Below are 144,179 nucleotides of genomic sequence, written 5' to 3' on the forward strand. Positions count from 1 at the left end.
TCAGTCCAGGTCATCAGCCTGCCTGCCCCCTCCGATCCTTAGGCATCTGCATGTGGAAGAGGAAGGGTTGCACTGCAAGGTGACATAAAACATGTTAGTTTATACTGTGTGTAAATACGTTGCACCATACAGCCTCCCAAACCTGAGCAATAATCCTATAATGCCACCTTCCCTGCATTTTCCTTTTTCCGTTTGCTACCCTGCCTCTATCCGTATACAAGCGACTGAATAGCTACCCCCATGGAAATTTGTATCATCCCATTAAGCCCCGTTGGCATTAGACATTTCACTAAGCTTGTTCAGTGAATAGTGCATTATCTTTGTTCTAAATGGCCGTGAAAGAGAACTTGTACTAAGCTTCAAAAGAAGGGGCTGTTATCCCTTGTATTAGCATAAAGGTTATAAGATGTCGCCACCACATTGCTGGCAGGTGCACTGCACATAGGTCTCCTTGCACCCTTCTGATTCCTATACATAATTTGATCTACACCCTGCTCATGCTATTGTTTTTTTTTCTTTTTTTTTCTTGTTAATTAGGGGGAGGGGGTGGGACTTGTTTGTAACTTGCCTGATTGGGCCTAATTCTCTGCTGTTTTGCTAAAGGCTGCAGCGAGTATAATAATAAATCCCTAAGTACTCATTTTTTTGGCCTTGTCCCTGGTATAAACTACTAGAAGTGTGCATTGAAAAATCTTCTGCACTGAATCCCAACTGTACTGGTAGGTAATTGGTGTAAAACCCTATTAAGGGCTTTTATTCCTTAGGGCAGTGGTTCCCAAACTGTGTGCCGTGGCTCCCTGGGGTGCCTCGGGACACTTACAGGGTCGCCGTGGGTTGGTGGCCTAGGACCAATTCAAATAATTGATGATCAATTATTTATGGACAAATCCAGTGCTGGTGGCTGCCAATCATAAAATAGGTGTACAATCAGAATCAAATCCTGCCCTTTATCACATAACTGACCCTAATAAGCACATATAAACACAATCTACTTAATTGTATATATTTTTTGGGAGGCCTAGGGGTGCCGTGGAAAGATTCTGATACTCTAGGGTGCCATGAGTCAAAAAAGATTGGGAACCCCTGCCTTAGGGGAAAGTTACCCAGTATAATATAAAACATGTGATAAAATTCTAGCTGCATTAAAGATTGAATTCATAAAATTACAGAGACATTGGGAGTTTGTGACAGCAGATTGTAGTAGGATAGCAGGGTGCCGAATATGGAATTAAGTAAAAGAATAAGAAGGAATACTTGCAAATAGATATCCCCAGATACTTATCATAATTAGAGATGAGCGGTGGGCACTTTTTTGGGTTTTGGTTTTGGATCTGGATCTCCCTTCATGTTTTGGATCTGGATTGGTTTTGGCAAAACCACCCTTGCGGGTTTTGGATTTGGTTTTGGATCTGGATTTTTTGGGGAAAAATGCAAAAAATTGCTAAAATAACAGATTGTGGGCCTGTTTTTGTCCCTAAAGTATTATTAAGCTCAACAACATTAATTTCCACTCATTTCTAGTCAATTTTGATCATCACTTCACAGCTCACAAAATTGTCTTCATTTACTGTAGTTGGGCCAAAAGGTTATACCGAGGTAGCTGGATGACTAAGCTAGGCAACAGCAGTGGGCATCACATATATGTGGACCTTACACTTCCAAACTGGCACATCTTGGAAGCAGAGTGGCACTGCAGGGGCAGACAGGGTGGCAGTTTAATAAACTACCCCCCCCCCCCAAAAGAGCAAAGAATACAAAGATGTGCAAGTTGAAATTGTCCTTGGGCCCACCCACCATTATGATTGATTGATTATTAATTTAATTAATGTGATTGTTGAACCAGTCAGAGATCATGGATGTCACCAATGATATTTTTAATCTATAATAGAGGATGTGGAGAGAGAAGCATCGATCTTCCCACCATTTATCCATCATATCCAAAAAAGAAGAAAATGCGGTACTTATGTATTATCTGGGCTCCCATGTTAAATGCACCCCATTTTTTCATACCCCTACTAACCAACTACGCATGGAGTTGATTTTATATAGTGTGGCGAGCGCAGCGAGCCACCGTGCCCGAAGCGTGGTGAGCGCAGCGAGCCCCGCGAGGGGACGCGGTCTCATAAGAAAAACGGGAGTCCAGATATTACATAAGTACCGAAAATGCTCCAAAGAGGTAAAAATACGAAGAGGTGCAAGCTTGTCCTTGGTCCCTCCCACCCACCCTTATGTTGTATACAGGACATCCACAGTTTAACAAACCAATCATTTCAGCGACAGGGACTTCAGCGGCAGGGACTGTCACATGTGGCTGAAATGATTGGTTTGTTTGGGCCCCCACAAAACAAGCTGGCAATGGGCAGTGCACAAACTGGCTTTACAAGATGTCATTCTTTGGTACTTATGTAGTATCTGGGCTGCCGATTTTTTGATTGTATGCCTTAAGTTAAGGCATACAATCAGATGCGATGCGATGCGATATCGCATCGCATCGCATCGCATCCGATATCGGATGCGATGACCCGATTTTTCCATAGGAATCAATGTTAAAATGATTCCTATGGAAAAATGGGTCCTTTTCATACCCCTACTATCCAAGTGGGCATGGAGTTGGATATAAACCTGTGGCGAGCGTAGCGAGCCACCGAGCCCGAAGCGTGGCGAGCGAAGCGAGCCCCGCGAGGGGACGGTATTCGTCCCCTCGCGGGGCTCGCTTCGCTCGCCACGCTTCGGGCTCGGTGGCTCGCTACGCTCGCCACAGGTTTATATCCAACTCCATGCCCACTTGGATAGTAGGGGTATGAAAAGGACCCATTTTTCCCATTGAATTCCATGTTAAAATGGACTCAGTCCATTTTAACATTGATTCCTATGGAAAAATCGTGTCATCGAATCGCATCGCATCGCATCGAATCGCATGGTCGCATGCGATGCGATGCGATCTCCCGATCCGACCCGATTTAGAAATCGGCAGCCCAGATACTACATAAGTACCCATTCTTTTTTTTTTTATATAATTTTTATTGAAGAACTGTGCAATACAAATCCAAGACATAACTGTAGTATAATTTTTTTTTGTGCAAATGTCGACTTTGTAATCATTATACAGAAAATGAAAACAGAAAAGGTTAATACATTTTTTTCAATAATTAGCAACTTGTTGATTAATTCTTATTACAAAATGGATAATACTCTTTATAATAGGTCATGTCATACTGTACATTTCCCTAAACAAAATTATATTGAATGAGCGCTTACATACACATTCCAGTAAGTAACTGAGAGTTTCCATCAAAAGGGTGGTGCATTATTTTGCAAAAGCATTAGGTTATACCAGGACGTTAGTTGGACGGCCTTTCTAAGGTTAGTTTTAGTGGATTCTGGCAGGTACTTCACATATGGCAGCCAAATGGCAAAAAACTTTTTTGCCTTTGCATCTTTATTGAGTGACATTTCCATCCAGTCCATCTGAAAAAGGTGCAAAACTCGGGGTAGTAACAAAGTTATAGATAACGTGCTAGACTGTATCTATTGTGATAAAATGGTTTTACATGTCGCAGCTGCTATTTTTGATAAAAATATTCTTTGCCCTGCTGATTGGCGAATCGTGTTAGGGGTCAGGTATATGTCCCGTAATGCCCACTCAGGGGTGGCAGTGAATGCGATGTTATATTGCGAATTAACATAGTTACATACTGTGTCCCAGAAGGCCTTTACTTCTGGACAACTCCACATACAGTGCAGTATATCTATACCTTACATTTAAAACAGCAAGAATCTTCAGCAGAACCCATTAGTAGCATTCTTTTCGGAGTATAGTATGCTCTATGTAGCAGTTTGTATTGCATTTCCATATAAGAGGCTGATATCATTGTTTTGTTCAATCTTACAAATGCAGATAAAAGAGAAGGTAATGATATACTGGGCATGTCCACAGTCCATTTCGCCATACCAGAGTCTAAGGCAGGGCTGGGCAACACCGGCCCTCCAGATGTTAATGAACTACACATCCCAGGATGCTGTGCATTAGTTTTGCTATGTGGCCATGCTGAAACCAATGCAAGGCATGCTGGGATGTGTAGTTCATCAACATCTGGAGGGCCGGTGTTGCCCAGCCCTGGTCTAAGGTGTCTATGTCAATATGTCTCTTTATGTGTAGGTATAGTAGGGAGGTGTTACATGATCTATTCTGAGCATGTTTGATCATGATATCCATGCCTGCAGACATGTCAGCTACCGGAATCCGTTTAATCTCACTGGTCACATAGCTTTTCAGTTGATAATACACATACACAGGCATATTCACATCTGGGTATTTATCACAGAGCTGTTGATAAGACAATATTGAATCACCTCCATCACCCATGACATGGTACAGTAGTCGAAGACCCTTTGCTTCACAGTGCCTGATCAATCTGCTATTTTGTATTATCTGCCCATTAGTGTTGATATTGTAATGAATTGAGTTGAATAACATATCATGTGTGGATAATTTAAGTCTAGAGCATGCCATCCGCCATGCTTTGCATGTCATAGTTATCAATAAATTTCCTGCAACTTCAGGGGGATAAGTCGTTGGCCTCATATGAAGGACACTCTGCAACGGTACATTTGGGCATGTGGCTTGCTCAAGCACTGTGTTAGCATAATAGTTTGGAATGTATCCAATCAATCGCATATCGGAAATTATCCGTTAACATATAGCTCTTGATGCATGGCAGATTGATACCTCCCAGCGTTGCGTGTTGTGACAATTTAAATATGGAAATCCTGGGTTTCTTCCCATCCCATATAAATTTGCTAAGTGCTGCATTCATAATGCGTAAGTCAATTTCAGATATTAAAAGTGGGAGCATCTGGATGGCATACAGTATTCGTGGGAAGGAGATCATTTTGATCATGTGACATCTTCCCAGATAGGACAGAGGCAGGGATCTCCATGATCGAAGATCTGCCAACAGTTTTGCTATTAGTGGTGGATAGTTGACTGCATATAGTTGGGTCAGATCTACCGGTATTGTAAGGCCTAAGTATGTTAGAGAGCCATTCGCCCATATAAATGGAAACCCGGTACGCCATCCAGTCGCAGCCCTCCTGTGTAATGCCAAGGCTTTGGTTTTTAATTTATTTATCATAAAACCTGATATGTCTTCAAATTCCTTAAAACATATTTAGGAAGCCAGGAAACGCTTCCTGTGGGTTAGTGAAGTATAGCAACAAGTCATCGGCATACGCCGAGACCTTTAACTCCGTCTCTCCATAATGTATTCCATGCCAATCTCTCTGCAGGTGGAATAATCTAATCAATGGATCAATGGCCAAGTCAAACAGTAATGGGGAAAGTGGGCATCCTTGTCTGGTGCCACGAGTCAGTGCAAAGCTGGAGGTGTTTAGGCCATTTATAGTGAGGATTGCTGTAGGACTATCATAGAGTCTGCGAAAAAGAGTAATGAATCCTACCCCAAATTGTTGGGTGTGTAGCACCCGTAAAAGGTGAGACCAAGATACCCTATCAAAAGCCTTATCGGCGCGCAACTCACCAACAGGGATTTTCCATTTTTCACTGACAGGGACTTGGTTATGGCGGCTACCACTTGTCTAATATTATGCACCGAGGACCTGCCTTTTACAAAGCCTGTCTGAGATGGATGGAGTAATTTCGGCAAAACTACTTGTAGTCTATGGGCTATTATGGTGGTTAGAATTTTTAGGTCTTGGTTTAACAAGGAAATTGGATGGTAGGAGTTAACCAAATTAGGATCCTTGCCTGGTTTTGGTAGTATTATGATCCTGGCATGGTTGAAATCAGGAGGGGAAGCATTACCAGCAAGAATGGAGTTATACAGAGACAGTAAATGCAATTTAAGGTGCGGTAATAATATTTTGTAATAGTCTGCCCCTAGTCCATCTTGTCCCGGTGATTTCCCTTTAGGGAGGCCTTTTATAGCTAGTTCTAATTCAGACTCCGTTATGGGCGTATTTAAAGCTTCTCTTTCTGATTGGCTTAACGTGGGAAGTGCAGCTCTCCTAAGGAACTTCATTCCCAATGCTGGGTTGTCAGGAGGGGAGGAATAAAGGTCGGTGTAATAACTTAGAAAGGAGTCGGCAATGTCTGCCGTAGTAGTGCGTTGTTCGTGGTCTATGATTATCCTATTTACAAGAGGCTGCGGGCGTTGCCCACAGGCAATAGAGGCTAACAATTTGCCGGATTTATTTCCCCACCTAAAGTTAGAAAAGTGGACCCAGCCAGCCCTATTGGAGTGCCGACATAGCCCGACACAGCCCGAATCAATCTGACACTCTGTGGACGCCATTCACCTACAGCGTGTCACACACGGACTGCACTACCTGTGCCCATACAGCCGCAGCCCAGGCAACACAGCTCAGGAGAACGCCGGGAGGAGGAGGTACGGCAAAATGTGAGAGGTTATCAGCATCTGTCCACAAGCCAGCAGCAGCGGGAGTGAGAGACCCGCAAGCTGCCTCCAACGCTCAGACCGGTACGCTGACCCCCCTCCCAGCGGGACACTCCGTCACTGCCACCACTGGACTAAGGGTGAGATCCACGTGCTAAATGCACGCAATTACAGTTAAATGCCAGCTACTAACTGTCCTATGGTGAGAGATTACGTTCCCCCAATAAATCTTTGCATGTGGCTAACTTGACTTTTTCATAATTAACGGACCAAAGCCGGCGCCTCCAATCATATTCAGTGTGGAACATTTGTTTGAAAGTCTTGTGGCTTTCTCCACTTTGCAAAGTTAACATTAATGTTTATATAAAATAAATTGCAAATTATTGCTTTTATATTGCAAACAGTCTCCATTGTTCTTGATCATTTGAACTCATCCATGGTAGAAAAAGGGAAACCCAGCATATAAGCGCATTCTCCTGTTCCTATAGGAATTTAACAATAAATTAATAATAATCACAAAATTAAACCATCAGATTAAATTAATTAATAATAATCATAATCACACAATCAAGCCAGATAGGGGTCTTGTTGAATATTAAACTGATCGAAACAATTACACTTGCAGAGAAACTCTGTGCTGCACAAAACGCCCACCGCTCCTTGGCTGCACATGGTAAACAGTGCACAATAAAGCCAGATAGGGGTCTTGGTACTTGTTTTGAGGTTGTAGCAGGGGAGTGCAGCTTCTCGTAAAATCTTGAGCGAAGATCAGTACTTCTCTACCGGCAAAGGACATCCAAATCGGCCAAGCGCGCAGCTTCTGGAGAGACATGTGAAGCAGCGAGGAAAGGGAACACCCGCCTAGCGAGCCAGATAGCTGAATCCACCCTAGCGATTAATTGAGTGACAGAAGTTGCAGCCAGATAGCCCTCACATCCCAGATAGGGGTCTTGTTGGCTGCTTACCTGTACATGTACGGTTAGGTAGTAGGACACCGGTTGCTGAAAAGCGATACATCTGCAACTCAGGAGTCCTAGAGAGGAGGAGGAACTCTTCCATCTGCCACCTAGTAATTGATTAGCCCCCTCCCCTCCACCCATTAGGCAATGATTTAAGAGACGACTGCTAATAAATTAATAATAATCACAAAATTAAACAGATTACATTAAATAATAATAATCATAATCACACAATCAAGCCAAAAAGGGGTCTTGTTGGATGTTAAACTGATCAAAACAGTTACACACAGACAAACTCTTTGCTGCAGGAAACGCCCACCGCTCCTTTGCTGCACATTTACCATGTGCAGCAAAGGAGCGGTGGGCATTTCCTGCAGTGCACGATTTAGCCAGATAGGGGTCTTTTTGGGGCCTAGTTTTTTAAACTGCCATCCTTTCTGCCAATGCAGTGCCACTCTTACATGAGCCACGTGTTTGTGCCGCACACTTGTGTGGCTTAGCATAGTTATCCAGCTACCTCGGTGCAACCTTTTGCCCTAAAAACAATATTGTGATGTGTGAGGTGTTCAGAATAGATGGAATGAGTGGAAATGAATGTTATTGAGGTTAATAATAGCGTAGGAGCAAAAAAAAAAGAAAAATTCAGCGATTTTAGCAGTTTGGCAAAACCCATTAGAGTCCAAAACCCAAAACACGAAAAGTGGCCGGTGCACATCCCTAAATTCAATCAGGTCTCACTTTCTACGGATTGAAAAATTGAATAACACCCATCACTTCACAATCGATGGCTTATTTTATCGTTAGGTTCATATTAACAGTGCAGATTGGTAAAAACCATAACGGCACACCAATCACAGATTACTTAGAACACAGGTTAGGAAGACTGCCTCACCATGAATTAGGGATTATAGAGTAAATTTAATAAAGCCTCTAAAAATGAAACGAGATGATGTAGCAACCAATACATTTTTGTCTATCGATTCTGTCTATCGATTCAGTGTGCATTCTAGAAAATGACAGAATCTGATTTGTTGCTTAGAGCACCATCACCTCTTTTCATTTTTAGAAGATTTTGTATATGTGTCCAGGGCCGGCGCCACCACTAGGCAGCTCTAGGCATTTGCCTAGGGCGCCGGCACCTGGAGGGTGGCAGTTCGCCCCTCACCCCCAGCATGGAGGGTTAGCGAACTGTGTAAAAAACTTTGTCCCCGCAGTGCTGGAGCGGGCAGGGGTGTCCTGGCCGCGGGGGAACCTGCAGCGCTGTCATTGTGTATAAAGTTGGCGGCGGCCGGCGGGGTCCCTGCAGTGAATAGAAAATAACTAGCGCTATGCGCGCGGCGGCGTGGGAAGCGCTAGCTTTATACAAAATGACAGCGCTGCAGGTTTCCCCCGCGACACGGACACCCCTGCCCGCTCCAGCACTGCAGGGACGCCGGCGCCACAAGTTTTTTACACAGGTACCACCACCACTGCCCCACCCCGGCACCGGGGCACCCCCACACGACTCGCCTGGGGCGCTCCGGTGCCTTGCACCGGCCCTGTATGTGTCCCCCTAAACGATTTGTGTGGTGGGAATGTGCAAATAGTCATCGTTTTCCTATTAGGGATGGCCATTGACCATCGATGATTCAAAATCATTGATGGTTTATGGCTGATGTCGAATACTTTTGCCATCGATGAGGGAGAACCAGATGGCTTCCCTACATCGATGGAACAGCAAAACCGATGTTATGCTTTTTTTTTTTCAAAGTGCTGAGACACGGAGCATAGCTCTGCCCCCTGATATACATGAAGCCCCGCCCACGTGTTTTGATTGGCCCACAGGCCGATCACTCACACATAATAGATGACGATCGATTTGTAAAACTATGGATGGTCACCCATTGCATAGTTTTACACTATCGATGGCCATGTGCACTTTTGCCATCGATGGCAACCATCGATGGCAAAGGCACCGATGGCCATCCCTATTTCCTATTTGCCACAGTACTATTGATCATATCCACCTCTTGTGATCTGAAATACAGTTTCTGTAGTCTGTACTCTGTTATAAATTAGAGTAAGTTGCCCAATGATACAGCAGATTGAAATATACAGTATAGCATAAAATAGATCTCACAGCAGAGATGTAGAACGTGGTTTTCCACGTGTGCTTTTACAATGGGGATTCATGTATCTGCCTTCTGCAAGTGAAAGTGCCAACCTAATTTGATTCTCAGCCCAAAATCAATGCCCACCCCCTTCCTCCCACTGCAGTGAGGGGGAAGTCCTGGGAAGGGCCTGCAGCTGTTTATACTGTCATTCCTATGCCTGTATTAAAAAGGACACAGACGGCAGAAGGGAGGGATTGGTGTATTTTAGGATCCTGTGAGAGGACGTTGCTGTGTGACAAGGTGAGGACTGGACACTCGCAATAACATTACATGTAACTAGCGACCCCACGATCCTGCAGGACAGCAGCCCAGCACAATGCAGGCTTAGTTACCCTGCGCCTGGCAAGTGTGATGCAGAACTGATCTGCTGTCAGATGGAAGCTGAATGCATGGGTCTACTTATTCCAAATGTGTTCCCCACTTCTTCATCATCCCCAGTGTACAGTGTATAGGGAACCCTGGGGTGTCTCCAGGACAGACCACTGTATCTAACTTCACATACTTGTGATCAGGGAGTGGTTGGAAGCACCGTGGGATATGCTGCTGCTGCTTCTGCTGCTATTGTCAGTGATGCACTGCAGGTCTCTGCCAGAAGACATTTGCTCCCACAATTGGCCATAATACTAAATTAACTTTCTTCGCTTTATTCTTTTTGGGTTTTTTATTTTTTGTAATCAATTTCAGGCAACCTGTAAGCGTTAAGATTGGATACATTTTGCATAAATGTTTTAGCTGTTAAATATATTTTTTTAGTTTCTGTAGTTTATTAGTAGTTTATATTATGACATTTTTACCTTACCTTATTTTTATTTTTTAAATCACACTAGTGTGCTTGATGCTCTGCACTTTATACTGGTCATTTTAAACCTGTCACTGATTGCTTCAAAAACTCTAAAATCCTGTCCAGACTGCGGGCCTCAATTAGATGCGGACGCAAACCAGCTATAGCACGCAATTTGGTCAATGTTGAATGGCTACCGCTTGCATACTGCAGGCCATACAAATGCGCAGGATTTCAATAATCGGCAGGGCTACAAAAATGCAGCCCTGCGATGAAAACTGAATCGGGCCCTATGTGCAGCATTGGCCTGTTCATTCATTAGTAGAGGACATAGAGAGGGATCCGAGGGGTCCCTCCTCAAAAATATCCCTGTTTCAGTTGCCCATAAGCTTCACGGGTGCCGGACGGGGTGCCGGACGGGGTCCCGACAGTCGGGATCCCGACAGGCATTTATCCGACATCGGGATCCCGACTGTCAAAACACAACGATAGCCGGGTTCCCGACGGCCGTCGGCTATTTTCCACGACCCCCATAGAGGGAGAATAGAATAGGTGGCTCGCGTAGCCTCGATTTGGACTCGGAAAGATGGCGGGAACCGGCGAACTCCTCGGATCCGGTAAGTTCTAGGATCCGAACCCGCTCATCTCTAATTGAAAGTAATTAAATTGACAATCAATAGGTCGACATGCAATATGTGGACACATGGGGAAAGTTGACATGGTTTAGGTCGACATTGACAAAAGGTCAACACAAGCAAAATGTCGACATTGACCTGGTCAACAAGTATTTGTCACTTTTTTTCTGGTGCCTATGTTGACATCTGCCGACATGCACGAGGCATAGATGGGTCAGCATTAGGAGGGATTTCTGACTCCAGAGCGCCATTGGAGAAGCCAGGGGTATCTCCAGGTAAGCTGGCTCTCAGATGTTGTAAGCCATTATCATGTGGCCTTACACTGGGCTTTTAGACCCAGACATTTTTGTTACTGTTTATGGGATGGGTTTGGGGGTGTGGTGCCCCCTGTGTTGGTATAGCTGGGCTGCTTCAGGTTAGCACACCCTAACACTTTATTAACACTTATGTTTTCCCTATCACATTGTATATAATTGTATTATTTTAATCACACCTAAACTTTCTTACATAGCACATATGTGCTTCTGTTAACCCATAATAATTTTCATTTGTGTGCTGCCCTGGAGTGGTCGGCCTGTGCCGGCATGATGGGGGCCCACACCCCATACCCAGTATTAGGGACCCCCTAGTGACACAGAGACGCCTTGACATACGTATTATCTGATTATTAAATAGCTATTTCCAGTGCTATTTTTCAGCAGGAACTCAGTTCCCGAACCTCTAATTAAATATGACATCATAAGGAACTGAAAAATGTACTTTCCATAAGATAAGTTTTATTTTAAAGTCACCTGTGAGTGCCTTTGTTTCTAAGTACAATATATACATCTATCTCTCCCTCCCTCTCTCTATTATATATATTTTTTTTATTTAATTGATCCGCCCCCAGACCTGGAGTTCCTGGACCTATTTTTCCAGAAATATAGTACTGGCTATTTCTCACTCAGTGGGCAATTGGGATACAAAATGTTTTTTTCCTGACATGCACAAAGTATAAGTGTACTGTGTACCCTTTAATAGCTTGCTTCGGGCACGGTGCCTCGCACTCTGCACACTATTATATTTCCTCTCTATGCTCACTTAGATCAAGAAAAAATTGGTTTAAAAAAATTCAAGAAAAACTCATGTTGACATTTTCCTGTGTTGACCATTAACATGTCAACTTTTGTCAATGTCGACTTAAACCATGTAGACCCATGTCGACCTATTGACTGTCGACCAATAGTAGTCATACTGGCACTTCCTTCAAGCACTGATTTTTTTTCCCCAGCAGTACACTGGTGGAGCTATCTTCACTCCGGCATTTGAGAGGGTAGTGGGTAGGCATGCTCTGGGGCTGTGGTGGTCTGTGGTGATTTGTGGTGGTCTGTGGGGATGACGACCTGCTATAAAAGTTCAGTCCTGTGCTACCTAGTGCTAGTGCTGCTGATGGTGTCCTGTGCTGCCTAGTGCTGCTGGTGTCCTGTGTTGATCCACTGGTGCTGAATGATACTGCTGCAGAAGTCCAGTCCAGTGATACTGCTGCAGAGGTCCATCCCAGTGGTACTGCTGCAGAGGTCCATCCCAGTGGTACTGCTGCAGAGGTCCAGTCCAGTTATACTGCCGATAAAGTCCAATCTAATACTGCTGCATAAGATCAGTTCAGTGGTACTGCCATTAAAGTTCAGTGGTACTGCCATTAAAGTTCAGTGGTACTGCCATTAAAGTCCAGTGATATTGCCATTAAAGTCCAGTGGTACTGCTGTTAATGTCCAGTGGTACTGCTGTTAAAGTCCAGTGGTACTGCTGTTAATGTCCAGTGGTGCTGCCGTTAAAGTTCAGCCCAGTGATGCTGCTGCATAAATTCAGTCCAGTGGTACTGCAGTTAAAGGGTCTTATTCAGATCGCTTCGCTCAGACACGAATTACCATCGAATGATGGGGGAGGTTCCCACAGGCATGTGAATGGATGTCCACATAAAACATCCGTTTGCATGGTGAGCGGCCGAATTCGGCGTGTGAATGGGTGGCACGGGCAATATATTCACTAGGCGGGGTTTGGTACATTTGTTTTGGCTCGTGCACACGTCTGAGCGAAGCGATCAGAATAAGGCCAAAGTCCAGTTCAGTGATACTGCTGCATAAGTTCAGTCCAGTCGTGATACAGTTGTTGTCCATGTGATGCCAAAGGCCATCGCCATGCCTGGGCAGAAGACAAAATAATCCACCTCTTTAGTCTGGAATTTTTATCTACAACTGGGCAACAATTGTCTTGCCATATGTAGTTTATGTAAAGCTGCAATAAGCAGGGGTAAGGACATTGGCCACCTAGGGATATCCTCCCTTATTCGTCACCTGATACTCGTTCATAAGTCACTGTTTAGTTCCGGAACTCTGGATATGACTGTAAGCAGTCCAGGGACACCTAAATCCATTGGTCCTGTTGTATCTAAACACCTGAAAACCACACCAGCAAGTCACCATCAATTTCCTCTTCGATTCGGATCGGAGGTAGTCCTGCAGGCCATGTCACCTGCACAATTGACTCCTCTTCTATCCGGGATTCCTTTGAAGGATCCTACAGTGCTACGCCTACTGCTGCTGCTATTGCTGCAGGGAGTCGTTCATCATCCCAGAGGGGAAGTTGGAACACAACTACTTCTTTCACAAAGCAAGTGACCGGCCAACAGTAATTTGTGATGAGGATGAAGTACGACAGCAGTCATCCTTTGGTAAAGCGAAAAACTCAGGCCTTGACAGCTATGTTGGTGTTAGACGTAGACTTTTTTTAAAAAGTGGTTGGATAGGACCCATCTAATTTTTTTAAATAATCTTATTATATTCATTGTTTTTTCTTTTTACCATGCAGAAATAAGGACATAGGGGTTAATTTACTAAAGCTTCTAAAAATGAAAAAAGGTGCTCAGCAATATATTGCTCCGTGTGTACGGAGCTGTAGCATACTTGCCTACTTTTGAAAACTAGTTTCAGGGAGATTATAGTTGGTAATAGAATTTAGCAAAGTGCCCCATTGAGGGGGTCGTGTCATGCTCCACCCAAAGGGCATGTCTAGTTCCATGTATGGGGAGATTGTGAAAATAAATTGTGAACGTGGCACCTAGAAGCGTGGGTGTGTACTGCTACAGCTGAGGGGAATCTTTTAAAATGACTTATACTGTATACCAATGTAGATCCAAAGCAGTTAGTAAGAGATACTATACTTGCTAAAGTGCTGGGAAATGGTGCTGATGAATCAATGTAAATGTATCTATTTATCATTCCTTTTTTCCCCACAAAAAAATGTAACAGTGTAATGTGGGCTAGGTGAAATGATGGAGATTGTTAGACTAATGAGGGAGGGAGATTGCTGTTATTTCATGGAGTCTCCTGCAGGAGGGTGGGCAACAATGAGCTGTAGTGGTGGGACTAATGGCGCCTGAACAGGAGGCCTTAAGCTGGAGAAGGAAGGCCAACTTTCTTAATAGTGCTCAAGTTTGTGATGCATAACCACGTCAGAGCCACCTGCTCATTTGTCTAACAGAGGATTTGCAGAACATACTGCGTTTTCTGCCAGTTTGTTGGACTGAACATACTGTAGCAAGAACAACTGGTGTTGTTCACTGGTGAAAGTCTGGAGCTCGCCACTCATGAACTGCATGTCATGGTCAGTAAGTAGCTTGTATGAAATGTTATGTGCAGAATAATCTAATTTTGTTGATGACTGTGGCACTTGCCAATTTGGGAAGATGATCTATTTTGAACCAACCGGAATATTAATCCAATAAACAAGGTGCTTTTACCCACTCCATTGAAAGAGATTTGTATCAGGATCAATCAAGGGAGGTAATGACAGTCATTATTTATTATTTATTTATTAACAGTTTCTTATATAGTGCATACATAATCGGCAGCGCTTTACAGAGAATATCTGACCACTCACATCAGTCCCTGCCCCAGTGGAGCTTACAATCTATATTCCCTAACACATGTACAAGCACACACAGACATTCTAGGGTTAATTTTGTATGGAGCCAATTAGCCTACCAGGCTACCATTAGAATTGTGGGAGGAAACCAGAGTACACGGAGTAAACCCACGCAAGCACAGGGAGAATATACAAACTCTGCAGAGTTAGGGCCATATTGGGGATCGAACCCATGACCTCAGTGCTGTGAGGCAGTAAAGGTCCATACATACTCGGTGACTATGCCCAGCGTGTATGGACAACGATGATCACGTTCATCGCTGGGGGGGGAAGCAGCTCAGTGCATACAAACTGAGCGGCTTTCCCCCTGCCTGACGCCGATGGAGGGGGGAGGATGGCTTTGCATAGCACAGTGCTATGCAAAGCTGTCATCAAAGCCGCTCATCTGCTGGTGTGTATGCCCCGGCGGTGAGCGCTGCTGCGCGCACCCGCATCATCCCCGGGGCATACACACTGGGCGGCTTTGAGCTGAAAGGCGTTCAAGCCTGCTGTTTTGAGCGACTTTCAGCTCAAAGTCGCCCAGTGTGTATGGGCCTTTATGCTAACCATTACACCGTCTGTGCTGCCCAAATTCTTTGGGAATGAGCCCAGAGAACTATTATATTGTTTGAATTCCTTACTCCTAGTTCATTTCCTTATTATCGCTATTATGAAATGAGTAATTGTGTGATTCCTAACAATTATTGTTCACTGCTTTAGTGGCCTCTTCCCACATATCCTTCTGTTCCAAAACAAAAAGAGTGTTGTACAAATGCAGAACAAAAAAATGGCTGGTAAAAAGAAGTAGAGATGAGCGGGTCTGGATCTCCGGGATCCGACAGATTCGAATATCGCGATCTGAGTCTGGATCCGAGCCGGCTCAGGAGTTCCCGCCTAAATTCCAGACTGAAAACGAGGCAAAACGTCATCATCGCGCTGTCGGATTCTCGCGGGATCTGAATTCTATATAAGACGCACGCGCGCCCCGCCATCTTTACTCCAGCATAGGAGAGGGAAGAGGGTGGTTGTGCTGTGTGCTGTGCTATAATAATAATATATTATTTTGCTGCTGCTCACTCGATTAGGGTCTGCAGGGGCTGCTGTACACAAGTCCAGTGTACAGGGGCTGCAGTGGCCAGTGTACAAGGGGCTGTACAGGGGCTGTGTTCAGTGTGACAGGGCTTGTGTCCAGTGTGACAGGGCCTGTGTACAGTGTGACAGGGTCTGTGTCCAGTGTACAGGGGCTGTGTCCAGTGTACAGGGGCTGTGTCCAGTGTACAGGGTTTGTGTCCAGTGTACAGGAGCTGTGTACAGGAGCTGTGTCCAGGGGCAATGTCCAGTGTACAGGGGCTGTGTACAGGGGTTGTGTCCAGTGTGACAGGGGTTGTGTCCAGTGTGACAGGAACTTTTGGCCCAACTACAGTAAATGAAAACAATTTTGTAAGCTGTGAAGTTATCAAAATTTACTAGAAATGAGTGGAAAGTAATGTTATTGAGGTCAATAATACTTTAGGGGCAAAAACAGGCCCAAATTCTGTTATTTTAGCCATTTTTAGCATTTTTTCATAAAAATCCAGATCCAAAACCAAAACCCACAAGGGTGGTTTTGCCAAAACCAATCCAGATCCAAAACACAAAGGGAGATCCAGATCCAAAACCAAAACCCGAAAAAGTGGCCGCCGCACATTTCTAAAAAGAAGTAATAAATTACAGTATAAGTGATAATACTTAATCCAAATAAGTGGCTGTATTATTTCATTGGCGCTTATTCAGATCTGATCGCAGTACAAATTTGTTCTCAAAATGGGCCAAACCATGTGCGCTGCAGGTGGGGCAGATGTAACATGTGCAGAGATAGTTAAATTTGGGTGGGGTGTGTTGAAACTAAAATCTAAATTGCAATGTAAAAATAATGCATCCAGTATTTACCCTGCACAGAAACAAATTAACTCACACAAATGTAATGCTCTCTATACATGTTACATCTGCCCCACCTGCAGTGCACATGGTTTTGTCCAATTTGAGAACAAATTGTACAGATCAGATCTGAATTAGGGCCATTGTGCAGCCATAGCAGAAATCAGGTAAATGAGGGAAAAAATTGTCATACTGAACTGAGCTGTACAACTCTGATCAAACATGTTGTTTTAAATATAGTTAGTATTAAAAGTTTGAAGAGCTAGCTCCTGGGGGTAGAGGTTGTTAGGTCGACAGTGTCTATGTCATTAGTCAAAAAGTCAACAACTATTGGTCAAAAGTCAAAAGATCGACACATCAAAAGGGTCAACATGGTCAAAAGGCAAAACGGTCAACATGGAAAAGGATTTTACATGTACTCTCCCAACAACTTTGGAGTTTATGTCTTATCACAATGTTTCTATCTTTGCTTTATAACATATCCTTACATTTTAAATTGCCTTATAGTTTATGTGAACTAGTGAGTGACATTATACATATGTATGATCTATATGCAAGGCTTTCCTGCTAATATTGGGGCAGATGTAAGATAGAGATAAATGCAAGGGTAATAAAGAGAGATAAACGTCCAGCCAATCACCTGCTAACTGCCATGTTATAGGCTGTGTTTGAAAAAAGTCAGTAAGGAGCTGATTGGCTGGATGTTTATCTCTCTTTATCACCCTTGCATTTATCTCTTGTTAAGGCTTTATACATCTGCCCCATTGTCACTTGCTTTTATCTGTTATTTTGGACTTTATAGTTTATACCAGTGGTTCCCAACCTGTGTGCCTTGGGTTGGTGGACCAGAATCAATTCATATTATGCATGGTCAATGTCACAGGCAAATCCAGTCCTGGTGGCTGCCAATCATAATATATGTGGACAAACAGAAGCAAATCCTGTCCCTCACCAGATAACTCTGACATATTTTTCTATATATTTTTTATATAGGATTACTCAGCGGCAGCTGCAGCACAAACAAAATGTACGGGGGGCGGGGAAGGGGAGGGGACTTAGCAGATATAAACATAAATTATGCTGTATCTGTTTGTAATATATGGGTGGTTTCCCTGGGAATTGGCAGCGCTGTGTGCAGTGGCGTAACTAGATACATGTGGGCCCTATAACAAAAGCTTGTAAGGGCCCCTATTCATCAACTAATGCTGTGTTCTTACTGCGAGTGAGAAAGACACGCAGGACCCCCGTTCTCACTGCAAGGCAAATTTGCCTTTAAACACAGGTTTTTCGGCAGTGTGAACGGGTCAACCCGTGTCTGCATACCCAGATCTCAGACACGGGTAAAAAGAAGGGTTTTACCCGTGTATGAGATCTGGATATGCGACCCGTTCACACTGCCAAAAATCCCGTGTTAAAAGGCAAATTCCCGGGTCCACATGCTAGACCCGGGAATTTGGCTGCAGTGGGAACGGGGTATAATGCTGAAAAATGTATATAGCACATGATACTTTGACAGGCAAAGTGGGCCCTCTCAGCACTGGGCCCCATAGCAGCTGCATCCCCTGTACCTATGGTAGTTACGCCCTTGGCTGTGTGTATGAGACAAGGTGCAACGCCCAAGGCCCAGCATTCAGCTTCTCTACTTCAAGCCGGCGGTGGAACTTGTGACTGGTTGGTTGGGCCAGGTGCAGAATTATGAATCAAACAGGTCCTCCACTTTATCCACCACAACCCAAGCTCACAATATGCAACACAGCAGTGGATGACAGGGAGAGGCAGAGTGTGACAGGGAAAAAGAGTGGGTGACGGGGAGCAGTGGGCCCCTTAGTCCTCTACTGAACCAACGATAGTTCTGCCTCTGTTCTAAGCCCACCCCCTGACTCCCATTCAGTAGTTTCACAGGTGTTACTCATACCCCTTTCACACTGCATAAATAACCCGGGTTGTTGCTTGGATGACCCGGGTCACTGTGTGGTGTGAAAGGCCCTTTTGAAAAATACCAGGTCAAGCAACCCGGAGAATCGACCTGGGTTAAAAGAAGGGTTTTAACTGAGTCAGACCCGGGTTGCTGGGCAGTGTGAATGGGTAACCCTGGTTGAGCGACCCGGGTCCCATTCACACTATAGGGAGGAGGCAACATTAGCTCTAAGTGTTGCCTCCATTCCCACCTTCTTATGATATGCCACCCCCTATGATGTCAGCAATCCGGCTTTTTGCTGGATCACCGAGGGGAGCTTCCCTTTACAAATTCTGTGTCGCTCCCAGGACGGACGCGTGTGCAAATCGTGGGTACTACCAGGCATTTGCGATGTGAAAGGGGTATTAGTATCTCAAAGAATATTACAAGTTTAATGGCAATTCTCTGAGTGTAGGTAGTTGGTATACTGTAAATGTGCATTTTGGAATTCCTGATTTGTACTATTTTGTGTTAGATGAAGATCCATTTTAACCTTCTTTTATCTTTTAGGATTAACAATTGACAACAATGGGTGAAATGGGTGAAATATCCACCAGATCAGGTGAGCGCAATGTGTGCTTAGCCCTGCCTTGTTTGCAGGCACTGTTCCCATTCTTAGTACAAAGGCTCTGCAAGAAGCCATAGCTCCAGCACGTTAACGCTAAAGCGATACCTTATGCCAGGGGTGGCCAAACCTGTCCTCAAGATCTACCAACGGTGCATGTTTTCCAGTCAACCTGTGGATCTATAGTAGGAATGAATGCAGCAGGTTTTAAAATGTGACAGTTAGTAATGACTACAGCTGTGCACCAGCTAGGTGATGTGGAAAACGTGGACCGTTGGTAGATCTCGAGGACCGGTTTGGCCACCCCTGCCTTTTGCGGTTGCCCAATGCAGAATAAATACAATGTATGTGGTTACTAACACCAATGAATGTGATTGTATGCAGGGTTCATTACTGAGCAAACGTACTTTGTTTGCTCAGTGCATTATTGTATTGCTTATTGTACAAACTGGTTAGAAGACGATCGTTACAAAATGAAAATACACTATTCTACTCACTGTAAAAGTCAGGAAGAAGAATACATTTTTATTCTAGTTGATATGGTGTGTGTGTGTGTGTTGGGGGGGGGGGGGCAGGCAGAGCCGGCCCTAGTCTAAATGACCCCTAGGCAAGATTTTGGCTGGTGCCCCTAGCACCGCCACTAGTTCTGCTTCTCACCCTTCTCCCCTTTCCCAGCACCATCAACCCTCATCACAGCAGTCATCATTTTGGTGCTCCTACCCACAATATTTTTAATAGAAACAGTGAACACATTCGGTGCGCAGCCCAAACAGGGTTGTGTTCTTGCTGGGAAGGGGCATGGCCGCACAATAGTACCCCAATTCAAATTATGCCACACAGTAGTGCAACTTTATTCACATTATATCATGCGACGGTGTCCCTTATTCACGTTACATCACACAGTAGTACCCAGTGATGTAGCTTGGTTTGGGGCGCCCCCCCCCCCCTCCGCCGTTAATGGGCCGCCCCCATACCGCAGCCAGTTTCAGAGAACTGAGCGTGGTCCGTCTCCATAGAATTGATTGAAGCCAGGATGGGAGCTGGGACGCGCAGACAGGTAAGCCTCCGGGGGATGGGGGCATTACTATAGCACCGCAGCCCCCGGCGCCCCCACATGCACAGCGCCCCCCCGCGACCGCAGGGGCTGCGGTGCTATAGTTACGCCCCTGGTAGTACCACTTTACCTTATATACATTACTCCTCACATTATCCACATTATACCCTTAGAAAAAAATCCTGAGAAAATATTGGCCACACTGCAACCCAGCACAAAGCAGTGTGTGCTGGGCAGAGAAGCCCTGGTGTATATACATATTAGGGATGTGCACTGGCCACTTTTCACGTTTTGGGTTTTGATTTCTGATTACCTTCAGGTTTTGGGTTCTAATGGGTTTTGCCAAAACACCCCCTAAACGTTTGGGTTTTGGGTTCTGATTTTTTTTTTAAAAAAAGCATAACAACTGCTAAAATCGCAATAAAATTATTGTGTTTTTTTTTTTGCTCCTACGCTATTCTTAACCTCAATAACATTAATTTCCACTCATTTCCAGTCTATTCTGAACACCTCACATTATTGTTTTTAGGGCAAAAGGTTGCACCGAGTTAGCTGTATAACTATGCTAAGCCACACAAGTGTGCAGCAAAGGCACGTGGCTCATCTAAGAGTGGCACTGCAGCGGCAGACAGGGTGGCAGTTTGAAAAACTAGGCCCCAAAAAGACCCCTATCTGGCTTGATCGTGTTGTTTACCACCAGCCGAGGAGCAGTGGGCGATTCGGCAGCCTTCTGCAGGCAGTGGCAGAAACGCTCCTGTCACTTAGGCCGTCTTCCGACGGCGTCTAATTGTGTGATGCAGGGTGAGAGTGGCAGCGGCGGACTCCCGGACTAATATAGAGAATATCCTCATCTGCATTACAGTGTCTATGAATGTGACACAGTCATGTACGTGTTATCTGTGCTTAAGGTACAGTGCCAACATTAATGACACTGCAGAATGGCTTCCCGGAGACACATGTAACACCCTACAGTAACACCCTGCAGTAGATGCAGCAGCAGAGAGGTATTATATGTACGGCAGTTGAATAGAATGGAACCTACTGACCAGACATAACCAGGTGACGACCAGCCGAGGATCAGTGGGCAATTGGTGCAGCAATGCAATAGCTGCAAAGGAGTGAAACCTACTGACCACAGGCGGTGACCAGCGAAGGAGCAGTGGGCGGTTAGTGCAGCACTCAGTTGGTCTGCGAGTGTGCTGTGCTGTGTATCTGTTTTTATCAGTTTAATATCTAATAAGACCACTATCTGGCTTGATCGTGTTGTTTACCACCAGCCGAAGAGCAGTGGGCGATTCGGCAGCATTCTGCAGGCAGTGGCAGAAACGTCACTTCGGCCATCTTCTGACGGCATCTGGTTGTGTGACGCAGGGTGAGAGCGACATCGACGGACTCCCAGAATAATAGAGGGTGAGAGCGGCAGTGGCTCCCGGAATAATGCAGGGTGAGAGCAGCAGTGGCAGACTCCCGAAAAAATTCAGGGTGAGAGCTGCAGTGGCAGACTCCCAGAATAATTCAGGGTGAGAGCGGCAGTGGCAGACTCCCAGAATAATGCAGGGTGAGAGTTGCAGTGGCAGACTCCCAGAATAATGCAGGGTTAAGAGCGGCAGTGGCAGACTCACGAAATAATGCACGGTGAGAGCTGCAGTGGCAGACTCCCAGAATAATGCACGGTGAGAGCTGCAGTGGCAGACTCCCAGAATAATGCAGGCGATACGCCTGCCTAGTGAAGTGGAATCTAGATGGGATTTGGTAACGGGGACACAATACCTCCATCAACCGTCTAAATCCCACTCCACTGATGGCGGACACCGGATGCATGTCTAACACCAACATAGCTGTCAAGGCCGCAGTTATCTGCTTTGCCATAGGATGACTGCTGTCGTAATTTGTCCTCATGGCAAACGACTGTTGGACGGTCAATTGCTTAGTGAACGATGTAGCAGTCTTATGATCTCCCCTCTGAGATGATGACTGACTCCCAGCAGCAGCAGCAGCGGCAGCAGTAGTAGGCGTAGCGCTGCAGGATCCTCCGGAGGAGTCTTGGATAGAAAAGGAATCAGTCATGCTGGTGCCATGGCCTGCAGGACTCCCCCCGATCCAGATCAAGGAGGAATTTGACGAGGAGGGAGTTGGTGGTGTGCTTTTCAGGCTGAGGAGGATAAAGGGATTTAGGTGTCTCTGGACTGCTAGCCACAGTTCCTGAACTAAACACTGATTTCTGAAGAGTATTCACGTGACGTATAAGGGAGGATGTCCCTAGGTGGGCAAGATCCTTACCCCTGCTTATTGGAACTTTACATAAGCTACATATGGCAATACATATGTTGTCCGGATTCAGATAAAAAATTCCAGAGCGTAGAGGTGGATTTATTGGTCCTCTGCCGTGGCATGACGATGGGCTTTTTCATCCCATGGACAACAACTGTTTACCTCCCTGGTGCCTCATTCCCCCCTGGTGCCTCATTTAAGCAAACCACGCCAGCATCCTCCTTGTCAACTTCCTCCTCAGCACCAGCTACATCAATATCCTCCTCCTGGTGTACAACATCACCTTCATTATTAAAATCTGGAATTAGACTGTGGGTGATCCTTCCAGCATATGCAGAGGGCGTACTGCAAATGGTGGAAGGAGCCACCTCTTCACGTACAGTGATGGGAAGGTCCAGCATCACAACCACCGACACCCTTGGACTCTCCTTGGGGATTTGTGATATATCTTTAGAAGGCAGAGTTGTTTGCTATGTTTTTGTTGGTGTCAGCTTAACTCTCTTAAATTACTATAGGGTGGGGGGAGAGGAGGAGAGGAGGAGGACTTTGATCGTCACGTGAAGCTGAACCACTAGTCATGCACTTAGGCCATGTCCTTAGCCGTTCCTTGCCACGCTGTGTCATAAATGGCATATTGTCAAGTTTACGTTTCTCAGTACGGGGAAGCCAGTGACAACAGCCAACTGGTAATTTAAAATACTGTGTTAGGTACTGGTCGCCAGGGGCAACAGCAAACTGGAATTATATACTGCGTTAGGTACAGGTAGCCAGTGACAGCAGTCGACTGGATTTATAAAATACTGCGTTAGGTACTGGTAGCCACTAGCCAGTGGCAACAGCAAACTGGAATTATAAAAAGGGATTTTTGTAAGAACTTACCGTTCGAATCCCTTTCTCTGATATGGTCCTGGTGACACAGCTTCACATTGGGATGTAGGAGGGTCCGCAGGAGCCAGGCACCTATACTCCTCCCACTGCATCCCAGAATCCTTAGTTCAACTTTTAAAGTCACTGGAATACATCAACTCAGTACAAACGCCTGAACATATTATATCATATTATATTAAACTTCAATTTTACCATCATAACATGATACAGTACATCATGAAAACGGCAATACTTACTAAGCGTAAGGGAGAGATCGCTGTGTCACCAGGACCATATCAGAGAAAGGGATTTGAACGGTAATTTCTTACAAAAATCCCTTTTTCTCTTTCAAAGGTCCTGGTGACACAGCTTCACATTGGGATGTTCAAGAGACGGTCCTTTGGAAGGATACGCTCAGGTCTGCAGCTCTCATAACTGCTCGCCCGAATGATGCGTCCTCCGACACGAACTCATGGAACCTGTAGAATTTGGCAAGAGTGTGAACAGATGACCAAGTGGCAGCCCTGCATACTTGCTCAGCCATAGCCCCATGGCGAACCGCCCAAGATGTGGCAACAGACCTGGTGGTATGTGCGTTTATTCTGGCTGGTACAGGCCTACCAACCTTAGTATATGCAAGGTATATAACTGAAAATAACTGATCTCAACCACCTAGCAATGGTCTGTTTTGAAGTGGGCCAGCCTATCTTGTGTACATCATACAAGACCAGTAAAGTATCTGTCTTCCGAAAAACTGTAACTCTGTCCACATAAATGCGCAAGGCGCGCACCACACTTAAATTCCTCAGTGTGTCCCTTTTCTTAGAACTCTCTGGGGGTTGAAACACAGGAAGAAAAATATCCTGATTTAAATGGAAAGCAGAAACCACTTTTGGCAAAAACTTGGGTACCGTACTCAGAACAGCCCTATCATCATGAAAGATTAAGAAGGGAGGCTTACAAGAAAATGCTCCCAACTCCGAAACCCTCTTTGCAGAGGAAACAGCCAACAAAAACACTAACTTCCAGTGAGAAACTTGGGGTCAACCGACCTTAATGGTTCAAAAGGAGGCTTTTGAAGAATCTCCAACACCAGAGACAAATCCCATAGTGCCACCGGTTGTTTGTATGGTGCCTTTAATCTAGTAACTCCCTGAAGGAAGGTTTGCACCTCCGGAATCACAGCCACTCTTTTCTGAAAGAAAATCGACAGAGCCGATATCTGGACTTTAAGAGACTGGAGACTCAGCCCTGAAGAAAATCCATCCTGAAGGAATTCAAGCAACTTAGATACTGTAGCCTAAATCTGGACGTATGAGACTTTTGGCGCTCACACCGTCGAATATATGTCTTCCAGACCCTATAGTAGTTAGCCGAAGACACCAACTTTCTAGCCTTGATCATTGTATTCACAACCGCTTCAGAAAATCCTTTGTTCTTTAAAATGGCGGTTTCAATAGCCAAGCCGTCACAGTTAGCCGAGCAAAATCCTGATGGAAAAACGGAACTTGACTTAGTAGGTCTGGCCTTAGAGGTAGACGCCACGACTCTACTGAGTCTCTGAACACTCGAATACCAAGACCTCCTTGGCCAATCTGGAGCTATCAGTATTACTGGAATCCCTTGGGATTTGATCCTCTTCAGAACCCTGGCAATCATCGGGAACGGTGGAAAATGTATGGCAGATTCCCTATCCAGGGTACGGTCATTGCATCCATAGCTAACGCCAGAGGATCCCTTGTCCTGGAAAGGAATTTGGGAACCTGATGGTTGAACCTGGATGCCATCAAATCCACCTCCGGGAGCCCCCACCGAGATACAATCTGCTGGAAGATCTGTGAATTCAACGTCCATTCCCCTTCTAGTAGCTCTTCCCTGCTCAAGAAATACCAGGAATTGAATCCTCTAGGCCGGGACCAGTTGTGACTTCTGCAAATTTAACAGCCACCCATGAGCTTGTAAAAACTGAATAGCCTCTGCCAGATGCTTCTGTAAAGTCTCTGCTGATTCTGCTTTGAACAGCAGATCGTCCAAATAATGGTATCACAATGATACCCCTCAAACGGAGAACAGCCGCCATTACTGACATGATCTTCGTGAATACCCTTGGAGCCATAGCCAGACCAAAGGGCAGCGCCTGGAATTGGAAATGTCGGTCGGTTGAAATGAGAGTAAGCCCCACCCCCTCAAATATAGCCTTAAGGTTTCCTTCTAGCTTCTTGTCCACGGGCTACGGAAGCATCCACAACAGGCACTTTCTCCCAGAGATCTGTATGCACCTCAGGCATAGGATAAAGACTCAAAAACCATTTAGGCATCTGGAGCCTTTTATCAGGTGTTTTCCAAGCCCCTTCTAAAAGATCCTGTAAACCTTCATCTGCCGGGAAGGTAGTTTTGTCTTCTTCTGACAAATTCAAGGCCTGCTTAACAGCAGCAATCAAATCCTCCACCCCAGGGGTCGAGTTATCCTCATTATCATCACCCTGCTCCCAGGGAATATTTGAGGTGCACTCTCCTTCATCCCCTGAATCAACAGGCAGCAGAGGGACCGAATAAGACTGTCTAGGAGTCCCCTCAGAATCATTGTCAAATCTATCCAGCAGAGCATTAAACCTGCTGATACCCTATCCTGCATTACTTGCAATAAACCAGGATCTGCTTGAGTAAGAGGCAAGGAGCCTGAGGACTGTTGAGAGGATGGCATGTCTAGGTGAAGAAACCACAACATCTCTCTGTTTGTCCAACAACTGCACTAAGGCATTCACTGACCTGCCCCAGGCACTTGCCCACGCAGGCTCTGTCTGCTCTACCCTCTGGGGTACACTTCCCATGGGTCTCACAGCTGCGGAAGCAGGGCACAATCCCCCCTTGGCCATCTGTTCAGGGGAAATTTGGAGTGCACAAACACTGCACGCGCTCAATGCAAATGGGGCTCCCTCCCCCAAAGCTACAGACTGTTGCTCTGACATAAGTAATTTCACACAGTGCAAACTGACAGGCGCTATATACTGAGTCAATGTATATCACAGCACTTATCTGTCTGAAGCTCTGGAATTCTCCTCCAGATGAAGTGGGGTAGCGATGCCCAGGAAATCCACCACTCAGCCAGAAAACAGTGCTTCAGCTCCGCAGTCAGCGTCTCCCAAAGCGGTGCCAAGCAGAGTGAGGGAAGAGACCAACTATTTCTGCTACTGCAGGGTCTGAAGGGTTTTGGCGCCAAACTACCCCCAGTAGCCACTCCCACTGCTGGATTTCGTAATTCCCAGTATCTCCCCTTCACATGGGGACCACTTGGAATCGCCAGCAGGCCCTGTGACAAGCTGCTGTCCTTTTCAGTAAGGAACTCAGCTAGTAAGCTCTGCCCATCCCCCATGACCCTCACCTGCGTGAAGCCGGTTCAGGGACGCTCCGGAGCCCAGGCAGCCTCATCCGGTGACGCTGAAAGCGTCACACAGAGTGAGCAGATAGCGTCTTCTCCGCGTGCAGGGAGCAGACAGGACGCGCTTCTGTCTGTCCCTGCTGGGCTGGCAGTGCGAGGATTCTATGAGAATCCTCAACCCTGCGTCCTACCTAATAAGTGTAAAATTAATAAAATAAAAAACACCTATATATCTCTACTCTTCAGTATAGCAGCCACTCCGGTGGGCACCTAAAAGGAATGCTTTTCTGGGATGCAGTGGGAGGAGCCTACCTCTCTAAAGCTTTGGTATAGGTGCCTGGCTCTTGCGGACCCTCCACATCCCAATGTGAAGCCGTGTCACCAGGACCATTGAAAGAGAAAATACTGCATTAGGTACTGGTCGCCAGGGGCAACAGCAAACTGGAATTATATACTGTGATAGGTACTGGTAGCCAGTGGCAACATCAGAGCAGACTGGAATTATATAATATAAATTATATAATATAGTATATACTGTCTGCAATAGGTACTGGTTGGCAGGGCACTAGCAGACTGGAATTATAAAATACTGCGTTAGGTACTGGTCGCCGGGGCAACAGCACACTGGAATTATATACTGCAATAGGTACTGGTAGCCAGTGGCAACAGCAGAGAGCAGACTGGAATTATATATACTGCATGCAATAGGTATTAGGTAGTGGTTGGCAGGGCACCAGCAGACTGTAAGTCTGCAGTAGGTAGTTAAGTAGGTAGGTGGTACTGGCAGCAGCCACTAGGCAGTGCAGGGCAGGCACTAGCAGCACCAGTGCACTATACAGGAGCAGAGGCAGGCCCCAGCACAAAGGACTAGGAGAGACAATACACAGCAGTGGTCCTTGCAATGGTGATGATGATCCCACTGAGCATAGAGAAGAGAGACCCCAGCAGAGACAATGACGTTTTGTGCCTGGATCCGAGTCAAGCGGGAAGCTCCGAGCGCCGCTCGGATTCATACCATTCGTGGGGAATCCGAGCCCGCACATCTCTAATACATATGTAACAATATAATTTTTTTAAGACAGCCCCTCCAGACCTAGAGTTCCTTAAGCTTTTTTTCCAGAAATGTAGTTCCAATGATATGATTTGCGTACAATCATATGACTAGTGTACAATTCTGCTAGTGAGGAGCGAGTGTATTCTAAAAGAACCGCGGGGCATGCTGGGAGGGATCTGTGATGGATCCCTCACACAGCGCTGCGGTAAGAAGCCCAAAGGCTTCTGCAGTGAATTGCAAATCGCGATTCCCTCTGCACGGCTGACACTGCGGATGGGGGTTAGAGCATACAGAAATGTATCGGGTTTTTACCGCATTTCTAGTTTAGAGCATCCTGCCCTATATTGGCATATCAAAATAAAGCATTTCCTTGTGTTTTGGCCTCAAGCGCAGGGCTTAAAGTGAGGGGGAACAGGGTGGAACTGAGATCCACCACCTCTAATGGTGAGGTGGAACATTTTTACCTCCACATTGGCCCTGCACAGTAATTCTTACAGAATAGTATCCTAGTTTGCAGGGGGATGCCAAAAACCCCACCATTTGCACTGTCTCTGCCTAATGGGGGGAGGGGAGGGGGATTAATTAGGTGGCATAGAGAAATGAGTTCCCTCACCTCTGCATGACCACTTTAAGCCCTGCTCAAGAATGTTAGGTTTGTACAGGGGCATAACTAGAACTCTGAGAGCCCTATAGCAAAATCTGGAAATGGGCCCCCTCCCCCCAATTGTCACTATAATGCCCTTTAGGAGGCAAAAGAAAGAGTGAGTGGCAAACACAGCACAGGAAGGAGAAAAAGAGGAAAAAGAGAGAAGGGGAGCTTAATGGAGAGTGGAAAGGGGTGGTAAGAACACAGGAGGGAGAAATACAGAGCAGAGGATAGAGAGAGGGGTAAATGGAGGAGGAGCACATGATCGAGAAAAAGAGAGGCAAGTAAGTAAGGGAGCGCATGAGTGAGAGGTAAGGGGTGTAGGAGTATGGGGGAAGAGGAGGGTGATGGAGGGGGATTGGGGTGCATAGATGGAGAAAAAGACAGGAGGGAAAGTGAGGTAGCACAGGGGAGAGGGGGGAGCAAGGCAGAGAGAAAAAAAAGAGATGGATATGGAGTGGGAGCATAGATGGAAAAAAAAGGAGAGAGTGAGGAGGATGAGAAGAAGAGAGAAGAAGCACTGGGGTGAAGGGAAAAATATACAGTAGGAGAGAGAGAGATAAAGGAGTGTGGTTGCTGGAGGGGGGGGGGGGAGGGAGAGCCAGTCTGTGAAAGGCAATTTACCCTATCTGTACTGCCCCCCATACAGTAAAATGATGTGGCCCTTTAAGGTTGGGTCTCCTCAACAGCAACTCCAAAGGAGACCTGTCCCATGCTCCTAAGTTTAAGGCCGCTGCCGCTGGGTCTTCGCCCCTTCAGTTCCCCCAGCTAAGGGTCCCTGCCGCCGGGACTTTAGCTGCCCCGGTCAGTGCCGCTGCCGCCGGGACTTCAGCTCCCCTGCACAGTGCCACCGCTGCCTCTTCTGTGTTCCCCACGCTAAGGGCTGCTGCCGCCGGGACTTCTGCTCCTCTGCTGAACGCTGCTGCCGGGTCTCCTTCTCTCCAGCCTGATCCCCATCTAACTTCCGCCTGCTCTCGAGTCCCCATCTAGCTGCTGACGGGTCCCCTCTCCTGCTAGAGCAAAGGTCATGCAGGGAGGAGCCCCAAATTCTAATGGGTAGGGGAAGGGGGCGATAAATGGAAAAATACTACAGAGGGTGCAGGGGACTGCCTGCTAGGTCCTCGGGCCCCCCCAAGCCGCCGGGCCCCATAGCAGTTGCATCCCCTGCACCCTCTAGTTACGCCACTTGGTTTGTATGATGTTATCAGGTCATGTTATACATGGCATTTGTTTGGTTCTGTATATCATCCCATGTAATGTGTTGTAAAAATGTGTAGATGCTTGTTAATATTACAGGCACTCCATGAGTTACAATGATTGGACTTTTGAATATGAAGATTATAAGTAGCTGTTTGAATCAGTCCTGCCCCAAACCCAAACATTGCGTTCCCCTACCACAGATGAGTCCCAATTATCATCTTGGAGACTGAACCACTTCTTCCTTGAGAATGTAACATAGCTTTTTAAGTAAATTGTGAACCATATCAGAAGTATGCAGAGGAGGATGGAGTGACCTGGGTGAATGCACTGTCTGAATAGTGGAGGGCAGTATTCATATACAGTAGTGAACATATAAGTGCTGAAGGTGTGCACCCAAAAGGGACATGGCCTTACTGCAATGGGCATGACCCCTTATACCATATTATGCCCCATACAGTAATGCCCTTTGCACCATATTATTCCCCACACAGTAAGTGACCCTTGCATCATTTTATGCCTCTTAGTGTTAAGTCTTTCAAAGTAATGCCACGTATAATTATTCCATACTACCAGCTCATTGTCGGGGGCTTTGTATTGTCGCTACCAACTCTCTAGCTGCAGCCTATTGTTGACTCTTCTGAGTCTCAGCCCTTATGGAGACTCTTGTAACCTGCAGACTGTAGTAAATGTCTTTCTCTAAATGGCGATCGCCTCAAAGGAGACACTTCTGAAGGATGCTAGAGGAGGGGGTGGGCCATTTTGGAAGAAGGTACATTTTCAACGTGATCTCATGCAGATGGCTAGACCACATTGAATATTGGCTGCTGCAGTGTGATTGCATGTCTTGCAGGACTAGAAACAGCCCTGATTGTAACTGAATTTTTGGGCATGGCGCAGGGGTGACAGGGGAATGGAGAGGTGCATTGGTGACAGAGGGATAGAGAGGTGCAGGGATGACAGAAGAAAAGAGATAAGGAGAGAGCAAGATGTGCAGTAGTAATAGGGGGATGGAGAGGTCCATGGGTGACAGACGGAAGGAGAGTGAGAGGTGCATGCAGCAGGGAGGGAGGGAGTAAGAGGTGCAGCGGTTATGGGGACAGAGAGGTGCAGGGACTTCTAAATTGCCACTTCGACCACTGTGTGTATATGTGTGTGTGTATAATATATATTTATTTGTATTATGATTTTTATATTAGACCTTAAGGCTTAAGTACCCCCGGGCCCGCCAAAGCCTTAATCCGGCTCTGGGTCCATCTAGGAGTGGCACTGCAGTGGCAGACAGGATGGCAGTTTTAAAAACTATGCCAAAAAATGCTCCATGGAGCACATAATGCAAAGAAAATAGGTGCAAGATGGAATTGTCTTTGGGTCCTCCCACCCACCCTTATGTTGTATTTACAGAACATGCACAGTTTAACAAGCCAATCATTTCAACAACAGGATCTGCCACCACTATGGCTGAAATAATTGGACCAAAAAAAGAGGTGCAAGATGGAATTGTCCTACATGAACCGGACATGCACAGTTTAACAAACCATTTCAGCAAACATGGTCAGCCATCCCTGTGGATGAAATAATTTGTTTGTTTGGGCCGTCACCTAAAAAAGGAGTGCTCTATCTGCTGAATAAGTCCAGGGGTGCTGCTACTGTATATATAGCAGATTTTCCAAGAATGGCCGGCACTCCAAATAGCAGCAGTATCCAAAAACGGGTGCCCTCCCAGGGGAAGTGAGACAGGAACTCGCTCCAATATATAGAGGTGTACAGCGGGTGGCACTCCAGCAAATAAAGACAGTAGTCACGGTCTGTGTTCCAACGTTTCAAATGTTATTTCAACATTTTGGCACCCTGATGAAAAATGTTGAAATAACATTTGAAACGTTGGAACACAGACCGTGACTACTGTCTTTATTTGCTGGAGTGCCACCCGCTGTACACCTCTCTATACAGTAGGAGCAAGTTTCATCTTTGCTCCTTTGGCCATGGCTAGCCATGGCTAGCCATGGCTATTCTATTGTTCTCAGCTGCAATACGTATTGTATTGCAGTTGAGAACAATAGATTAGCCATGGCTAGCCATGGCTAGCCCCGCCCAAAGGAGCAAAGATGAAACTTGCTCCTACTGTATATATATATATATATATATATATATATATATATATATATATAAAATCTTATATATTTAGCCAGAACTGTCAGTCTGTGACTGTGTGTATAACGCTGGGTGGAGTCATGGGCGGAGTTATACACAGTCACAGACTCCAGTCCTCACAAACACTATAGCTCAGCTGCTGCAGGGAACCGAAAAAGTTCCCCATCATGTGCACACATCCCCACAGCCCACACACATTATGCAGTGATGGGGAGGCACCGGCACAGCCACATACCTCCCAACTTCTTCAGTGTATGAAGCGGGACCCTCGCGGCAAAAATGGGCTTGGCCTATACAAATGAAGGCGGAACATATGCAAATGTTATTATTACATCACCATTTCCACAGGTTTGTCTCCTTACACTTAGGTAAGTGTTTTAAGGTTACACCGTCCATCTTTTGGGTCATGATTTAAAAGTATGGGAACCCCGGCCCTATATACATCTAGGGATAAATTATGTTGCGCCCAAGGGTGACCCATTTATCTTTTCTTGTAGGGGTAAATTATGTTCCCTTCTTCACTTGTTAATTTTTGAAAAATTTAATTTGTTTATTTTTATTATTTTGTGCGGGGTCTACCTCTGAAGCTCTCTGCTGGCTGGCTGTGTCTTTTTATTTTAATAATATTTAAGCCTCTGTTACCACTTTCACACTGGCTAAATGTTTTAAAAAACTGTATTTTGAAACAGTATTTAAAATGGGTCTGAGCCTTCACATTCAGTAGATTACCATTTTAAATACTGTTTAAATACCATTCACATCAGTCAACCCCTTTAATCCCCTGAACACGTTTCAAGGCAGAATGCAGAGGACAGCCTATCACAGGTGATTTTACTACATACCGTTTCAGAGCCATTCTCTCTGCATAAAAAACGGCTCTAAAATGTGTAGGCTTTTATCTTTAACCGGTAAATGAACTCTGGTGCTTTTCCATTGCAGCCTTAACGGTTTGAAAATGGGAAAAAAATGGTAATATAAGTAACAAGTGCGGTGTGAAAGGGGTTTCAATATTTATTTAAACTATTATTTGTGTGTAGATCTTGAATAGGAGTATATTTTCTGTACTTTAATTAATATTATTCAGTTATTCAAAGTGTGTATTTTGCTCTGTACCTGTGTTTGTGTGCATATGGGTACATCATTTGTTTACAGTATATGCACAAAAACACTGGTACACAGCAATCACAATCAAGATTACTTAATCCATAAAATCCAGGTGATTTAAATTAGATTATCTGTATGTTGTGTTCCGTTTGCAACAAGCATTACCCAGGCAATTGCAGCCCCCCTTAAGTCTAAAGGCAGGAGCCGCCACTGTATATATGTATATTCCAAGTGCACAGTCTGCAACCTATAGGAAGAGGGGAAGACCCAGGCAGTAAGGCACACGGAGGTTTCTGTTGTGCTGTGTGTGTCAGTCCAACCCTGCTGCACCCTGTTAAATATTTGGATTAAGGAATGTCAAGCATCTAAGGCTTTTACCTCATTTCCAAACCTGTAAAAGTAGCATCAAATGACTAATTATCTGTTTTTTTGTCCCTTTGCTACTGTATTCTCTTGATTATACTATTGTCTGGATTATGTTGTCATTATTACTTCTTGTAGAGACTGCAAATGTCCTATTCTAAATTCGATCCTGACAGATTGACATTTGCTCTAACAAATAACCGAGGTAAACTGACATTTTTGAAATGGTTGTGTGTGTGTGTGTGTGGGGGGGGGGGGGGGGGGGGTGAGAAATGGTCTATAGCAGTTGTGCGGTTGAATTAAAGGTAAATTATGGCAAAGTAGCTGTAACCAATGGTGATGATTAAACCTGATGGAGAGTAAGCAGGCATAGTGGCTCCTCAAAGTGTTCTGAACAACATACAGTACTTACCTGCTTTTGAAAATTAGTTTCAGGGAGATTATAGTAGGTAGTAGAAATTTGTATGCTAGGCGTTTCAAGAGCCACCCAAAGTATGTGTCCATCACTATTAGTTAGTGTATTTGTGCTTAAATCTTCTGGGGGAGCGCCACTACTGATTGGCTGGGGAGGACCCGGTGTCTGCCATCACCGGCCAATCCCCCGGTTCGTGGGCAGAGCCGCAAGTGTAAACAAACACGGCTTCTTCAGTACTATGGTCCGGGAGATGCGTTTTCTTATTTAACTCTGTGGATGCCTACTTAGAAAGAAGAGGACGCGATCTGCAACGGATTAGTTGGTGAGTATAATTTCCTTCCGCTGGTATCCCTATTGGATTCTACTGGACAAGAGAATGGGCCTACATTGAAATCCATTGGTGAGTATGTATGAATGATTGTAGTATGAATTAAAGTTTTATTTCTCTTATGTATGTGTGTTTTATTTCACTATTGGTTTTGTTGTAGAACTACAAGTATCAGCAGACGCTTAAATTCCCTGCATGCTGGAACTTGTGGTTCTCCAAGTCCCTGCTTGTGGGGCAGGCTTGCAGGGACTTGTAGTTTCATAACAAAACACAATAGTTTATTTTATTTTTACACCACCATGGTCATCCGGAACAGCCCCGGGCTGACAAGTCAGGGTGCTTAATTCTTTGGCCGGAGGAACTTGTATGAAAAGTTTCCCCAAATGTGGTATTACCCTGCTGGCTGTTTGGGCCTGATGCTGGTTTTCAAAATATGGGGGAACCCTATTCATTTTGTCCTCTGTATTTTGGGAACCAGGACCGGTCCATGAGCCTGGTGCTGGTTTAAAAAATATGGGGTACCCCATTTTTTGTTCCCCTGAATTTCTAAAACCAGGAACCGTTTCAATGAGCCCACAGGGCAGCATTGCACGTGCGATGCAGCCCAATCCTACTTATTAATAAGAATGGATAAGGATATGATCGGCTACAACATCGGAAAAAATGAATGAGGAGAATAAATTTGTTGAATACTCCATTCGTATTTTCGGGTCGTATAGGGCCGACCCCCTTTGTACCAGTTTGTATAAGGAATCGCCTGTATACAGCCGGTTTAGTAAATCTCCCCCTAAATAAGATGCCTATGAAATAAATTCCAAATGCAATTTAACCTTGTATGAAATCTCAATTTAATCATCATCTCTAGGTAAAAATTATTTTGAAAAACTTTTCATTATCCTTTTTTGTGTGTTTAACTAAAGACTAGATTGGCCAAGTGCTTCTTATCTGCCTTAAAATTCTATGTTTCTATGTTTCTTTTACTAATAAAACATTCTCACTGAGATAAGACTGCTGTTACACAGAGGATAGTGTGAAAGATATCTTTCAGAAAGGGGCTTCTGAGCAATATCATCTGTACTGTACACTCAGTATCGTTAATGACACACGCTCCCATGTGGTGTTAAGGAGGATTGATGTAATTTGTCTATATAGCCAAAAAGACCTGCATGTTTAGCAGGTCCTACATCCATGCAGGGGGAAGGTGGTCCTCAGTGGCATAACTAAAAGATTTTCGGCAGCACCCACCCACACACGGTTAACCCCCCACACAGTAAAGTAACCCCCCCCCCCCCGCCTTAGACCATCCAAAAGCCGCTGTAGCAGATTCACTTCCCGCATCTTGTCTGCGGTCCCGGCTCCCCTGTCCGCTCCTGGCTCCAGCGTCTAATGAAAACAGACTATCACAAAATGTCCATCCCCATACAGCAGACAGTTTTCTGCTGTATGAGGGCAGACATTTTGTGATGGTCTGTTTAGATTAGAAGCAGAAGCCAGGAGGGGACAGGGGAGCCAGGACTGCAGACAAATCTTCTGAGGGTCCCCGGCTCCGGCGGCAGATGAGGTCCCGGCAGGTGGCAGCGGCATTACAATAGCCCCGCAGACCCACAGCGCCCACACCTACACAGTGCCTCCCCGCCACCGTGGGGTCTGCGCGGCTATTGTTAGGTCACTGGTGGTCCTATCAGTCAGCATAGCAGGCAGCCAATCGCGATGCTGCTTGTTGCAGAATGGGGGCCCAGAAGACACTGCTCTCAGTTAGACAGGAAGTTATTCCTGTCTGATCTGAGGTTGAGCAGTGAGGATCTGGAAGCAGCATCTGCCAATGTAAAAGAAGTGCTCAAAAGGGGCGGCACGTAGCATCCTCCTTCACACTTAGTGGGCAGCCCTCAGCATCCTCTTTCACACTCAGTGGGTGGCCAGCGGAATCCCCCTCCGCATTCAGAGGGTGGGCAGTGGCATCACTCTCCAATTTTCACACGGCAGGCAGCTACAAGGAAATGTTTGGGGTACACTTGGAACTCACCTGAAATGCCCCCAGGTTCAGATGGGCGCAGAAAAAAAATAGCGGAAGTAATTTATAAATGCCCACAGAGTACCAAAAAAATACACCAAGCCGGCCATGTAGAGACCCCTTAGAACTAGAGATGTGCAGGTTCGGATTTACCCAGATCTCAAAATGGGATCTTATTGGGTATATGCTGTCACATGTTTCTGCTCCAAAACATATGACAGCTGGATAGCCAATAAGAACCCGTTTTGATATCTGGGTAAATCTGAACATGCACATCTCTACTTAGAACCCATCCTTGCTGCTGCTGGAGCCTGCCAGATGCCTACACCCAGCTTTCATCCCCGCCCACCGGCTCTCATCTACACTGGCGCTGGAACATGCCGGGCAGCCCTGATCCCCTCACAGCCACTGCTGGTCTCCTCAAAGCTGCTGCTGGGGCCTGCTGGACCACTACACCTGTCTCTCAACCCCACCACTTGGATCACATCCATGCTGCCACTAGAGCCCTGCATCCTTCAATTCTGGTAGGCCTGCTGTGTCCCCGCTGTCACTAGATATCCCTTGGTCCCTGATGTCCCTATGTACCTGAATTTTGTCTCATTGCTTGTGGCATAATGTGATTTTGTCTCATTCAGTGTGGTATAATGTGAATTTTGACTTGAATGTGTAATGGGCATTACTGTGTGTGGCATAATGTGTAATGGCATTACGGTGTGTGTGGCATAATGTGCAATGGCATTACGGTGTGTGTGGCATAATGTGCAATGGTCATTACAGTGTGTGGTGTAATGAGCACTATGGTATGCGACATAATGTGTAATGGGCAGTACGATCCACAACAGTGTATAATGAGCAGGGGCGTAACTATAGCACCGCAGCCCCCGCCACCGCGGGGGGGGGGGCGCTGTGCATGTGGGGGCGCCGGGGGCTGCAGTGCTATAGTTAACCCCCCCAATCCCCCGCAGACTTACCTATCGCGCTGGTCCCGGCGGCTCCGTTCTTCTGCTGAGGACCACCAGAAAATGGCCGTCCCCATATAGCACACAGTTCTCTGAAACTGTCTGCTGTATGGGGGCGGCCATTTTCTGGTGGTCCTCAGCAGAAGAACGGAGCTGCCGGGACCAGCGCGATAGGTAAGGGGATTGAGGGGGGGTTTGCATGGGCGGCGGCGGGGCAGGGGGGGTAGGGGTGCTTAGCGGGGCGGGGGGGGGCGCCCCCCCTAACGGCGGGGGGGCGCCCAAAACGTAGCTACGCCACTGATAATGAGCATTACAGTGTGTGACAATGGGCCTTATTCTAGTTCACTCTTTCTGACAAAATCCTTAGATGGACAAAACCATGTGCACTGCAGGTCGGCAGATGTTACTTGTGAAGAGAGAATTAAATTTGGGTGGGGTTTTACTTCAAAGTGAGATCTATATCGCACTGTAAAAATAAAGCAGCCAGTATTTACCCTGCACAGAAACAAAATAACTCACCCAAATCTAATTCTCTCTGCACACTTTACATCTACCTCCCTGTAGTGCACATGGTTTTGTCCATTTAAGAAGGATTTTGTCAGAAAGAGTGAACTAGAATAGGGCCCTATGTTTAATAGGCAATACGGAATGCGTAATCCTGGCACATTGGGTGACATTTATTAGAGATCGATGTTGGGTTTTTGGCGATTTATACCGCAAAAACGGCCGTTTTTTTTCCCCCCAAATCGACTACTTAATGGGTGCCGATTTGCGGCATAAATCGCACTTTTTGCAGCAAAATCGCGCTTTTTGCCGCGAAATCGCACTTTCTGAAAGTGCGATTTTTTTTAACTCCGGAATTCGCATCCAGATGTTTTCCCCATTGAAAAAGATACAATTCGCATTTTTAATGAGATGCGAATTTGGAAATCGCCAAAAAAAATGGTCTAAAGTTCCAAAAAAAAATAGACCTGATCCTGACTGGCGATTTTGTCAGAAACATGGCGATTTTGTCAGAACCATGCACAGATCATTGTGATCTGTGTATGGTTCTTTGGTTAAATATGTGTAAAAGTATTAAAAAAAAATGGCGTGAGGTCCCCCTTCCTGTACATAACCAGCCCCAGGCTCATTGAGCCGGACCTGGTTCCAAAAATACGGGGGACAAAAAGCGTAGGGGTCCCCCGTATTTCTGAAACCAGCCCCGGACTCTTGGACCGGTCCTGGTTCCAAAAATACGGGGGACAAAAAATCTGGGGGTCCCCCGTATTTTGAAACCAGCACCAGGCTCCAACAGCCCCCAGTGTCATGCCACAGCCGGGGGACACTTTTTACACAAGGTCCCCCGGCTGCACCATGAGCACCGTGGCTGGTCAGCCTTGGACGGGGTACCTGGAGGAGTGGGGACCCCCCCAATAAAGGGGTGTCCCCCCCCCAGGCTTCACCCGTCCAGGGCTGAAGCCCGGGGCTGTCACCGGCGTCCCTGGCCATTGGACGTCGGCCTGATATGGTTAAATTCTCATTCCTAACATTGCTTAATACAGGAGAACTGCAAGTGCCAGCAGACCTCCCCCGCATGCTGGGACTTGGAGAACCACAAGTCCCAGCATGCGGGGCATTAATGGGCCCGCTGGGACTAGTAGTCCACCTGTAAAAAGAATGTTAAAAGAAAACACACACACAGAAAAGTACAACTTTATTACACACACACACACAAACACCTCACTTTTACACCGCTATACATACCGATCCAGGATCCAGCGCTGGTCTCTCTGCAGCAGAGCCGGACAGCCCACACTGACAGTGGGCTGAACCGGCTTCCTCCGATGCAGCTAACAGCTTCTGTCGCGCTGTCCCAGCGCGACACAGGCTGAGAGCGTGATTGGGCGATGCGTCTCCATGGAGACGCATAGCTCAGCCCTGATTGGCTGAGCTATGCGTCTCCATGGAGACACATAAGCCGGAGACGCTCTCAGCCTCTGTTGCGCTGGGACAGCGCGACAGAAGCTGTTAGCTGCATCGGAGGAAGCCGGTTCAGCCCGCTGTCAGTGCGGGCTGTCCGGCTCTGCTGCAGAGAGACCAGCGCTGGATCCTGGATCGGTATGTATAGCGGTGTAAAAGTGAGGTGTTTGTGTGTGTGTGTATAATAAAGTTGTACTTTTCTGTGTGTGTGTTTTCTTTTAACATTCTTTTTACAGGTGGACTACTAGTCGCAGCGGGCCCATTAATGCCCCACATGCTGGGACTTGTGGTTCTCCAAGTCCCAGCATGCGGGGGAGGTCTGCTGGCACTTGCAGTTCTCCTGTATTAAGCAATGTTAGGAATGAGAATTTAACCATATCAGGCCGGCGTCCAATGGCCAGGGACGCCGGTGACAGCCCCGGGCTTCAGCCCTGGACGGGTGAAGCCTGGGGGGGGGGACCCCTTTATTGGGGGATTCCCCACTCCTCCAGGTACCCCGTCCAAGGCTGACCAGCCACGGTGCTCATGGTGCGGCCGGGGGACCTTGTGTAAAAAGTGTCCCCCGGCTGTGGCATGACACTGGGGGCTGTTGGAGCCCGGTGCTGGTTTCAAAATACGGGGGACCCCCAGATTTTTTTTTCCCCGTATTTTTAGAACCAGGACCGGTCCAAGAGTCCGGGGCTGGTTTCAGAAATACGGGGGACCCCTACGCTTTTTGTCCCCCGTATGTTTGGAACCAGGACCGGTCCAAGAGTCCGGGGCTGGTTTCAGAAATACGGGGGACCCCTACGCTTTTTGTCCCCCGTATGTTTGGAACCAGGACCGGTCCAAGAGTCCGGGGCTGGTTTCAGAAATACGGGGGACCCCTACGCTTTTTGTCCCCCGTATTTTTGGAACCAGGTCCGGCTCAATGAGCCCGGGGCTGGTTATGTCCAGGAGGGGGGACCTCATGCCAATTTTTTTTTTTTTTTTGCACCTTTTCATAACTAAAAAATCGCACTTTTCAACCCGAAAATCGCCCTACATCGCACTTTCTCGCACTTTTCATGCCGGAATACACACCTCATTAAAAATGCGAATTCTGGAAAAAAATGCGATTTTAAAAAACGGCGATATATGGCGATTTGAGTTTAAATCGCATTTTCAGAAAAACGGTAAACACAATAAATCTCGCCCATCGTGTCTAAGGGGTTTCAGATCACTATCCCAGTTGGATAATGGAGTTTGATCCTGGGTTCTACCCTTTCAGATTAAAGGGTCGCCCATTATACTCAGGGTGACCCGGGTTTTAACCCTCCTATAATCCGGGTTGAATTGCTAGGTTGGTCACACCAGGTTTATCAGTTTGGTGCTTTCACATCAAACCTCGACCTGGCAATAACCCAGGTTATAAATTTGATTTGAAAGGGGAATGAGGGGCTCTTCCTGTCGCAATGTGGTACCACTATTTTTCTTTTTATTTGTGTGTGTTTGGGGTGAGGGGGGGCCCAAGGTATATTTTTGCACCTGGGCCCACAACTCGCTAGTTTCGCATCTGGAACAATATTTCCGACAAATCGTGGCCATTCCGAAACTCGACAGTCGGAACATTGAATACTGACTGGATTAAAGAAAACATTGTTACTGAAACAAATCGATGTACTTTAAAATTTATTGGTGGTACTCTGACTGCAGTAAACAATCCAGGATATTTGATTTATGGTGCTGGACAGCAGGAGATAAGAACATCGAACTGGACTCTCCTGCAGGATCTGGGAGGATAGGCAACTATGATGGCATTAATTGGTGTCAGGAAAGGATACAGTCATTAGGACGATCCTATTTAGGGTGACATGATTTAGGTGGACATGGCTTAGGTCAACACATGAAATAGGTCAACATGGCTAAGGTCAACAGGGTTGGAAGGGCTACACAAGCATTAAGTCGATAATGGGAAAGTCGACAGTTCAACATGAGATTATGACAGTTTTTTAAGCCGACATGTGCTGGCAGTCGGTATTTCATGTCCTACCATCCACTACGGCATAGTGGGAGAATAATATACAGATGGAGCCAGGCTCATCTGTTGCCGCCAGATCCCTTTTACTTGCGAGCGCTGGCGATAGGGACTGGGACGCGCGTGCGTCTCACGCGCACGCATGTCCCAGTATCACAGAAGACGGGCAGCCTCTCCCTGCCCGTCTTCACTTCAGGGAGACGCTGCCCAGTTCGGTGGGGTGTCGGGGCGGCAAGGGGGACCGGCGGCATCGGCGGGGGAGGCACGCACGTCCCAGTATCACGGCGGATGGGCAGCGTCTCCCTGCCCGTCTTCACTTCAGGGAGACGCTGCCCAGTTCGGTGGGGTGTCGGGGCGGCAAGGGGGACCGGCAGCATCAGCGGGGGAGGCACGCACGTCCCAGTATCACGGTGGACGGGCAGCGCCTCCCTGCCCGTCTTCGCTTCAGGGAGACACTGCCCAGTTCGGGGGGGGTGTCGGGGCGGTGAGGGGAGGCGGCGGCCGCTGGCGGGGGCTGGCAATAGAATCGCTATCCCCTGCAAAGATGAGCCCGGCTACATCTGTATTGTACCGAGCGCAGCAAGGCACCATGCCCTAAGCTTGGCGAGCCATGTGAGGAGACGCGGTACACTATGATGGTGTCCATGTCGACTATGTCAACATTCGGGACGGAATTTTTGTTTAAAAATGTATATCGACCTTTTGACTGCCAACCTATTGCTGCTTGACCTTCCAATCCTGTCGACCTTAGCCATGTCGACCTATTTCATGTGTCGAGCTAAGTCATGTTGACCTTTAGTGATAGACCCAATGCATGTCGCCCTAATATGGGTCGACCCAATCACCCATCCCAATCAGGATTTAGGGGATAACCCAGACCTTTGCAGCGGTCAACATTCAGTTAAGATGCTGCCCTTTACAGTAAAATCCTGCCTAAAATATAAATTAATGTGCCCACTGTGTGAATACAGTGCTGGATTTACAATAGGCCTGCTGGAGCTACAGCTCCAGGCCCACTCTCCAGGTTTGTAGCTGAGGGCCAGGGCTTTCCAACGAGCCTGGCCCCACGTACCTAGCTCACCGGAAACCGGAGATACCGCCAGGCAAATCTGGAACGTTTTCCCCATAGGATAACATGGGACCCGCTAATTACGAGCCCAACCCGGTTCCAATGGCTGGCAGTTCCCCCTCCGGCATCACATAAGCTCAAGGTTGGTCTCAGTCGAACCCAAATCACTGGTCCTTCAATCTGATACCAGCCTGGTCCATATGGGTTGATTGGTTCCAGAGATATTGCGGGTAAACCGATTTTTTTCATTTCGGAAATGTAATTTCATGGCTGTTCATGTTGTTTGAGGACAGATTTCACTGAAACCAAATGGCCCAGTTTAAAATCATTTTGAAACACACTCAAAAGTTCTTCAAAATGATACTGGTCTAATGTAAATGGGTCAGTTGGTTCCAAAGGGGATGCAGTTAATATCCCGGCGGTCGGGATCCCGGCGTTCAGAATCCCGACGCCGGAATCCCGACCGCCGAAATACCGACATATTCTCCCTCCGTGGGTGTCCACGACACCCCTGGAGGGAGAATAAATTAGTGTGCCGAGCGTAGCGAGGCACCGGGCCCGCTGCGTGGCGATCGCAGCGAGCCCGCAAGGGGGGGCGATCCACGTCCCCCCCTTGTCGGCATTTCGGCTGTCGGGATTCCGGCGTCGGGATTCTGAACGCCGGGATACCGACCGCCGGGATTCAGTACTGAATCCGTTCCAAAGATATAGCTGGTTGTTTAAAGGGGGTGGGGGGTTTCTCTCCCCCTCACACCAGAAAATGCAGGGACTTGGCTGGTGTAAAAGGGTCCCGGGAATGTCCCTGTATGATCCTGGGACCGTATTCCTGGTTAAGTCCCTGCATTTTCTGGTGTGAAAGGGGTATTATTTCAAATAGCCGGGACCTGTAGTGCTCTAAATACAGCCAGGCAGCCCCCCGTTCTCTGCCCGTCTGTCAATGGTTGTCATTTTTGGCCGGTCGGCAGCTGTCCCCCAGTTACCGCGAGCATGTATTCCCCCTTGGCAACGAGCATGTAATCCTACATGGCAATGAGCATGGAACCCCTGGCAATCAGCATGGAACCCCTGGCAATGAGCATGTAGGTAAGCAGCACTTATGTAGCATAATTATTAATAGGCATTATGGTGTTTGGCATAATACGTAATGGACATTATGGTGTGTGGCTTAACATTTAATGGGCATTATGGTGTAAATTTTTAATGCATGCCTTTGGCGCGCAATGCCCCTGTTTATGAAGCATATTGTACATTATTGCTCAATCTGTTTGGTACAGTGTGTATTTTGGCTCAATTCATGTGGCAAAATGTGAATTTTGCTTTAATCTGTGTGCCATAGTTTGAATTTTGGCTCAGTCGGTGTGGATTTTGGATCATTCCATGTGGCATAATGTGTAAGAGGCAAGTACAGTATAAGGAGGTTATTGTGTTGAATGATTTGTATAAGGGGTATATGGTGTGGTAAACTTAGGTGACCAAATAAAAGGTGCTGAAATGTTGTCTACCAAGTTTCTCCCCGCAAGTATCTTAGGACATCGACATCCTGCGGGTGCACTCCAAAGGTGCACTCCAATATATCTATCTCCCTGCATTTTTCCTATGCCAGCGGGTTGAAAGTATTTACACAAATAGAGACACACCCATGAGCAGACCACCCAAACAGAACACTGGTCACGCTCACCACAATAATAGGTGCTGGCTTAAACCCCTATTATTGCGCATAATAGGCCCTTGATAATTTTCAGCTCCAAGCCCATTTAAACCTTAATCTGGATGTGTACGGCTGCGAATCTATTACAGCCATGTAATATGTTCAAATCCTGTCACAATTTGCTCACCATCAATGATTTTATACACTGGGCACAACTTATTGCAGGGCCTAAGTAACTAGATGCTAAAGGCCCATACACACTGGACGACTTTCATGTGAAAACATACTTGCTGACATTTTGCTGGCTGCCTTCCGGGAGAGGGCAGCCGGCTCTGTTAGGCAGAGGGGCGGGGCCATCGCCGGGAGGTAAAAAGAGGCGGATTGGGGATGGAGCCACAGACGGGCTTTCCTGTTGGAGGCATGCCTACAGTGATCGTGTCATTTTAGCCACGCCCCCCACTGTGCAATGCCAGTATTTCAGGCATTGCCCTGCGGGGGGTGGGGTTAAAATGACGTAATCGCATCATTTTACCCACGGACCCCCCCGCCGAGGGGCGGATCGCGGGATATTGGAGTTTATGCGGGAGGGTTGCCCCCCTTTCCGGGGGACCGAGAGGGGGACCTGTGTGAAAGTAACACAGTTTTCTCTATGTACAGAGCAGCGATGAGTGCTGCTGCGCACTCCCGCATCATCGTTGCCGGCCGCCGCTCATCTGCTTGTATTACCAGCCGATGAGCAGCTTTGTGGATGGCTTTCCATATCGTTGCGCTATGGAAAGCCGTCCGCCCCCCCACTGACAGTGCCGGGTAGGGAGAAAGCCTCTCAGTGTGTATGCACTGAGTGGCTTTACCTCCAGTAATGACAATGATCATCGCTGTCCATACACGCTGGGCAAAATCGCCCAGTGTGTATGGACTTTTACTCTCTGCAATGAAAACAGACATGTTGCTGACATCACACACCCTCCGCTAAGACACTTAGGCATGCCTAGCGTTTTCCTAGACACACATACTGTTTTTGGCACACCTGCATTTTTCTTAGCACTACCACTAAATGGCCAGTTACCACCCCACACTCCTACACCCTGCGAATGGCGAGCAATAAAAAAAAGTAGCATGAGTTTATCACTGCTAGATATAACACATATGCATTGCGGCCCATATGCATGTGTAGTCCATCGATATTCGGCTTCCGTGTGAATTTGGGGCAGGTGTGAATTACCCTTAATCGTATTTCAGATAAGTTGTTTAAAATAATGTAGTTACTTGTGTTGAACTTCCTCTGATACCAGCTGTAATTCTTTTATATTATATTTGTATTCATATGATACTTAATGAAAGCTTAGTTTCTTGCCTGCTATGTCAATATGTTTTGTTATATTTGGTGTTTGATTGGGAGTTGGAACATTCCCATATGCAAGCACCATTGAATGCCTGGTAACTTCTGAACAATAAACAGTATCAGCTAGCCTGTCATAGCAGTTACTTTTATGCATGTAAGGTCAGGTATGCATTTGCTGCGTAAACAATATTTTTAAATGTGAGCTACATACTGAGCTGAACCAAATACAATGTTTTATTGATTTCTTTCCTACAGTAAGTGCAGTATGGCTGCATAGAACAGCAGAGTAAGCACTAAGAGCATATTTACAGTTGCTGCTTATTATATGCTTATTATATTTAGGAAAAAAAGAATTTTACTTGTAACGTATGGCACCAGTAATCCATGTTCTTCATCCTGGAGCATAACAAGAACTTTGTGGGCCCCCATAGCGAAATCTGGAAAGGGCATTGTAGCGACAAAGGATGGAGTGGGTTGGAATAACCCACTCCATCCTTTGTCACTACAATGCCCCTCCGGGAATTGAGAGAGAAAGTGGGTTTAATGGAAAAAGAGGGAATGAAAAGAAAGAGAAAGAGGATATCAGGAAGAAAGAGAGAGAGAGAAAGGGATGAGAGGGAGAGTGTCAGGAGGTACAGGTAGGGAGGTGCAATAGAGAAAGAGGGAAGGCTGCAAATGGGAGTGAGACAGCGAGTGTCAGGGAGGGTGGGACAGAGAAAGAGGGGAGCAAGGGAGAGTTGCAAGGAGAGAAAGAGGAAGGGAGGGTGTTAGTGGTAGAGGAAGATAAAAGGGTATCAAGGAAGGAAGAGAAGGTTTCAGGGGAGAGAGAGAAAGATTTAGGGAGAGACGGGGAAGGAGCGAGCAGCTGAGAAACTACCTGATTACAGCACGGGGCAGACCACTCTATAGGGGCATAGACAGACAAACAGATTGACAGAGAATCATATGAGGGCATAGATAGGCAGACGAACACAGCACCATATTGGAGCTTAGATGAATGGGGTGGGAGTTATAGATGGACAGGGGTGATGCAGGGATAGATGGACAGGTGGAGGGGAAGGAGGCACGGGCAGACAGGTGGAGGGAATGGAGGCACAAATGGATGGGTGGAGGGGAAGGGGGTAAAGACGGATGTGTGGAGGAGAAGAGGGCACAGACGGACGAGTGGAGAGGAAGGGGGCACAGATGGATGGGTGGAGGGGAAAGGGGCACAGAAGGATGGATGGAGGGGAAGGGGAACACATGGATGGGTGGAGGGAAAGGAGGCACATATGGGCAGGTGGAGGGAAAGGGGGCACAGACGGACGGGTGGAGGGGAAGGGTGCACAGACGGATGGGTGCAGGTGAAGGGGACAAAGACAGATGGGTGGAGGGGATGGAGGAACATGTGGATGGGTGAAAGGTGGCACTTTCTATAGAGCTAAGCAGTTAGTGCCAGCCGCAGCATCCACACCACAGCCCTGGAAGAGTCATGCAAATAGCAAATGCCAGGAGACTACAGCCTCCGGCCTGTAGAAAGCGAATTCCGGAAACATGCGGGGATCACCAGGCATCACTGCCTCAGACATCCTCCCCTCTGCGCATGCCGCACAGTGTCGGCTGCATAATCCTTGCACAGCCCTGGACACTGCAAGTGGCTCCCAGGAGAGTACAATTTCTGCCCTGCGGAAGTGGAGCTCAAATCCCAGAAGCTCGCCAGGTATGTCCAGAACTTTTTTGAGTAGCTGAACAATCTGGACATGATTGAATACCACCCACATTCTTTAAACTTTACATAGCATTATCAATCCTCCTCTTGTCACCCTTTGTTAGCTGATAGTTCATTTTTATTTTATTTTTTCATTTAGTAATTTACCATTCAATTATTGTCTATACTATATGTGTTTTGTTGTTTATGTCTTATTTAATAAATGTAAATTTATACTTTTGACCTTGAGTGCTTCCTAATCTACCTTCTACTTGTTAGTTTTGCCTCCTTCGGGGTCAGATTTAGGGGTCCTGTCACCCCTAGGCACAACAGTAATGGCCACTACCCAATGTTATAATTTACAAGCACTTATTTAGCGAATATCAGTTTAATATGACAATAATAATCAAGCCATGAGCTACAGTATTAAATGTTGTTTTATTTTCAATTATGTATACTTTTTATACTTTTTTTTTTTACACAGACCAGCCAGCAGGGGGCCGGAGCCGAGCCGCTCATTAGATATTCATATATTCACTGCACCTGATCATTACATATGCATGATCGGGTGTAGTGAATATACCCGGTCCCCTGCTGGCACCCCCGGGGGGCAGCCTGTGCTGCCTGGCACCCGGGGAGCCCACCTCCCCCCCCCACAAACGTTCTGGGGCAGGCAGGGAGACTTCCATCTCCCTGCCTGCCGCCGTCCTTGGGCTCCCTGCGGCATAGCCGCAGGAGTTAAAATTCGCCAGTCAGGGGCAGCGAGCCCCTGACTCATTGAATACTGGAGCCGGCGAGGCTCCGGAACGCAGCGAGCAGTGGCAAATGTGCAGCGAATCCTAAACAGGATTCGCTGCACATCGCCAAAATGCTCATTGAATACTGCCCATTGTGTCCACCGCATGCTGCTAAGGGCCTAGTTTTTTAAACTGGCATCCTGTCTGTCACTGCAGTGCCACTGCTAGATGTGCCAGGTGTTTGTGCCACCCACTTTTGTCCCTTTCCTGATCTTTTATTGTTTGTCCTCCGTTTGATTCACTACAAAACACCCCTGGGCTTATACGACAGACTTAGCAACACCCCTGGGCTTATACGACAGACTTAGGAGCACCCTTGGGCTTATATGACAGACTTAGGAGCACCCCTGGGCTTATACGACAGACTTAGGAGCACCCCTGGGCTTATACGACAGATTTAGGAGCACCCTTGGGCTTATACGACAGACGTAGGAGCACCCTTGGGCTTATATGACAGACTTAGGAGCACTCTTGGGCTTATACGACAGACGTAGGAGCACCCTTGGGCATAAACGACAGACTTAGTAGCACCCTTGGGCTTATACGCCTGACTTAGGAGCACCCTTGGGCTTATACACTAGACTTAGCAGCATCCCTGGGCTTATACACTAGACTTAGCAGCATCCCTGGGCTTATACACCAGACTTAGCAGCACCCCTGGGCTTATGCAGCAGACAGAGAAACTCTTTTTTTGTGGGGGCCCAAACAAACCAATTCTTTCAGGCACAGTTATGGCAGACCCTGTCGCTGAAATGGTTTGTTAAACTGTGCATGTCCTGTTTATGTAGGACAAATCCATCTCGCACCTGTTTTTTTGGTGGGGGTCCTAACAAACCTATTATTTCAGCCACAGTTGTGGCAGACCCTGTTGCTGAAATAATTGGTTTGTTAAACTGTGCATGTCCTGTTAATACAGCATAAGGATGGGCGGGAAAACCCGGACCCCCCCCTCCCCCTCCAATTAAGCAATTTTAGTGGGTTTTATGTTGTTGTTGTTTTTTTATTCAAATACAGATCCAAAACACGAAACACGGAAGGGTGGTGCTTTGGAACAGATCCAGATCCAAAACATGGCCAGAGATGCAGACCCAAAACACGAAACACAATAAGTGCTAACTGCACACCCCTCCACCATTGGGCAGCTGCCTATGGACTCCAGAATTTGAGGGCAGCCCTGAGTCTGACTATGCCAAAATTATGGATAACTCTGAAAGTGGCATCCTAGCTAATTGCAAGCAATGAACCTCTACAATGTCACCTGTGGTTCTGGAAAGTTGGTACTGGTGTGTAGGTGGTAGTGGGAAAAGTAAGCTTTGCCTAGGGTGCCAAAAAAACTTGCACCAACCCTGCCAGCATTGATCTTGCCTGCAAATATAAAACAATTACTTTGGCGTACCTCCCAACTATCTGGTCATGACTAGCATTGTATAAGCTGCCTGCCATGGCCCCAGCCCCTCTGCATCACTAAATAAACACTATTAGGATTCTAAGCACAATTCCACTTAGCAACATATTACACAAGGAAAAATTGCATTTGGAATTTTTTGCAAATGCATCATGTTTATCATGTATATCATGTATATTGTGCTGAGTGAGAAGAAAATAAATATCACAATGAATAGTATTGCAGGCAGCAATTAGTATCATAGGGGCAAATTTATTAAGCTTGGAGAAGAGATAAACTGGAGATAAAGTGGAGAAAAGGTAAAAGGAGATAAAGCACCAGCCAATCAGCTGTGTTTGAAAAAGACAGTTGGGAGTTGATTGGCTGGTGCTTTATCTCCTTTTACCTTTTCTCCACTTTATCTCCAGTTTATCTCTTCTCCAAGCTTAATAAATCTGCCCCATACTTTCTAGATTTCCCAAGATATACTGTCACTGTGGCAGGGACTAATGTGAGTGTGCATCATGTTAACCATCACCCCAGTGTGTAGAGTAGGTTAATCTAATTGTCCTGGATTTTTGGGACATTCCAGTGTCACTCCCGGGGCTGGCATTGTCCCACGGGGAGGGGGGGGGGGGGAGTAGTTGGGAGTCCCCCCCCCTGTCGTCCGTGAATAGACACACACAGCATCTATTCCTGCAGCCAGAGGGGCTGGGGGCATATCCGAAACTGCTGTGCACGCCCCCACAGTGGCGAAAGCGGGGCCGTGGCCTCGAAGCAGCGTTGTGAGTACAGGCCATGCCCCCTTTTCTCTAGGCTACTCCCTCAAAAAAATTGCCACCCGCCTACGGCATGCGCACTGTCCCTCCTTGCAGGGATAAATGTTGGGAGGTATGTAATTGCCTTATGGATGAGGGATGCTGGAATAACCTGGTGCTGGTATTGGTACATGTCCTGGCCCAGTCTAATCCTTGTACACAAAAATACCTTGCGTGTCAGGACTTGCCTATATTTGAATTGTGCATGAATATATTTGGCAATGGAGCAACCTTTTTTGTTGAGTATTCACTGACAATGATATACTGTACTTACTGTCACTTTGTAAAGGCCTTGAGATGTGTGCCTGTACCTCCAGCAAATACCAGGGTTGCCTACCCTCCCAAAATGGCTGGGAGGATCCCGAAAATCGGGTCACCCTCCTGGCCCCCTCGGAAAGGTGGGCAACCCTCATGGTTTCTGAGGGACCCCACTCCCCCCTCCCCCTCGATAGTGGCTTCCTCCCCCTCACCTCGCCGTTTAAATCAGCAGATCTGTCAATCTCCACGGAGGGGGCGGGGCTAAAGTTTCACAATCGAGTCATTTAGCAGGTCATTTTCTATCATGGGGGCGGGGCTTAATGGTGTCACTCTTAAGCCCCACCCCCGAACTCATGCTGAGAGTCTCCTCTCCGGGAGATTACAAAAGTTGGCAACCCTGTTTTATACCCCTGCTTGGAAGATGAACATTTCTTTTTATAGCTGCTGTTTTGCGGGTCAATTCATAGCTCCCTTTGGTATTTTCTAAATTTTCTATATCACCCCCCTCTTCAAGTCAGTTACAGCAGGACTTCCTATTTTCATAACTCCCAACCTTGCTGACCTCTAAATAGGGATCACGCCATGCTGAAGGCGCATCCAGCGTGTAAAGTAACTAGTGCTGCTACCCCCGTTGTTATAATTTTGGGGGCATGCACAGCACTCTCCTTGCGACTGGGCAGCCCCTGGTCATTTTCCCTGCCCTCCCTCTCTTCCCCGCATTGAAAAAAAGCCATGCACAGGCTAACGGTATCTCATTAGAGATCCCCCAAACTGCCCTCCTTTGACAACAAGAGGGAAGAGGGCCCTGCTCTGCAGATCTAACAATTTAGTGGGAATAATCCTATAACATTCCCGTGGTTCTCGGGGCTGCCTCGGGAAACTTGCAGGGGTGCCCTGGGTTGGTGGCCCAGGACCAATTAAAACTATTTATGGACTTTATTTGTGTCTTCCATTTATAAAATATGTGGACAAACTGAAGCAAATCATGCCTCTCACCACATATTTGACCCTAATGGTGAACAAACACTGAGCATTTTTTTCCCAGCGTGTATACAGACTCAGAGCGATGAAGGGGTTTTCCCCCGAAGTGGACGACTTTTCTTAGCAGGACACTACCAGCAGATGAGAGGCGGTGGCGGGCGATAATGTGGGAGTGTGTATCAGCGCTCACTGCTCATCACCGGGCCGTACACACTGGGTGGATTTTGAGCTGAAAGCAGCTGAAATGGTAAAAGTGAGTTGCTTTCAGCTCATAATTGCCCAGTCTGTATGGGCCCCAGGGATGACACAAAAGACAATATAAATAATTTAATATTAATTTTGGCCCAGGGGGTGTCAGGAAAAAAATTACTGATACTCTCGTACACCATGATTCAAAAAAGTTTGGGAACCACTGCACTAGGGGAAGAAAGTTATCACTCCAAAGTTCTATCTATCGTTTGTATTACTAATAGACCTTAATGCAGACTAACCTACCCCCGATTTTTGCCTGAGCCTTCCGCTGCCCCGCAAACTCCCTCTATCCTCACGGTTTTCGGGACTCATTCTATGTAATTGTAACTGTCAGGGGGTGGGGCTTACATGGTGAAGTCACAGTCGGCCACCGCGGGGGGTTGTGGGTAGTGGTGGCCGAGCTGCTGTGTGCACAGTCCGGAAGTCTGTGCTTCAGGAGACGAGAGCTGGCAGTCGGGGGCTTCCTTGAGGCTGGCCCTGCCCACCACACTGGGCTCCGTGTATCAGCCAGGCCAGCTCTTCCTTCCTGCTCCTCCTCTGCTTGTGCTGTGCTGCATCCTCCACCACACTGACTGCTGGGCCCCTGGAATGAGTACAGCCAGATGAGTGCTGTCTGTTCTAAGGGAATGGCTCCCTCTTGCTGGCGAATCACCAGACTGCCTCCGTTGGCGATCCGCCAGCAGCCCGGCGTCTATCTGACTGAGACGCACGTGCGTCTCACGCGCGGCTCAGTTTCCGGGCGGGGCGACGGCAACCCTGTCCGTCTCCGCTTCAGGGAGATGGACAGGGTTAGGGGAGGCGGTGGGGGGAGCGGGGAGGCGGTGGGGACCCCGGGTGACCGCCGGCAAGCCGGCGGGGACCCGGGGGAAGCGCCGTCGGAAGGGGAGGCGCACGCATCTCATGCGCGTGCGTCCCCTTTTGCAGAGCAGATGGCGGCTGGCGGGGGGATGGCTGCTGGCGATTCTGCCGCCATCCCTTGCAAAGACAACGCCAGCTCCATCTGTATCCTTCTGGTACCCTGATAACTCCTATTACCTTCTCTAAGACGACCTCCCACATGAAATGGGAAGCAGACCTGGGCAGAACATTTAATGCTACACAATGGTGCCAGATTTTTCTTTCCTCCTACACAATGTCTCGCTGCCTAAACCACACAGAAATGCATATCAAATTGATTAACAGACTGTACCTGACCCCCGACCGTGTCCATACCTTCTGGCCTTCCTCCTCCAATCAATGCTGGAGATTGTGCGGAGATGTAGGTAATATCCACCATATTTTCTGGTCCTGCCCTAAAATTCTGCAATACTGGTCCGAGGTCTTCACTCTTATTTCCACCGTACTCGAGACAGATATCATACCCGACCCATCCCTTGCGTTGTTCCATATTTACCCACAAAATGTCCCTCTCGAGAAGAGATTTGTCTTGGGCCATATCCTTATTGCCGCCCAAGCCAACCTAGCCCAACAATGGAAACAGCCTTTCCCTCCATCTCTGCTAAAAGTAATCTTGAATACAAACCACCATTTCCTTATGGAGACCAACTATATCCTGTTTACATCTACACCCACCTCTCCCCATATACGCTGCCTCCCCTGGCATTCATACGTGACAGAGGGTGAGGGTGCCAAATTCTTTCCATCTGCCTCTCTCATGGATCCGCACCAGTTCAGCCTGAATGAACCACCTGAGGTTCAACAATGATATGTACATCTGTACGACTAGATTGGATAAACTAAAGTTTTACAACCTGCTGGCTATGTGCACCTGTGTATCTTTCCTGTTCTCACCTATCCTGGTAACTGTACTGTAATTGGATGTACTAAACGCCATGTGTTGGGTGATACACCTGTGACGTTCGCTTTGCACAGCGACATTTACTGTATTTCAATTGTAACTTGATATCCTCCACTCCTCCCTTACCTCTGGTCCATAATGTATGATTGGCATCACCTGTGTTGAACAGATGAAGTGATAAGAAAGATGTTTCACCACAGGTGATGGCAATCATACATTATGGGGCCCTTTTATCATTCAATATTTGCAGCTAAATCCCCTAAAACGGCTGAGCCACAAATATTAAGTATCACTTGAATGTATTATGGAGGGACCGCAGCAGGAATTCCTGAACCCTGCTGCGATCCCTCCTGCACCGCCTCCAGCCGCATCACACATAGGTTACTATGGGGGATGCAAAGCTGCCCGATGTATCAACATCGGGCAGTAGCGTTTTTCATCCCTGAGCTACCACCATTCTGAGATGGTGGTAGCCCATTGTAGCCTATGGGCTACAGACCACACTGCCTCCAGGGCAGTGCGGTCAGTGGGGCCGGAGGGGTGCCAGCGCTAACCTCGCATGCGCAGACCCCCCCAGCGCCTGGCCCAGCACATCGGAGGGACGGGCTCTTTTCAAAACCGATAGGACCGCATATTACAGTGTGATCCTGGGCAGCAATATTCCTCCCATATCGCATTGTAAATGCGAACCTTAATAAATAAACCCCTAAGAGAGAAGTGCAGGAGCAGAGCATTGTGTCCCTCATGGAGAGGGTCATGTTGGGTGGTATGCAAAACAGTCACACACTCTTATACCCCTTTCACATCGCAAAGCTGGGTCGGACCCAGGATCACAATCTCCATTCTGCCGCTTCACATTAAACCCAGGTCACCCATTTTATAGAGGGTGACCCCAGTTTAACCCTTCTTATAACCCGGGTTGAATTGCTGGGTTGGTCAACCCAGGTTATAAATTGTGGTGCTTTCACACCTCACTTTGACCTGGGTCCATACGTCACCAACCCGACAATAGCGCAGGTCTGAGGTGCGATGTGAAAGGAATATAAGTGGAATAGTAGCATAATATTCGCTACAACATAGCGTAACATTAGGATCCTACTTGAAACGTCCGGCAGCTTCCTGGGTATATGATACATTGTATGTGGTCCTTTTGCATATGATGTATCATATGAGATCCAGCAAGGCCTGTGAAATCCTATACATCTAGACTGCAGGTCTTATATATTTTATGTGATTGGTAGAAATTGTTATAAACTAGCTGTAAGTACATCGTGCAAATTAGCAAACCATTTAATTATAACCATTTATTTATTAATAATACATATTATTTTGTTCTATGTATCTTACATATGATTTCTGCATTATTTTGCATATAATGCGTATTTTGCATTAAACACATTACAAATTAAGACATCTATGTTGATTTACTTATTATGTACGTTGCTTATACTGTATATTATATAGGCCATTTATGTTTACGGAGAGCCTGGATACTCATTTGTATAATGTTAATAACATCTAAAGTGCAGGCCTTATATATTTAATGTGATTGGTAGAAATTGTCAAATGTTATAAACTTGCTGTAAGTACGTACATTGCGCAAATTAGCAAACCATTGAGAATTCTCCAGAGTTCTACTGACAAGGCTGAACTATAAATAGGTGGACAATCTTAGTGTATCATTGTACATGGGCATTAGAATCGCTTCACTCAAATTGAATCCAACTATTAACATTATACAAATGAGTATCCAGGCTTTCCGTGAACATATAGCTGCCTGACGTTTCAAGTGGGATCCTATGCAACTTCTCCCCTCGGAGAAGTCGCAAAGTGTTTGGGCACCTTAAGATTTGTTGTTTGTCATCGATTACTGTATTCAATGTATGACATGACCATTCCAAGTTTAGCTGCCTATTATTATGGATGTACAGCATGGTGTAATGGTTAGCATTACTGCCTCACAGCGCTGAGGTCATGGGTTCAATTCCCACCATGGCTCTAACTGTGTGGAGTTTGTATATTCTCCCCGTACTTGCGTGGGTTTCCTCCGGGTACTCCGTTTTCCTCCCACAATCCAAAAATATACAGGTAGGCTAATTGGCTCCAAACAAAATAAACCTTAGAATGTCTGTGTGTATGTGGTAGGGAATAAAGAGTGTAAGCTCCACGAGGCAGGGACTGATGTGTATGTTCAAATATTATCTGTAAAGCGCTGTGGAATATGTGTGTGCTGTATAAGAAACTGTTAATAAATAAATGTTGATTAGTCTGAATGCTCTTTCTAGTGTGCTACTGTTTCCCTAATGTTACGCTATGTTGTAGCCAATTATGCTACTATTCCACTTATATTCCTTTTACATCGCACCTCAGACCTGCGATATTGTCGGGTTGGTGACGTATGGACCCAGGTCGAAGTGCGTTGTGAAAGCACCACAATTTATAACCTGGGTTAAACCGGGGTTACCCTCTGTAAAATGGGTGACCTGGGTTTAATGTGAAGCGGCAGAATGGAGATCGCGATCCTGGGTCCGACCCAGCTTTGCGATGTGAAAGGGGTATAAGAGTGTGTGACTGTTTTGCATACCACCCAACATGACCCTCTCCAGGAGGGACACAATGCTCTGCTCCTGCACTTCTCTCTTAGGGGTCCATTTATTAAGGTTCGCATTTACAATGCGATATGGGAGGAATATTACTGCCCAGGATCACACTGTAATATGCGATCCTATCGGTTTTGAAAAGAGCCCGTCCCTCCTATGTGCTGGGTCTGGTGCTGGGGGGGTCTGCGCATGCGAGGTTAGCGCTGGCACCCTGTGTTATGCATACGATGTATCAAATGAGATCCCAGCAAGGCCTGTGAAATCCTATACATCTAGAGTTCAAGCCTTACGATCTCCTGCTCCGATCTGATGCGCATGGGACTGCGCATCGGATCAGAATTGATTTGAAACATCTCATTCTATTTATCGGACTGATCAATCGGAATCAAATGAAAAAAGCCCAAATTGCACAAATGTATCAGCACCTTTAGAGGGAGATATTTATGATATTCTAGTGCAGGCCTGTGGCTCTCCAGCTGTTGTGAGACTACAAGTCCCAGCATGCATTGCCATTGTTTTGCTAATAAGGAATTCTAAAACTGTGGCAAGGCATGCTGGGATGTGTAGCTAGAGAGCCACAGGTTGGTCAGGCCTGCTCTAGTGCATATGTACTATGCTGAGAGCAAAGGACACATCTGTACATCTCTTTGTTCAAAATGTCTCCCAACTCTCCACCAGATCTACATCTCTCATCCACATGCACTACCTGCTCCCATTCCTGGCTACAGAACTTTAGTAATTATTCCTAATACAGTATGTACATACCCCCCAACTGCATACCTCCCAACTTCTGTGTTGGGGAAATAGGGACACGCTCGAAAAGGGGGCGGGGGCGTATGCAAATGAGGGCACGGCTTATGCTAATTAGCCGCAACCTCATTTTCATACGAGAATAGACGCTGTGCGCATGCGCACAGCGTCTATTCTATTAGATTGGGGGGTCTCTCAACTGCCACCCCCCGCAGCGGGACAATGCCTGCCGCGGGTGGGACAGCGGGATAGGACCCGAAAATCGGGACTGTCCCGCTGTAATCGTGACAATTGGGAGGTATGCAACTGTCCCACCTTCGGCGGGAACATCACATTTTTGGGGACTTACCCACGTCCCACCCGGGACCAGCAGTGTCCCGCGGTGGAGAGGGCGCAGTTGGGAGTCCCTCCTATCACCAGTGTCTATTCCTTCAAGCAGAGGGGCTGTAGGTATAGCCATCAGCTCACACAGCCACTGGGCATGCCCCTACAGTGGCAAAAATGGTGGCATGGTATAGTGTAGGCTACACCCCTTTCTGCTAGGCCACGCACCCAAAATTTTGGATGGGCACCTACAGTATAGCGTGCAAGAGCGTCCTTCCTCCTGTGGCTGTAAATTTGGGAGGTATGGTATGTGCAGTGTCACTAATGCAATGCTATGGGGAGAACAATCGGCTACAACCTAAGTTATGACAATTTTACATTTTGAACAAACAATCTTCTCTCCGTCCATTGCATCTTGAATAACAATAAGTATATCCAAGTCCAAAAGCCATTTGTACATCGAGTGATGTTTGGATGCAATGCGATGCACGCTCACATGCACATCACATCACACAGCACATAAAGTATATGCAGCACATACTTTTTGTACATGTCGATGCGATGTAGTACAAAAAGTACAGAAAACATTGCTCCGTGTATGGGCACCTTTTTATAGCTTGTTTTGAGTGTACAGTACTTGTTTTTCATTCCTGTAACTTGTGAGGTGCTGCTAATGTAATTAACACTGTAATACATGCTTATAGAGGCAACTTCTTGATTGCCATAATGAAGTAGCTGCATCTGTCAGAGTGTGGAATGATGGCTTTTCAGGACTGAAATAAGAGCTATATTTAATCCTACTGTGACCTTTACACTTTAAACTTGTTTAAATAGTGCAGCTAGTGTAGGTCCAAAGCTTCACTATATAAAACTCACTGTATATTAATTATAGATTTTCCAAATTATCTGGAAGTGGCATTACATAAATGTTACATATAGTACCATGTATTGGAAATCTTTATATAGCCAGAATTTATACTGTATGTAGTAAATCATATGAAACTAGGTGATTCATCGCGCCCTACGGGCGCTCATCACACCGTCGTAAGGGGCTGCGCCCCCTTAATTTGTGAACATTTGTATATGAGAAAGATGGTTAGAATTGTATGAAAGATGGCCTGCATTGCAACTTGAGTTATAGGTGAAATGTGTTAAATAGAGAGCATATGATGTGGAAGGGGGTGTGTCTTGTTTTGTTTAATTAAAAAGCGGTCACAGAGTAAGATGTACATTGATAGTGTGGATGGTACAGTGACATTTGTGGGTGTGGGGGGGGGGCTGTGTGTGCATGTTGTTTAGGTGTGTGTGTTCAATAGTATAGTAGGGTGTTTCTGAGTCAGCGGCTCCCCACTGGCGGAGGTCACGACACAGGAAAACAGGAGGCTGGGTAGTGATCGGGGGGTCCGTGAATTGCGGGAGGGGGGGGGGGCACGGGGCGCGATGAATCACATAGTTGGTTATATATTCTTGTAGAAGGATGGTAGGATGTTGCTGTCATTCAGAATGCATTTACATAAACAGTAATAGTAGCAGTAAAAGGTCTGACTTAAAACACCTACAGTGAAACAGAACAGGTGTTATATATTATACAAAGAATTGGTTGATGATGTGTAGGTGGACGTGCACATAGTTCATAGTTGTCACTGGAAAAAAATTGCTACAAGAAAAAATCAACACAGAAAGTTCAACACATGTAAATGTTGACATAAGTGTGGCACTTCATCGGTGTCCATGTCGACACATGAGAATGAATATGAAAACATTCAAAAAAAAAGAAAAATAAATCTTCAAAAACTCATGTCAACCTTTTTCATTGTCGACCATAGCCGTGCCAGTGTTTTGCATGTGCCATTTAATCCTGGGGTTGCCGTGAATCGCGCGCGGGGGTGGGGGGGGAGGGAGGAGGTGAGGGGTGTCCGCGAATCACGGGAGGAGGGGTCGTGGGTGGATGCCGTGAATTGCGGGAGGGGGGGTCGCGGGGGGGGGGGGTGTGGGTGCCGCGAATCGTGGCACCGTGAACCGTGGGAGGGGGGGCCCGGGGGGTTGTCGCGAATCGTGGGAGGGGGGATCGCGGGAGTCACCGGGGGTGCCGCGAATTGCGGGGGGTGTGCTGCGAATCGCCACAAGAAAAAATCAACACAGAAAGGTCAACACATGTAAATGTTGACATAAGTGTGGCACTTCATTGGTGTCCATGTCGACACATGAGAATGAATATGAAAACATTGAAATAGTGAAAAATAAATCTTGTCAACCTTTTTCATTGTCGACCATAGCCATGTCAGTGTTTTGCATGTGCCATTTAATCGTGGGGATGCCGTGAATGGGGGGGGGGGGGAGGTGCATACCCAACATGACCCTCTCCAGGAGGGACACATTGCTCTGTTTCTGGACTTTCTTCTTAATTTATGGATTACCATCACCTGTGCTTAAACACCTTTCTTGTCAAGTACCCTGTTTAAAATGACAGGTGATGACAATCATAAATTAAGATGGAAGTCCACAAACAGAGCATTCTGTCCCTCCTGGAGAGGGTCATGTTGGGAGGTATAGAGGTGTGGGGCGCTCACCTGGTGTGTCTGGTGAGTAGTTGTGTCTTTGCTGTGTAACATGGAGAGGCAGAGGGTGTCTGGCAGGGATGCAGTTAATTTGCCGGCGGTCGGGATCCCGGCGGTCGGAATCCCGACACTGGAATCCCGACCGCCGAAATCCCGAAACTTTCTCCCTCTGTGGGTGTCCACGACACCCATAGAGGGAGAATAAAATAGCGTGCCGAGCGTAGCGAGGCACCGGGCCCGCTGCGTGGCGAGCGCAGCGAGCCCGCAAGGGGGGGCGATCCATGTCCCCCCCTTGTCGGGATTTCGGCGGTCGGGATTCCAGTGTCGGGATTCCGAACGCCGGGATCCCGACCGCCGGCAAATCGTATCGGATCCGTCTGGCACTGTCTGTGGGCTCACTGGGCTGGTTCTCTGTCATGTGAGTCAATCATGTGAGTCAGAGGCTCCACCCAGCGTTATAGCTCCAGACACACTTTGAGTGACAGATGTAGCCAAATATATAAGAGATTGGACAGCTGACCACAGACAGCTTTATCACACCACCCAACATTTAAGACTATTGGCTCTTTTGATATGTGACCTGTATTTTGAAGTATTAAATGACTATTAGTCATCTATTTTGATTTTTGTATAGACAGATAGGGTTATACTTGAAGCATCATAACTTGGTCCAAAGGCATGTAAACTCTCAAAGGTGCAGGTTTACTTTTTATAAATGTATCACCTCAACAGATATAATGAATGTAATGCAGTACAGGAACACTGAAGAACAGAAAACTTTTCATAAACAGTACTAAAGGGAATTAAGGAAATACTTGAGTAAACAGGAAAATCTTGAGTCTGTTTTTGTAGGATTCTAGAGTGGGGCCTCTCGAACTGTGCAGGGAAGTGAGTTCCATAGAGTTGGAGCCACATGGCTAAAAGCTCAACCCCCCAGATATATTATGGGAGATTATAGGTACTGCTACAAGTCCTTCATCTGCAGATCGCAGTACTCAGGTGTGATACTATGGAATCAGAAGCTGCTTCAGGTACCTTGGGCCTTGGTCATGTAAGGCTTTGAGACTCAGTAAGTTTATCTTGAGTAGAGAATGGGGGTTATGTGGCTAGAAAAGGGCTGGCAGCTGTGTTTTGAACCAGCTGTAATCGGTGCAGTTCTTTTGCTAGGAGACCAAGGGCATTGTAGTAATCCTACTGAAATGATACAAATGTATGAATTTTGGCAGATCTTCAGAGGGAATTAAGTGTTTGATTCTGGCTATATTCCTCAGATAAAAGAATGAGGATTCAATATAATATAGGCCCTTATTCTGGTTGGTGCGGTCGAGCCGCATATGCGGCTCCGACCGCACCAGACGAATCCCCGCCCACCCTACGGATCGCCACGGCCGTCCGTACACGGACGGCTGGCGATCCGCATAAAAATGGTGGAGGCTACGCCTCCACCATGGTGGGAGCTGCCCCCTGCATTCGATGGTCGTCGACCATCGAAGGCAGGTCCGCACGCCGCGGCAGCTCCCGCAAGCTGAGACCACACGGACAATCGTCCGTGTGGTAGCTTGTATGGGGGCTGAAAGCTGACATCCGGCGACGTCAGCTTTCCGCCCCCATGAGTTGCGTCATGCCCTCATTAGCATGCGTACGCCCCGCGTTTGCATGGGAACGCCCATGAAACGCGGGGCGTATACATAGGGAAATGAGGGCATGAAGCCCCTCACTCCCCTATACGCCCCCTTTGCGGCGTAGTAAATTTATGTGCGGCGAATTCGCCTGCACATGCGCAGATTGACCTCTGCGCATGTGCAGACGGAAAACATCGGCGGTACGGCCGCACGCGGGCCGTACCGCGCGAATCAGAATAAGGGCCATAGGGCCTTATTCTGATCGGAGCGGCCAAACGTGCGTACGTTCACAATTACCGCACGCTAGCCGTACGCGGCCGTTAGGGTTAAGTCCACCCACAAATCGGCCGCTTGCGTACGGGCAGAAATAACGTAGAAGGGGAGTGGTGTACAAATGAGCGTACGGCAACGTACGCGGTCGGCCCAGCCCTTACACTCCGTCGGCTAGCGTACGACTGAGCGTACGGCGCCGTCTACGGCCGTCTTTCCTCCGTCTCCCCACCGCCTTCTTGCGGCGATCTGAGCGTACGCCAGCTTGCACGGACGGGTCCCTATTGTTTTCAATGGAAAACTCAGCTTATGTCACCGCTCGTGAGAGTGAGCGTACGTCCGTGCACGCTGGCATACCCTTCACATATATGGACCTGCAAATCTTGCCTTTCAACTATAATTATGAAAATTAATTAATTGATTAAATTAATTAATGTGCAAAATAGTGGGCATGGCCTTAAAACATTGCTGAAACATCGTTTGTAGGTGTTAGATGTGGTTTATGTTATTGTATCCTAAATACAAAACCTATGTTAGTATTAGAGTGAACACGTTGACACATGTCGACTTGTGTAGATTGAGTGTGCTACTGCGTAAAGTCTATGAAAGCAGGTAGTGAATGTGTCTGTTTATCAAATACCTACCTTAGCGTATAAAAAGATTCTTACCTTAAATTAAACAAACCTTTAAATGTGGAGAAGTATAGAAACATAAGCTTCCAATGTGTTTGCGTGCTGCATGTGTGGCTTGCAGGCAGTGAAATCATGGTTTGGAGTTAATAGACTGCAGCATTGCTTATTACATTCAGGTGTATGTGTTTGAGTACTAATCAGCGTTAATTAGCCAACTCAGGCGCACGCTGGCAAGCGGTATCTGTAGGAGTGGTTTTAGCTGTCGGTTGGCGGCCGCCTGTTTGGTGTCCGAAACGAACGGTGCCTTAGTCGATCGTGCGGTAGTAGCACCGCTCATTTCTGGTGCACACCCCCGTGTACGCCCATATTTACGCCCATTTTCCCTCATTATTTCGGCCGCTCCCATCAACACGCCCCTATGCCGCCCCATTACCCGTACGCTCGCGTACAGGTTTTTTCGCACGTTGAGACCCCGGCCGTAAGCGTTGTGGAGTGTTCGCGCCGGCGCATTAGCGTATTTGCACATGCGCAGATCGTGAAAAACCCCGGGACGTACGCGTACGGCCCGGACGCTCCAACCAGAATAAGGCCCATAGTGTGGTGGAGGCAGCATTGTTCCACATGAAAATAATGTAAAACAACAGGATCAAGCTTTAGAGCAACAGCAGTAGGACTGATTATACCACTTTTACACCAAAATCCCTGGTCGGACACTGGTCTTTGAACACGGGAGTTTCCAGGGTTGGACCCAGCTTCATACCCCATTTACACAGCACTGTGACCCATGTCGGACCCAGGTCTGTGCCATTTATGCTGAACCTGGGTCAGCCCTGGTTTTCCCTATGGATGACATTAAAAATGTCCATTTTAGGACTGATAAACTGCCATTCAACCAAAAAAATAACATAAAAGATACTGAATCCAATTATCCAATTATGATTTCTGTGTGCACTGCCTGTATCCTTCCTGGCTGCTGTCTTTTGCCACTGCAGCGCACTTCTGGTATCATTTCAGCACGACCCAACCTAGGTTGGGACCATTTACACCGCCCACAACCCAGGTCCAACCAGTGTTAACCCTGGTCAGGACCTGGGTAGGAGACCAGTGTTACTGGACCTGGATTTGTCCCTTTTACACCAATGCTGACCTGGGTCCAACCTGGGTTTTGCCTTGGTGTAAAAGGGGTATTAGATACAGTCCAGGTTCTCTTAAGAAAATATGGTTTCCTGTTATATGTTTGTCCAGAGCAGAGGGTCAGGGTTCTGGGAGTGTCAGAAAAACACAGGCCTGTCCAACATAGATCTGTGACGTTAGCGATCTGTTCCACTAATCTGAGTCGCAGATTAGTGGAAGCCTCAGACCTACTCACATTTGCACAGATTTCTTTGATGGTTCAGGAATTGCAAATGGATTTGCAGGTGGATAGTGAATAGCAATCCATTCACAGTTATATCCCAGTTTAGCAAGGGGTGTCTTCTCATTTTGAATGGGTGGCGGTTTTCTCCTTGCAGTCCACTGCAAATTCTCTGATGCTGAATTAGGTCCTAACTGTTATGATAACTGGAGGATCAGAAACAAGTGGTTGACTAAACCCAAAACAGAGGCGTTGAGTCTAACACACCAGGGGGTGTTCACCAGGTAACCCCGATAGGGGATATGGGCTTTGTTGCCCTCGGTGTACATGTCACTGTCCTCTGCCCTTGGTCAGTTGGCACTGAATAATTTATGATACAGAGACAACAAGCAGATGTTAGATTGAACCAAAAAATCAGACTGGCCTGTGGATGAGTCAGAGGCTGGAAGGAGCAGACATATAATCTGGATACAGATGCAATAGTGTGTAAATGCTGGAAGACTGCAGGTCAGCAATAATGCAGAGATTGATGCAGGAGCTAGGAGAATGCAGGTCAGTGCATAGTGTTATTCCTGTGAAGGTATTTGAAGAAGCTGGGAGATTGCAGGCCAGCTGTATGAAAGGGTTGATGCCGGGGCTAGGAGAATGCAGCCCAACCCTGATAAGTATTCCTGTATAGGCATTGCAGGCCAGCTGTATAAAAGGGTTAATTCATGTGCTGGCAGTATGCAGGCTAGCCCTGAGGGATACTTCTAAGAAGTTATTGCAGATGCTGGGAGCTTGCAGGCCAGATCTGTGTATAATCCAGTAGAGACTGAAGCTGAGAGCAGACTGAAGACAAGAATTCCAAGGCTAGGAGAAATTCCCAGAGTGTTCTTAGAGGATCCAGAAAATCTGAAAAGAGTGCAAAACATACAAACATACTATCAGTGGCAGGAGTTAATGGGCTCAGAGGAATTCAAACACAGTCCTTCCAATCACAGGCTGCAGCCAGGTAATAAAGGACAGGTGTCCTGCAGCCTCGTGAGCAAACTGGGTAGCTAGGCAACCAGAGACGTGGAAGTGACCCAGCGTCATGGTTGCCTAGAGACAGAGGAATCTCCCTGTACCTGATCTGTAAGTGGTACAGTGACGTAATTCCAAGAGAGCTGTTGCTGCACATTCCTGGGAGAGCCGGCAGTATTACAGCTAACATTAAGCACAATAGTGGAGGTGAGATGATTTGGAGGTGTTTTTCAGCCATAATACAAAGACATCTTGCAATGATGGAAACTTCTTTAAAAAACAATCCAATCAAATTAGATCATACAACATGACAGTCATTTTATGCGCACCAACAAATCTATAGCTGGCAAGAGGAAAAGTAAAATAATCAAGGTCATTGACTGGCCTTGTTAAAGTACAGATCTAAATCTCATTGACTAGATAGAGCAACCTTGAAGCTGCACCCTGAGAGGGGATATGCACTGTTATAGCTACTGTACTCCTGGATTCCAAAGAACTTTTTCATTTATCCATTTGTGGGACAGCCAGATGGTATGACCACGCGACTTCAACTTTAAGTGGGAAATTTTTCAAACCTTTTGATTAAGTGCTCCGTGATACAAGGGGAGATGTGCTAAGGCTTGGAGAGTGATAAAGGGGGAGTGATAAAATACCATCCAATAAGCTCCTAATTGCCGTGTTACAGGCTGTGTTTAAAAAATGACAGCTGATTGGCTGGTAGTTTTTTCTCTCTCTATTTTATTGCGGAGTACATCTGCACCACAGACCCCTATGTACGGGCAAGGAAAAATTCAGTAGCCCAGCTGCCAGAACGAGGTTGGTGTGACAGTGGAGGGGCACCTCAGGTTGAGCCCATCAGCTGCTGGAAAATTAGCTTCCAGCAACTCATTGCCAGGCTCTCCTGACTTAGGGCCTGATTCAGAAATAAAAACAAATGCAATTGCAAGGATATCTCCCAGTAAAGCTGCCACCGGGAAAATAAAAGAGATGCTCACTGATGCAATCGCAGCTCATTCACATTGCATGCACATTCACAGACTGTAGGCTGTGAACATCAGTGGTTAAGGGTAGAACTACGGATACCCAGACTGGACATGGCAATAGCGTCATCAGACAGGGACAGATTACAGGGGGGGCAAAAGGGGTCAGTCCCTTTGGGCCTCCCTCTAGCTAGGGGCCCCTTGTGGTTGACATGTATTTTTTTTTTTAGCTAAAGGTTTTTTGCATGGGAGTGGGGTAGTGCTGCAGCTTCACCTGCCAATCTGCCAATGTGACAATGATTAATGGTTCTGACCATTGGGTGCCAAGGCACACCGACTGCACAAGTGTGCAGTGCATTACTGGGAGTTGACACAGGGCGAGATGTTCTAATATCCGCTGTCCATTTTCACCCCCCCCCTTTAGCGGCCACAGCATTCTTAATAATCGCATATGCTCTAACATATGCGATTGTTAGCACAAAGGACAGCTCTTGCAATAAGAGTTGTCCCTTGAGATGCAGCACTGGCACTGGACTTCCGGGTCTGAGACCCGGGAGTCCCTTTGTGCATGCGCAGAGTGACGGGGATGGCGGGGGGCATGCTGGGAGGGATCTGATTCTGAGCAATATAACTTTGTTATATTGGGCATGTGCTGACTTAGTCTCCTAGTCACATCTCCTGCCTCCATGCCAATCAAGTGTATAAAGAACCTCCTGTGGCTTGCGCTAGCAATCTTTGCACTGTAAAGACCAAATGTCACATAAATTGTCGTGAACCATTTGAATTAGATGGGGGAAAATTCACATCCTCCAGATGTGATACCTCAGACAGCAAGAGGATGCAATAAAACACCTCCCCATTGACTCCAAATAAACCGGTAGCAAATATTAAAATCCCTGACATGATGCTGTGGTTCACCTGCACTCCATAGGGCGGAAGTGAATCTTCCAACCAGACTTCCCAAAATGGATCTCTTCATATGAAGAGTTTTGATCATTAATTCATATTTATAATACTCGTTTTCAATAATTGTTTGATTTAAAATAAATTAGATCTGTCTCCTATTCGGATACTATGAATGTATAGATATTTTGAGCATGTAATATATTAATTAGTAATTGAACAGCTGTGCACTGTTTTCTAATAATGGAGGGTATTTAAACCCAAACTGCTGACCAACATTCATCACCTTGATAAAGCTGAGGACCAGCGAAATGCGTCTGTGACTATTAGTGTTGCATCAGTACCCGCTACCACCCTGATCAGAAAGTCCAGGATTTGTGGCCGAACCAGCTTCATATTCCAAAGTTGGAGGAGAATATACCACCCATTCCATTGGATCCAAGGGAGCTTGGGCCAGATGTATCAAGCTTCAAAAATGGACAGTGATAAACAGCCAGCCAATCAGATCCTACCTGACATTTTTCAAACCCAGCCTGTAACTTGGCAGGTAGGAGCTGACTAGCTACAAGGTAGATAAAGGGTTACTATAAACAAGGGTCAATGCACACTTATATACAGCTCTAATCACCATTATATTTTTAATTGGTTTATTTTATTTAAGTAAACATATTTTTATTCAAGCACTGCACACTGTTCATTTAGTGCAGCATTATTTTCCTTTTGAAAGAGAGGTGCAACCTAAATCTTAGGATTCAATTAACATCAGAAAATATATTGAGTTTCATACTGTAGGTAGGATGTTCTTACGACCCAGAAAATACCACTGAGTACATAAAGTTCATATTTGCAATTATTCCAACAATTTTCAAATTCATCACTCAGTACTTTAATACACAATGCTTATTTATTTGTTTTAAGGTTGCGGCAAAGTCCCACATGTATTTTTATTATGAAATATAGGTTCCAAATCATGGGAAACCACAAGTTAATCAGATTCCATAGCTATTGCTTCAGGATGTGCAACGTACCAATTATCAGTACTTACTGTGCACATGAAGGTAGCAGGATGGAAGTGCCTGAGTCTGCTACCACCTGGAGGACGGTAGGGGTAGGGTTTGGGAAAACTGAGGTGTGTCACCATTGTTTAGGAAGAGGCCAAGGGCAGGATGCTCTAACATCCGTGCCCCCCAACCCCCCCCCCCCCCCCGTCCACCGCACATCGCCGGCTACCGCAGACATAATTATCGCATATTCTTTAACATATGCGATAATTATGGCAAAGGACAGGTCTTGCATTAAGAGCTGTCCTTTGCGGTGAGCCAGCGATGCGCAGTGGGTTCCAGTGGCTCCCCCCTCCCTCTGTTAACAGGCTATTTTGCTGCTGCTGTGGGTGGGCTCTCCTCCCTGCACCCGGAATAGGATTTTCAGTGCAGGGAGGAGGTCACAGGTCCAGGCAGCACAGCGCTGTGCTGCCCGGAAACAGGTGAGGCGGAGGGTTTGGCGCGAGGCAGCGTGGGTCTGTTCAGGGTGGCATGGGTGCGTTAAGGCTATAGGTTTCTGCTTTTTGCTGGCAATACCCACCGCAGCGAAAAACCCACTGTGCGGGTTTTGCTGCTTATCAAAATGTGATAAAAACCAAGATAACTGGGTTTTTACAGCATATTTAGATTGGAGAATCCCGCCCCAAGAATCTCTGTTGTAGTAAATTACCTGTCCCCTGCAACGTTTGGATCACTGGATTTCCATTGGCCAGGTTGCAGCACCCATGATGCAATGCAAGATGTCTGATGTTGTGAGTTCAGTGATCCAATGCTGTGTCCTAGAATTACAGTACTGGTCAGTTCACTAACCAGTAGGAGGCGATGGCTTGTATGGAAGTCACTGATACTCTCTGTATTATATGGTGGGTGTGTGTGTGTGTGTGTAAGTGTGTGTGTGTGTGTGTGTGTGTGTGTGTGTGTGCATATTTGTGTTTTGAAGTGAACTACTGACCTTTATTATGAATACTGTATACTGTACTTTATTATGTATACATTTTAGTTATATCATGCTCCTACTCATTGTATCCTATACCTAACAAAGTTGATCACTATAAATAAGTGCACTTACTGTGTTATATACAATATTATTTTTATTAATGTCTTTTGCAGTCCACTCCTTGTTTTGTACAAAATGTATTCTACTTACTGTAAGCCAGTTACATTACACACCTCTATTTACTGTACCTTTCCCTGACAAAGCTTACCTGCAGTACATGACATGCACTGTCTTTACCTTTATCTTGGCACCTTTTTTATATACTGTACATACCAATAGAAAATAAACTGCATTCCTTATAGCATCTGCCATGCCCTTTTTGTTAACCTTTAAAATCTGAGAGTTTTTTTTGCCTCACCCTGTATGAATGTGCAGTACTATAACAACATTCTGGAGAGACACAAAGGGGAATGAGATGGGGTGCACAACACAATGTGTAAAATAGTCCACAGCATGACTAGACCATGCCCTTCCAGGAAACTGTACGCCTTCCACGAGACCATGCGCTTCATGTGAGCGCTTATCTGACTTGTGTGCAAAAGCTACCAAATAGGTGGAGTGGGCACCAGACAAAATGGTACCCTATTATGGTACTAAGTCCGTAAGGAATAAAGTAAAACATTGTTTTCAGTCAATTGAAGTGATAATATTTCTGTAAGTAGTGATTAGATGCTTGGTGGCTGAGGTAATGTTGACGGCAAAGTTTTAGGAAAATGTACCCCTCCCTTTTGGCACCAAAATGACCTCTGATTGAGCAGCTTGCCAACAAATGTGTTGTGTAGTTGAGAGAGGCAAAGATGGGTCAGCATTAGGAGGGATTGATGACACATGGGGAGAGGGAGGTGCCATTGGAGAAGCCAGGGGTATCTCCAGGTAAGCTGGCTCTCAGATGTAATAAGCCATTATCATGTGGCCTTACACTGGGCTATTAGATCCAGACATATATGTTACTGTTTATGAGATGGGTTTGGGATTGTGGTTCCCCCTGTGTTGGTATGGCTGGTCTGCTCCAGGTTAGCACACCCTAACACTCAGTGGCGTAACTATAGCTCCGCGGTGGCGGGGGGGGCGCAGAGAAATTGGGGGCACCACCAGGGGGCTGCGGGGCTATAGTTACCCGTGGTCTGCGTCTCGCCCGGCTCTCTGCTGGGACCTGCCTGATGTCACGGTCCCGGCCGGCTCCTGCTGCAATGAAAACTGACAATTAGAAAATGGCTGCCCCCATACTGCAGACAGTTTTCTGTCTGCAGTATGGGGCAGCCATTTTCTAAGAGTTCGTTTTCATTGTAGCAGCAGGAGCCGGCCGGGACCGGCAGAGAGCCGGGCGAGACGCAGATCGCGGGTGCAGGACAGGTACGGGTAAGAGGGGGGGGGGGGGGGCGTTGAAAAAACGTGCGGCGGGGGGGGCGCAAAATAGTTAGTTACGTCCCTGCTAACACTTTATTAACACTTATGTTTTTCCTATCACATTGTATATATTTTGCATTATTTTTAGCACACCTTCACTTCCTTACATAGCTCTTATGTGTTTCTTATTAACCCCTACTAATTTTCATTTGTATGCTGCCCTGGAGTACTTAGCCTGCATCGGCATACCCAGTATTAGGGACCCCCAGTGACACAGAGACACCTTGATGTACGGCCTGGGGGCTTAGCCCTATATCTGCAGATATATGCAATCAAGATCTCTGTATTATCTGATTATTATGTAGATATTTCTCACTCAATGTGCAATTGGGATACATAATGTTTTTTTCCTAGCCAGAATTACCCCTCCCTTTTGGCACCTGATTGAGCAGCTTGCCAACAAATGTGTTGTGCATCCTTCAGACACTATCTGTGTCAATATACTGACTCACAGTGCTCCATTCTTATACAGCATATTGGTGTTCACCATATAATACTGATTTGGTACCATGTGCAGGGCTTCCAAGAGAAATACTGGGTCCGGGTACAACAGCTTCCTTCCTAGGGCCCCGCTGTAGGGAGTGTGACCACATCATTTTGGGGGCATGTTTAGCACATAGCAGAATGGAGAAGTGAAGGCTGTAGTCATACGTGCGCCTAAGGCGCTATGGAAAAGGGGTGTGGCCACTCAAAAGGGGGCATGTTCAAAATTCAGATTATGCACACGGAATGAGACCCAATTCACCCTATGCCTCACAGAATAAGCCAAAAAACACAGCATGAGACAAAATTCAAATTATGCTACATGGAGAGACTGTGGGGATGCAGGGATAGAGATGGCGAGGATGCCGAAACAGAGATGGCGGGGACACAGGCATAGTGATGCATTATAGTAGGCTATTTAATGTGCAAGCCTACCTACCACGGGTCCAGTGATGGAGTCCGATGGTGCAGCAGTGGGGATGACAGCTGGACGCACCCCATATGAGCATCCAGCGGGGCTCCAGAGGTGACATGGGATTATAGCTGGGTGCACCAGGTGGGCTCCAGCAGGGTTTGTAAGGGGATCAGTGGTGGGGAACACAGCCTTGTGATCAGCAGGATCCAGCGACAGCTCCAGCTGTGTGGATGACAGCCTCATGCACTGAGGAGACCAGTGCTGACACACTTGGTAGACAGAAAAGCAGAGGCTGTGTCCTGTAAGTGAAGCCAGATGGGTAGCGTGTACACCTTGCGACCAGAGCAGGTGTGTGCTATGTCACCCTGCGCCCAGAGCAAGTGCGTACTATGTGCCACCCCCCCACCCCCTCTAAATGTGCATATGGGGATAATTTAAAGGGGAACAACAATAAATAAGGAATTGGGGCTAAATGGGGAGGGGATATAGTAGAGGCACACATGGGGAGAATGTGACATAGACACACATGGGGAGGGGAGATGGAGGCATGCATCGGAAGGGGAGGTGGTAGAGGCACACATTTAGAGAGGGAGGTGTCAGAGGTACACATGGGGAGAGGGAGGTGGCATAGACACACATGAGGAGGGAGGTGGTAGAGGTAGACATGGGGAGAGGGAGGTGACAGAGGCATACATGGGGTGGATGGGCTAAGCTATAGAAGGGGGAGTAGCAGACACAGCTGACTGAGTAGCTCAGCCAGCTTCCTACAAGTCCGTTCCCCAGGAGGGGGCACATAACCCCATGCCACCTTCTTAAGACTGACACAGAGAGGCCCACTGGTGCTGATGATACCAGCCCCAAGCTGCTTCTTCCCTCACACTTGTACAGGCAGACATCTGCCTGTGAGTGAGAATCATGCTGCAGCCACGATCACCAGAAGCATCAGTGGCCCCCCTTCTGTCAGTGGCAACATCTTACTAAGGGCCAGATTCTCTAAGCTTCAAAAGTGATAAAATGGAGAGTGATAAAATACCAGCCAATCAGCTACTGTCTGACATTTTTCAAACACATCCTGTAACATAGCAGGTAGGAGCTGATTGGCTGGCTGTTTATGACTCTCCATTTTATCAATTTTGAAGTTTAGAGAATCTTGCCTTTAGTGAGTGTGCCCTGCAGGTTAGTCCCTTCTACTCACCTCTCCTCTGATGATGACCTCTTCAGTCAGTCCAGCCTCTCATCACAGGCAGCCTCTGAGTAGAACGATGTGCTGCTCCTTCAGCTCCGCCCACCATGAGCTCTGTCAGTCAGCCTGGCCCTTTGCTGAGCTCTGTCTGTTGCAATGCCTAGTCCAGTTCCTCCTTCAGTGGCATGTGACACAGCACACCCAAACTGATGGAGGGGGTGGGGGGAGGAGAGAAACTGTCTGACTGACAACGCTGAATCAGTCAGTGGGGGACGACTACTGTGGCCGGGTATGTCGGGCTGTGGTTGTCCTTTAAATCTGCTGCCTTTCTCCCCCCCCCCATCCTCGCAGCCTCCCTGAGCTGCCCCTCCCTCCCTATGTCTGTCCCCTTCCCCCGGCCACAGCCCACAGCTTCCTGCAGACTCCGCAGTGGTGGACAGTTCACCGCTGCAGGAAGCTGTGGCGGGGTAAGGATGTAGGGAGGGAGCAGCCGGTACACAGCCCATCACCCCGGCCGCCCCAGCCACACGCATACCTGCCGGGCGAATTTAAAAAAAAAAAGTGTGCGTGAGCTGCGACCCAGGACCCCCTGACATGCCCGGCCGAGGTAAATTGTACCCGCTCCCCCCCCCCCCCCCTCTTGGTGGCCCTGACCATGTGTTAAGCCTACTGGCATGCCTGCAGGACAATCATCTATATGTGATACCCATCACAGGTAAGTATCAGTATTCTTTCTTTGCAGATGTGCAGTTGGTGGTAGGTAAATAATTTAGTACCTTTTGAATTAATAATTAATTTTTTCCTGAGCAACAAGTACCATCAATAAGCATATAACATTAAATTTGCATAAATGCACCAATAAAATACAATTGCAACTCAATTTTTATTATACAGGAATTGTAGTATGCTGTCCTCTTCTATTCGCTTGCCCTCCTGACACTATTAAATGAAACAAGTTGATAACCCTACCTTGTTGCTACAATAAACACAAGTTATTTAGCAAGATACAATGTAATGCATATTAACATTCGACAGATAAACTCTGTTGCCTTTCCCGTTAAATGGTCACTTTAAGTATCCACTTTACTATAACAAATTACAATATCATAGAGGCCTCTACTTTACCAGGAGACTATTATTACTGCGCAGTAAATGTTTAATATACTGTAGTCTCAGAGTATTTCTATTGTAACTGCAGTTACTATCCAATAATGCACGTATTTATAGAGCTGTCCCTTTCCCTCATAGAGGACTAAAGTCTACGCTGCAAGTTAATCCCTAGAGTATTTGTAATCCACTTGGCAAGGTTACTTGAAAAGGGGTTCCTCGTTAACTGTTCCTGAAGCTGCTGGTTTGTATATTGCTATCTCAATAATGAACTAATTTCCACTTCTGGCTGTAGTCTTGTTTCTCGTCAACATCTCCAAATGACCTTTAACCTTTTCATTGCTGAAGGAAATGTTTTCCTGAGTTAGGGAGATGTTTTACCCAGGGTGAAGATGTTTTACTGTATTTTTCTGGGCTATGAAGCAGCTCTAATCTAGCTTCCTGTCTGTCTCTCTCTATAGCACAACTGTCTCGAGAATACTTTATACTTCTAGTGACGGTGGAGGTCTCAGCTTTAGCTCCTGCACTGTTGTACTTAAATTCCTCCTGAAGGATGATTATGATTAATGGGCTTATCCTGTTCCACTGTGCACATTTTATTCACTACTCTCCTTTTCATATGTGTAGACTGTGAATGATATTAATGTCCCTCTCACAATAATATTGCTGCCAAAGTACTACTGGTGGGAAGTTTTGTCTGTTTATCAGAAATGACGGAATAGCAGTAAGTACACTTTAGTAACTAGGACCTTGATAGTTTGCCAAGTCTCTGCTCTCCTGTATTTTACTATACAACGGTTCAGCTCACTGACTGTCCATCTACTTTGCAGCCATTCCCCTCTTATACTAGGGGCTGCCTGCCAGGGGCGGTTTGTAGGTGATCCCTGGCTGCTGAATTGGCTGTATGGGAGGCTGGTATGGGGGTGGGAAGACAGCCTCCTGCTAACTGTCAGTCGGTGCAGTAATGTAGGAGCTGCTGGGCCAGGCTGTTGTACTACGCTGCTCTGGGGGCTGGTTCAACACTCACCACACCCCTCTCCTGGACTTGTATGCTGCACGGCCTGGCTCAGTCTCCGCCTCTGATGATGATGCGGCCTCCCCCGGCTGTCAGTCACCGCCCGCAGGGTAAACTCCAGACTATCACTCCGGCTCGGCCGCCGCCACCTTACTGACGTCGCAGCCCGCCTCCGTTGCCGCCCAGCGATTACATGGATCTTCAGCACTCCCCGCCTGAAGTCTCCGTCCGCTTGCGGCTGAAGTACGTGTACCTCCGATGCTGCGGCTTTCTCCTGTCAGCGTCTGGACACCGGAACCCCGCCAGACTTCACTGGACTTCTATTCACCTCCAGTACTTCTCTTCTCCTATCCCCAGCACCGCTCTCCGCCGCTGTGTTGCTTGCGCAGCTCTGCTTATTTCCAATCTCCTCATGGACACTGCTCCCTGTCAGCATCGCTATCCATCTCCTTTAGGCTGCGCAGCTCTGCACTTAACCCTTTCCTAAGGGGAACTGCGCCACCAGAAACGGCTGTCACTTTTTTATATATCCCTCCTCGCGCTGGGCACAGTCTCCCGCTCCGCTCACGAGCCCAATAACTTTATTTAAAATGTGTCCATCATGAGTCCAAACTGGTCGCCCCTTAAGCGCAGGGACATTGTCATGGTCTTATTATTATTTCCATAAGTGGCTCAATCCAATTTCCCCTCCGGGAGGGGAGTTCAGTGTATCAATAAAATAATATATTTTTTTCTTTCTTTGGGAGTCTTCTTTTGCCTTCTGTGAAGGCATTTATTTTTTTATATATATGTCTTTAATATCCCCTATGGGGATGGCATTTTAAACAACAACTGTATCTTATATTAGGACCATTCAGTATGGCATCACATGCCCATATTGAAGTTATCACATATACATACAGAAAAAGCAAATGTTGCTCCTCACCTCTTTGGTTCCACCAGCGGCAGATGGAGAGCACCAAATGGAGCTCCATTCGGGACACACACACACACACACACACACACACCCCTTTCTACACTGCACATCATCTTCCATATTCTGCACCCCCACCATATACTGGCCCTATATACACACTGTACCTGCTTTACCCCTCCATAAAGTACGCTCTATATACCGGACGCCCCCTTTTCCATATACTGCTCTTGCCATATACCGCATACTCTGCACCCCCCCTACTCCATATAATATCCTGCAACCCCAAATTACTTATCATCCCGGGACAAGTAACAGCAGTAACCAGGAAATGGATGCATGATCACTGGACAGTACCGTAGCGCTCAGAGTGACGGCACCGGGTACACATGTGTCAGAATGGGTCGCTTGAGCATCTCGTGCACGCGCACCCCCTTCTGGCGGCAGGCGGTGAATGTCGGTGAAGGAGCAGCTCCAATGTGAGCTGCTCCATTTGTATTTAAGATGTAGTGTGAGCCAAAATCAAGTGAATGACTGCTATTTTTGTGCTGTAATTGTGAAGAGTATTAAACGATTTAAGAAATGGGAACACCCAAGTATTAATTCATTAAATATTAAAACAACTGATACCACATAGCGAAGAGTTACCTGTAGCATCAATCAGTTCTTTGTTCAAAGTTGATGATGTGAAAATGTTCATTTCATCCAGTACAAGTGGCAACACAAATTGGGTTTGAAGGAAGTTCTTCTACTCCAAACATATTTTCTCAGTAACTAAATGATTTCATTAATGTGGGATCATCACATGATGACCAATTACTATTGGAGTTTGCAGAAAATTTTACAAAAAACTGTTCTCATAGCATTCTTACACTTATGGGTGAGATTTACTAAGACCGGATTTCTGTTTCTCATGAAATGTGGCAACCAATCAGAATCTTATTTATTTAGCACCTTCTAGAATATACTGTAATAGATAGTATCTGATTGGTTGCCCATAGCAACATCCCATGTGAAATACATTTCCCCCTAATGTATGTAATTATTATGTGTCTTTTTATAACATTTTACTAATCAAATTTAATTAAAAAAAAATGTTAACTATTTTTCTATTTCAACCTATCCTGGTGACACAGCTCAACCTTGGAATGTAGGAGGGGGTGCTGAAGGAGCCAGGCACCTATGCTAAAGCTTTGGAGAGGCAGGCTCCTCCCTTCTGTCTCCCAGGATTCCTCAGTTTCGTTTAGGTGCCCACAGGAGTGGGTGCTATGCTGAAGGGCTGCTGCAAAGCAGCCAGAAAAGAGTTAGCTAGGGTGTTTTTTATTTTATTAATTTTACAGTTTAGTTAGGACAGGCACAGTGGAGGATTCATTGAGAATCCTCACACTGGCAGAGCAGCGGGGGCTGACAGAAGCATGTCCTGTCAGCACCCTGTGTACAGAGAGACACTGTCTGGTCTCTCTGTACAGTGCTTATATCCTCCTTACTAAAGGAGATTTTCTTGGGCCCTGGGGGATCCCAAAGCCGGCTCCCCACATAGGTGGGGATCGTGGGCGACGGTATCTCTGCGATGGCGGCCGCCATCTTGGATTTAAGGGTTTACAGGCTAAACTCCTTGGAGGTCGCAGCCTGTCACAGGAGCCCACAAGCTGGGCAACTCAAAGTGATCCCCATCCAAAAGGAGGCACTAGCTTATACAGGAGCGGTTACAGGAGGCAGAAGGCGAAACAAGCCTCAGGCCCCCGCTGTAGCAGGGACTTTAAGGTCTCTTCCTGCACTCCTGCGCCATTAATCCCGGGCTGTGTGCTGAGAGGACAGATTGGAACAGAGAACTTGCTTTTCTCCTGAGGCCACGCTACCCCGCTGACCAGGAGGGTCACCCCAGCAGACTGATAAGTACTTTTGCCTGACATTGTGCACTGTGTGTATTTTGTGGAAACATGACTGACAGTAATGCTGCTGGAAAAGGGGAGGAATTGCTGGCCAGGTTAAATTGCTGCATATTATGTGTGCTAAATTTAACCCCTGAGCAGATGACACAAGGGGAAGTTTGTCCTGTGTGTAATGCTGTATCCAGTGGAGCACATGCTCATAGGGGAGAACAGCCTGAAGCTGCTCTGGGCAAGTCTGTAACTACATTGGTGCAGATGTTAGACAGAGAGATGAGTTGGTGAAATCTCATAGACCATTGTCATACTCGCAACAGCCTCATGGTTCTATTCCCCTTTTCAAGGGGAAACAGCTCTGTTACAAGCAATGCAGGATACGGCTCAAGGGTTTCAAAAGTTTAATACCCTTAGGGAGCTGTTTTTTAAGGAACCTGAAGTATCTTCTAGGCACTCCATAACCTCTCTTCCTATTCTTAATGTGGAATCAGAGGAAGAGAGAGTATGTGGCAGGGATGTCCTGGGAACAGAGGGAAGATATAGAAATATCTGTCCCTGGTAAAGAGGATTGATTTTTGCTGTTAAACAGGCATTAAATCTGTCCGATGTGGATAAATCTCCAATGCTGGGAGTGTTTAAAAGGCAGTGCAGAGACGCAGTCACTTTCCCCTCAGATGAGGGCTTGCAGGAGAGGGGTTTGGAAAAAGCCCGATAAAAAACTCCTTATACCGGAAAGGTTTTTAAGCCTGTATCCCATGCCAGAAGAGCATGCTAAATTGTGGGGTAATAAGTTCCCTTGGTAGATGCCCCCGTTGCTAGATTGTCTAAAGCAACTGTTTTACCTGTGAAAAAAGCTAGAAGGGATTCAGTATGGAATCCCGGCGGTCGGAATCCTGGCGGTCGGAATCCCGGCGTTCAAAATCCAGACGCTGGAATACCGACCGCCGAAATCCTGACAAGGGGTGACGTGGAGTGCCCCCCCTTGCGGGCTCGCTGTGCTCGCCACGCATCGGGCCCGGTGCCTCACTGCGCTCGGCACGCTAATTTATTCTCCCTCTATGGGTGTCGTGGACACCCACAGAGGGAGAAAGTTTCTCTGTACAGTGCTTATATCCTCCTTACTAAAGGAGATTTTCTTGGGCCCTGGGGGATCCCAAAGCCGGCTCCCCACATAGGTGGGGATCGTGGGCGACGGTATCTCTGCGATGGCGGCCGCCATCTTGGATTTAAGGGTTTACAGGCTAAACTCCTTGGAGGTCGCAGCCTGTCACAGGAGCCCACAAGCTGGGCAACTCAAAGTGATCCCCATCCAAAAGGAGGCACTAGCTTATACAGGAGCGGTTACAGGAGGCAGAAGGCGAAACAAGCCTCAGGCCCCGCTGTAGCAGGGACTTTAAGGTCTCTTCCTGCACTCTGTTTTGGCGCCATTAATCCCGGGCTGTGTGCTGAGAGGACAGATTGGAACAGAGAACTTGCTTTTCTCCTGAGGCCACGCTACCCCGCTGACCAGGAGGGTCACCCCAGCAGACTGATAAGTACTTTTGCCTGACATTGTGCACTGTGTGTATTTTGTGGAAACATGACTGACAGTAATGCTGCTGGAAAAGGGGAGGAATTGCTGGCCAGGTTAAATTGCTGCATATTATGTGTGCTAAATTTAACCCCTGAGCAGATGACACAAGGGGAAGTTTGTCCTGTGTGTAATGCTGTATCCAGTGGAGCACATGCTCATAGGGGAGAACAGCCTGAAGCTGCTCTGGGCAAGTCTGTAACTACATTGGTGCAGATGTTAGACAGAGAGATGAGTTGGTGAAATCTCATAGACCATTGTCATACTCGCAACAGCCTCATGGTTCTATTCCCCTTTTCAAGGGGAAACAGCTCTGTTACAAGCAATGCAGGATACGGCTCAAGGGTTTCAAAAGTTTAATACCCTTAGGGAGCTGTTTTTTAAGGAACCTGAAGTATCTTCTAGGCACTCCATAACCTCTCTTCCTATTCTTAATGTGGAATCAGAGGAAGAGAGAGTATGTGGCAGGGATGTCCTGGGAACAGAGGGAAGATATAGAAATATCTGTCCCTGGTAAAGAGGATTGATTTTTGCTGTTAAACAGGCATTAAATCTTTCCGATGTGGATAAATCTCCAATGCTGGGAGTGTTTAAAAGGCAGTGCAGAGACGCAGTCACTTTCCCCTCAGATGAGGGCTTGCAGGAGAGGGGTTTGGAAAAAGCCCGATAAAAAACTCCTTATACCGGAAAGGTTTTTAAGCCTGTATCCCATGCCAGAAGAGCATGCTAAATTGTGGGGTAATAAGTTCCCTTGGTAGATGCCCCCGTTGCTAGATTGTCTAAAGCAACTGTTTTACCTGTGAAAAAAGCTAGAAGGGATTCAGTATGGAATCCCGGCGGTCGGAATCCTGGCGGTCGGAATCCCGGCGTTCAAAATCCAGACGCTGGAATACCGACCGCCGAAATCCTGACAAGGGGTGACGTGGAGTGCCCCCCCTTGCAGGCTCGCTGTGCTCGCCACGCATCGGGCCCGGTGCCTCACTGCGCTCGGCACGCTAATTTATTCTCCCTCTATGGGTGTCGTGGACACCCACAGAGGGAGAAAGTTTTGGGATTTCGGCGGTCGAGATTCCAGGGTCGGGATTCTAAACGCCTGGAAATTGACTGCATCCCGCTAGAAGGTTGCTTAGACCTGTCATTGCTTCTGCATGGGTTTCCAAAAAGGGGATATTTGCCCTGTTGATGAAGCTGTACCCAGAGGAGCACATGCTCAGAGGGTGCAGGTTTTGAATAGACAGAGGGATGAGCTGGTGAAAGACCATTGTCATCCTCTCAACAATCTACTCCATTCAATCTACTCCATTCCTTTACAGGGGGAGTCTGTTTTTCTGCAGGTAATGCAGGACACTGTTCAAGGTATAAACAGATTTAATCCCCTTATGGAGCAGTTTTATAAGGGACCTGAGGCTTCCTCTAGGCATTCCTTATCCTCTCCTCCTATATGTGGATTCAGAGGAGGAGGGAGAGTGCGGGGCAGAGATGTCCTTTAAATGTTATGATAATGTGCTTTACTACAACCAGATCCAGAAGCCTTGGCCTTCACTGAAAAGTTAAAATGGTGGCCAAAGTATCATCTGTTTCTGTAAATGCATGAAGAGTCTTGTGGCTCAAGGCCTGGGAGGCTGACAATGACTCCAAGAAGTCCCTAGAGGATTTGGCTTTTAAGGGAGAGTTATTTTTGGTTCAGAATGGAAGCCATAATTAAACAGGCAAAAGGGGGGAAAAGTACTTTCCTGCCCACGCCGACAGCCAAACAAGCTTCATCTACATTTGCTGCTTTTACGCTTTCCTTTCGTTCCTCCTTTAGAGGAGGATCCAGCAGAAAAAAGCACTAAGATCCCGTTACGAGGCCTTTACAAAAAGATAGGCCTCCAAGTGTGAAGAGAAACCCTCAGCATGACGGCCAGAAGGCTCCCCAATCCGTTCTCAAGGTGGGGGGGTGGGCGTCATCTTTTGCAGTACCGGGACACTTGGGCCATTTTGGGCCAGGATCCTTGGGTCCTAAATGTGATATCCCAGGGTTACAGGATAAATCTAAAGGGGGTTCATCCAAGGACGTTTCTACCTACTCCATTACCCAGAGAGGCTCGCCTCAGAGCTGCCCTTTTTGGGGGAGCCAAAAGGGTATGGTGGTCCCGGTGCCGCGACAGGAAAGAAAGAAGGGGTTTTACTCCGTTCTCTTCTTAGTGCCAAAGCCATACAACTCATTCAGACCAATTCTGATTTTGAAGTCCCTAGATCTACAAGTTTAGGTAGATCATTTCAGAATGGAATCCCTGAAATCGGTTCTGCTGAGCCTAGAGCAAGGGGAATTCTTAGCGTCTATGGATATTCATGATGCATATTTACACGTTCCTATTTGTGCAGAACATCAGTCATTACTGCGTTTTGCAATAGGGGAACTACATCTTAAATTTCAGGCACTTCCTTTTGGCCTGGCAACAGCCCCAAGGGTGTTTACAAAGATTATGGCAGTGAGGGCAGCTGCCCTCAGACTCAAAGGGATTGTGATCATCCCGTATTTGGACGATCTCCTGTTCAAAGCAGAGGCTGCAGAGAAACTGCAACAAAACCAATCTGGTATTCATCCCGGTATTGAAGGCCAGGGACATTTGTCAGTTGGGCCGTACAATTCTGAGGTTACCAGGCCCATCAGTAAGGGCAGTGCCTAAAGATACTGGGCAAGATGGGCATCTTTCGAGACCCTTCAGTATGCCAGATTCCATTCTGGGCCTTTCCAGTGGAACTTTTTGGCATGTTGGTCAGAAAACCCAAGACCATGAAAACAAGACTTTATCGCAAGCAGAAGAAATGCTGAGGGGATTTCCCATTCGCATTCAAATCGGACAATGCCACGGTTGTGGTGTATTTAAACCTCTAAGGGGGTACTCGCAGTAAGATGGTGACGATGGAAGTGTCTCGGATCTTCAAATGGGCAGAGACTAATGTTTCAGCTCTATCTGCTATTTTCATTCCAGGAATCTGGAATGTCGAAGCGGATTTCCTAAGTAGGGAGGACGTCCTGGAAGGGGAATGGGCTTTGCACCCGGAAGTTTTTAAAGAGATTGTAGCTCTTTGGGGTCATCCAGAAGTGGACTTGATGACGTCCCGGCACAATTGCCAAGTGCCCAAGTTTGGTTCAAGGACCAGGGATCCACTGGCTTGGGCCGTGGATGCCATGACAGTGCCCTGGAAGTTCAGGTTGGCCTATGTCTTCTTTCCTTTTACAATGATTGGCCGAGTGCTGAAGAGGGTGAGATCACAAGGGACTTGCTTCATTCTGATAGCACCGGATGGGCCAAGGAGATCTTGGTACTCCAGCACTGAGGTTGTTGACAGTGTCATGGTGCCTTCCTCTTCGACCTGCTCAGACATGGTCTCTTTTTTACATCAGGACCTAGCTTGGCTAAATTTGACAGCTTGGCTATTTAAACCTCTCTCTCTAAGAAGAAGGGGTTCTCTGAAGTTATCCATACCATGTTTAATGCAAGGAAACCGGTTTCTTTTTCAAACTATTATAGTTTAGAATATTTATATTAGATGGTGTAAATGTGCAGTTTACTTATTCTGTTTGCAGTTTGTATGTTTTCCCTGGATTCTGCTCCCTGGGTTTATCTCAGCTTGTGTTTGTGTTTACTCGCTGGTGGCCTCCACTGGTCAGCCTGTGCCATTGCAGCTCTCTCAATAATGTGTCAGTTGGGCACAGGTGTGTCATTATCAGGATGCTAGCTTGGAGTGCACTGCTGCGCTAATTACCAGAAGCCTTGATAAAGGATCTGGACCTGTGTAGCCCGGCCAGTTATACTGTCTTGTCGGGATGCAGTTAATATCCCGGCGGTCGGGATCCCGGCGTTCAGAATCCCGACGCCGGAATCCCGACCGCCGAAATACCGACACATTCTCCCTCCGTGGGTGTCCACGACACCCCTGGAGGGAGAATAAATTAGTGTGCCGAGCGTAGCGAGGCACCGGGCCCGCTGCGTGGCGAGCGCAGCGAGCCCGCAAGGGGGGGCGATCCACGACCCCCCCTTGTCGGCATTTCGGCTGTCGGGATTCCGGCGTCGGGATTCTGAACGCCGGGATCCCGACCGCCGGGATTCAGTACTGAATCCGTCTTGTCAGCCCTCATTCAGCCGTGTGCAAGCCCCAGCCAGAGTCCTGTGTGCTACTGTGTGCTACTTTGTGGACCCTGCTTAGCAATCCCTTGGCGTTCCTGGTTCCCGAGTCCTCCAGAGTCTCGTAGTGTTGGTTACTGCATCCTGCCCTGCTGCAGCTAAGTGTTCATTGGACTTTTTGCCTTGTATTCCTCCTGTCTCCTGGTTTCCCTAATACCAACCTGGGTGTCTGCATTGTGGGGCTTGTCCCTCGCAGTGCAGGATAGTACAGTTGAGGTTTATTATTATTGCATACCATCTTCTGAGCATTGTTGCCATTGTTTATTATGCATACCATCTTCTGAGCATTGTTGCCATTGTTTATTATTGTTTATTCATACCATCTTCTGAGCATTGTTGCCATTGTGTATATATACCACCGTCACGCATTGTTGTGTCCAGCCATAGATTACCTTGTCTCATCACCTGTGGGAGCATTCCCAATCTCCCTGTGTAGTCAACCCCTTGGTTGTCCAGGGGCCCCTTGCATCATGTGGGCATTAGGTAGCTGTTCCCCTTGCTCTCTCCTGGCCTTGGTGGGCGCGTTGTCACTCTTAAGACCAGGTGGCATGGCGAAGCCTAGTTCTGCACGCGCCAGCGAACCCTAGTCTGAGGCAACGGAGGTAGGGCAGGCGTGGTTGCCCCCGGATCCTAACAGGCTGTGCTTGTACAGTTCCTACATTTTTTACCAAAAGTTATTTCTTCGTTTCATTTAAACCAAGAAATGGTTCTTCCGGTGTTCAGTTCCCCGGAGGACACCAGGAAAAGGGACAGAATTAAAAATTTGGATGATGTTCGCGCATTTATGTGGACAGAGTGAAGGAACTCAGTAAAACTGATTCTTGATTGGTTTGTATGATGTACACAAAAAAAAGGGATTGCCTGCTTCTAAGCAGACCATTGCTCAGTGATTGAGGTTGGTAATTGCTTTGGCCTATACCAAAGTTGGCAGACCAGTGCCTTTTCAAAATCAGGGCTCATACCACCGAGTCGGTTGCTGCCTCTTGGGCGGTGCGTCACGGGGCTGCGGCAGAACAAGTAGGGTGGGCTGCCATTTGGTCATCTGTTCACATTTTCACGCATCATTCGGGTGAGCAGTGATTAGAACTGCAGACCTGAGCATACCCTCCCAAAGGACCGGCTCTTGAACGTCCCAAGGTTGAGCTGTGTCACCAGGATAGGTTGAAAGAGAAAAAGGGATTTTTGAAAGAATTTACCATTCGAATCCCTTTCTCTGATACTATCCTGGTGACACAGCGATCCCTCCCTTACGCTCAGTAAGTAATACCGTTTTCATGTGTTATCATGTTATAATGGTTATACAATTTACATAGTTACATAGTAGGTGAGGCTGAATAAAGACTTGCGTCCATCTAGTTCAACCTATGTTTATAGTAGCTAATCCCTTGTTGTATAGTATGTTCTGATATTTTAAAGACAGATTGTTACTTATCCATACCCGTGGATGTTTTTAACCAATAAATGTTTATCCAACCTTATTTTAAACATATTTATAGTGTCAGCCGACACCACTTCTTCAGGAGGAGAGTTCCAAAGTTTGACTGTTCTGACTGTAAAGAAATGTTTTGTTCTAGATGAACAAAATCTTTTTTCTTCTAATCTAAACTCGTGCCCTCGTGTCCTAGATTCCTGTTTAGCATAAAAAAGGGTGCTTGACAGTTCCTTATATTGGCCCCTGATATATTTGATTTAATTTAATAAATACAGATGGACCTCTCAGCCAGTGGTGCCAATCGCCAGAATCACCGGCGGAGAGGCCCTACATCTGACATAAACGCGCCAGCGTCTCACACGCACGCTCGTACGTCCCCTTCAACACGGCGGTGGGGAGTACTTTCCCTGCCCGTCTCTGTTTCAGGGAGATGGCCAGCCTTAGGGGGGAGCTGGGGGCAGCTGCAGCGGATGTCGGGGAGCTGCAGCGGGCGACAGAGGGCGGCAGAGGGCACCGTCGGAATGGGGCACATTTAGAAACCGTTTTAATTCCTACACTGTTCACCTGATTTGGATGTAAATAGCCTCAAATTAAAGCTGAAAGTCTGCAGATAAAGCACATCTTGTCTGATTCATTTCAAATCCATTGTGGTGGTGTACAGAGCCCAAAATATGAGAATTGTGTTGATGTCCCAATATTTATGGACCAGACTGTATATAATGTAGTATACTACTCTTGCCTGGTAATTTAAAACTTATGATTCAAACAAGTCCCTTTCGTCTCAGTGACAGTGCTCCATATTTAGATATTTGGGTGAGACAACCGTAGGTATTGCTATGGTCACAACACAGTGACAGGATACAGCAACATGTAATTTTGCACATTGATGTTTGTTTTAAATTATTTTATTTTTATCATAGCTAAAAAGAACTTATGTGAATGTTTGTTTTAGTTAGACTAGGGATATGCTGGAGGTGAGGGGGCGACATCAGTGGTGAATACTGCAGGGGATGTTTAATGGGGGCACAAGGGTGTTCAGAGCCCCCCTTACCCAGGCCACTGGTAACTGACCCATTTGCACTCCTCAAAAGCAGCCATGTTTATTGTACTAATCCTTGGGCTAATTGTTAAGACTTTCAATTACATAAATATTTGTATTTTATTTCAGGCTCACAGATATTTACTGTATTACTGTGGACGGCTCTCAGTCTTGCAATGGTCATTATAGGTAAGACTCTATAGATTATAGAGCAATATTATTTATTGTGATAAGTAAATACATTTTTGTGTTGTAATCTTTGGAACTTTCTTTTTACAGGTTCCATGCATGTTGACAACTGTCCAGTAGAGCCAAAAATCCCAATCTACCTGATTGTGGCAGGGGTCTTTCATTTGGTGGCATTTGCACTCCTTCCACTAAAGCTGGTGAGAGACAAGCTAGCATATGCCATAGAGAGCATTATGGCCATTTTCTCCTTTTGCTGGTTCATTGCAGGTAAATATGAGGAGATTTGGGGTTTGAATTTTTGCCAGTGAATAACATTTACAGAGAATAATATAACTGACATTGCCATTGTATATATTAAGTACACTGGTGTATTTATAATGGGTACAGTATGCATGGTGCACACGGGCCCTCAGGGTCCAGATGGGCCCAAACCGCACTTTTTATTTTAATACTTACCCGTGTCGGCAGCAGCAGTTGTGCTGCAAAAATCACCTGGAAAATGTCACAGCGGCCATTTTGCTAGTGTTTTGCGCAAGTGCAGCAAATAAAATCACTGAGAAAATTGCATTGGGAGAACCTTGTACTCATAGTTGACAGTGCTACCGTCTAGAGAGTTGCACACGGGCCTCCTATGCCTATATTCTTAAAGTTGCCCTGAATTAGTAGACTGTAAAATGAGAGACTGGAGGGGAAAAATGACAGCTAGGAGCTAATTGGCTAGTACTTTATCTTTATCCACTTCATTCTTTACAAGCTTTAATAAATTTCCTCACAGATTATATATGAAGACTTTACGTATCATGGCTTTAGTTTACAAATTACATAAAACACAATAATTTGATTCAATATACAAAGATTAAAGGGGTATTCTATCCCGGGTCACGACTGTCGGTCCGTTCCAACAGCAGTGACCCTGGCCCATTTTTGTTTTGCTCGACCGCAAATCTCACGGTGCCGATCATCAAAAAGGGGGTGTGTCCGCATAATAGAGAACAAAGAGTGGTCGTGAACAGTGCCGTATCAAATATGATACCCGTACTAAGTGGAGTGCCACAGGGTTCGGTTCTTGGGCCCATTTTGTTTAACATTTTTATTAACAATATTGGGATGGGGTTACTCAGCAATGTATCCATCTTTGCGGATGATACAAAACCAAGCAGAGTTATTAAATCATCAGAAGATGTCACCACGCTTCAAAATGATCTTGACAATCTAGATGAGTGGGCAAAAAAATGGAAGATGAGGTTCAATGTGGACAAATGCAAGGTCATGCACCTTGGGAGAATTAACCAGTGTGCTAGTTATAACCTAAGCGGGGATGAATTGGGTAATTCAGTACTCGAAAAGGATCTAGGAGTCCAAATAGACAACCAACTGGGGTGTAGTGCTCAATGTAATATAGCAACAAAAAAGGCCAACAAAATTTTTGCATGTATTAAAAGGGGCATGGAAACTAGGGACTCAAAAGTAATTATGCCTCTGTACAAATCATTGGTTAGACCGCACCTCGAATACGCAGGGCAGTTCTGGGCCCCGCACTATAAAAAGGACATCATAGAATTAGAAAAAATCCAAAAAAGAGCAACAAAGCTTATTAGGGGAATGGAGAATTTAAGCTACGAGGAAAGATTAAACAATTTGGGACTATTTACACTAGAGAAAAGACGTTTAAGGGGGGATATGCTCAACATGTATAAATATATTAGGGGCCAATATAAGGAACTGTCAAACACCCTTTTTTCTACTAGAAAGGAATCTAGGACGCGAGGGCACGAGTTTAGATTAGAAGAAAAAAGATTTTGTTCATCTAGAAGAAAAAATTCTTTACAGTCAGAGCAGTCAAACTTTGGAACTCTCTTCCTGGAGAAGTGGTGTCGGCAGACACTATAAATACGTTTAAAATAAGGTTGGATAAACATTTATTGGTTAAAAACTATGTAAACGGCCGTACATGTAACTATGTAAATGCCCGTGGATTGTGGTGATCCGGCCGGGATCGCGGTCGTTCACGGCAAAACGGGCCTGACAGCTTTTAAAATCGGGCCCATTTTGTTGATCTACCTCTTCAATGCTAGTATCTATTATGCCACCTAGGTGGAATAATGCAACAGGCGCTTTGAGGTGAGTGATTTGGCAAGCTGCTACCACCGTGGGGAGGTCAGCCCCCAAAAGAAGAAAGAAACGAACAATATATAAAATGGTGGAGCGCTCAGATAGAACGATATGACCAATTGGGTATTACAAATTATTTATTACTGATAAAAGACTGTGATGTTTCATATAAAAAAAGCAATTGCATATAATAAACACATTAATATGGCTGATACTCAGCCCAATATAATAAACACGAATAATCAATAATGGTGTACAGCCTGATATGTTGCGTAAAAATGGGAATATCAGTATAGCATTAGACAATTTTTCTCACTTGTTCCAGAAGTTGACTCCCAAAGGGAAAAAGGGGGGTATGCTCCCAGTTGTTGTGGGGAGAACAACTGGGAGCATACCCCCCTTTTTCCCTTTGTAGCTTGCATGTTTTCCCTGGATCTGTACTCCAGGTTTTGTGGATCCAGCTCCCTGGGTTGCATGCATACCCTGCTTCTTATGTGTGGCTGCATGCAAGGTTATTTAGTTCTTAGGTTTAGGTTCTCAGCATGCAGACCCTGCCAGTTATAGTTCAGTTTTAGTTCTGTTTAAGTCTAGTCAGTATTCTGTCCTACAGTAGCTGCTTGTTAGCCTTGTCTAGTTCTGTCATAGCCTGGATACTGCCCTGTGTACCCCAGCAAGTCCTCCTGCCGAGCGTCCTGAGCCCCAAAGCCTTGCCTGTGCTACGGTGTCCAAGTTCCTGGTCCCGGTCAGCAGTCCTGCCTGCCTGCGCTGCAGCCTCCTGAGATCTGTCTACTGTAATTCCATCATTACAGATAAGTCAATGGGGGAGATTCTCTAAACTAAAAATACGGTAAAAACCACGTTATCAGGTTTTTGCCGTATTTTGGGATGCTCTAAGCATCCCCCGCCGGGTAACCGCGACGGGGGGGGGGAAATCGCCAGAAAAATCTGGCGATGCCCCATAGAAGCTTATGGGCTTCTACCGCGACCCCTCGCCACCCCGCATCGACCCCCCTCACCTGTGTCCGGGCAGCACAGTGCTGTGCTGCCCGGACCTGTGACCTCCTCCTCCCTGCACTGTACATCCTCTTCCGGGTGCAGGGAGGAGGAAAGCCAGCCCCCCCCCCCTTCCGCAGCAGCAGCAGGCAGCAGCCGGGTAAGAGAGGGAGGGGGGAGCCACCGGGACCCGCCGCTCATCGGAGGGTCAATGCAAAAGACAGCTCATAACGTGAGCTGTCTTTTGTGATAATTATAACATATGTTAGATCATGTGCGATAAGTATGTTTGCGGTAACCGGCGATGGGCAGCGGTAAGGGGGCGCGGATGTAAGAGCATCCCCCCCCCCATGGCTTCATGGCTTCTCCCTGCAGCTGCTTCTTTTATTATTATTTTGTACGGTACCATCTCTGTATTGTTGCAGCAGCTCGCACTGGGGGTCTGGTTGCCCTCTAGGGGCCATTCCTTCTTTTGTGCAGTAGTCTGGGCTTGTATTTGTTTTTGTATTTGTTATTTGTTACCTTAGTGCATTGTTGCACCCGCATTTTTGTAGACTCTGGGGGTGTCCTATACTGTGTGTCTCTTTAGTCAGCTTTCCTCTTGCACTCTCCACACCTTGGCGGACACGTTGTCTCATGTAAGGCCGGGCAATATCGGGGTTGGAGCTGGCATAACCAGCTTCTTCGAATGCGGTTGTTATAGGTTAAGACTAGCACCGCACGTGTCCGTCAACCACAAGGAGAGGCAACAGAGTTAGGGGTCAGGTTTGGCGGTACCCTCCAGAATCCTAACAGAAGCGGGGGGGCATGGTACACTTATACGATGTCCATGTTGACCTATGTTGACATAGACACCCAAAAAGTGTGAAAACTCATGTCAACCTCTTTCATGTTGACATATTGCTTGTGTTGACCTTTTGACCATGTCGACTTAAGGTAAGTCAACATTTCCATGTGTCGACGTACAGTATGGCATATCAATAGTGGTTGATCTATTGACTGTCGACCTTATTACTGTCGACCCCATGACCCACACACTGTAATGTTATATTAAACATTAATGCCCAAATAATAGTAAGAACTCATTTAATATACGTTTCCAATTTCCATTACTAATTTTGTAGTAGATTATGAAGCAGTGAAAAGAGTGAAGAAGTAAGCCAGTGAAGTTGCCATGGCAACCTGCCCCACTGCTACTTATAATCGTATTTCATTAATTTGACAAATGTAATCGCAAAGCTGATTGATTGGCATGGACAACTTCCCCACTGGCCCACTTCATCACTATTTTCACTGCTTCATCCATTTTCCCTGTACCAGATATAAAATAGACTCTGCTATAATCCAACAGATAAATGCCAATTAAGTTATCTAACCATCTAATTTTTACCAATCAAGAAGTTCTATGGCTTCATTCAATCATCCTGAATGTAGACATTGGGACACATTTAACTACTGTAGCTGCATGGCTCAGCTCGAACCTCATGTACTGTGCTTGATTCATCAGTGATCAGACAGGGTCGAATTGGATTCAGAGGTGGAGAAGGGGCGGGCATCGTGGCATTAAGTTTAGCAAGCGGTACTGAATCAGGCCCACTATGTTATAAGAAAAAGAGTGAAAGATGTATCAAACATTGGTAAGAGATAAAGTGGTAAGAGATAAAGCTTCCCAGAGCAAAAAATCAGCTTCTGTCATTAATCTAGCACAGTCTTTGCTATAACAGTTTGAAGCTGATTGATTGGTCGGCTACTCCACTTTCCAAGTCTTGATAATCTTTCGTTAGTTAGAGGTCCTGTACCTCTGTGGCTTCCGTGTCCAGTACAAATCAGCCCTGCGTATCAGTAACATTTTGCCCTAGATTTGCAAAACAGTTAATCTAAATATCTGATTGATGCTGATAGTATTGACCAGCGCTCAGGCACTACAAATAAATGATATATGGTACCCTTAGTGTAACCTGTGTGTTGGAAATGAATGGGTCTGTGAAACAAAACATGGGGTGAAAAAACAGTATTTATTTGTACAGAGGGACACACAGATGTGGTCTATGTGTGCAGTGCCATTCCCGGCCGGGAAGGCAGATGGTAGGGCACAGTGGGATGCACTGGCGGTCCTCTGGGGTATAATGATACTGCGGTGGTGGGAATGGTGGGGCGGCGGTGGATGTGGTGGGGGGGGAGCGGAGAAATGTGGGTGGGGGGTAGGTAGGTGATATCAATGTGGACTATGCCCACAGAAAAGTCCCGGACAAAAGTCAATGGTGGAGAGTCAAATGGCGTCCTGGAGGATGGAAACCAGCGGGTGGGTCAAGGAAGGTGCCAGGGTGTCGTCGAGGGCTGGCGTCATCACCCACAGCAGATGCCGGCGCTATCTCCAGACTGTGGACAACATCGAGGGACCTTCCAGACGATAGAAGAACCATCGGGTATCAGGTACTTGCACGGTGCACCGCCGAAGGTGTTTGGGACGCCAGCCCTCGACGACACCCTGACACCTTCCTTGACCCATACAGATAGTGGTAGATGCTCAAATTAGTTCAGTAAAACTTTTCAGGTGCATGCAAGGGAGGGGTTAATACTTAGTAAGTAACAAGACATTGGTTCCCCCGGCACACTGAATAGTTTTAGCAACCAATCTTGAACACTACATGATAATATAATTCAGAGATATTGGTTACATATACCTGCGCAGGTGTATGACATGCCCCCAAGCCGCGTCAAGGCTTCTCTGTATATTGGGGGTCCCTAGCGCTATATCTAGGTGCAGGGTGTGGCACCCCAAAAACTATCATAAGCTAGGAGGCCCAGTGCGGCATGCCAGTGAGATACTAAGTGTTAATAATTAGTGATAGGAAGCCGAAGCCATTATCATGTGGCTCCTTGCTGACTAATTGTAGACCCAATTTAGGGTAACAGTGGTGTGGGGTGCGGTGCCCCTGGACTGGTTGGGCTGGGTGGCTTTAGTGTGGCATGCCCTTACATTCTATTAACACTTTTCCCTCACTAACACTATCTATCTCTTATTTTAATTACATTTCATTTATCTCTCTCCTTATATATATAGCTTTGGCTTCCTATCACTAATTATTAACACTTAGTATCTCACTGGCATGCCGCACTGGGCCTCCTAGCTTATGATAGTTTTTGGGGTGCCACACCCTGCACCTAGATATAGCGCTAGGGACCCCCAATATACAGAGAAGCCTTGACGCGGCTTGGGGGCATGTCATACACCTGCGCAGGTATATGTAACCAATATCTCTGAATTTTATTATCATGTAGTGTTCAAGATTGGTTGCTAAAACTATTCAGTGTGCCGGGGGAACCAATGTCTTGTTACTTACCTTCCTTTACCCACCCGCTGGTTTCCATCCTCCAGGGCCAGGGGTCCCGAGAGAGGGGGGGAGCAGGTACAATTTACCCGGGCCTGTCAGGGGGGCCCTGGTCTGGACACACAGGTTTTTTTTAATTTGGTGGCAAGTACCCCCAACATGACCCATTCCATTAGGTACAAAATACTCTGTTCCTGGACTTCCCTGCCAGTGGTAGTTACAGAGGTTGGACTCCAGCACAGTCCAAAATTCAAAGAGGGGCAGTCACATCAACTGCCAGTGAGTCCAGGACAGTGATGCTTGGGGTGGCAGTATATACTGTATGACCCCCCCTTTTTGAATATTGGACTGTGCTGCAGGCTCACATCTGTAACTGCCACTGGCAGGGAAGTCCAGGAACAGAGCATTTTGTAACTAATGGAATGGGCCATGTTGGAGGGTATGTGTAAATCCTTTGCAAAGAGCATGTAACCCCTGGCAGAGCATGTTAACCCCTGGCAGAGCATGTAAATCAGGTCAGACAGGTTAATCCCTGGCAGAGAATGTTAACCCCTGGCAGAGCATGTTAACCCCTTAATATGCAATGAGCATTACAGTGTGTGGCATAGCGTGTAATGAGCATTATGGCATGTGGTATAATATGTAATGGGTGTGTGACGTGTAATAGGCATTACAGTGTAAATTTTTGTACATGTATCCACCTTGGAAGCAGTGGCGTAACAACGGGTCCGCAGAGTGTGCGGGAGCTCCGTCCGTGCGGGCCCCAGGAAGTTGTTGTACCGGGGCCCAGGATTTCTCTTGGCGGCCCTGTCCAGGATGCCATTTGACTCTCCACCATTTACTTTTGTCCGAGACTTTTCTGTTTGCATAGTCCACATTGATATCACCTACCTACCCCCCCCCCCGCATTTCCCCGCTCCCCCCCCCACCACTTCCACCACCGCCCCACCATTCCCACCACCGCAGTATCATTATACCCCAAAGGACCGCCAGTGCATCCCACTGTGCCCTACCATCTGTCTTCCCGGCCGGGAACGGCACTGCACACACAGACCACATCTGTGTGTCCCTCTGTACAAATAAATACGTTTTTTTCACCCCATGTTTTGTTTCACAGACCCATTAATTTCCAACAAACAGGTTACACTAAGGGTACCATATATCATTTATTTGTAGTGCCTGAGCGCTGGCCAATACTATCAGCATCAATTCTAGAGTTTGGGATCACTCGACTTAGCAGCCGGCCATTTGGGTTCAGAGCGCCACGATCCATTTCCAAATCTAAATATCTGATTGCCAATGATTAGTTTTGCAAAAGCTAAACTAAAAACAAGTTTTGCAAAATGGAAAAAAAAAACTAAAAAGTTAAAGATAAATTTTAGCCGAAATGTACATCAGCCACAATTTTCACCTTACCCATAAATGTATTCAATTAGTTTTTGTTTAAACTTTTATTAAAATGCTCCATAAATTAAACCTTTAAGAATAATGGACCTCCCCAACAACCTTCCTCAAATTTGATTCACAACATAAATAATGTACTGTAGCAAACACTTTTATATCACTATAATATAATTATATGTAAAAATAAATGTCTGTATTCTTTAAGACCCTTTTTTCCTTTTTGCTTCCCAGGTAGTGTCTGGGTGTTTAGAATCTACCAGGACAATCCAAGACGTTGTAATGATCTGGTTTATAAATTTGCATTTGGAATCCTGATCTTCGAGTACATATTTTTAGCGTTCCTTGTTGCAGTTATTTGCCTATGCACATGTTGTGCAGGTTGTCTGGGTTTAATGGTAAGTAGGCTTTTTTTTATATAGAAATGTCCTAGCTCTTTATTTGTATGGTGGCAAATTATTTATGTTTATCTCGATGAATATATTTAAGGAAAGGGAGGTACTCTTTACCTAGAACGGCGCCCACGATTTTGATCTTAGGCATCGCAAGGTAAAAAATTGCGTCGGTCACATCGCATGCGGCCAAAAAAACGCATGCGATGTGACCGACGCGATTACCGCGATTTTACATAGGGAACAATGTTAAATGGCCCACAGACCCCCAAATAGCCACCCTGAAGTGTGAAATGGCCCCCCCAATTGTTAACGCCACCCCACGATCAACGTCAACCCAAAGCGCGGCGAGCGCAGCGAGCCCGCGTCCTCCGACTTTTTCATACCCCCACTATCCACGTCGGCGCGGAGTCGAGAATAGAAAGTGTGGCGAGCGCAGCGAGCCACTGAGCCCGAAGCGTGGCGAGCACACGCGGATACCTTCACAGGTATCCGCGTCCCCTCGCGGGCTTCACATTTATCCGCGTCCCCTTGCCACGCTTCGGGCTCGCTGCGCTCGCCACACTTTCTATTCTCACCTCCACGCCGACGTGGATAGTGGGGGTATGAAAAGGTCAGAGGACGCGTACCACCGCCCCTCACGGGCTTGCTGCGCTCGCCACGCTTCGGGTTGACGTTGATCGTGGGGTGGCGTTAACAATTGGGGAGGCCATTTCACACTTCAGGGTGGCTATTTTGGGTCTGTGGGCCATTTAACATTGTTCCCTATGTATAATCGCGTTGGTCGCATCGCATGCGTTTTTTGGCCGCATGCGATGCGACCGACGCGATTTACATTTCAACATGCATTTCTATGTAAAATCGCGGGCATCGCATCGGTCGCATCGCATGCCATTATAATGGCATGTGATGTACATGCGATGCCCGCAATGGGCGCCGTTCTAGGTAAAGAGTACCAAAAGGGATTATAGAAACATAATGTGTATGGTTATACCAATCAGATGCTGAGAATGTGATTATGGACTGATGAGAACAGTCTGATAGAGATTGCTGTGCAATAAATAACCAAGTTATATATATTTTTTATTATAAATTAAAAAAAGAATACAAAAAAACATAAAAACAAAAATATAACGGAGTGAAAAAAAGGATTCTTACTGTAATATATGTGAATCTCCTCAGCGCTATAACAGGCAATGCATTTTGTGATCGCCCAACCACTTCCTCAGGCTGAAAGCAGGGCCGGATTTGTGACTAGGCCCATGAGGCACGGCCTAGGGGCTACACAGGCAGCAAGCTGTGACCAGGTAATGGAAGACGGTGTAGTATAAGTCCCTCCTGGTGCCCAGAACACATCTCTCTTCATCCGTTTACATGAGTGCAAGCTACCCTGGCCTGGCCTCCTCTCTCACTGCATTTCCTCTGCTGGCCTGGGCAGATGATATCTCCTGGATGCTGCTTTCCTGCCCCTGTAGAGACTCTTCACATGCAGGGGGCCCCAGCCTGGGGCCCCCTGCTGAGCCTAGCCAGCTACCTGAGTGAGGCCCCCGCTGTTGTGGCGTTAACCGCCGGTGCCCTCTTCATACTCGGCCATGCCATGTATTTGGACTCCTTATCTTGCACACCAGCTGTCCCAACAGGCCCAGCCAGCGGCTTCCGAGAAGGCTGCGGCTCTGGCCCCGGTCTCTGACATCCCTGTTGCCTCACCTTCACTGCCTGGAGTAAGTGCATTAGCCAGTGGGAGGGAGGGGAAGCATTTTACTCTAGACCATTAGGTCATGTTAAAATAGTGGGGGGGTCCACCAAAAATGTTGTGCCTAAAAGCGGCCTGACACCAAAATCCGGCCCTGGCTGGTAGTAATTCATGCAAAACTAAAGAAACTGTAACACTCAGGAACATGAAACTAAAAAGGCATGGCAGCTGCAAAGTCGAAACCTGTAACATGGACATCAAACACCAATCAAGAAGATTAAACCAGTCATATACATCAGATCTAATTACTTTTACAGCCCTTTGTGCACACCATTCGAGATATAGCAGCCAATTAGATGCATACTGTAAGTGAATTATTATCTGTTAAACAAACATCAAGCAATCAAATGTTAAAAACAATAAGAAATGGTTATCATGTGTCCACTAGTGATGAGAGTGCCTTATATATAATAATTGTCTATGAAATAAACAATGTACAGTATCACAATAACACTCTTCAACTTCAAACTTAAGAACCACATACACAAAAGATGACTTTGCACGATTTCATCCGATTATGATGTTTTGGGTCAATATATTGTTTGAAAAGTATTAAATAGTTTGTGTTTTCAATCCAATACAATCTGATGCATAGTCCTGTGTCGCATAGGAGCCCCTAGATCGGTCGTAATGCACCAGTGATTTATCGGAATCAGATGGAAAAGGAGTGCTATTTGCATTTTGATATATTTCGCATGAAGTTTGACTGACGTTTCCAGTCCCTCTAGCCCACTAATCCAGCCCATCGGATATATCTTATGGTACAATTGTATGCCATAACATATAGTGCATGCAATTTATCTCAGCTTGATCAATCGCATGAGATATATCTTATGCAAAAATGACATCAAGGTACAAAATCGGATAGAATCATTCCCGGGGAGTTCAAGGGAAATTCCATCGTTGTAGTGTTTGGGACCCTATACAGGGGAAAATATGCTAAAATTGCCAATCACAGCTGACCCGCAGTACAAACGGGTACGACCGTGATCAGCCTGAGAATTCGGCAAATTTACTAAGCTGACAAACTCTCAGGATTCGTATTTTCAGATTGTGAAGTCATTCGTATTTGGCAGGTGACCAAGAAGCATGCTTCACTGTGTAAAAAATGTAACCAGCCCTGGGGGGAGATTCTCTAAGAATCTCCGCCCCCCCTTCGCCTGTCTTCGCAATTTTAATTATCGCATATGTTGTAACATATGCGATAATTAAGGCAAAGGACAGCTCTTGCAGGGAAGAGGATCAGTGCAGGGAGGAGGTCACAGGTCCGGGCAGCACTGCTCTGTGCTGCCCGGACACAGGTGAGGGGGCGATGCGGGGTGGTGGGGGATCGTTGCGGGGCGGCGGAGGGATGCGGTAAAAGCCCATTGGCTTCTATGGGGCATCGCAAAATGCGGTAAAAACCCGGATAACGGGGTTTTTACCGCATTTCTTATTTAGAGAATCTCCCCCCTGGGCTCTTTGAGACAGAAGTGGTTTCAGAAATACAGGGGGAAAAATACCTGGAGTTTTAACATAGGTCCTATGGTGGGAATCGGCCATAGACGAACATACTAAATTCATAACATTTGCGTCTAAGGAACCGCACACAGCCTATCAGGTGCACCCGGAGCCTGCTCTGGATAAACTGAGGGAATTCATTCATTCTCAGGGAGGAGCTGCAAGTGTAACACACTTGCAACTCCTCAGTCCGTTTGGTGTCGGGATTTTACAGATTTTTTTTCAACCCCTGGATGCCTACAGTACATGGATCAAAGAAGAAGTGATATATGCCAGAGGGATGGTGAGTATAATTTTTTTCACAGGTACCCTTTGGATTCTACAGGAGAAGTAGACCGACCCTACGTGTCAAGACAGGATAAGTATGTATGTATGTATGTATGGTGCGTGTAATAAAAATATACTTTAATCGTGTGTGTGTTTTATTTGGGTGATGGGTCCATGGTGGGACTACAAGTCCCAGTGGGCCCATTAATGCCCTGCATGCTGGGACTTTTGGTTTACCACATCCCAGCATACGGGGGTAGGCTTGCTGAGGCTTGTAGTTCTACTACAAAACCAATGCCTTTTTTTTACATTACAAGCCCAACGCCCTGCACAGGGGTGCAGAGGACAGCCTCGGGATTCAGCCTGTGCTGAGGGTGCCCTGGAGGGGGGACCCCTTTATTGGGGTCAGTTGTCATGGGTGAACTTGTATAAAAAGTTTCTTCCGGCTGTGGCATGACACCGCTGGCTGTTAAAGCCTGGTGCTGGTTATAAAGATATGGGGGACCCCTATTTTCTTTGTCCCCCCGTATTTCTTCAACCAGCACCGGCTCAAAGAGCCTGGGACTGGTTATACTCGTAGGGGATGACCCCCACCCAGTTTTTTTTTTATTATTTATTTTTTCACATTTTTAATCAGAGAAGCCTACAGGGATCTGACTAATTCGAGCAGGCTTCAGCACAAAATGGATGGAAAATGTGGTGCATTTTCCATTCGTAATGTCTGCTGAATTCCCAGATGAATTCAGCAGTACGAATTTTAGTAAATGAGCCAAACACTATAGAACTCATGGTCATATACTGTATGGCTGAACTCATCCATACAGAAGAATTTGCCTAAAAGTTGCAGTTTGTAAAAACGGCAAATCAGCGGAATTCAGCTGATAGTAAATCAGCCAAACAGCTGATCCCAGCCGTATTTAACATTGAATGAGTACGAAAGGGTGCACTGGAAATACACCTATAGTACAGCTGGCTTCCTGAATTTATGACCAGCGGGAAACATGAGTGGAATTTATAGACTGAACAAAGCGCCTGATTACGACCTGCTCACTAAGCAGCACTCTATCGCTGCTTAGCAAGTGGATAAACGCCACTGGGTAGCGAGCGAACCAAATGGCGCACCAGCATGTACGCTGACACATCCATTAGCATGCAGGTGTACAGGCGAAAAATCATTTGATGGTCGCCGACCATCGAATGAGTTTTCACCGCTCACATATAAAAGTCAGTCTGACTTCATAAGACGTTAGACGCCCGACCCATACAGGTTGTGGGCACGCACAGGAAACACTGGGTGTCCCCAAGCGACAGCCCCCTGCCCTCCCACTACCTGCCCCGCTGTGTGCTAATGCCTCGCCGACTGTTATAGTCCCTGTAGGCATTCGCACATTGGGTCTTTAAAATCACCAATACAGTATCATCCCTTCCAACTGTCCAGATTACAGAGGGACAGTCCCTCTATTTGGACAACACATCAGGAAAGCCTGCGATCACCCCTGGTCTGCATAGTAGCTGGTGATCACTGAATAGATGCCTTGCGCTTACACACAGAATCTATATAGTGTAGGGAGGGGGGATCATGCTGCAAGGCTTCATCTCCTTTTAGAGCAGGGTTGCCGACTTTCAAATGCTCCTCTCCGGGAGAAGCCCGGAGAGGAGACTTTCATTACCCGTTCAGGAGGGGGCGGGGCTTGACTGTGCCATCATTAAGCCCCGTCCCCATTACAGGAAATAGACGCAATCACTGATCTCCATGGAGGGGGCGGGGCTAAAAGACACGAGTGTGTCATTTTAGCCCCGCCCCCTCCTCTGAGACCCGCGGATTGCGGCATTTAAATGCCGCGATCGGGGGGCTCGGTGGGGGTCCCCCTGATTCCAGGAGTGTTGCCCACCCTTCCGGGGGGGCCGGGAGGGGGACCCAATTTTCGGGAGACTCCCAGTAATCCTGGGAGGGTCAGCAACCCTGTTTTAGAGCACACCAGGATCCAACTATCTAACTTCAGAATTAGGGAGCATTATGCTAGATGATACCAACAAATAACGTGTAATGACATGTAACAGATAGTAATGATGATGGTCACATCCTGGATTATTATTTCAAGGATCCCTAATAAAGTTATATATTTGTGGCCCCTCCACCTTTCACCTGGCCTTCACTGGCATCATAGCCTGCCCTGTGCACTTTTACTGACATTCACCCTATTAGACTCTGCCTGTTGGTACATCACAAAAATCAAGTGAATTCTGCACAGGATTCGCTCCCCCCAGAATCTATCCTTTATCAAAAGGCTAGGAAATAGTGGAAGGTTATTAATGCACTTTTAACCAAACCCAATGGGATTTATTCCTCTATTTTGAGACAAAAACAATAGGTGGATGGTGCTCCCTACAGTTAGAACATTCATGTGAAGAGAAAAGACTATTTTTTTATTTGCAGAAAGAAGGACTTTTATTTAACATAACTTTTATTAATCTCACATAAAATTTCTAGTGAGAACAGAAATATTATGGTTAAAAATTTTCAACCAAAAATATATTTTATTTCTAAATGCGATATATTCTCATGATACCTAGTGAAATAATAATAAAAAAAGTTTTGTATTCACAGGTTAATCACCTTTTAGAGGCTCTTCTAAATAAAAATGTTTTCATTTTAGAAGTCCAAAATGTTGTTGTTTCAAGGGAATACCTTCTCTTCTATGGTTAGTCATTGCACAGATTTTTCTTATACCACTTTCACATCCGCTCTCACCCGGGATTTGGACACTGGTCCACCGAGGGCGTAACCCAGCATTTGCAATGCAAGATCCCCCACAGTGACTCTGCTTATGCCGACACCATTGGGGGACGTAGCAGAGAGGCGGAACATCATCGGGAGGCGGGGGAGGCAGCACTTGGAGCTGAACAGGACCCGGGTCACTCGTCCCAGGTTACCTGTTTACAATGCAAAGCAACTCAGGTCCAACCATGCCACCTGATGCTAACTATACCTCTCTCACTAAGAACTTAACTTTGTATATGACAAATTATACTTGATAGACTCTATCAAGCGTCACATCTTGGAAGCAGAGCGGCACTGCAGGGGCAGACAGGGTGGCAGTTTAATAAACTACCCCAAAAAAAGAGAAATGCTCCAAAGAGCAAAAAATACAAAGAGGTGCAAGATGAAATTGTCCTCGGGCCCTCCCACCCAGCCTTATGTTGTATACAGGACATGCACAGTTTAACAAACCAATCATTTCAGCGACAGGGACTTTAGCAGCAGGGACTGTCACATGTGGCTGAAATTATTGGTTTGTTTGGGCCCCCACAAAACAAGCTGGCAATGGGCAGTGCACAAACTGGTTTTGCAAGATGTCACCCTCAGCATCCGATTCCTCACCCTCATCCTCTTCACACACAATTTGTCATCGCTGGAATCAACCAATACAGGAGGACTGTGTGTATTAGGACGAAAGTGCTGGTGAAGGAGGTCCAGTTGTTGGAATTTGAAATTAATTTTTATGAACATCATCTTCTCCACATTTTGTGGAAGTAACCTCCTACGCCGATCGCTAACAAGGTTCCCAGCTGCGCTGAAGACTCTCTCAGAATATACACTGGGTGGGCAACTTAAATAAAGCAAAGCCAGTTTGTGCAAAGTCCGCCACACTGCCTTTTTTTCTTGCCAATAATAGAATGGACAGTATCGCAAAAGTAATCATCCACCATTCTTTCAATTGTGATAGCATCATAGGCAGTAGCAGTAGACATGTCCATTATGGTAGGAAGCTCCTTCAGTCCGGACCAGATGTCAAATATATTTCCGGACTGAATAGCAGTGGGTCTCTTAGGAAAATTTAGTTTTTTTCCTTACAACCCCAGTGGGAGAAACTGAAGAAGGAGTTGTGTGCCTGCCACATTCTGCTTCAGCTGACAATTTTTGGATCAAGAGGTCTTTGCACCTCTGCAGATTTGTGCCCATTGGTAACAAACACACAATGTAAGACTTAAACCTAGGTTCCAGTATTGTCGTGGATCCAGTATTGTCGCCAACATATAATGATCTGATTTTAAGAGATCGATGACCCTTGGATCCTTGCAAAGTGAATTAAGGGCGTGATCTACTAGTCCTACATATTTAGCAGATTCACTCTGCTTCAACTCCTCCTTCAATATCTCCAACTGCTTTTGCAAAAGGCCTATTAAGGGAATGACCTGACTCAAGCTGGCAGTGTCAGAACTAACTTCGCGTGTAGCAACCTTGAAGGGCTTCAGGATCTTGCACAACACCGAAATTATTCTCCACTGAGCTTGACTCAGGTGCATTCCTGTTCCTCTCCCTATGTCATAGGTCGAGGTGTAGCTTTGGATGGCCTTTTGCTGCTCCTCCATCCGCGGAAGAGTGGAATTCCACCTCGTGACCACCTCTTGCTTCAGCTGATGGCAGGGCAAATTTAGCATTTCTTGCAAGTGTTGCAATCTCCTGCACGCACTTGCAGAATGGCGAAAATCTCCACAAATTTTCCGGACAACTGCCAACATCTCTTGAACACCCCTGTCATTTTTCAAGAAATGTTGCACCACCAAATTTATTGTGTGAGCAAAACATGGGGCATGTTGGAATTTGCCCAGATGTAATGCACTCACAATATTGGTGGCATTGTCTGATACCACAAATCCCGAAGAGAGTCTAAGTGGGGTAAGTCATTGCGCAATGACTTCCCATAGTTTTTCTAGGAGGTTTTCAGCTGTGTGCCTGTTACTGAAACCGGTGATACACAGAGTAGCCTGCCTCTGAATGACAAGTGGGCAGTCATGTAGTCTTTAGTTTTCCCTGTTCCACTTGTCCACATATCCGTGGTTAAGTGGACAGTCCGGACAGCTTTTTAATGTCCGTGTACAGTCTGGGTATTGCCTTCCTGGAGAAGAGGAACCTAGATGGAATTTGGTACAGGGGACACAGGACCTCAAGCAACTGGGTAAAACCCACAGTATTAATTGCGGATACTGGACGCACGTCTAATACCAACATAGTTGTTTAGGGGTCAGTAATACACTGTGCAACGGAGTGACGGCTGGCATACTTCATCCCCCTTGCAAAGGATTGTTTTACAGTCAGTTGCTTGGTTAACTGATCAGGACTACCATTCCTGGTCCCCTTCCTGGAAGCAGCACCAGCAGCAGCAGCAGAAGCAACAGGTGTAGCTCTTAAGGATGCTTCTGAGGAATCCAGGATAGGAGAGGATTCAGTCAGGATCATGACATTGGGTGCAGGACTACTTCCCAATCCGATAATCGATGAGTATGTGGATGATGCAGGTGTTTGAGGAGATTGCAGGCCCTTGGAGCTAAAAGAGACAGGGGAGCAGGACGGTGACACTGGGCAGGCTGCTACATGTTTGTTCACAGTTTCTTTTGACAAAAACTTCTGATGGATGCGCTGCAAGTGACGTAACAGTGAGGAGGTCCCAAGGTGCTGCACGTCCTTACCTCTACTTACAATTGCTTTTCAAACGCTACACACGGCTTGACAGTTGTTTTCCGGATTTGGGTAGAAATAATTCCATACATAGGTTTTACATACATGGATTTTTTTTGTCTTTTGCTCTGGCATGAGAATGGGCTTTTTCCCCGGACAACTGTCTCCGTCGGTGCCTTGAAACAAACAACATCATCCTCAACATCGTCATCATCCACATCCTTCTGTCTGCCAGCTACACCAACAGAACCCACATCCTCATCCAGTTCCTCACAAGCATCCTCAATAACCAGGTCAGCATCTTGACTGGGGATGCTCTTCCACACACTTGCAGAGGGCACGCAAATGGTGGAATGAACCTCCTCTTCATATACAGTATTTGAAAGGTCCGGCTCACATATGGCATCGACACACTTCGACTCTCCTCTGGGATTTGTGACATTTGTGAACTCGCCTTTGTCTTCTTAATAAGTTTCCTTTGTTTGATTGTACTACCAGAAGGGCTACCATCATTCTGAGACGCTGTACCATCAGTCAGAAACAAAGGCCAAGGCCTTATCCTTTCCTTCCCACTGCGTGTGGTGAATGGCATATTGCCAATTTTATGCTTCTCTGTAGGTAACTTTACCTGTTTGGATTTTTTATGGACCTTTGTAAAATGACATTTCTGCTTTGATTTCACATGGCCTCTAGGCCTTTGACCATCGGCCTTGTCATGACTGGTGGTAGCAGCTTCAGCACTTCTATCAGGTTGCTGATCTCACACTATTTCCTCCTCCATCATCCTCCAAATATGTGTTTTTATTTTATTTATTACTTTTATTTATTTTTCTTACTTTACACTGGACACAGCCTGTCACACTGGACTCAGCCCCCAGACAATGGACACCGCCCCTGGACACAGCTCCTGTACACTGGACACAGCCGTCACACTGGACACTGCCCCTGTACACTGGACACAGCCCGTCACCCTGGACACAGCCCCTGGACAATGGACACAGCCTCTGGACACCGCCCCTGGACACAGCTGCTGTACACTGGACACAGCCGTCACACTGGACACTGCCCCTGGACACAACCCATCACCCTGGACACTGCCCCTGTACACTGGACACAGCTGTCACAATGGACACTGCCCCTGGACACTGCCCCTGTACACTGGACACAGCCCGTCACCCTGGACACAGCCCCTGAACACAGCCCCTGGACAATGGACACAACCTTTGGACACCGCCCCTGGACACAGCTCCTGTACACTGGACACAGCCGTCACACTGGACACTGCCCCTGGACACTGGACACAGCCCATCACCCTGGACACAGCCCATCACCCTGGACACAGCCCCTGGACAATGGACACAGCCTCTGGATACCGCCCCTGGACACAGCTCCTGTACACTGGACACAGCCGTCACACTGTACACTGCCCCTGGACACAGCCCGTCACCCTGGACACTGCCCCTGTACACTGGACACAGCCGTCACACTGGACACTGCCCCTGTACACTGGACACAGCTCGTCACCCTGGACACAGCCCCTGAACACAGCCCCTGGACATTGGACACAACCTTTGGGCACCGCCCCTGGACACAGCTCCTGTACACTGGACACAGCCCGTCACCCTGGACACAGCCTCTGGACAATGGACACAGCCTCTGGACACCGCCCCTGGACACAGCTCCTGTACATTGGACACAGCCGTCACACTGGACACTACCCCCGGACACTGGACACAGCCCGTCACCCTGGACTCAGCCCCTGGACAATGGACACAGCCTCTGGCCAACGCCCCTGGACACAGCTCCTGTACACTGGACACAGCCGTCACACTGGACACTGGACACAGCCCGTCACCCTGGACACAGCCTCTGGACACAGCCCCTGGACACGCGACACTGCCCCTGGACACTGGACACTGCCCCTGTACACAGCCCATGTACACTGGACACAACCCCTGTACACAGGCCCTGTCACACTGGACACAGGCCCTGTCACACTGGACACAACCCCCATACACAGCCCCTGTACACTGGACCCAACCCCTGTCACACTGGACACAGCCCTGTCACACTGGACACAAGCCCTGTCACACTGGACACAAGCCCTGTCACACTGAACACAAGCCCTGTCACACTGAACACAGCCCCTGTACAGCCCCTTGTACACTGGCCACTGCAGCCCCTGTACACTAGACTTGTGTACAGCAGCCCCTGCAGACCCTTATCGAGTGAGCAGCAGCAAACAAAATAATATATTATTATTATAGCACAGCACAGAGCATAACCACCCTCTTCCCTCTCCTATGCTGGAGTAAAGATGGCGGGGCTTATATAGAATCCAGATCCCACGAGAATCCGACAGCGCGATGATGACGTTTTGCCTCGTTTTCGGTCCGGCGGGAACTCCCGAGTCTGCTCGGATCCCGCCTCCGATCGCAATGTTCGGGTGGGTTCGGATCTCAGAGAACCGGACCCGCTCCTCTCTAATATATTAATATATATATATATATATATATATATATATATATATATATATTAAAGGTACTTGTGTAATATCTGGGCGCCCGATTTTTTCATCGCATGCCACTAACTAAGGCATGCGATGAGACGCGATGGGACCCGATTTTCGGGGTTTTTGGACGTTCCCTGTACAATGAAAAGATCGGTTGCATCGCATGCCATTACAATGCGACGCGACCGATCTGATTTTTACATTGGAATGTTAAATGCCCCCCCAGACCCCATTTTTAATTGTATACCCACACTGATGGTTAATTATTAGGTCAAATACCCCCCCCCCCCATTGTTAATGCCACTCACGATCAACGCCAACCCGAAGCGTGGCGAGCGCAGCGAGCCCACGAGGGGCTGCAGTACGCGTCCTCCGACCTTTTCATACCTCAACTATCCACGTTGGCATGCAGTTGATTTTATTTAGTGTGGTGAGCGCAGCGAGCCACCGAGCCCGAAGCGTGGCGAGCGGACGTGGAATACGAGCCCGAAGCGTGGCGAGCGCAGCGAGCCCCTGCGCGGGGACGTGGAATACATGTGAAGTAATGCGCGTCCGCTCGCCATGCTTCGGGCTCGGTGGCTCGCCACACTATACAAAATCAACACCACGCCGACGTGGATAGTGGGGGTATGAAAAGGTTGGAGGAATCATACCGCCGTCCCTCGCGGGCTCGCCCTCGCTCGCCACGCTTCGGGTTGGCGTTGATCGTGGGGTGGCGTTAACAATGGGGAGGCATCAAAAATCGGGTCGGGGGGGATTTAATACAGGAATCAGGCATCTGGGTGCCTGTACAATTAAAAATCGGGTCCAGTCGCATCGCATGCGATGTGACCGATTTTTGGTTGTACAATCACTTAAGATTAAAAAAACGGGCGCCCAGATAATACACAAGTACCATAGTAAACAATTATGTTTATGGTTGCTGTTGTCAGAGCGGTGCACATATACAGTAGGTGTGCTATTTATCAGTTTTACTGTATCACATATGTAATATAAATATAGTTCTTAGAACCCGTTTGTTATTGCCTTGTCTTCTGCTGTCCCACAGTCATGCAAAGCATGAGACTGTGGATGAGCGAGACTTGGATTAACAGTTGGGTTGAAAGAATAGTAAAGGGGGCACTTCTGTCAATGGATCTCTGATATCGGCTTCCTGATATAATTCGCACCTACACTCTGTGCAGAGGTATATTGCTGGGCACCATGTGGAATTCTGATACAGCACTCTACAATGTCCTCTGATATCAGGATGCTGAGTCAAGCAAAACTAGAAGAAGGCATATTTATTAAGGTATCTGTTTACGGATTTAATATTTAATGCTAAGTGGGTGGTGATTACAGAACCTATGCTATTCCCATGGGTCGGGGCAGTTGGGTATTATAGGCACTGTACTATTGTCACTTGGTACATAGTTTCCATATCATTTACATGAATAAGCAAGTTGTATTGTAATATCAATTCTGCTATGTTTCAGGCATCAGAAACAACAGCAGAGGCTCCTGCTGGGAACACCTCACCGGAGGATGTAGAAGCTCTGAAATAAAACACTTCCTGACTTGGAATCAAGCAGAGGAACCCTGTCATTATGGAGGTGCTGATGAGAGAATGAGACGCACTGACACCACCACCTGGCTCATAGGATTTAGATGCTTCTTTCATGATGCTGGTGTCCTCTGTCAAGGTTGCAAGCATTTCTATCATCATATTAAAGGGACATTATAAAGTAACACCAATTGTTTTAAATATATATATATATATATTTTATAGAGCTCTTTGTGAATAAAGAAACATTAGTCCCTTGACTGAGAGATGCTTGTGAATGATTGGTTAGGCCATAAAGATATTGTGCCATTGTCCCATTTTCCATGATAATTTGGCCACACAATTTAGCCACAGGGGGCACTGTTATTTTTTTAATTGGCAGCACTTAATGTATATAATCATTTAACCCTTTCAGTGTTTTTTTTTTTTTTTTTTAAACTCCACCGCTGTGTCTACCAGGGCCGGGCAGTGCTGCTGTGCGTTATATTAGCCACTGCCCGGCCCTGCCCCCGATAACCCGGCTGTATGCAGCGTGACGTTAGCAAGGTCACGCCACACACAGCCAGGGGAAAGGAGGTGGTGAGCGGCTGAAACGGATTACTGCGCTCATCTCAGCACTCGGCTCAGCTGTGCTGCCTGGCACTAAGCAGCGCAGACAGTGCCAATCCCGAGAATTTTCCGAGTACTGGAGCACAACCCGGAAAATTCTCGGGAGTACCACTGAATGGGTTAATGGTCCAGATATTTTCGGTGCCCTACCTGTGAAATAATGGGCCCGATTCAGACCTGATCGCTACCCCCTGTTCGCAGCCACTGAGTAAGTCTACACTTACTCGGCGCTGCGATCACCGTGGGGTGATGGAGGCTGCAGCTGGAATCAGCAGTCCACCCTCCCCACCGCCGGGCCTCCTGCACTTTTAGGCAGCATGCCCAGAAAATGCAGTGGTGCCACCTAAAAACACCCCCTGCCTGTTAATCACCTTACGAACAGCCGTCAGTGATAACTATCCTTCGATCGCTGGCTTTGTTCACACAGACAGCTAGCGCATTTGTTCGATAATTGCTGGAGCTAAAATTTGCAGCTGAGCGAATACAGATAGGGCAGGCCTTATGCTTGCTGGCGAATCGCCAGCAGCATGCTGCTGGCGATCCGCCAGCAACACGGCGTGCCATCTGACTGAGACGCGCGTGCGTCCCCCACGCACGTGCGTCTCAGTATCCGGGCGGCCGGCTGTCCGCCTCCCGCTCGAGTGGGGCTGGGGGGACCCGAGGAGGCTGTGGGGGGGTGCGGGCGCCCGGTGTGGGCACCGGGCGACCGAGGGCAGCACCGTCGGAAGGGGACGCGCGCGCACCTCGTGCGCGCGCGTCCCCTTCCGACACACAGATGGCGCGGGAGCAGGGAATGGCGATGGCGACGCCATCGCCATCCCCTGCAAAGATGAGCCCGGCCCCATCTGTATGTCTGAATCGGACCCAATGTCCCATCTGGTGTTAGTATTTAGGAATTCATTAGACAAAGGGCAGTATTCAATGTGAATACTGGCGATGTGCAGCTAATCCTGTTTAGGATTCGCTGCACATTCGCCACTGCTCGCTGCGTTCCGGAGCCTCGCTGGCTCCGGTATTCAACAAGTCAGGGGCTCGCTGCCCCTGACCGGCGAATTTGAGCTCCTGCGGCGGACACCGCAGGGAGCCTGAGGACGGTGGCAGGCAGGGAGATGGAAGTCTCCCTGCCTGCCCCAGAACTTTGTGGGGGGGAGGTGGGCTCCCCGGGTGCCAGGCAGCACAGGCTGCCCCCCGGGGTGCCAGCAGGGGACCGGGTATAGTCACTACACCCGATCATGCATATGTAATGATCGGGTGAAGTGAATATATGAATATGTAATGAGCGGCTCGGCTCCGGCCCCCTGCTGGCTGGTCTGTGTAAAAAAAAAATATATATATATTTTTTTTTTTATTAAATATATATTCATGTGCTTACAGCACATTAATAAAAATAGCATGCCCCTCCTCAGAATAAAATTCCAGATTTTCTGACACCAATTGTAAAAAACAAAACACTTTATTTTAAAAGTTCACCTTCCACTTCACCATAAAAAGATAGCGATTGCTACTCGGTGAATCATGGCGAAAAAAACCTTGAAATGTATTCGCCATCTGGTCATTGAATAGGGTGATTCACCGTTTAAGTCAGAAATTCGCCTTACAGCACAAAATCGCCATAAAAACCTGGCGAATTAGCCTCATTGAATACCGCCCAATGAGATAGCCTTTGATAAATATGAATGATGTCAGATGACCAGTGGGAAGAACATACTGGGTGAAATGTCATAGGGTTAGAGAATCAGAAAGTGAGAGATTTGGTAAGAAATCTCTATTTTTTTTAAAGCGCCAATTATTTACACTGCAAAATCAAACTGGTTTTGCACTGTAAATGATTGTCGCCTTAAAAAAAACCTGGAGATTTCTTTCCAAATCTCTCAATTTCTGATTCCCTCACCCTATTACATTTCCCCCAAAATGTCCTTTTTAATAGGTCTTTTATCTACAGATCTCTTTGAGATCTTCAACTTATGGGGCCTACACATGGGGAGATTTTTCTGAGCGATCTGTGCAATGTTAGAACGCTCGTATTGCTCAGCAAGATCACTCAGCGATGTGTCAGCGCTGTGTGCTGAGCCATCTGTCAGGGTTAGTGTTCTCCAGAGAGAACACTGGCCCTGACCGACAATCTAACTAGATTTATCCAGTATGCTGGATATGAATCGCTGGGCAATAGAGACACGTGGCTATCACTATGGCCCCTGCACACAGAGCGATGTAGGGGCATTTTCTAAGTGATCTAGTTACATTGCCCTGATATCGCCCCATGTGTAAGCCCCATTAAATTGTTGATGGTAAATAAATCATTTGCCTATATGCTTGCATATGCTTATTTTTACATATATAAAGCCATGTAACCACAAGTCTCAGAAAGCAAAGCTCAGATAGTATGCTATTTATTATATATTATGTAATCACCATTTATAAATGATATATCTTTGTTTTACATGATTTACATTATTATATACTGCAGAATAAATAGTATAGAAGAAAAATGAAATGTATTAGTAGCAGAAATAGATATACTGTATACAGTATACACTGACTGATTTATATCCTGAGAGATCCCATATACATCACCACCAAACAAGGCTATTAATGTGGGGCAGATGTACAGTATTAAGCCTTGGAGAGTGATAAATTGGACAGAGATAAGGGGGGTAGGTGTAGGGAAGCAGTGATAAGGGAGGAGAAGTGAGCCTGAGGAGAAGTGTCTCAAGGCAACTAATCAGCACTGAAGTAACACCTAGAATTTGCATAATATAAAATTATACAGAGCAGCTGATTGGTTGCCATGAGTCACTTCTCCTCGGGCTCACTTTTCTCTTATCACTGCTTTATACATCTACCCCACAATACCAACCAGCTCATCACTATAATTTTTTTTTAGGAGCTGATTGGCTGGTACTTATCTCTCTCCACTTTATCATTCTTCAAGGCTTAAGCTGGGTAAACATCTATACAATCGTCAGGCCGTTCTTCCATTCTGGGTCGGACGGCCGTTCAATTGTATAGGTGTGTACGCTGTCCCACCTTACTCTATACGATCGATAAATGGCCCAAAACGTTGTTGTCGGTCCATACTCGGTCGGTCGAAGGTTCTTTGCTGTTTACTTTTCATCCGACAGGACGGGCCTATATCGGAACAAAAGTGCAGCTTGGCGTTCCATAGCTGCATGATCACCCTGCCGGCTGCTATAAAGATGTGGTAAGCGACCACCTAGTCACTTTGCCATATCTGTCCATAGTCACCCTGCCGGCTGCTATAAAGATGTGGTAAGCGACTACCTAGTCACTTTGCCGTATCTGTCCATAGTCACCCTGCCGGCTGCTATAAAGATGTGGTAAGCGACCACCTAGTCACTTTGCCGTATCTGTCCATAGTCACCCTGCTGGCTGCTATAAAGATGCAGTACGCGACTACCCAGTCAGTTTGCCGTATCTGTCCCTAGTCACCCTGCCGGCTGATGTGTACCCCGTCAAAAAAGAACTCAGACAAATTACCAAAGGGAAGATTTGTTTTATAAGGGTTAAATAGTTATGTCGTACCTCCCAAATTTTGTGTCCTGAAATTGGGAGCTGCCGAGCCGAAGTCGCAGCCACCCTGAGAAATGGACAAAGCTACACACCAGATGGGCGTGATCTCGGACAGAGGTGCGTGGTCTAGCATTTGACCCCCCACTTTATCATCATTTTCAGAGCTCCTCAAGCAGCTGGGGAGCCTCCCGTGTCCATCCCTGCACTGATGCCATGTCACACTGAAAAAGCTCAAAAAGAGCAGAGCAACAGTGAACTCCGGCTCCCCACACTGCCACCCGTGGGTGGGACAGTCTCCAAATAGCAGAACTGTGCTGCTGTAATCAGGACTGTTGGGAGCAGAGCCAAGATCAAGGTGAACTGCGGGGACTCCAGTCCCGGGCCCAGAACTGGAGTTTATAAAATATAATTTGGCATAAACAAAGTTTACGTTTTCCTTGAAGAAATGTAGAAGTACAGTAGGGTAGTGCGACCAGTGCCCCAGACTATTTTGTCAGTCCCATGCCCTACAAGTTCTGATGGCAGTCCTGTTTGAGAGGTATGGTTATAGACAAGGAATAATAATGGCAGTGGCATCACCATAGGGGTGCGGGTTTCTGGTTGACAGGTGACACCAAAGTGCCAAATCCTCAGTACAAAGAGGCAGGTGCTGCATGCCTCTGGTCACGGAGGAGCTGGAACTGGGTACACGCAGTACCCAGCTCCTGTCACCGTGTAGGAGTCTGCACTCCGAGACCCTTATAGTGACAAAATCAGGAGTCTGGGATGTGCGGTCCTGATCCCATTTCATAGTGCATTTATGGCAGCACCTGCTCCAAAGGTCAGTGACGCCTCCAAATAATGTAGAGGTCGTGATCATGTTTAGTAGGAATATCTCCATGATTGACAAAACATAAATATACTGTATAAATCAGTTTTGACAATATGCTAAATATTTTCCTCTCAGTACAATCAATACAGTATCAATGAAATCTGAGCATCTTCTATGAAAATGAATAATATTGTTCTTTGTATTTTCTTTCAATAAAAGTGAACTAAACTGCGCGGCCTGTTTTTTGTAACTATGTTGTCCCAGAATGTTTAGTTTTGTGCAGATTTGTAGCATTATGTTTCACAATGGTGCTGACTCAACAGTGAAAACTGTCATAATTTACCTGGCAGAGGGCTAGTTCAGTTAGCCGGCAGGGGGCTACCATATATAATTTCTGGGATGTGTTCTCATTTTGTGATGCAATCGCAATTATTTAGCAATTGCATAGTGGGAGGGATCATGGCTTATTGGGCCACCTTGCCCTGTGCTGGGCAGCACTCAGCATGAGAGGAGACAGCAGTGGCATTTTTTTTTTTTATCTGCAACTGTATCAGGCCCAAAACCTTATAAGGAATACACAATGTGGTGAGGTGTATACTGCAGAGTGGATAGTTAGTGCAGTTTTACTCATCTGGCAAATCTGCTTCTTAACAGTCCATCTGAGCAGGGTTGTCAGGATTGTAGGCCCCTGGCATTGTAATGCATTTGGGGCCCCTCCACATCCATTCACGGGGAAAAAAAAGTAAACAAAAATCATAACATGCCCCTCCTGTGCCATCTCCCCACTTGCTTCCATACAGTGAATGGCTGTCAGCACTCTGAATGGTGGACAGCTTCCGCCATCTACCAATCAGCATGCGGACAGCCATTCACTATCTGGCTGCAGGCTGAGAGTCAGGAAGAGAATGCTACCTGGTCACTTTGGGGATTATTCTGTTTGGTACGGTGGGACTGTATACGGTCGGATCGGGCTTTTTTTCATCTGCGCATGCGTATCTTTCGCAATGCGCATGTGCGGCGACCTCACACCGCTCACGGACGGGTCTCTCCGTGCAAAAAAACCTGTTCGCAAGAGCACGGTCATTGTGGGCGGCATGTGGGCGTTTTTATGGGTGCGGTCGGAATAATGAGGAAAACTGGGCGTAAACATGGGCGTACACGGGGGGGGGTGTGCACACAAAATGCACGGTGCCACAACCGCCTCGATCGGCGAACGCACCGTGCATTTTGGCCCAAAAACAGGCGGACGCCAAAGAGTGCTCCAGACCACCCCTAGAGATACCGCATGAGAGCGGACGCCTGGGTCTGCTAATTAACGCTGATTACTAGTCAAACACATATACCTGAATGTAATAAGCAATGCTGCAGGCTATTGCTGAGAGACCAGCCCAGGAGACGCCGGAGCAGAGGGAGTGAGCGGCTGGGAGTTGCTGCCGTCCCGGACCCGCTGAAACACACCCCCTGCGTGTAACACTCACGCTGTTAGTAAGATGCTCATGATGAGCCTGCTGTCAGCACAGCGTGTGGTGTAAAAGTGTGTGCTGCTGTTGCTACCCCTGCTGGGGTAATTAGTACCCGCTCCCCCCCCCCCCTCTTGGCTGCCCTGGTGACAACCACTGCCTCTCCCAGCTCTGTTACTGTTTAAAAGCTCCATTTTAACTTTGACTTCTGATCTGCCTGAGAGGAGCTGTGTGATGATGATGCTGCTGCTCCCCCTACAGGCAGCCAGCAGCCACACAGCCAGCTTCCTCTTGTTTCACTGCCCCCCTGGAAATCAAGAATGCCCACCAAGGGGCACTACTGCCCATGTTGAGAACCAGGGCGGATTAACAATGGGCCTGATGGAGCTACAGCTCCAGGCCCACTCTCCATCCAAATAGGCCCATTATAGCTGAGGGCAAGGGCTTTCCAAGGAGCCTGGTCGCAAGTCGCTAGCCCCCTGGGAACCGGAGATACCGCCAGGCAAAGGTGGGTGGAACGTTTTCCCAATAGGATAACATGGGACCTGCTGGGCCTTCAATCTGATACCAGGTCCATATGGGTTCATTGGTTCTAGAGATATTGCGGGAAATTTAATTTCATGGCTGTTCATGTTGTTTGAGGACAGATTTCTCTGGAACCAAACGGCCCAGTTTCACAGGACCAAAATAATCGAAGCCCACATGTAAATGAGTCAGTTGGTTCTGAAGATATAGCTGTTTTTTTAAAGGGGGGGGGGGAGTGGTTTTCTCTCCTCCTCACACCAGAAAATGCAGGGACTAGGCTGGTGTAAAAGGGGCCAGCCCGGGAATGTCCCTGCATGATCGTGGGACCATATTTCTGGGTAAGTCCCTGCATTTTCTGGTGTGAAAGGGGTATTATTTCAAATAGCCAGGACCTGCATTGCTCGGAATACAGCCACGCAGCCCCTTGCTCTCTGCTTGGCTGTCAATAGCTGTCATTTCTGCCCGGCGGCAGCTGTCCCCCAGTTACCTCGAGCATGTATTCCCTCTTGGCAATGAGCATGTAATCCCACATGGAAACGAGCACGGAACCCCTGGCAATGAGCATGTAGGTAAGAAGCACTTATGTATTTTTATTTGACATTATGGTGTTTGGCAGAATATATAATGGACATTATGGTGTGTGGCTTAACATGTAATAGGCATTATGGTGTAAATTTTTAATGCACGCCTTTGGCACGCAATGCCCCTGTTTGTGAAGCATATTGTGCATTATTCCCATTTGGTATAGTGTGTATTGTGGCTCAATCCATGTGAATTTTGCCTTAATCTGTGTGCCATAACATGAATTTTTACTCAATCCGTGTCACATACAGTAGTGTGAATTTTGGCTCATTCCATGTGACATAATGTGTAAGAGACAAGTACAGTATAAGGGGGTTATTGTGTTGCATGAATTGTATAAGGGGTATATGGTGTGGTAAACTTAGGTGACCACATAAAAGTTGCTGAAATGTTGTCTACCAAGCTTCGCCTTTCAGTATTTTTTTTATGACTGGAGTGCCGCCTCACCCCGCAAGTATCTTAGGACATCGGCATCCTGCGGGTGCACCTTTGGAGGGCACCTGTCAATATATCTCCCTGTATTTTTCCTATTCCAGCCCCCTGACTTTTCCTGGCATATATAATTAGTTGAAAGTATTTACACAAATAGAGACACACCCAAGAGCAGACCACCCAAACAGAACACTGGTCACACCTCCCACATTCTTAGGTGCTGGTCACTTATTGCGCATAATAGGCCCTTGATAATTTTCAGCTCCAGGCCCATTTAGACCTTAATCTGGCACTGTTGAGAACCACTGCTCTATAGCATGCAAACCCCTAACTATGCAACCATCAAAACTGTGAATATGCCAAACCAAGACACTAGGACCATTAACCTTGTCTAGGCAGTGCTTGCTGATCCAAAACTTGTGTGTTTTAGAATCTGCCAGGCATATTGAGTGCATTCTGTCTCTCTTCACAGGCTTACTGAGTTACCTGGCATTGTAACTTCATTATGAGGAACAAAGTACTTCCCAAAGAAACATTTACACTAACAATAATACTGTAGCAGTGAAATATTTTTGGAATTAACTAATGTAAGACTTAATCGCATAATTATAATGAATATAAGTGCAGCATAAATGCATTAATACAGTATATTTTAGTTTATTGTGTGTAGACTTTTCTGTGTGTACCATAGCTAAGTCACTCTATTATCAGGGACATATTGCAATAAGTATCTACTGTAGTTGCCGAGCCATGGGTGCAATGTTGTAAATGACTAATTAGGCATTCACTGTAATGGTTTGATTGTGTTTAATCATGGCTGTGTACAGGGCTATCTCATTGTAGGGGCTCAAAGTGCCCCTACCCAAGGGCCGAATGACCCAACGGGACCCTACTGCACTGCCCACCTCCAGTGACCAATTTCCCACCAGCAGTTACAAGTTTTGCATGGCCACAGTCTATCCCAGGACTTCTACGGCATCTTCTTAGTTCTTCACATGGTGGTGGCCTTTAAGCTCTTTTTCTTGTCTGCCACCCATCCAGCACGGGCCTCAGACCATATACTGTATCTCGGGCCCCAATTCTCCATTCTGATTATTGGCAGACATTGATATACAGTAACAATTGGGGGTTCAGCAAAAACTGCATGTAAAAAAATCCCAGACTTTTTATGGGCAAAAATGGCACATTTTCAGAACAGGTAATTTCACTCAATTTTAATACAAAGATCCGGGCGCAAAATTATCAAAGATATGTATAAAAAATATGTCATGTATCTATGGGGATAATACACCGACCCAACTATATTTCAATATGTTTGTATGATTCATGACCAATTTTCTATAGATAGATACTGAATCCAGAAGATTCTAAGATCTCCTGGTCAATTTAAATCAAGCAATTACTCCTCTGGTGCATGGGTCCAATAGAAAATGGTGTACTTGTAGCAAAGATGTTTGTGTACTTCTATTGTGGCAGTATTATACCTCCTAACCATCACAGATGACAATGGTGTACATCCAAAATTAGGGGGCATGGCATCACAACGAAGGGGTGTGGCTTTAGGTAATATGCCAAAAGTACCCTTTTTTGTCTATGTGGTGCATGCCCACCACCCTGGGAGCTGTTGTGCATAATCCAAATCCCTCTCTTTTGTAATACATGCCATACACATGTGCACAATATGTATTTGTTTCATCCCACGATTAACTTTTCCACTAAGCATCCTTTAAAAATATATTTATATAATTATTATTATTATTATTATTATTATCATCATCATCAGTTTCTTCCATAGCGCTTAACAATTGAGAAACATTCTTCTAAACCACTATTCCTGGATGCCACTTGGGGCCTGATTCTGGTTTACTCGCAAAAGCTAATTCTCTCTCTAATGGACAAAACCATGTGCACTACAGGTAGGGAAGATGTTATATGTGCAGATAGAGTTAGATATGGGTGGGGTTTGTACTTCAAACTGATATCTATATTGCACCCACTCTACACAGAAAGAAAATATCACCCAAATCTAACTCTCTGCACATTTTACATCTGCCCCCCCTGCTGTACACATGGTTTTATCCATTAGAGAGAGAATTTGCTTTTGTGAGGGACCCACAATCAGGCCCTTGGTAACAAAGGATGTTATGCTATTTCATATTTTTGATGTAATGTTATTTTTTTTTTTTTTTACCAGAGTATGGTTATAAATGCCAATTATTCACAACTCACTGTACTGTATAAATGTTTCAATGCTTTATATTCTAAATATATTATTTGCACATTTACTTTATAACGTAACAGAAAATGGTGTGCATAGGTGATATTTTAGGACATTATGAAAAGTTTTGCTAAAATATAATTTGCCGGGGTGTTTACTGCCAGGGGGCTTTCCAGGGTGGACACTCAGCATTTCACGGACATGCCCACAAAAATAGTGGGTGCACCCATATAAATTCTGGGCGGCCCCTATGAACGCAAGCATGTCTCTGACTGCTCGGGGTGGGTGGATGATGAAACATGACATCAGCACTCGCCCCCAATTTCGCAGAAGACCGGTCAACTGAAAAGCAAGTCCTAGCTTACTTTCAGCAACGAACAGAGGAAAAATCCTACATCCCCTGCTGTCTAGCACCAGACAAGATTAGACGATGCCTGCAGCTGCTCTCTCAGTATGAGCAGCTGCTCAGGACAGAGGAGATCTGAGGAGGAGTCACTGCCTGTGAGGAGGAGAAGAGGAGGACCAAGCAAGAAAATGTACTGATACAAAGAGAAGGCTCAGGGCAAAAGGGAAGCCAGGACCGCCCTCTTAGGCCCCACCAAGGTTAGAACTTGTCTGTTGTCAGGACTTTTCCTCCTTACTCTCTTCCATTTTCTCCTATCCTCCCTCTCTCTCTCTCTCTCTGGGTGGGATTTACTGGCATATGCGATGAGCAACGCAAAGAGCAGCTCTCCCAATAAGAGCTGTCCTTTACAATCCCCGCGGCTGCATGGACATCCAGGTCATTTCTATTTGATCTGATTCTGCACATGATCATTTGTGGAACAAGATGGAATGTTTTTGGTGACTTAAGTCATATTGTAAATGTGTATGAGGACACATCTGTATTCTACAATAGCACAATGATATATGTAAGTTCTACTGAAATAATGATTTTCTGCAAAAATGATTCATATGTGTAAGGTGTAATATTTTTCTATATGTAACCTTTCTCTCTTGTAAACAGTTCTGGAAAGCATCACTACTCTGTAGTATATTCTCAGCACACATCAGAAGGTCTAATATTCCTCCTCTTATACCTTTAGGGATATTTGCAAGCGGATCTTAAATCCGGGACATTTTTAGTCTGTGAGCATAAATTAAGTTCAACGGGATGATGAAGAGATGAGATAAGAATTCATATTTGTTGTCTGCCTGTACTGAACTCCATGAAAGGTGAGCTGACGGTACACAAGGCAAGTGTTGTTACAGTTAAGTATAGCTATAGGAGGTTATTCTGGTTGATATGCTCGTATGTGAATTTGCACGCAAGGCGAAATTTAGCTAATTACGCATGCGCAACTGCCGCAGTGCACATGTGCAAGTTTCATTGTCCGTGCATAGTCGCACCCTTGCACACAGAAATACGCTTGCGAATGAGTCCTAAAAATGAAGGAGTGATGATGTGGGTGTTTCTCTGGGTGCGGCTTCGCAAGAGGGCAAAAATGGGCGGAAACCTTGGGGGAGTTGACTATAAGTGCTGGGCGGTGGCTTCGCAACCTTGCGTGTACACTTGCAGTGCTCAGGCTGAAAAACATTTGCAAGGAAAAAGTTATTCTCATGTCTCGCAGGGCTGCAGCTTAGTGGACCAACGTTCGCAACACCAATCAGCATGCACAATAGCTGAGATACATGCAGCTGCACACAATATGCACCATACAAGTTTCTCATTAAACAATTATCTAACCACATCTACTGAATGCAGACCCATGGTAAGCACACTATTGCACTTGAAACATTTCTACCTTTCATGCTTCATATCTAATATATATATATATATATATATATATATATATATATATATATATATATATATATATATATATATATGTGTGTGTTTGCTTATATGTAACACCTTAATATCATTCACTTTACAAACTGTTGCTGTGTGCATGTGGACACTTTCATTTGGAAACATGACTACTAAATCACTGTGATGACTGATAATCATTGTGCAAAACATCTTAATCCTATACACTCTAACAACTCACATATATGTATGATTTGTTTAAACCACACTTGCATCCGTCTTTTTAATGGCTGTTATGTATGTTAAGATTAGAAAATTAGTTCCAATAAACACAATGAAATTAGTTAAATCATGTCATTAACTAATGGGTTGTGAATGGGCTGACTGCGTATCCTTTGGGTACCATTGCGAATGCTCATGTTTGCATGTGTTATGGGCGTAAATTTGCATGTCTGCATGCATCCGACTACCGTTCGGAACGTGCATGCAAACTAATCAACCAGAATAAGGTCCATAGAGAAAGGGAAGGTGAGCTGCAGGTACACAAGGTAAGATTTGTTACAGTACTGTACAACTATAGAGAAAGGGAAGATAAACTGCAGGTACACAAAGCAAGTGTTTTTACAGTACAGCACAGCTATAGAGAAAGGAAAGGTGAACTGCAGGTACACAAGGCAAGTATTGCTACAGTACAGCACGGCTATAGAGAATGGAAAGGTCAACAGCAAGTACACATGGGAAGTGTTACAGTACAATACAGCAATAGATAATGGAAAGGTCAACAGCAGGTACACAAGGCAAGTGCTGTTACAGTATAGTTCAGCTATAGAGAATGCAAAGGTTAACAGCAGGTACACAAGGCAAGTGTTATTACAGTACATTAAAGCTATGGAGAAAGGAAAGGTGAACTGCAGTTACAGAAGGCATGTGTTGGTACAGTACAGTACAGTACAGCAATAGAGAAAGGAAAGGTCAACTGCAGGTACACAAGGTGTATATTACAATACAGCTATAGAGAAAGAAAACTTCAACTTCATCCTGTTGCCTGAGACATTTGCATATTTTGTATGGTGTGCCTTATTCATGTGTGTGTACACATATTTATTTACAACTCTTTAGGTTACAGAGCTCCTAATGCAAGCAAATGAAGCTGTGAGGCCTTGGATGAAAGGAGTTGCCCACAGGACTCCTTGTAAGCACAATCGCATTTGCGTACACAGTGGCAAACTATACACAACAATTACAAAGAACATCGAAGCTAAGGGTTGGTTTATGGCTACACAGACTGGCCACAGCAGTAGCGAGTCAGGCACCAAGTGCTTGCAATTACGATCATGGATGCAGCCATCAGAAGATACTACCTCCAAAATGGCTATGACACGCCATGTATTTGTATGTACATTCATGCAGCCATCATTCTTTGCCGATAATCGCTTTATTGCATCAGGCATTGGGTATTATTAAGTAGGGATCTTACAAGAGAAATCTTTCTCTAATGGGCAAAACCATGCAGCACTGCAAGTGGGGCAGATGTAACATGTGCAGAGAGAGGTAGATTTGGGTGAGGTGTGTTCAAACTGACATTTAAATTGCAGTGTGAAGATAAAGTAGCCAGTTTTTATGCTGCACAGAGACAAAATTACTCTGACTGATCCGTGGAGGCTTCTGCCAAATATGCCTGGAAAAATGAATTTTCCAGAAATATTTTACCGGCAATTAACGGACGCTTATTCAATTAGGAATCGCCATTCTTTTGAATGGGGATTCATAGTCATATTGTATTTTTAAATACGAATATGAATGTGCCATTAATACGAATATGATTGCACGTATTTTCGGCATAGTATATGTCGAAAATACGAATACAAATAAAATAGGCATATTTTCGTGTACGAATACTTCTATTTTAGCTGTATTTGGCTTAGTAATTTTCCTCAACATGATATGCAGCACAGCTGATAAAGTTAACAAATGATCCGCAGGTAAAATGATATTGTTCAGTGACATCACCAGGACCCCTGCAGAACATGCACTGATGATATCACTAGATTTCACTACATGTTCATACGATAGGGGTTATGGTTAACAATCTCCAAGAGTGCGCATTGTTAATGATATAGTGGGTACACTGAATGATATGCACAATTATATTTGTAACGATATCGTTAGCGTGTATATCGTTGATGTAAATAATATAGTGTGTACCTTAACTCTGCACATATTATATTTTCCCCACTTGCAGTGCACATGGTTTTGCCCATTAGCAAAAGATTTTGTTTTACAGATCCTTACTGAATAGCCCCCATTGTGTACAAGCTTGAATTAGGCCCAGTATTTGCGTACAGGTTAGCAGCTGCAAATGCATTTGTGTATAAAGAGCATATCTGTGAACATAGGGAATATGGCCATTTGGCAGCGGCATATTTATAATCAGGGCCCCCATGCGCATGCGTAGTAGGGTCTAGCGCTCTATTGCTCAGGCTGTACATCGTCCGCTACTCCCAGCAGAGCGAAGGTGGCTGTATGGAGGAGGCTGCACATGGTCTCCTCCTCTCTTGAAACACTAATGCTGTTATGGATGCTGCCTGGGCGCTGGGTGTAACCTTAGCAAGAGAACCTTAGCAAGAGACTCCAAAAGAACTTAAAACCACTGGGGACCAGAAACAGCTTGGCAGAGCTGCAAATGTAATGGGACCCAGAATAAGATGAAGGAACTGGGAGCTGAGCTGCAGAGGATATATCCTGAGATCCAAACAGCAGACCGGAACAAGGAACCAGGTAGCGAAGCTGAGAGCTGACAGAGAGTTCCCTGCACAAGAAGCAGGAACTAAACATTGGTTAACAGGAAGCTATCACTGGCAGAGTATTGCAGGAGAGCCTGCCCTATAAAGGGCTCAGTTGATTAATTACACCTGAAGATCCAGGGAGCTCCCAGGCTTGTGCTTAAACAGCTAATTACCTCACAGCCTTGTGAATAATTGCTCACAGAATATTGAGCTGATTTGGCACAGACCTGCCACTGGAGGCCACCAGTGAGTCAAATGCTGAACACAAAACCAAAGCAGACTGAATCAAAAATCCAGATTCCCAACAAATGCCTTGTGGCCAGTGACAGTGACTGGTGGCCTGAGCGTGTCTGTTATTGGGAAACAAATCTTTCCTCTTGACTTCTTTACAGACTTACGTGATATGGGGTATATTATATATTCAAACAAATTATACAGCATACATTAGACTGAACACCTAATATAATGAAGGAAACATAATTAGCAGACTGATAAATATAATTTTTAATTATAATTATAAACCCATTAATAGATATTTTAATAGAAAAGATTAAAAATGTTATGTGAAAAAAATTGTAAACACAAAATATTAATCTTTCAGATAATACGTATGATGAGTCTAACATTTAAAGGAGGTAAGTGCCATTTCCATTGATCTAAATGTTAGAATACACAATGTTCAGGTAATTTACACATTAGTGCTGTACATGTGATGATGCTCTCCGTTGGCACACTATACTGTAGCAGGTATGGGGTATATAGGTCCCTGTACCCCCACAGTCCTAGTGTATCCCTTACCATTGATGAAATGCTGAAGAAGTTGAGAACTTTTTTTGTAACATAAAACTTAAGGTTTACAACACTGGGGTTTATTCTAGTTCATTCTTTCTGACAAAATCCTTCTTAGATGGACAAAACCATGTGCACTGCAGGGGGGCAGATGTAAAATGTGCAGAGAGAATTAGATTTGGGTGAGTTATTTTGTTTCTGTGCAGGGAAAATACTGACTGCATGATTTTACACTTCAATATAGATCTCACTTTGAAGAAAAACCCCACCCAAATCTAATTCTCTCTGCACAAGTTACATCTGCCCCACCCGCAGTGCACATGGTTTTGTCCATCTAAGAAGGATTTTGTCAGAAAGAATGGACTAGAATAACCCCCACTGTGCTTTTCTGTACAGAACAGTGTCTTGAAATGTCATGCTTGCTTTAAAGCCCAGAGAGAGATGCAGAGACAACACATTGGTGGATAAAATTACTCGAAATGATGTGAATCATTTAAGCCCTGACCCCTCTCTGAAGACCTTCAGATTCCAGCGTTTTCTACTGCTGGAAGAGGGAAGTAGAGGATCCGGTGAACATGTGGGAGACTTGCTTACGCGAACTCCCCTCCCCCTGCAAAGGTAGCCAAGTAGACATACCATAGTAACATACGTTGAAGTGTATTATGATGTAATAAACAAATACATGTAATGTTTAGTGATATTTAAAATGATACAGTAAACAGTTTACAGTTACTTGTAATACTTATTGTAACAGTTACTGTTTTTCAATAAACAGTTATTTCTTATTAGCAAGATCTGACAACCAGACACTCTTATTGATAAGACACACTGGGTGACATTTAATAGGGTGCGAATTTTTGTGGTGTCATGCCACAGCCGGGGGACACTTTTTACATAAGGTCCCCTGGCCGTACCATGAGCACTGTGGCTACTCAGCCTTGGACGGCGTACCTGGGGGAGTGCCCCCCCCCCCCCAGGGCTTCACCCATCCAGGGCTGAAACCCGGGGCTGTCACCGGCATCCGTGGGCTTTGGACGCAGGCCTGATAGGGTTAACTCATTCATACATAACACTGCTTTATACAGGTGAACAACAAGTGCCAGCAGCCCCCCCCCCGCATGCTGGGACTTGGTGAACCACAAGTCCCAGCATGCAGGGCATTAATGGGCCCGCTGGGACTTGTAGTCCACCTGTAAAAAGAATGTTAAAATAAAAAATACACAGAGAAAAGTACAACTTTATTACACACACACACACCTCACTTTTACATCAATATACTTACAGAAACAGGGTCCAGCTGTGCCTCCCTCCTCCACAGCCAGCTCACCCCTCACTGACAGCTAGATGTGAAAGAGACACTGGTGCCTCCCCCTCCACTACCTGATAGTGGACCTCTGCTGCCTCTAACTCTGGCACCTCTGCCACTGCTGCATCTGCCTCTAACCTCTGCACCTCTCATCACTGCTCTCTCCATTTTCTGCTCCTTACTTCCTATCAAAGCTCAAAATGGCCTCTGTGCCCCTTTATATAGGGTCTGTGATGCATAATTTAGTGGACTTTGATGGCCCAATAACTTAGGAGGCTGTAAGGAGTGGCAAGGTAGTGTAGTAAATCACAAAATCGCACATGACCAGAGCTGGAAATCACACTTTTTTAGCTTTTTAAATCGCCTCATATCACCCCATATCGCACAATATCGCATTTTTTGTCTGTCAATTCGCATCACATTAAATATGGGAATTCACAGCAAAAATGCGATTAAAAAAAAATGCGATTTTCACCTGAATCGCACATTTAAAAAAAATTGCACTTCACTAAATCTCGCCCAATATACCACAATCACAGTACTCCAAACAATGCTAAATAGTATGTTTGTTTTTTTTTTTAATTTACAGATTTCAAAAAACAGTTCAGGTTTTTGTTTTATACTTGATTGACATTACTATCACAAAACATTCCTAAATTCATATAAGGTTGTGAAAAATATAACCAGCTTTACTCTTTATGTGCTAATGTCCTGTTATATAGAAGGTTGGTTGGACATTACTAGTGAAAAGGTAATGAGGCTTTTGAACTGTTGTATCACTGCCTTTTGGTCCTTATTCAAACCTGATCGCAGTAAAAAAAAAATCTCAAAATGGGCAAAAAAATGCTGCACTGCAGGGGGGGCAGACTTGCCTACCCTCACGCATTCAGCGGGAGGCTCCCGCTTTTTGCAGGAGCCTCCCGCTGCACCGCAAACCTGCCCCCACCTCCCGGTTTTTGTGGGGACTCCTGCAAAATCCTGACTGACTGATTTCAGGGGGGCGCCACCTGCACGTGACTACATGACAGCCGGCTACCGCGGGACGGGTAGCCGACGTGCTGTAAGAAGTCTGTTGCAGTAGGAGCAGTAGAGCCGTCAGGGCTTCCCTGATGCTGGCCCCGCCCACCCACTCACACAGAGTGAGCTCTGTTCAATGCTCTTCCTGCTCCTGTCACCGGCTGCCACGTGCTTCATCCACCACACTGGATACCCTCCAACATTTGAGGGGCAGAAATCGGTACACATTTAGGGAGGGGGTGTGGTCATGGGCAAAGTGGGCGTGGCCACAGACAAAGTGGGCGTGGTCACGCCCCCTTTCCGAATGTGTAGTGGGCAGTTTTCCCCCCACATTATTCTTGTTGCCCGAGACATAGTGGCCCTGGGGGGCATATGGCAGTGACCCTGACCCCTGGCTGAGCACATGAAGAAACTGATGAGCTGCTGGCATATTAAATCAATATATTCAATAAACTTATTTTTTAAATAATATATTAAATATACTGATTTAATATGCCAGCAGCCCACTACTTATTTAAAAAAAAAATATTAAATATAATATACTATTTTAATATGCCAGCAGCCCACTTATAAGACTAAGCCACCAGTCAGACACGTCTGTGCAGAAAGGTGGAACATGATAATATATGGCCAGGCTGGATTATACCATCCCAAACACTTGCAGCCTTCCCACACATGCACCCTCTCTGTTATACAGTACAGACACAGTCACAATGTCCAGGCTATACCCCCACCCCCACCACACTCACTGGAATGAGATTTTGTGACAGTGACTCACGGAGAGGATGATCTCTCTCAGGAGGCGTTGGTGCACTGCAGCTTGAACAAGTTAGGCAGCTGGGCTGAGCTCCGGGTCACCAGGGTCAGACTCCTCAGATCCCCCCTCATGCGCGCCCCGGCTGGCGGCCACCGCGCACCTGCCAGTCTGCCTCTGCCTCACATGATCTTTCGCGCCGACAGTGAGGCAGGGCAGTACAGTTGTCTCTCCGTCCCCTGAGCGCACAGACTGTGCGCAGGGTGCGGCACTGGTGCGACAGTGAGATCATGACGTCATGCAATGCCCGCCGGCACCGCAAGGGACACTTGGGATTGGGAGGGGAGAGCCAGGCACAGCACAGAGCAGAAGACACTTGAAAAAACCGCAAGGGACACTTGGGAGCGGGTGGGGAGAGCAGGGCACCGCACAAAGCAGAGGACACTTGAAAAAAAATGGTACATTCGGTACAAAATGATTTTGCCGGTACAGACTGTTAAAAAACGGGGTACTCTTTACCTAGCACGGCGCCCATCGCGACCATCGCGACCATCGCATGCACTAAAAAACGGGTGCGATGCGATGCCCGCGATGGCCGCGATTTCCCATAGGGACCAATGTTAAAAATCAGATTGGTCGCGATTTTAGTGTTAAAAGTCAGATTGGTCGCGATTTTTACATAGGAATCAATGTTAAATGGGCCACAGAGCCCTAATAGTCCCCCTGAAGTGTGAAATGGCCCCCACAATTTTTAACGCCACCCCACGATCAACGTGAACCCGAAGAGTGGCGAACGCAGCGAGCCCGCGAGGGGCGGCGGTACGCGTCCTCCGACCTTTTCATACCCCCACTATCCACGTCGGCGTGGAGTTGAGAATAGAATAGTGTGGCGAGCGCAGCGAGCCACCGAGCCCGAAGCGTGGCGAGCGCAGCGAGCCCCGCGAGGGGACGCGGATACCTTCACAGGTAAACGCGTCCCCTCGCGGGCTTCACAGGTGTCCGCGTCGCCACGGACACCTGTGAAGCCCGTGAGGGGACGCGTATAACTGTGAAGGTATCCGCGTCCCCTCGCGGGGCTCGCTGCGCTCGCCACGCTTCGGGCTCGGTGGCTCGCTGCGCTCGCCACACTATTCTATTCTCAACTCCACGCCGACGTGGATAGTGGGGGTATGAAAAGGTCGGAGGACGCGTACCGCCGCCCCTCGCGGGCTCGCTGCGCTCGCCACGCTTCGGGTTCACGTTGATCGTGGGGTGGCGTTAAAAATTGTGGGGGCCATTTCACACTTCAGGGGGACTATTAGGGCTCTGTGGCCCATTTAACATTGTTTCCTATGTAAAAATCGCGGGCATTGAGCCAATTAACGCTAAAATCGCGACCAATCTGTCTTTTAACATTGATCCCTATGGGAAAATCGCGGGCATCGCGGGCATCGCGTCGCACCCGTTTTTGATTTACCCGCGATGCCCGCGATTTTTTACCCCCGACGCCCGCGATTGTAATCGCGGGCGCCGTGCTAGGTAAAGAGTACCAAAAACGGTACTGTACCGGCAAAATCGGTACAGTTGGAGAGTATGACACTACCAGCTCCCTGCACCTCCCAGGAAGGGGCAACACAGCCAGGTGAGTGCTGTGTACTGGGGGAGTGAGGGGATGTGTGTAATGTGGCACTTGTATGAATTACTGTGGGGCTATGTGTACCATACTTGCCTACCTGACCCTCTCCATGCTGGAGAAAATGCTCTGTTTCTGGTCTTCCCTGGTAATGTATGATTACCATCACCTGTGGGGAGCTAGGTAAAGGCGTTTCACCACAGGTGCTGGCAATCATACATTACCAGGGAAGTCCAGGAGCAGAGCATTTTCTCCCGCATGGAGAGGGTCAGGTAGGCAAGTATGATGTGTACTAGTGTGTGGGAAAGGGGGCTGTAATATGACTGTGGGTACTCTGTGTAATGTATGTGTGGGGGGGACTGTCTAATGTAATATCCCACATATGTGTATAATGTAATATGGGGGCTGCGTATAATGTAATATGGGGAGGGGCTGTGTATAATGTCATATGGGGGGTAGGCTGTGTATAATGTAATATGGGGGCTGTGTATAATGTAATATGGGAGGGGGCTGTGTTTAATGTCATATGGGGGGTGCATACCTCCCAACTGTCATGATTACAGCGGGACAGTCCCGATTTTCGGGTCCTGTCCCGCTGTCCCACCAATCCTGCTGCGGGGGTGGCAGTTGGGAGACCCCCCAATCTAGTAGAATAGACGCTGTGCGCATGCGCACAGCGTCTATTCTCGTATGAAAATGAGGTTGCGACTAATTAGCATAAGCCACTCCCTCATTTGCATACGCCCCGTCCCTATTTCATCAGCACAGAAGTTGGGAGGTATGGGGGTGGGCTGGGTATAATGTAATAGTGGGGCTGTGTATAATGTCATATGGGGGGACTGTGTATAATGTAACATGGGGGTCTGTGTATATTTTAAAATGGGGGACTGTGTATAATGTAATATGGGGGGCTGTGTATAATGTAATAAATGGTGGGTTGTGTATATTGTAATATGGGGGGACTGTGTATAATGTAATAGGGTGGGCTGTGTATAATGTAACATGGGGATGTGTATTATGTAACATGGGGGGGCTGTGTTTAATGTAATATGGGGGGCTGTGTTTAATGTAATATGGGGGGCTGTGTATAATGAAATATGGGGGGCTGTGTATAATGTAATATAAGGTGGGCTGTGTATAATGTAATATATGGTGGGCTGTGCACATTGGACCAGATTCAGACCTGTTCGTATGGGTGCAAATTTGCAGCGGCCAGCGAGCAGTTTGACCTCTGACCTGATCCAGTAAAAGCCCGCCTTGCAAATCAATGTGCTCGCTGTGTGTATGGATGTGTATGGCTGCACATCTGTTCATGCCTGTCTTAATATTCACAAATCCCATTGGATGCTGCTGGTCATCAAATGATATTTACACTGGGCACCAGTGATTGCAGCCGTCACGTAGCCCAGGACTTACTCGGCGGCTGTGATGAAAACAGGCATTCGGTATCTGGCCTGGTGCTGATGTCACACCCTCTCCTAACAGGCTTTGGCACTCCTAGTGTTTTCCCTGTCACTCCCAGCGTTTTCTTAGGCACAACTAGTGTTTTTCCTGGCACTTAAAAAAAAAACTGTCGTTTTCACCTCGCACGCCCACTCCCTGTCACATTGGGAGCGGCCAGCAAACAAAAATAGTAGCAGGATTTCATTGCAGCACGGCCTCATACATGCATACTGCAAACTATACGCATGCGCAGTTCACTGATAATCGGCCGCAATGCAAATTTGCAGCCACGCAAACAGGTCTCATTTGGGCCCATTGTAATATAGGGCCTTATTCTAGTTCACTCTTTCTGACAAAATCCTTCTCAGATGGACAAAACCATGTCCACTGCAAGGGGCAGATGTAAAATGTGCAGAGAGAATTAGATTTGGGTGGGGGTTTTACTTCAAAGTGAGATCTGTATTGCAGTGTAAAAATAAAGCAGCCAGTATTTACCCTGCACAGAAACAAAATAACTCACTGAAATCTAATTATCTCTGCACATGTTACATCTGCCCCCCCTGCAGTGCACATGGTTTTGTCCATCTAAGAAGGATTTTGTCAGAAAGAGTGAACTAGAATAAGGCCCATAGTGCTGTGTGTAATATATGGGGCCTGTGTATAGTGTAATATGGTGCTGTGTGTACGTAGTATAATATGGGGTGTGTGTGTAATGTAGCTTGGTGCTGTGTGTACTGGGTGTAATACTTGGAAGGGGTAAGCTGTGTTACCCATACAGACTTGACGATTTGCTTCATGAGCAATATCATCAAGTTTATTATCATGAGCACGCCTCATTCGTTGCGTATAGACAGGGCAATATTATGAATGATATCACTCACAAGAACCAAAATGAGAGATATAGTTCATTATATTGCCAAGTGTGTACTCACCCTAAAATGTAATGCACCAAGGTGTTGTGTGTGAATGCTGCTTTTAGTAATATAGCATACCTCCCTACTGTCCCGATTACAGCAAGACAGTCCCACTAATTGGAGACTGTCCTGCTGTCCTTGCCACGGGAGTAATTGGGGTGAGCCGGAGCTCAACGCTGCTTTGCAGAGCAGCTGGTAATCGCTGAAGAGATGCCGTAAGCTTGCACATGGCATCTCTTCAGTGCAGGGACGGAGGGCGTGCAGGCAGGGAGCAGGGGGCTGCCCAGCTGCAAGGATGAAAATGGGTGTCGTGTTGCTAGGCCATGCCCTCCCTAATTCCACACCCACCTGGTGTGTAGGCCATGCCCTCCCCAATTCCACACCCACCTTGGCGCGGCAGGTCGAGGTTTAAATCAAAAAGAGTTGTGAGTTATGCTATAGTTTTCCCTTGCCAATGCAGAACACACCCCTGAGTGTCAGTAAATTGGTGGATCCAGACACGCTCTTTGGCGTGGAGCATGATGTGTCATCATCATCCCCCTCAACGGACCGGCGCATTTTACAAGCACCTGGAATCTCGCTGAAACTATATATATATATATATATATATATATATATATACGACTTGGGATGGGAGAACACACCTCTCGTGCATCAGCTGGTGCGGTGCCCTTCCTTGGCTTCTCCTTGCTGGGAGACCAAATAATAGTAGACGGTATGGACGGCACTCGACAATAAATTGACTTACAGGCAGCAGATCTTAGTCAACGTTTCGAAGCTTGTTTATTATGCTTCGTCTTCAGGACACAAACAAATATACAGTGCAATGAACATATATATACACAACTCACCAGTGTTGGGCGGACGCCGGCCACCCGACACACGGGAAAGGCGCATCAAAGTGACGTCAATCTGCGGTGCCCGTTGCCATGGTCACTGACCAAATGCTACGGGAAACCACTGACATCACTGAGCGTCAATCCGTTGTCCTAGAGACCAAGGCCTCCGCTCTGTTAAAATGCATTGTAGATAAAAAAGCATCCACAACATAATACATGACAGTGTGTCAAAGACATTGTAACACAAAACGGAGCAAAATATAATGCAAAAACTACAAGGCAAGTAGTTGGGCTATGCAAAAAGGTATACACAAATACAGATAATTTAAAGAAAGCAATGCAGGCCCGGGGCCTCATTCAGACCACCCGGTGCGAGTGTCCCAAGCTGTCGGATCCACATTGCTTCACATTTTAGGAGCTTGGCAGATCTATTCCCTCACCTAAGACTTACTTGTACATGGTCAATTATAATACATTTAAGTACAGCCATGCTATGCTTGGCCTGCCAAAAGTGGCGAGCGACCGGTTGGTCGCTTCCACCTTTCTCCAGGGCAGCTTTGATCGAGGAACGATGTCCTGTAAGCCGTTCACGTAATGTCCTCTCCATCTTCCCCACATAATGCAGGGAGCACGGACAGGATATATATTTGGTGGTGCAGGTTAAACGATGTTGAATCAGAAATTTTCTTCCTGAATGGGGATGAGTAAAATATGGACTGACTGTCATTGATCGACACGCCGTACAGTCTAAGCACCTATAGCAGCCATTTTTAGATCTAAGAAACTGTTCACTGCTACGAGCTTTTAAACCAGTGATATCGGTTTTCATGACATGATCTCTAATATTCTTGCCCCTACTGTAACAACTCATCAGAGACATATTGGTGAGTCCAAGACTCGTGTCAGACGTCACATTCGGCCATAGTTCTTTACTGGTGGTGCTAATCAGTGGGCTAGCGACATTGAAATGGTTAATCCAGGGGATACGTACACCTTCTTTCCCTTTAATGCTATTTTGTTTCAATAATTCAGCTCTAGATCTGGCTAGAGCTCTTTCTTTAGCTTTAAGTACTGTAATAGTGGAAGACTACATCCCCTCGTAAGGAACCTCAGTAACATTTTATCAATCTCAAGACTGTTAGGTTTCGGGTGTGACCCCACCGCCGGGACTGCTGTTTAGGACAGCCACGGCCAAACCCTATACTACCTCTGTTGTACCCCCCAGGCTGGGTGACCGACTCCTGCAGGTGTTACTAGGCTTCGCCTGTAGCCGCCACGTTTGAATGGGTAGGTTAAGCCCACCCAAGCTCCGGTGCAGCCAGGTGTTATGAGAGGACAAGAAAGCTGACTGAGGGGCCTAACTGAAATTAACAAACGGCGACTTGCCGGGCCCTGGCTAACGCAACTAAGCGCCCGCGACCTGGTCGCCACAACCCGCGACAACCGTCGCCCAGGGAACCATACAAAATATAAGACACAATACCAAAGTATACAAAGAGCAGGAGGGACTGGAAAACCCCAGAAAAACTGGGAGACAAGGGGAGAGAATGAGTGGGAAGCAATGGACCTTCCCAGCATAAATGACCTGCCAATGCGGCAGACAGAGAACACAGGTAATGAGTAAGGTAATGACAATAAAGAAGGTGTGAATGAAACTACCCCAAAGGGGCAACTCACGACACAGGAGGAATCAATGGAAGAGGAGACCACGAAGGAGCCGCTGGGAACAGCAGGGAAACGGACCGGAGAGCAGCAGACAGATAGGTCCAAACAGGAGCTATCACCGGCGAGGACTGCAGGGCTGGCTTCCTAGATAAGAAGGCTAGGAGCCAATGAGAATGGAGGCCTGAGTCCCGCCTGTCATAACGAGTCCTTTCCGACACCTGCGGCTTGTTGAATTTCGCGGCTTTTCCTCTCTGCCTAGCAGCGTCTGCCGTTGCTAAGCAACGGCGCTGCCGCGTCTCAGGCGCTGAGGGACGTGAGGAGGGAGGACGGGCGTCACGCTCCGACGCTGCGTCCTCCGGCGTCCCTGGTTGCTAGGCAACCGGACGTCAGAGCCGGAAGGACAGGCGGCTAAGCGTACATGCCGCTCTGTCCTTCCAGAAGCGCTCCCACGGCGCCTAACAGTACCCCCCCCTTGAGGAGGGGTTAAAGAACCCCGAAGCCTTGTTTTCTGAGGGAAATCCCGAAAGAAACTTGCTTTGAGGCGTGGGGCGTGCAGATCCCTATCGGGAACCCATGACCTCTCTTCCGGGCCGTATCCTTTCCAATGGACAAGGAAACATAAAGAACCTCGAGAGACCTTGCAATCCAAGATTTTTTCTACAAGAAATTCTGACTGTCCATGGACATTAACAGGTGGTTTACCCAGGTCTGCCTTTCGAGGAAATTTCCTAGACGTGAAAACGGGCTTGAGCAGAGAGGCATGAAAAGTATTGGCTATCTTTAAAGCCCTAGGAATTTGTAACCGAAAGGCTACAGGATTAACTCTCTTCACAATGGCAAATGGACCAATAAATTTTGGACCAAATTTAGAAGTTCCTTGTCGCAATCTGATGTTCCGAGTAGACAACCGGACTTTATCGCCTACTTTAAAGTTGCATGGTCGTCTTGACCGGTCAGAAAAAACTTTTTCCTGAAGAGCAGCCCTCTTAAGAGCGTCGTGTACCTCCTTCCAAATGACCTTTAAACGGGCAGTAGTGGAAGAGCGAACTACTGATCCCTCTGGAGCCAGAGCAGTGGCTTTAGGGTGAAAGCCATAATTGGCTACAAAAGGTGAAGTCCGGGTAGCCGAGTGATAGGAGTTGTTATATGCGAACTCGGCAACGGGGAGGAACTCCGACCAGTCATTCTGAGCTTTGGACACAAAAAGGCGCAGATATTACTTCAAGGATTGATTAAGGCGTTCCGTCTGCCCATTGGATTGGGGATGATAAGCGGAAGTTAAACTCAACTTGATTTTTAATGCATTGCAAAAAAGTTTCCAAAACCGGGCAATAAACTGCGGACCTCGATCAGAAACTATATCGGTTGGAAGACCATGAAGTTTGAAAACATGAGCTAAAAACAATTTGGCCAACTTATTGGCTGATGGCAACTGGGGCAAAGGAACAAAGTGGGCCATCTTACTGAACCTGTCAATAATCACCCATACTACTCGAAAACCTGATGATAGAGGTAGGTCGACCACAAAATCCATGGCAATATGTGACCATGGTCTGGAGGGAATTGCCAAGGGGATAAGTTGTCCTGTGGGCGACACTCTGGGAATCTTGTGTCTAGCACAATCGGGACAAGACTGGATGTACTCCTTGGTATCTGGAACCATGCTCGGCCACCAGACGCATCGGGAGAGAAGATCAAGTGTCTTCTTGATGCCGAAATGCCCTGCAATCTGGCTGTCATGGAACTCCTCTAAGACCCGTTTTCTCAAGGACTGCGGCACAAATAAATGGCCGAGAGGCATCTGTCTAGGTGCCTGACCCTGGACCTGCAGAAGTAGATCCTTGAGGGTCTGAGTAATGCCAAAATGGATAATTGATGCCGGAAGAATGGGCCGCGGAGATTCCCGCAACCCTTGTTTGGGTAAGAAACTCCGAGACAATGCGTCTGCTCTTACATTTTTAGACCCGGGACGGTAAGAGATAATAAAGTTAAAACGTGTAAAAAATAATGCCCACCGGGCTTGTCGGGCATTCAGACGCTTTGCTGATTCCAGGTATTGTAAATTTTTGTGGTCTGTGATAACCAGAATCTGATGATTGGCCCCTTCCAACCAATGCCTCCATTCTTCGAATGCCCATTTTATGGCCAACAATTCCCGGTTCCCGACGTCATAGTTCATCTCTGCAGTAGAGAATTTTCGAGACATGTAGGCGCAAGGAAAAAAAAATAAGGACTCAGGATCCTGTTGAGACAGGACTGCCCCTGCCCCTACCTCAGAAGCGTTGACTTCAACGACAAACGGTAGTTGGGGATCGGGATGTCTTAAAATGGGAGCGGACACAAAAGCTTGTTTTAAGGCCCGGAATGCCTCTTCTGCCTGGGGAGGCCACTGGGATGGATCTGCTTCCTTTTTTGTGAGCGCCACGATGGGAGCTACCACATCAGAAAAAGAGTGGATAAACCGCCTATAGTAATTTGCAAACCCTAAAAATCTTTGGACAGCTTTAAGGGTCGTGGGCTTGACTCAATCTAACACTGCTTGCAGTTTTTTGGGTTCCATATAAAAGCCTTCCGAGGAAATCACGTATCCTAAAAAGGATACCTTAGTAACTTCGAATTCGCACTTCTCAGGCTTAGCAAAGAGACGATGTTCTCTAAGCCTTTGAAGAATTAACCTGACCTGATGGCGATGTTCTTCCAACGAGCTGGAGTAGATCAAAATGACGTCTAAATAGACCACAGCGAAGACTCCCAAGAAATCTCTAAGGATGTCATTGATGAAATCTTGGAAGACCGCTGGTGCGTTGGACAAGCCGAATGGCATTACGAGATATTCGTAGTGCCCTGTTTGGGTACTAAAGGCAGTCTTCCATTCGTCTCCCGCTTTTATGCGGACAAGGTTGTAGGCACCGCGCAGGTCGATCTTAGAAAAGATCTTAGCGGTGCAAAGCTGGTCAAACAACACAGATATTAATGGTAATGGATACGTGTTTTTTACCGTTATCTTGTTGAGTGCCCTGTAATCTATACAGGGTCTTAAGGAGCCATCCTTTTTGGAAACAAAAAAGAACCCTGCACTTAAGGGAGACTTTGAGGGCCGAATAAAGCCTTTAGCCAAATTTTCTTGAATATAGGTATTCATGGACTGCGTCTCAGGTCCAGACAAGGAATAAAGTCTGGCTTTGGGAAATTGTGCCTTGGGAATTAGCTCAATGGCGCAATCGTATGTGCGATGAGGGGGTAAGACCTCAGCTTCGCCTTTAGAAAAGACATCCTGGAAGTCAGCGTAGGCCGCTGGAATCCCCTCCACGGAAACCATTGCCCCAAGTATAGGCTGCCCTAGGCAATGACTGGAGCAATGATTACTCCAACGAGTTATTTCCCCTGCCTGCCAGTCAATCTGTGGGTTATGAACCCGGAGCCAGGGGTGACCCAGAACGATCGGCACAGTGGCGCATGAGATAAGAAAGAAAGAAATTTTTTCTGTATGAAAAATGCCCACACGTAGGGAAACTGGCGGGGTCTGATGGCGGACCACTCCGTTAACCAACAGGCTGCCGTCCAGGCCTCGCATTATTACAGGTTTTTTCAGAGGGAGCAGGGGGATGGCCAGTCTTTCAGCCAGCTGAATATCTAGAAAATTCCCAGCTGCCCCGCTATCAATAAATGCAGTAACTGACATCTTCACCTCTATACCCTGAATCTCAGTAGGGACTAATAATGCATTGTGAGGGGAAATAAGAAGAGAACCAAAGTGAATCCCCTCTGCATTCACTTGGTTTTGGCGTTTCCCGACTTGTTGGGACAAGCGCGGAGGAAATGCCCTTTGCTCCCGCAATAAATGCATAAACCGGCATTCATCCGGCGAGCTCTCTCATCTGAGGTGATGCGGTAAGCACCAATTTGCATTGGTTCTTCTTCGTCCTCTGAGGGTACAAAGCCGAGGGAAGTAGGCCTCAAACTAGGTCCTCTCTCAGACCTGCGTTCCCTAAGACGCCGATCAATTTTAATCGATAACTCCATGAGTTTATCAAGGGATCCCGGGACGGGATACTGGATAAGGCTATCTTTAATGGCTTCAGAAAGCCCTAGCCTGAATTGGCTACGTAATGCCGGGTCATTCCAGCCACAGTCATTCGACCACCGTCGGAATTCTGTGCAATATGCTTCTGCAGGGTTCCGGCCCTGCCTGAGAGAGCGTAGATGACTCTCGGCAGACACCTCTCTATCAGGGTCATCATATAGAAGTCCTAATGATTTAAAGAAAGCATCCACCGACGCTAAGGCGGGATTATCGGATTTTAACCCAAAAGCCCAAGTCTGGGGATCCCCCTGAAGCAAAGACGTAATTAAACCAACTTGCTGTAATTCAGAGCCGGATGACCGGGGTCGCAGTTTGAAATAAAGCTTACAACTTTCTCTAAAATTAAAGAAATCCTTCCGGTTACCCGAAAACCGGTCTGGAAGATTAATCTTGGGTTCTAACAGAACCGGCGGATTTCCTCGTACACCCTCCTCCTGGGTTTTCATCCTAAGAGATAAATTTTGAACCATCTGCGTTAAACCTTGTAATTGACTGGCAAATGCCTGAGCCTGACCCTCAGGAGTGGGATTCATCTTAATAACAGATCCACACCAGAGACAACAAAGATATACACACCCAAAATGCTATCTGTCCAGAAAAACGGGAGAATAAGAAAGGGGAAGGGAGAGAGGGAAAAAAAAAAAATCTTTTTTTTTTTTTTGTATGGCCGGTGATAATGTTAGGTTTCGGGTGTGACCCCACCGCCGGGACTGCTGTTTAGGACAGCCACGGCCAAACCCTATACTACCTCTGTTGTACCCCCCAGGCTGGGTGACCGACTCCTGCAGGTGTTACTCGGCTTCGCCTGTAGCCGCCACGTTTGAATGGGTAGGTTAAGCCCACCCAAGCTCCGGTGCAGCCAGGTGTTATGAGAGGACAAGGAGCCGGGGACCCCCCTAGGGTACGGTCAAGAGGAAAGCTGACTGAGGGGCCTAACTGAAATTAACAAACGGCGACTTGCCGGGCCCTGGCTAACGCAACTAAGTGCCCGCGACCTGGTCGCCACAACCCGCGACAACCGTCGCCCAGGGAACCATACAAAATATAAGACACAATACCAAAGTATACAAAGAGCAGGAGGGACTGGAAAACCCCAGAAAAACTGGGAGACAAGGGGAGAGAATGAGTGGGAAGCAATGGACCTTCCCAGCATAAATGACCTGCCAATGCGGCAGACAGAGAACACAGGTAATGAGTAAGGTAATGACAATAAAGAAGGTGTGAATGAAACTACCCCAAAGGGGCAACTCACGACACAGGAGGAATCAATGGAAGAGGAGACCACGAAGGAGCCGCTGGGAACAGCAGGGAAACGGACCGGAGAGCAGCAGACAGATAGGTCCAAACAGGAGCTATCACCGGCGAGGACTGCAGGGCTGGCTTCCTAGATAAGAAGGCTAGGAGCCAATGAGAATGGAGGCCTGAGTCCCGCCTGTCATAACGAGTCCTTTCCGACACCTGCGGCTTGTTGAATTTCGCGGCTTTTCCTCTCTGCCTAGCAGCGTCTGCCGTTGCTAAGCAACGGCGCTGCCGCGTCTCAGGCGCTGAGGGACGTGAGGAGGGAGGACGGGCGTCACGCTCCGACGCTGCGTCCTCCGGCGTCCCTGGTTGCTAGGCAACCGGACGTCAGAGCCGGAAGGACAGGCGGCTAAGCGTACATGCCGCTCTGTCCTTCCAGAAGCGCTCCCACGGCGCCTAACAAAGACTCGCTGAAGTATCATCACTGCAAATCCTTCTGGCCCTAATGAACTGGGAATAAGGCAACCGGTCGCTCGCCACTTTTGGCAGGCCAAGCATAGCATGGCTGTACTTAAATGCATTATAATTGACCATGCACCAGTAAGTCTTAGGGGAGGGGGATAGATCTGCCAAGCTCCTAAAATGTGAAGCAATGTGGATCCGACGGCTTGGGACACTCGCGCCGGGTGCTCTGAATGAGGCCCCGGGCCTGCATTGCTTTCTTTAAGATCTGCTGCCTGTGAGTCAATTTATTGTCGAGTGCCGTCCATACCGTCTACTATTATTTGGTCTCCCAGCAAGGAGAAGCCAAGGAAGGGCACCGCACCAGCTGATGCACGAGAGGTGTGCTCTCCCATCCCAAGTCATATATATATATATCATACTTGCCTACTTTTGAAAACTAGTTTCAGCGAGATTCCAGGTGCTAGTAAAATGCGCCGCTCCGTTGAGGGGGGCAACGATGACACACTGGTGAGTTGTGTATATATATATATATATGTTCATTGCACTGTATATTTGTTTGTGTCCTGAAGACGAAGCATAATAAACAAGCTTCGAAACGTTGACTAAGATCTTCTGCCTGTGAGCCAATTTATTGTCGAGTGCCGTCCATACCGTCTACTATATATATTGATGAAGTCTCTGCGACGAAACGCATTGGGTACAGCCTGCTGACTCCTCCCTATTAGATAAGTGATATTCCATATCAGCTTTTTAAAGGAAACGTTTTTTTCTCCTTGATCCTGTTTTATATATGTATTACAGCTTTATCTCTCCCCCCGCCCCCCCCCCCCTTTTTTTTTTGCGATTTCATATGTAGGCCATTTTTTATATCAATTCGCATATTTTGCTCTTTTAAACCAGTACTGTGTACTTTAATAAAATCTTTTGTATTTCACAACTGGACACATTTCTTGCATAGGTATAGGTAGTCGCTATTTCCTTTATCCAATTTGCTGCTATTTGTATTTACACCCCTGTTTTCCTTAAAGGCCAGCTGACTACCCCCCTTTTTTCTAAAGGTTACCTATCATAACCCTACTAGGGTGTATATTAGTCCAGAAGCACAGGTGGCGCCATACATCCCCTTCTCTGGATATATACTTCTCTGGATATATATATATATATATATATATATATATATATATATATATAAACCAAATAACGAAACAAGTGTCCCTCTGGGACTTGAATACTCAGAAAAAGTGATTTAATGTCTACGGCATTTTGGGCTCACACCTGTCTTCAGGACACACAGGTACAAATAATAGTGCTCAAAACAAACTCATATAATAGTATACTTACAGAAACGTGGGACCTGACACGCTGCTCCTTCATCCATCCGGAGCCGCCAGTGACTGCTTCCGGTATCTAGCCGAAAGTGACATCTCGGGACTGCGGGTGAGGAGGGGGCATGTGCTGGAGAACAAAATACATTGCACATGATAAATCAATTCATAACATACAAATTATTAGTGTACATGGCAATCGTTAAATTGCAATGCAATGTGACATATTGTATATTCTGCTATGTGAACACAATATATTGTGTTCACATAGCAGAATATTTATTGAAGCTGAAAAAATATATTTAATTTGCAACACAACAGCACCACCTAGTGGTGTTACTAATTATGGTAAATAGAAGAACATCACTATTTGTATTTTAAACTCGGGGCCAAATGTAATAGGGTGAGAGTTTCAGAAAGTGAGAGATTTTGGGAGAGTTTTCCTATTTGTTTTAAAGTGGCAATCATTTACACTGCAAAACCATGTTGATGTTGCCATGTAAATGATTGCTGCTTTAAAAAAATGGGAAAATCTCACACAAAATCTCTCACTTTCTGAAACTCTCACCCTATTACATTTGGCCCTCGGGGTTTGCATTTTTTTCACTAATCATATACAGTATGTCACATTGCATGGCGATTTAACGATTGCCATGTACACTAATAATATGTATGTTATGAATTGATTTGTCATGTGCAATGCATTTTGTTCTCCAGTACATGCCCCCTCCTCACCCGCAGTCCTGAGATGTCACTTATGGGCATACTTGCCTACTTTTGAAAACTAGTTTCCGGGAGATTATAGTTCGTAGTAAAATTTTGCACAGCGCCCCAAAGGGCGTTTCTAGTTCCATATATGGACATATTGTGAAAATAAATTGTGAACGTGGCACCTATGGGTGTGTACTGCTACATCTGAGAGGAATCTTTTAAAATTATTTATATCCAAATGTAGATGATCCCCAAAGCAGTTAGTAAGAGATACTATACTTGCTAAAGTGCTAGGAAATGGTGCTGAGGATTCAATGTAAATGTATCTATCATTCCTTTTTTCCCCAAAAATGTAACAGTGTAATGTGGGCTAGGTGAAATGAGAGAGATTGCTAGACTAATGAGAGAGGGAGATTGCTGTTATTTCAGGGAGTCTCCTGCAGAATGCAGGAGGGTAGGTAACTATGCTTCCGGGTAGACACTGGAAGCAGTCACTGGCGGCCCCAGACGGAGAACAGAGCAGCATGTCAGGTCCCACATTTCTGTAAGTATGCCATTATACAGTATACGTTTGTTTTGAGCACTATTATTTGTACCTGTGTGTCCTGAAGACGGGCGTGAGCCCAAAATGCCATAGACATTAAAGCACTTTTGTTTTTCTGAGTATTCAAGTCCCGGAGTGACACTCGTTATTTGGTTCCTATATGCAGCAAGATTCACACTTGCATGAGGAGGCACCCGGGCCTTTATTTCCTTTAACGTTTTGGGTTCAGCTAACACCTGAAACCTTGAAGAAAACAAAGGTCTTTAAAAGCTATAGCAGAGACTCAGACTGACGCAATTTCATGCAGAGTTATATTGGACAACTTCCACACAAGGCACTGGATGCGGCTCTGGCAGGGAGACTCCCCCTGCGTCCAGTCTGCCTATGGCCGCCATAATTTAAAATGCCCGGCAGCTAATCGGCAGAAGCTTTGTGTAACATCACCCACTGAGCTGCTGTGGGTAATGTATGCACAGCAGCTCAGTGAGTCTCCTTCCTGCTGCACGCTTGCCCTGCAGCAGCGTGATTCCTTGTCCCAGCCTGTGACAGTGCGTGTGCCGGCTGGGGGGGGTGCGGACCTCTTATGCGAGATGATTACAAAAGCGGGAGACTCCCTATAAATGCAAGAGGGTAGGCCACCATTAACCACATAATGTGCAGAGTTACAATGTAGACACAATGGGGCAGATGTATTTAGCCTGGCAAAGAGATAAACTGGAGATAAAGTGGAAGGGGATAACATACCAGTCAATCAGCTGTGTTTGAAATATGACAGTTAGGAGTTGATTGGCTGGTGCATTATCTCCTTCCACTTCATCTCCAGTTTAACTCTTTGCCAGGCTTAATACATCTGCCCCAATGACCCTGACCCACCATGAAGCTTGAGGAATAACTGAAATGCTACAGTATGGTTTTCTGTTTAAGCTTTTGGGTTATTGTAATAAGATGCAAGACCCCTTGCAAGAATACCTGAGTTCTTAAAATGGCAATCTTTACACTGGTAGGGCCTTCCTGCTTCTCCCATCCAATAACATTTCCCCATAGTTACCTACCCTCCTTCATTCTGCAGGAGACTCCCTGAAATTGCAGCAATCTCCCTCTCTCACTGATTAGAGTAGAAATCTCCCTCATTTCACCTCTAGCTCACATTATGTAGCTGTACATTTTTTGGGAAAAAAAGGAATGAGAGATAGATGCATTTACATTGAATTATCAGCGCCATTTCCCATCGTTGATGATATAACACAATGATCCCATTGGCTACATGCATGTCTTGTGGCCATTTATATGGAACCATGTGTAAAACTCAATAGATGAACAATCCCTGACATGTACTAGTGATTCCTTTTTAGCAAGTATAGTAGCTCTCACTAACTGCTTTGGGGCTCATCTACATTTGGATATGTAATTTTAAAAGATTCCTGATTCCTTAAAAGATGTAGTAAAACACACCCACGCTTCTAGGTGCATTCACAATCTCTCCATATATGGCACTAGACACACCCTTTGGGTGGAGCATGACACGCCCTCTCAATGGGGTGCTGTGCAAAATTCTACTTCCAACCATAAATCTCCCTGAAACTAGTTTTCAAAATTAGGCAAGTATGCATTTACCCCTTTGACTTTATTTAAACTGGAAAGTAAGAAATACAAAGAACTCTGTCGTTCTATGATTGTGCCTTCCTATTCCAGAAGGCACAGCAGTGATTATTTTGTTGAAAGCTTTATATAAGCCTGGGGTAATTCCAAGATGGATTCTAACATTTATTTATCCAATTTGTGAAAAATGATTATGTTGTATATTGATCTATGGCCTTAATTTGATTGTATTTCAGGAGTTCAGATATTTAGTTTGGTGCTGTGGGGCTTCATGAGCATTGCAATGATCACAATAGGTACAGTATGGACCACATTAGCTCTCTTTGGAGGTATGCTGATATACTATACTGTATGTGGCATAACAGAATAAACAAACACAACACGTGCAACATGACAAAAAACAGCACATAGTCCCAATAGGTGGCAAATTCTCTTCCCCTTGCCCCCTCTTTCTCTCAGCACTATCTTACAACACGCTCACCCCTCTCTCTGTCTCTAGTCTCTCTCTCTCTCTCTCTCTCTCTCTCTCTCTTTCTTTTCTCCAGATTTTTCCACACACTTCCACTCTCTCTCTTTTCTCTCTCTCTCTGACAGTCACTACCTGTCTCCCTTTCTCTCCCTGACACCCATTCTCTCACTCCCTCTCTCTCTGACACCCTCTGTCTCTTCACTCTCTCCCCCTCTCTCATTCCCTGACACTCCCTCTCCATAAAACTCTCTCTCTCCACCTATGTCTACCCCTTTCTCTCCATGACACTCTCACTCTCTTGCTCTCCTCTTTTTTTCTCCTCCCTGACATTCTGTCACTCCTGCTTGCACCCCTCCCATTCTCACTGACACTCTCTCTTGCTCCTCTATTTCTCCCATTCCCACTTTTTCCATAAAGCTCTCTCTCCATGACCTCTCACCAGTTCTGGGTGCAACACCAACCGCCTCCCTCCCTTCCACCGCAACAATCACTTGCCAGGACCTGCTGTCTGTCACCACTGGCCAGCCCCATGTAAATAATACATCGGGTTGGGCGATCCTGTAATTGAGCATTTTTAAATCCTAGGATAAAAAAAAAAATGCCCTGGGATTGGCCACCCTAGTGACAGCTATATTAAAACCTGGAACATTATAGTTCATACTGGTTCTAATACATCTAGAGTTATCTATTATCTATAAATTTTTAGAAGCTAATTTGAAATAGTCCTACTATGCAATCATATTGTTTCAGGTTTTTTCTCTGCGCCTTTTGGAAATTCACATCTCTTTGTCTAGCACATTCTTCATCTCTGCAGAATGTTTCAGTACCTTTTTGTGAGCACATGTCTAGTATATAGTATATAACCAGTCTTACTGATATTAAACAACTCATAGGGTATTAATCCAATTATGTGCACAAACCTTCAGTGACTAAGATTTAAATTTACAGTAAATAAGAGAGTTTCATATTTACATAATCTATCAATCAATTATTTTTTTCATATTTTTCTTATTTATTTATTTATTTGGTACTCTTTACCTAGAAGGGCGCCAGCGATTGGAATCGCGGGCGTCGGGGGTAAAAAATCGCGGTCATCGCGGGCATCGCGGGTAAATCGCGGGTACATAAAAATCGGCTGCCCGCGATGACCGCGATTTTCCCATAGGGAACAATGTTAAAAAGGATGATTGACCGCGATTTTCATGTAAAATGCCTCAATGCCCGCGATTTTACCATAGGAATCAATGTTAAATGGGCTACAGAGCCCAAATAGGCACAATTAACCCTTAAATGTCCCCCCAAATTTTTAACGCCACCCCACGATCCACGCCAACCCGAAGCGTGACGAGCGCAGCGAGCCCGCGAGGGGCGGCGGTACGCGTCCTCCGACCTTTTCATGCCCTACTATCCACGTCGGCGTGGAGTTGAGAATAGAATAGTGTGGCGAGCGCAGCGAGCCACCGAGCCTGAAGCGTGGCGAGCGCAGCGAGCCCCGCGAGGGGACGCGGATACCTTCACAGGTAAACGCGTCCCTTCGCGGACTTCACAGGTGTCCGCGTGGCCACGGACACCTGTGAAGCCCACGAGGGGACGCGTATAACTGTGAAGGTATCCGCGTCCCCTCGCGGGTCTCGCTGCGCTCGCCACGCTTCAGGCTCGGTGGCTCGCTGCGCTCGCCACACTATTCTGTTCTCAACTCCACGCCGACGTGGATAGTAGGGCATGAAAAGGTCGGAGGACGCGTACCGCTGCGCTCGCCACGCTTCGGGTTGGCGTGGATCGTGGGGTGGCGTTACAAATTTGGGGGGACATTTAAGGGTTAATTGTGCCTATTTGGGCTCTGTAGCCCATTTAACATTGATTCCTATGGCCAAATCGCGGCCATTGAAGCATTGAATGTAAAATCGCGGTCAGCACAAAATTTAACATTGAACCCTATGGGAAATCGCGGTGATCGCGGGCATCGCGTCGCGGCCGTTAATGTACTGCCCGCGATGCCCGCGATCACCACAATGGGCGCCCTTCTAGGTAAAGAGTACCATTTATTTTAATTATTATTTCAGTTTCATGGAACTCATATCCCCTTGTACTGCACATTTTTTATCACTGCACAATTTCTCACTATTTTTAAATGAGCATATTTCGATTTCTCTCTTCTCTCAAACATTTTGGGCCTAATTCAGACTCAATCGGAAGAGGCCAAATTCGACCCCGTACTGATGGTGGATGGTCTGTGCACCCGCCCCCTCCAGAGGGGGTGGGGGCGGATACCAGGCCAGAGCAGGGGAGTGCCCTGCATTTTATGGACATCCCCATGAACGGGATGCAGTTCAAATCCCGGCGGTCGGAATCCCGGCGCCGTAATCCCGACCGCCGAGATCCACGCCCCCCTTGTCGGGATTTTGATGACAGCAATAATAAGACACA

General features: G+C 46.5%; 1 protein-coding gene and 1 long non-coding RNA gene across 2 annotated transcripts in view; both read left to right on the forward strand.

Annotated features, from left to right (window-relative positions):
• Positions 1–9,615: 9,615 nt before the first annotated feature.
• On the forward strand, positions 9,616–106,494 carry LOC146045222 (transmembrane protein 272-like). The gene is made up of 6 exons (XM_083163936.1): positions 9,616–9,768; positions 19,271–19,322; positions 84,909–84,968; positions 85,059–85,235; positions 93,041–93,204; positions 106,167–106,494. The coding sequence occupies exons 2-6, from the start codon at positions 19,289–19,291 to the stop codon at positions 106,233–106,235; spliced, it is 504 nt and encodes a 167-aa protein (XP_083020062.1). The 5' UTR covers positions 9,616–9,768; positions 19,271–19,288; the 3' UTR covers positions 106,236–106,494.
• A 33,148-nt stretch (positions 106,495–139,642) lies between these two features.
• LOC146045771 (uncharacterized) overlaps positions 139,643–144,179 on the forward strand; it is a 17,013-nt gene continuing 12,476 nt past the window's right edge. Inside the window, exons 1-2 of the long non-coding RNA XR_014465594.1 lie at positions 139,643–139,684; positions 141,520–141,612. This is a non-coding gene — a long non-coding RNA (uncharacterized LOC146045771). The remainder of the gene's footprint in view (positions 139,685–141,519; positions 141,613–144,179) is intronic.

The sequence above is a fragment of the Crinia signifera genome, chromosome 11 (genome assembly GCF_055691185.1).
Source record: "Crinia signifera chromosome 11, ASM5569118v1, whole genome shotgun sequence".
Classification (NCBI taxonomy): Eukaryota; Metazoa; Chordata; class Amphibia; order Anura; family Myobatrachidae; genus Crinia; species Crinia signifera.

What these genes read in the sequence shown, in the direction of transcription:
- LOC146045222 (XM_083163936.1), top strand. Translation starts at nt 19,289, where the DNA reads ATGGGTGAAATGGGTGAAATATCCACCAGATCAG. An exon ending in TCTTGCAATGGTCATTATAG is followed by an intron (nt 84,969 to 85,058) that starts GTAAGACTCTAT and finishes TTCTTTTTACAG; the next exon opens with GTTCCATGCATGTTGACAAC. An exon ending in CAGGTTGTCTGGGTTTAATG is followed by an intron (nt 93,205 to 106,166) that starts GTAAGTAGGCTT and finishes GCTATGTTTCAG; the next exon opens with GCATCAGAAACAACAGCAGA.